At 48.4% G+C, this 143,316-nt stretch overlaps 3 protein-coding genes across 13 annotated transcripts in view; 1 reads left to right on the top strand and 2 right to left on the bottom strand.

Moving 5' to 3' along the window:
- The window catches only part of IKZF1 (IKAROS family zinc finger 1), a 95,147-nt gene extending 82,155 nt beyond the window's left edge, over positions 1-12,992 (top strand). For all 9 annotated transcript variants that reach the window (XM_048213054.2, XM_057304311.1, XM_026501780.4 and 6 more), the window contains one exon: positions 8,735-12,992. In XM_048213054.2, the coding sequence (XP_048069011.1) occupies positions 8,735-9,444 (710 nt within the window). In that variant the 3' untranslated portion in view covers positions 9,445-12,992. The remainder of the gene's footprint in view (positions 1-8,734) is intronic.
- Positions 12,993-44,861: 31,869 nt separating this feature from the next.
- On the bottom strand, positions 44,862-49,662 carry FIGNL1 (fidgetin like 1). The gene is made up of 2 exons (XM_026501741.4): positions 49,624-49,662; positions 44,862-47,051 (listed from the first exon to the last, which is right to left on the bottom strand). Exon 2 carries the CDS (start codon positions 47,037-47,039, stop codon positions 45,009-45,011), a length of 2,031 nt encoding a protein of 676 aa, XP_026357526.2. The 5' UTR covers positions 47,040-47,051; positions 49,624-49,662; the 3' UTR covers positions 44,862-45,008.
- Positions 49,663-57,674: 8,012 nt separating this feature from the next.
- On the bottom strand, positions 57,675-142,142 carry DDC (dopa decarboxylase). Of its 3 annotated transcripts, none has more exons than XM_026501716.4 (15): positions 141,993-142,142; positions 119,087-119,315; positions 116,431-116,544; positions 113,996-114,115; positions 108,176-108,310; positions 107,291-107,434; positions 92,719-92,785; positions 87,798-87,892; positions 83,150-83,217; positions 73,939-74,015; positions 69,607-69,626; positions 65,682-65,780; positions 63,688-63,789; positions 59,973-60,202; positions 57,675-58,063 (listed from the first exon to the last, which is right to left on the bottom strand). In XM_026501716.4, exons 2-14 carry the CDS (start codon positions 119,285-119,287, stop codon positions 60,002-60,004), a joined length of 1,443 nt encoding a protein of 480 aa, XP_026357501.3. In that variant the 5' UTR covers positions 119,288-119,315; positions 141,993-142,142; the 3' UTR covers positions 57,675-58,063; positions 59,973-60,001. The 3 variants fall into 3 exon arrangements, with proteins under 3 accessions (XP_026357501.3, XP_057160397.1, XP_057160398.1); XM_057304414.1 differs by lacking the exon at positions 141,993-142,142 and adding an exon at positions 134,203-134,252 and having other exon boundaries at positions 57,682-58,063; XM_057304415.1 differs by lacking the exon at positions 116,431-116,544 and having other exon boundaries at positions 57,682-58,063.
- Between the last annotated feature and the right edge of the window lie 1,174 nt (positions 142,143-143,316).

Below are 143,316 nucleotides of genomic sequence, written 5' to 3'. Positions count from 1 at the left end.
TTTGAGGGATAATGGGAAGAGCAAGCTGGCCCTTTCCTCTAGGAGCTCGCTGTCCAGTGTAGATGGTAGCAACACTCATCAGGCTACACACTGCAAGTGCAGGAAGAATGATACCTAGTTAGCTCAGTGTAAGAGTGGAAATGCCCTGGGCTTGGGGCCCAAACTAGGGATGTCAGCACACAGCCACGTGATAATGCTGTCACCTGGGTGACATTACTTGACCTCTCCAAGCCTTGGTTCCATTCTTTATGTACCTCACAGGGCTTTGTGAGCATAAATTAACATCAAGGATGTGAGAACATTTAGAACCCCTCAGTGTAAAGGTCAACAATTATCAATAGGATAACATGGGAAGAGAACACTAGGGGGGAAGGGTTATTGTCAGGAAAGAAGATTGGGGAGGGTCATGATTAGGAAGGAGAACCATGGGGGAGGGTCATGTCCAGGAAAGAGGACCTTGGGGGAGGGTCATGGTCAGCAAAGAGGACCTTGAGGGAGGGTCATGGTCAGCAAAGAGGACCATGGGGGTGGGTCATGGTCAGGAAAGGAAATGATTAGTAAAAGCTTCATGAAGCTAATAGTGACCTTGACAGGGGACTAGGACTTCAGCATATTATTAATAGTGGAAGAAAGAGACAGGATCTAAATAGGCATAAAAGTACAGGGAAATGGTGATGCTGGTTGTAGGGGCTGGAGCAGGGACATGTGGGACCTGACTCAGGAGCAGGATGTGTTCTGGGCTAATTCATGTGCCCTTAGGGAAGCAAGAAAAATTAGGTCCCAATGAGGTCTGGCCACAGAATCAATGGTCTTTGAATGCCAAGGTGAGAATGTCTCCTTGGAGACATTCAGGAGGCAGGAAAAAGCACTGGCATATTTTTGATAGGAGTCACCTCTTAAAATACAAGACCACAAGTGCCAGAAGGTGACTGGAAAGGGAGAGGGCCAGTGGTGGCAGGGAAGGAGGAGGAAATGGAGCAGAGGGGTCTGGTGGAGTGCATGGGGGTCAGGGCAGGGACTGGGGGATGGAAGCCGTGAGTCATGATTATTCTAGTAGAGGAGGATGCCATTTACAGAATTGGTAAAGATAGTTTGTGGAAAAAGATAGAGTTCTGGTTTTGACCTGCTCATCTTCAATGGCTTTCTGGTGTAGAAGCCACATGGGAGCTGGAAAATGTGTGCTAGAATGGGGTTAATTGTTAATCTGTCCTGGAGTTCCAGAGAACAGATGGGACAACAGGAAGCAGGGAGGATGAAGGAGAGGCCATGTTCTTGGGGCTCCATCCTCCCTTTTGCATGTAAGCCTCCATTTTTATCAGATTTTAGAGACTTATCACAGGTTGGGGGTGGGAGAGTTGGGGGAAAGAAAGATCCAATTTAAAACACTTTTGCAAATCACTGGCCAGAGATGCCCTGTGGGGGGGTCACCCACATAAATGTGCACTCTTAGACTGTGGGAAAGAGGGAGACCCTGGATTTCCTGAGCAGAGCGGGAGCAAGATCCTGAGCACGGAATAGGCTGTTGTGATGGGATTTTAGGTCACACTGGGCTAGGTGAGAACACAGTGCTCAAAGGTGGTATGCAGTGGGTGGTGGGAGCAGGCGGTGGGTGAGGCAGAGGGCAGTTGCCAGGTAACCAGGAGGGGAGATGGAGCAAAGACACAGTGGCAAGTGCGCCTGTGGATTGTTAGTGGTCACTGACTTTGGGAAACTGGGCATGACTTCTCCTTCAGGTTGGCAAATTGGACAAGTCCTGCTGAGTACTTTATCAGTGAACCTTTGCAGCCCATATTAGCTTTTGGAGGCTTTCAACCAAATGAGACTACCTGTGAACCTCTCCTGTAGCCACCTGGGAGGAGGCCATGAGTTAGGGTATTGTCATCAGATTTACACGCTTCTGTGTTAAAAAAAAAAAAAAAAAAAGAAAGAAAGAAAAAAGGGGGAAAAAAAAGCTCTAACCAAGCCAAGCCAAGGTTAGGAACAAGTCCCCAGGGGAGTGGGGGGGGGGGGCACAGGGAAAGTGTGACGGGAATAGTAGGATGAGGACAGCAGCATGGAGATTGAAACAAAGGACTCAGGAGCAGCTGTGTATTCTGTTAGATGTTTTCCCAAAAATTTAGTGATTGATAAGTTATTTCTAAAATAACACATCTTTCTACCCCCAGATTCCTAGTTTGTCCTCAGTTCAATGTGATGGGATTTCAATCAACCACTCCTGACTTGTCACAGCTTCCCCATCGCTAAAATTGAAAAAGGAAAGAAAGAAAGAAAGAAAGAAAGAAAGAAAGAAAGAAAGAAAGAAAGTAAGGAAGGAAGGAAGGAAGGAAGGAAGGAAGGAAGGAAGGAAGGAAGGAAGAAAGAAAGAAAGAAAGAAAGAAAGAAAGAAAGAAAGAAAAAGAAAGAAGGAAAGAAAGAAGGAAAGAAAGAAAGAAAGAAAGAAAGAAAGAAAGAAAGAAAGAAAGAAAGAAAAAGAGAGAGAGAGGGAGGGAGGGAGGAAGAGAGGAGAGAAAGAGGGAGGGAGGGAGAGAGGGGAAGGAAGGAAGGAAGGAAGGAAGGAAGGAAGGAAGGAAGGAAAGAAGGAAGGAAGGAGAAAAAGGAAAGGAAAAGGAAAAGGAAAGGAAAGGAAAGGAAGAAAGAAAAGAAAGAAAGGAAGAGGAATGAAGGAAGAGACAGAGGAAGGGAAGGGGAAAGAAAGGATTAAAGAAGAAAAGAAAGGGAGGGAGGGAGGAAGGAGGGAAAATATGGATCTCTTAGGGTCCCTCCTAACTTCTAGATGCTGAATTTATCCTTTATATAAATTCAGAAACATGTAGGAATTCAGCTGTTATCATACATGATCATACACATGGGCTAGTGGTGGTGCCATGGAAAGAGCTCCAGGTCTGCATTCAAGAGACAGGTCCAGTTCCAGCTATGACTGGCTGGCGACCTTGAGCACGTCACTGGACGCAGTGTCCCCATCTGTGAAATATGTGTGATACCTCCTGCCCTGCACCCTTCCCAGTTCTATTCTGAAGATCAAAAGGGACAATGGGTGTGGCACTGCTCTCAACTCAAGAGAGCACCTTAAAAATGTCAGATGACATTATTTTCCTGTGGTATATTGCTCAGAATAGCCTATAATTTTGCTTAATTGATACATGATCTATGATTAAAATTTTTACCTTGCATGTTGGCATGACTGTAAGCAAGTATGGATTCTGTCAGCAACATTCCTCACCAATTATGTCATCAAAGATCTCATCCTCTGAGATAATCAGATAGAGGTCAACAGAAGCCCATCAGAAAGGGGATAATAATGTTACGTAGGATTGCTACTCATTGTTCTTAGTCTGTTGGGCGATGGCAGGGAGAAAGTGTTGTTTCTTGTTGTTGTTGTTGTTGTCGTAGTCGTCGTTGTTAGAGAGAGAGAAGGGGAGGGGCAAAGGGAGAAGGGGAGGGAGAATCTCAAGCAGGTTCCACACTGAGCACAGAGCCTGATGTGGGGCTCGATCACACGACCCCGAGATCATGATCTGCACCAAAATCAAGAGTTGGGTGCTTAACTGACTGAGCCACCCAAGTGCCCTGAGAAGGCTTTTTAAATACAGAAGAGGAAATAGGGGAAAATAACAATGATTAATATTTTTGTTATCCATTATAATTATCTTGGTATAGTTTCTTTTTTTGAGAAGAATAATACAACCCTGTTGCATTATTAAAATGACATGTGGTTAATATAAGGAATTTTAATGGAAAGAGGAATGTTTTAGAATCACCCCAAAACTCCAACGTCCAGAAATTGCCAATATTAAGAGCTGCTGAGCATTATTCTAAATATCTTTCTATCCATATATACGTATATGAGGGGCTAGGTGGATTGATAGACAGGTGTGAAATAAATACTTCTATAAGGTTCTATCATATTACAGATGCTATTTCAAAATAAAAGAATCACTTTTATAGCTGTCTTAAATTTAAGAGGTGAACAAAAAACAAAACTGGAGACATGGCTGATCTTCAAATAAATATTTTTTCACAAAAAAGGTATTACTTTTAAAGGATTTTTCTAAGATTTGAAAGATATACTGCATTATTTAAAACCTGAAGACCTTCAAATCAATGTTTTAATCCATTTGTTTCAATTTAGGCAGTATCTACGGACTTGTAGCTTTGGGAAATAAGGACATGATTTTATTCCCATGTGTTCAGTTATGTTATTTGTACATCATCCTCCTTCCTAATATTCACATTCTATTCCATAATCCTAGTTCTCCAAGAAGTCTAGCTACTTATTGTTAACTCTATATTTAAATAGATTCAAGGCTCAGACTCAGTCCTTTTAGTGCTATTTCTTTTTATTTTGATTAATCTCTTAACTGATTGGACTTAACATTAAAGGTGCTATAGGGGGCCCCTGGGTGACTCAGTTGGTTATGTGTCTACCTTTGGCTCATGTCATTATCTCAGGGTACTGGGATTGAGCCCCGTGTCAGGTTCCGCACTCAGTGAGGAGCCTGCTTCTCCCTTTGCCACTCCCCCTGCTTGTGCTCTCTCACTCACTCCCTCTCTCTCAAATAAATAAATAAAATCTTAAAAAAAAAAAAAAAGGAAGGTGCTATAGGTGCTCTATTTCAGTTGTTTTGTGTTCAAGGATGTCTACCTGTTGCCTTTCTATCTTGACAGAGTGTGTGGTGCCACAACGGTGTTGCTTGTTGAATGTTGCTGTGCAAATGTCTAAGGCCAATCTGATATTGTTTTTTGAAAGGTGATTTCTATTTTCTTCCTGAATGCTTGAAGAGTTCTTTCTGTAATCTTAAAATTAAATATCCTCACTAGGATGTGTCTTGGTATTTTGTATTCTGGATAAAAATTTCCTGCCATTTTAATCTGGGGAATCCCTTTTTCTCTCTCTATTTCTAAAAAAATTCTCTTCCTCATAGAGATATCTTTTGTTCCATCTGTTGTGATCTGTGTCAGGGATACCAGTTGTCCTTATGTTGGATAATTTGTCTTCCATATCTGTTAGCATTTCCTGAAGTTACTTTTTTGGTCTTTTTTCCACATTCATTCACACTTATTATCTTGTGTTCTTCCTCTATATCAATCATTCCATTTTTAGTAGCTTATGTTCTATTACTTGCTGCTTCTATATCCATGGGCTCATTCTGTAATAAAACTGTTTTGGACTTCATTTTGTTTCCTGAGATCAGACATCTCCTTTTTTCATCTCATTCTGTTGTTTTAGCATGCTGTCTTTCAGAACCTTTTTTTTTTTTTTATGGAGTCCATGTCACAAAGTAATTGTGAGATATTTCCTCTCTTCCTTGAGTTAAGCTTTTTTCCTAGGATGTGTGTATTGGTCTATTTTAATTCCTTTCCTCCCTTGTATTGCTAGAAAATATTTTCTCCATAACCATGACATTTCTTTTAATCTTGCTATTCTATTTGGGATGATATAGCCTGATTGACATTTCGACATTCTTCCCACTGTATGTGAGACTTTTTTTTCCCCCTGTGAGAGCTATTGACTTTTCTAATCCTGAAAGAATGCCAAGGATGGAGTAGAGGGAGGAGTTCAGGTGAGGCAAAGTGACATTTTTGTTAAAAGGCATTCTTGCTGTTCTCCCTCCCTCATTCTGAGATTTGGTTCAATGTCCTAAACCAGTTATCACTGTACCTGGTTAGAGAGTGCTTCCCAGCCCCACAGGGGGACACCAGGGGCTTCGGGCTGTTTCCCCTCATAGAGGACCGGACTCCTGTCAAGAGAGCCAACCTCGCTGCTCACCTGTCCAGTGCCACCTGGCTTGCTAGCAGAGATTTTCACTGCTTTTTGGTCAGAAGTGGAAGAAGACGTTTATTTGAATTTGTTTTCTACAGATATGAGGATATGAGGGAGAATGCTGAGGATTTTGTTGGCTCATACTTAAGGTTTTTAGAAGTCAGATCGGCAGCCACCCTTTACTGTATGTCTGAGGACAGAATTGTCTTTCCTTGGTCCTTGATTTTTTAAAACTATTTCATTAGAATGCATTCTTTTATTTAGTTGATTGCCAAAGTGAATGGTGTGGGTTTTTATTTTTCTCACTTTGTGGAGTATTAGAAAAGAGAAATTCTGTGGGTCATTTCAATATGCCACAGTAATCTCCAATATATGGACTTTTTCCTCTGTCCATTTGTTGTTGAGACCAAGTTTTAAAAACAATGGATTTTAATGGTTGCTTGGGAAACCAGAGAATCATGACTTTGAGGAGAAGCAGGATGATTAGGTGGGAAAGCACCATTTTGGGTGGGACTACACACACTTTGATACGTATCTAAATCAGCCTCAAAGTCTGTGCCTCATCTTGCCCCTACCAGGGTTTGGCAGAGGGATAGACAGGGGCATAAGCCCTCTGTTTTGGGGTTAGAGCAACAAGATACCTAGCACCTCAGCACAAAAATGAGGAAAACTGTGTAGTGTTAGTAATGCTATTAAATTACTTCTTGGAACTTTTAACATAGAGTAACACCACCTCTATGTTCCCTGCTGCCCACCACGCAGAGAGATCCCAGCCATTCTGTTCCGTTTCTGCAGAGGGTGTGAGTGGCCACCAGCAAGTTTTCCTTTCTGTAATCTAAGGATCAGACTGTTCCACTATCAGGGCATGTGCCCCTCCTGACCACCAGTAGATTAGAATGAATGCAGGCTGAGCCGTTTCATGATAAATCTCCTCTGCAAGCAAGAAATGAGGCCTAAAGATGCTTTCTAGTATCATGGGGCCAATCCCTGGGCAATTGTCAGTGGTCAGAAACATTTTTCTAAAAGGATTAGTTCTTAAGTTTTGAACTACCAGGGAGTCTGTCCTCCTGTTTCTAAGAGATCAGGAGACCTTGATGTCGGGTGTCACTGTGGGTGGTGTGGGGACCCTCCACTGCCACCACCCTCACCAGCAGCCACTACTTGAACTCTTGGGAGAGTAAGTTCACCTACCTTTGCCCCTCTCAACCTGTTCTTCTTCCCGTTACCGAGAAGGGCACTTCCTTCAAACCCTTCAGGGGATCCCCACTTTCCTCTGCACCCAGCCTCTGGCCCCTCGACCTTCACCCTGTCCCTCTGAAGCTCCATGCTCCTTCTCCCCTTGCTTTCCCTTTGCTGCTCCCAGTGTTGGACACAAGCCCCACTCACCTGGCTGACTCTTCCTCAGTCGGAAGCCCATATGACACAAGCCTTCTGTTTCCTTCATCAAAATTCACAGTCTGGGACCTGCTGTCTGTGGAGCCCTGTTTTAATATTTGTGTCCCCTGTTAGCTGTGTGCCACTAAGGATGGGGACCCTTTTTACTAGCTCACCTATCTGTTCCTCCTATGTGGGCCAGGAGACACTCAATGCTCAATGAAAATGTGTTAGAGAAAGAAAAGAAACAGAGTAAGGGGGAAAATGTAAACAGTTAAGGCATCCCTCAGGTGCTTTGATTGATTCATAAACCAGCCCTGAGAGGAAAGCAAATCACTAGCCCTGACAGTAAGAGTGCAGACAGTTAGGGAATTTGCTAATTAAGCCCTGGTTTCATACTGAACCTATAACCAATATTCTGAGAAGGTGCAGCTTGATGCAAATGTTTACTCATAAGCCAGAGCTAGTCTCAGGGTTCACCATTCCCAGGGAGCAAGCTTGCCTACTGCTGCAAACCCTGTCTCAGACCAGAAGCTTCTTGAGGTGAAGCTGGCATGCTGAGAGTCCTCGGCATTGGTTCCTTGAGCATCGTTCATGCTCCACAATTTTTGGAAAGATCAGATGAATGGCACACCTTGTCCCCTGAGCTTCCTTGGTTTGGTGCAGCCTACCCACACATATCACTGTGGCATGTGGCTCTGGTGCTACGAGCAATGGAAAGGCCAGTGGAGCGGGAAGCAGGAAGGGTGTGGACACTGGACACTGAGCATCTTTTTACTCTCGGAGCCCAAAGTCAGCTTTCAATAAATCTTAACTATCAATCGTACCTTTTGGTTAAATTTTATTCTGAGTATTAAAGTTATGAATTTAGAATGTTATCATGTAATACTGTTTATTTATTTATTTATTTATCTACTTATCTACTTATCTATTTGAGAGAGAGAGATTGTGAGCAGGGGTGGAGGGGCAGAGGGAAAGGGACAGAGAGAATCCCAAGCAGGCTCCACACCCACTGTGGAGTCCAACGGTGGGCTCCATTCCATGACCCTGGGCTCCTGACCTGAGCTGAAATCAAGAGTCAGACGCTTAACTGACTGATCACCCAGGCGCCCCCATGTAATACTATTTTAAATAAGTATATTGAATACTATGGTGAATAATTCTATTCCTAATGTACTTTGATTAAATTTATGAGAAATTCACTAGTTTCTACAAATCACTTAGAACACTCTATTGAAAATGCCTCATTTAAATATTAATCTTAAATATAATAATGTTCGATTATACCGTCCAAAGGAAAAGACACAGGTAGTGGGTGAGTATTTTGTTGGACGGTCCCGCTGATTGGTTCACGGATTCATTTGTCCGGTCAAATCTATTTAAGTGCAGACTCCGGGCAGGTCCCTGGGCTAGGTGACCACGGGCAGAGATATCTCCACCTTCCCCATTTGGGAGGTGTTTGTGTGGTCTGTCTGCCGGAGCACTGGGACAGCCTGAGGTTGGATGTCCCCCGCCCCTCCCCCCACCATGTAGATTCCAGCTGTTACTGTCCTGCACAAAGCTAATCCGGCCCCACTGACTGTCACCTGCCTCCCACAGGGGACAAGTGCCTGTCGGACATGCCCTATGACAGCAGCACCAGCTACGAGAAAGAGAATGAGATGATGCAGACCCATGTGATGGACCAAGCCATCAACAATGCCATCAGCTATCTGGGGGCCGAGTCCCTGCGCCCGCTGGTGCAGACGCCCCCGGGCAGCTCGGAGGTGGTCCCGGTCATCAACCCCATGTACCAGCTCCACAAGCCCCACGCGGAGGGCCCCCCGCGGTCCAACCACTCAGCCCAGGACAGCGCCGTGGAGAACTTGCTGCTGCTCTCCAAGGCCAAGTCGGTGTCCTCCGAGCGGGAGGCGTCCCCGAGCAACAGCTGCCAAGACTCGACAGACACGGAGAGCAATAACGAGGAGCAGCGGAGCAGCCTCATCTACCTGACCAACCACATCAACCCGCACGCCCGCAACGGCCTGTCCATCAAGGAGGAGCACCCGGCCTACGACGTGCTACGCGCGGCGTCCGAGAGCTCCCAGGACGCCTTCCGGGTGATCAGCACGAGCGGGGAGCCCATGAAGGTGTACAAGTGCGAACACTGCAGGGTGCTCTTCCTGGACCACGTCATGTACACCATCCACATGGGCTGTCACGGCTTCCGTGATCCTTTTGAGTGCAACATGTGCGGCTACCACAGCCAGGACCGGTACGAGTTCTCGTCCCACATCACGCGGGGCGAGCACCGCTTCCACATGAGCTAAGCCCCGCCCTGCCGGAGAGAAGCACAAAGCCCCAGGCCCTTCGCTCCTGCCAGCAGCCCGGACTGGACCAGAACGTTGTGCTTTGATTTCTAGGTGGTTTTTCGTTTCGTTTTGTATTTTTTTTTTAAGTCGGTCGTTTGGCTGGGGTTTGATTTGCTTTTGAAAACAAGGAGATTTTTATTGTTAGATGCAGGGTTACATTTGGAGCCCCCCGCCCCCCAAACTGCTGTGTTACTAGATGTGCTCATAGACTGCTAGCCGAAATCCCCCTCCCCTGGTGCTTCCTGGAATTCCCCTCCTCCAAAGAATTGCTCATTTTCAGAGAAAGTTTTGAAAAACAGGTCAGAGCCTGGGAAGGAAAGAGCTGGTTTCTGTGCTGAGCGTCCAGCACCCACGTGGTTTCCAAGGCCCCGGTGGCAGTGAGCACAGTCCCTGATCAGCCTTACAGGTGCCCCCCAGTACAGCAGGGCTGAGAAACCCAAGCCACAGCCTCTGGCCGCTTGCATCTAGGTCTGGAAGGTTGCAGTTTATAAAAGATGTTGGACTCCCAGGGCATGAGGAGGGGTCAGAGGACCTGTTGGTCTCTGTCTCCATTTCCAAACCGCTGTAGCATTGCTCACCCTTCTCCGGCTTGCCAGCAGGTGGAAGAAACCCCCAACCTCACACTTCCGGAGGCCGATCTGGAGACCTCTGTCCTCTGCCTTCTCACATCTGTGCCTCTCACGGCCCAGAGCCTGGCACTACAATTTCAGCATCCGTCCTGAAATGCAGACCTTAATTCCTTTGAATCTCTCAAATGGTAACATTTCTCAGAAACCAAATTCCAAACTCCACACTCCTTCCTTCCCTGGCTGGTTCCGCTGACAGCCAGAAGCCTGTTTCTCCTCGGAGGCCCAACCTAGACCCTATTTCAACAATGTCACTGTTTTGTTTGTTGGTACATTTCTCTCCCCGCCCTCACTGTACATTATTCTTGTCTTAAAAATCCATAAAAGAATGATGCGGAATGATCAGTCACTTTCAGAACCAGAAACTATGACAAGCAAAGCCCAGGAGATGAGGCTACACGCAGAACCTACCTGTTAGAAACTAAACTTCGCAACAGTCTGAACCTCTCCTGTAAGAGCAGCCCCTATGTGCCCACCCATAAATAGGAGCATCCTTTCTCAGTGGGGGCTTGGAACGTGCAGAGCGACCGTGTAACCTGCCAGCGAGGTCTGGCGGGAAAGAGGTGGGCGGTGCTGGAGGCAGAACCATCCTGAGCCAAGCTGTCGGGAGCCCCGCTGAGGTGTTTGGTGATTCCAGTACCCACTGGAAGGGGAAGCCCTCAAGGTTAATCCCATCATTAAGGATAATAACCCCTGGCAAGTGAGAGTGTACCAGTTCCAATGTTTATGTGTCTTTGCCAAAACTGAACCAAGGTGAACACGAAAAAAAAAAAAAAAAAGAAAAAGAAAAATTGTGCATAAGCACTGTTGCATGTAATCTAAATCTGGGTTTCTTAGTCGCGGTGCTCTTGATATTTGGGGCTGGATCATTCTTTGGGAATTCCCCGGCGCCTTGCAGAATATTTAGCATCATCCCTGGTCACTACCCAATAGATGCCAATAGCACCCTCATTTCACAACCAAAAAATCTCTCCAGATGTTGCCAAATGTCCCCTGGGGAGCAAGTCACCAAATTGAGAACCACTGCTCGACTTATAAACCAGTCAAAGGTCTGGGAAGCCTTCCAAAAAGCAAAAGCACTGGAAGAATTGTCCCCATCAGGAGTCTAACTCCTGACCCCCGTTCCTTTGTAAATCCTATAAATGAATGAGTCCTTTTCATTCTTTGGAAGCAAATCTTGAAAGACGGAGTCCACGCATGTCATTCTTGAGGCGTGGGTTTCTTTGCTTATGGAATGGTGTGTTGTTTTGAAACTGGAAACAAGCATAGTCACAGTGATTGAGACTCAGCCCATGGATGCACTGAGTCAGGTAGAGGCAGATAGGGCTTCTGACAGCTGTAATTCCACACACAGTCACAGAGGTCCAGTTGGACCTGCCCTGTTCTTTTCCATCCATCCCACACAGTCAATTGGTTGAAAGGAGCTACTTTATCCCCTGTGGCTTCAAACAAAGCTTAACCCAGAACTGTAAATAGTGGCCACAGATGTTCTTTCCTAAAATGCTCCCCATCCCCCGCCCACCACTGCCTTTCCTAGCCAATGTAACCATCTATTTCCACACCTTTTCTTGTGGTTTTATATTATAACACCATTTTTCTTTGAGATTATTGTGTTTAAGGTAAGGTCCCATAGAATGGCAGCAAGTAATTAAATTATGTTAGAAAGGTGGTCCTATTCTGTACCAAAAGCTGTTAATGTTTTCTCTTCTAGCTGGTTAAAGTAGGATTTTGCATGACTTCACCCCTTTCTGTTCTATGGTCTGTTCTGTTGTTGGACGGTGTGAGTGTGTGTCTTGGGAACCGCTGTGTCCTGAAGGGTGCCTAGACTTTATACACTCGTCTTTAAAATAAACACCAGAGACAGGAGGGTCGCTAGTCGTGGGTTGATGTGAGGATTACAATCAGAAATCCCTGCCCCTCCCCCTCCCGTCCTCTGTCACTGAGCTTCCCTTGACAGAAAGCCTGGACACTTGCTCCTTTACCCAGGTCCCTTCTGTGACGTGGACCTTAGAGCACAGGCTGTCCTATTGGAAGAATCATTAAAAAGATTTGCTCTGCCACTGCTTTTCCACCAAAGGGCGTATCACTTCAGAGACCAGTGTGTCCCGCTTCCAACCAAGAATCCAGCCCATAAAGAGATCTTAGACTCTTCATTGAGAAAGGAAGCTACTGTTATGGATTTGTGAGTTTGGGGTTTTTTGTTTTTTGTTTTTGGGTGGGTGGTTTTCTTTTTATTTTTGTGGGGTTTTTTTTTTTCTTGTTTTGTTTTGATTACCATGTAGCTCTTGTAGTGTGGTGTTCTTGCCAAAACAGAAGTGGGATCAGATGGACTTGCAGAGAAAAATCATGAAGCAAATGTATTTCTCTTTATCTGCACTCCTTGAGTTTTAGCAATAAGGAAGGGTCAACTCTACTTAGAATCCAGAGAGCTTTCATTCAGTTCAGTGTGGTTTTTTTTTTTTAACTTTAAAATGAACCACAATCAGATCTATTTAAGATGTACAGGCACATCTGCCCGTGGGTATGGTCGCATTCACTGTGAACAGATGTAACCAGGTATTAATATGCAATATTGTCTCAAATACTTTCTAATATACTTTTTTACAATGTTGTCTGTGGGGATCGTCAAGGTACAATTTGCTTGTATCCCAGTGCAGCTTTAGGTCTTCGTCCGCCATTCTGGAAAATACGTGTACAGGATTGTAAATGAGAAAATGCACTTGTATTTCCCATCCGCCTTCTCTGGTGATGTTAAATTATTTCTGTTTAGCTGTGAACAAGGGGTAGTGTACCCCTGGAGGAATAGAGGATCCTTTTGTACACATTTTGAAATGCTTCTTCTGTAGTGATAGAACAAATAAATGCAACAAATACTTTGTCTGTCCCGTCCCGTGAAGTCTGGTGCCCTGCGGCATGGCCACCTGCTGCAGACTCCTCCCCACCAGAGGAGGCAGGCGGGTCTTGGGGCAGCTGAGCCCCAGTTGGGAACCACATGACCGTGGGCATCAGATATGTTTGTAGCACAGCAGAGAGGCTCGGCGGCACACTGACCGCCTCCTGTCCATGGCTGCACTGGGCTTGGGGTGCTAGGTCTTGGTCTTTGGCTTCAAAATGTGGATTTGAGGCAGGTAGAGGTGGTGGGAAATGATCAATGTACTCCATGCTCTTCACAGCCCGCTGCATAATGCCACTGAGGTTGGGTCCATGGCTGTGGGCACGCGGGAGACAGTGGCTGACCACAGTGGCCACCTGTCATGGTCCTGACCCTGCAAAGCTGCACACTTTGGCCAGGGCCGGACAGTGCCAGAAGGCTCACCTCCGTTTTGGAGAGAGAGCCAGACATCAGGTGGGTTCAGATCCAGTGAACAAAATGGGGTAAGCAGGTCTGCATGGTGCAACATTTGATCCCAGCAAGGTGAAACTCTAGTGAAATAAACAGATCATACTGTTCCCATCAGCTCCTGCCATCAATTCCTAAAGGAGACTTTCAAAACCAGCCCTGGACAAGGCAACATCTTTTGAGGGAGTGTCAGCCTCCTTGGTGAGCTCACTGCTAGAGCATGTTACTCACTGATGTGACCGGATGCCCATTTAGAAATTGGTTCCACCATTTTACAGCTGTGCCTTGTTATTTCTCAGTGATCACAGACCCAGAGAATAAAGAATATCTACACTTACTTACAGATAAACTGAGCCCAGCCTAAGGGGAAAAAGTCACTCAAAAGATGAGTTTGATGGTGAGAGTGAGGAATGTATTTGCATGCATCCTTGCAGCTCCCATCCTTATGAAGCTTAATAAATAAAACCTGAAGGAATCGAAAGGAAAAGCTGGCACTAATCCCTCCCAGACGTCCCCGGCTCTCGGTTGCATAGGTTGGAGACTCATCCTAGAGCCCCAGATACGGCCAGTGGGTGAGAGTGAGGTTTCAAATCTCGATTCCAAGAGCCACTGGAAGAGGATGGACTCCATTTCTTGGTTTTCACTATCCTTTATTCTAAGCCTCATAAGAATGATTATTCTCAGCACATCCTTCTGACACTGAACCTTTAGTGTCCAGTGCCTTCCCTGGTCCCGGTACATTGAGAGTCAGTGGTGCACCCACTCAATGGACCCAAATGATGAGTCCCACTCTGGGAAGGCTGACCTGGAGGGGGTGCCCCCTTTGTGGGGTGGCAGCGAGGTGTGCCTGGTGGGCCCCAGGAGGACAGCACCAGATTCCAGGTGGGATGCAGCAAGGTGCGAAGAGCTGGCAGCAGGTGCAGAAGACCCAGAAGAGGCTGAGTGGAAATGATGCATTCCTGATGCCCTGCCACTGTTCCCAGCCCACTGGAGCATCCCCTGAATGCCCCTACCCTCTTTATCTCCCACGAGGAGCCCAAGGGCTGCTCTTGAGGTTTCCTGCATGCATTTTATCATTCCTGCTGAAAACTGCTGCTGTTAAGCACTTCAATCCTTTTCCTGGTGGGTGCCATAAATTTACAAGTTGAACTGTATATATATTTTAAAGATTTTATTTATTTGAGAGAGAAGGTGAGAGAGAGCACCAGCACACACGTGCACACGCAAACATAAGAGGGGAGGGGCATAGGACAAGCAAACTCCCCACTGAGCTGATCAAGGAGCCTGATGTGGGGCTCTATCCAGGACCCTGAGATCATGATCTGAGCTAAAATCAGACGCTTAACGGACTGAGCCACCCAAGCACCCCAAAAGTCCCACTGTATTTTAAATATTAGTGTGAGATTGGGGGAGCTAAAGATCAGAATTGTGGGTTCAGAGGCCAAAGATCCCTGATCCCATTGCTAATTAATTAGTCATATTTTCAACCAAAATCGGATGTCTTGGAGGTTTTGTGACTCCTTTGTGCAAGCGTGCATTGTCATCAAAAGCACGTGGACTCTCAAGGAACAGAGTTCCTTTGACAGTTTCTAAAAGTCCTGTGCTTTTTTTGTATGGCTTCTCAACTCCAAACACAGAGCAAGGCACAGAGGAAACTTAAGGAGCCCAGTGATTGGTATAAGACTGGGGGTGGGGGGTGAGCTCCTCCACAGGCCAGGATCTGCCTCCTGCCTCTGGGTTTTCTCTGCACCAGAACCTGGAGCAGCAAGGAGGTGGCACAGCCCCCTCCCGCTCAAGAATGCTGCCAAAGCATCAGTACTCCCTGCTCTGCCTGCTTCATGGCAGTCTTACCTGCCTTTTCCCAAACTCCCCATCCCTCAAGCCCTCTAACAGGAGGAAATGGAGTCCCTTGGCTCTGAGGATAACAATGCTGCCTCACAGCCAGGCTCCTGTCCTCTCACTGGCCTCTCCTGTCTTGAGCCCAAATTCCCAATCCCCACCTGTCTCAAGGCTTCCTAGACCGCCTCCACCCCCGCCCTGGCACCAGTGCTCTCAGAGATCTCCCCGGCACCCTGGTTCTCAAATGCAGCTCAGAATCACCTGCGTGGTCATTAAAAACGCAGTTTCCAGAGACCCGCTCCTGATCATTCTGGAGCTGGAGGTCTGCGTGGAGTCCACCCACATGTGTGGGACCAGCGCCCCCAGACCAGCGAAGCTGATTCCCCATCCTGTTTCTCCCCAACACAGTTTATAGCTTATCAGTCTTCCTCCACCCAAACCTAATTTTTTTCTGAGGGAGGAAGAACAATTAATAATGACTCTCTCTCCCCCTCTTGAGTCTGAAACAACTCCAAGACAAGAGGATCAGAGAGTGGAAAACCAAAATAAATTGTTGTATTAACCATAAAACCTAGATTAGAGGACACAGCTTCAGTGCTTGACACAGCAGTCTTGCTAACCCCTTTGCCCTGAACTAGACCAACGTGCTCCCCAGGACACAGGCTGCATTTAAGTTCACACACCCCTGGAAGACTGAGCCCCAGTCCTTTGAGAACAGGGGATGGGAGACCCAGCAGGCAGCACAGCCCAACAGAGCCAAAGGAAGTGTGTTCAGTTTGTGCCTCTAGAAGAGTGTGAGGAGGTGAACAAGCAGGTGATAGGGAGCCACTGGAGGCAAGGAAGGGAGATGCAGTGGGAACAAGGGAGGACAGGAGGACACAGGCATGCCCCAGCGGGGGTCAACCTGCTGACCTTAGAGGACAGTCCAGATAAGAGGGAAGCAAAGAGGGGAGGGCTTGGATTCTTGCCACTAGAATGCAATTTCCATGAACAGGGTGGTTTGGGATTTTTTTTTTTAAGATTTATTTATTTATTAGAAAGAGAGGGAGAGAGAGCATGAGTTGGGGGGAGAGGTGGAGGGAAAGGGAAAGAGAATCTCAAGCAGACTCCCTGCTGAGCAGGGCTTGATCCCACCGCCCCAAGATCATGACCGGAGCTGAAATCAAGAGTCAGACGCTTAACCCAAGAGGAGCCATTAAGTCCACAGAGGTCTTGAAGGGGGAGTGTGGTTTGGTCTTATCTAAGCGACCGGATGGGGAGAACAGGTGAGCTATAGGGAAAGGTCCAAGACCTGAGAGTCACAAGCACATGGTTGGCTGATTGTAAGGAAAGTGACAGATGTACCATGTGCCTGAGGAGGGAGAGGGGGAGACGGGGCAGTGGCTACGAAGAGCCCACAAAAGAAAGCCAGCTGCGTACAGCTCCCCAGATTTTCTCTGTGGAGAAAGAGAGGTCACAACCAGGTCCAAGAAAGCAGTGGGAATGAGGAGGGGCAGAGAAGGAGCTGCTGGCTGAGGGTCTGAGACACTCACAGGAACATTCAAGGAGTGCCTCCATGGAGGGGTGGCAGAGGAGAAACCAGGAGCCCTGTAAACTGCAGGCCTCAGACCTCAGCTTGGACCTACTGCTTTAAAAATGCCAAGGTCTGGGCAGTATTATCCTAACGAGACAGGTACAGAACTTATGGTGAAATTTCCTTGCTTTTTTCACTTTTTTGGCAACACCAGGTACAGGAACAAGGCTGACATCCCTGAGCTCAGTCTCCTGGTCGTCCTTGTCTGGGGCCAGTGGGCACCCTGGAGAGCAGGCTGCCATCCCCACCCTGCTCAAGAGCCTTCCCAAGTGTCCCTCCTCCCCAGCAGCAGGGTGCTGGCCCACGGAGCAGATGGGCTGTGGCTACCCGGTGAATCGGCACGACGGGAAGCAGATGCAGCCACCAAGGTCCCCGTGCACAACTGGGAGCCAGCCAGTTGGGGAGGAAATTTGCATAACAAGGATAATTTGGTACCAAAACTGTCCCCTGAAGTGAACTACATGGATCTCGGTACAGCTAACGAATTTCACTTCTTCTTTCCCATGTTTTGTCAAACCAACTAGATGTGACATTGAACGTGTGAATTGTCCCAAGATGTTCTGTCTGTCCCTCCATGGGTCAGCTCTAGGCCTCCCTTCTGTGCTGCCCATCCCTAGGCCTCTCACACAGGGGTCCCCTCCCCGGGTGTCCCTGGGCACATGCACAAGCGCCTACGCCCCGGAGGGCGGGCCCAGGCTCTCCAGAGGCCTGCTGGGCGCTATGCTGGGGCGGCATCACCTCCGGGGCATCTCAGCCCGCCCGGCACCTGTGGCAGCTTCCTCATCACATCTCCCTCCCGCTTCCTGTGGGCAAGGGCGGGCCAGGCCCCACAGCAAGGAGGGTCTGTGGTTTTGAGGCCCTCATATGATTCCCCTTTCAGGGCCTCCTCCCTCTGGGCCCTGCCCCTCACAAGACAGACTGTGGCCCCCCTGCCCACACCCAGATCCTATCCCTGAGAACATCAGGATGCCGTTTCAAAACCGCGGGTGTGCCACCCAGTGGGAAATCGTTTGCATGTTTATGCCTAGTGTGAGTTTGGGAGGTCTGCCACCATGACTGCAACCCTGAGAGGTCAGGGAGGCTGGTCTAGGCTTCAAGTCCACTTTCTCTGGAATGGCATCCATCCCAACCACCACCTGACTCCACGTGGTCCCTCCAGCCTTGCTGCTGCTGAACTAGGCATGTGACAAAGTTGAGCTCATTGTACTGAGCTAGTTTTTGGAACTTTCTCAAGACCAAGTCTCCGTGTTCCCGGAATCCTTGGTTAAGTCTATCAGACTGTGAGCCTCTAGAGGGCAGATGTCTTGCCTCCATCGTTTCCAAACCTCCCACAGCAAGCAAAGTCAGGCACTCACAGCTCCAGGAATGCTGTGTGGTATGTGGAATGGACCTTCACTTCTGTTTCCTGGGCTCCCTGAGGCCCTATCTTGCCCTAGATGATAACCTGGATCCCCACCCCAGGACTCCTCTTTCTGAAGCCCCTTCCTATCTTTCCACTTGCTCAGGACCACCATCACTCTCCCCGGAGATAGGCATGAGGCAAGGGACCCAGGACTCAGACTCCCGGGCTCTCTGAGGTCCTCCAGGAGGGTCCTCTCTGCATCCTGGCATTCGGGTCCTCACAGAGGGGTCCCATCCAGAGGACAGGCTGAGCGGTCCTGAGGGGAAGCTCCTGATGTGGAGGAAGAGGGGCTGAGAGGCAGGGAAGGCAGGCCTCCCGGGATCCCCGGGACCAAGTGCATCATCTCAGCCAAATCTTGAGAGACAGAGATAGAGAGGAGAAGAAGCGGAATCATGCAAAATATCCAGTGAAAACCAGAGGAAGGCAGAAAGAGTGGAAGAGAAAGAAGGAGGGAGGGAGGGAGGGAGGGAGGAAGGAAGGAAGGAAGGAAGGAAGGAAGGAAGGAAGGAAGGAAGGAAAAAGAAAGAAAAAAAGAAAGGAAGGAAGAAGAAAGAAAGAAAAAAGAAGGGAAGGAAGGAAGGAAGGAAGGAAAGAAAGAAGGGAGAAAGAAGCCAATAATGGAAAGCAGTAAGAATGTAGTAAACACTAATCCAATTGTGTGACATTGGTGTAAATGCACCAATTAAAGGGACACCTGGGTGGGTCAGTCAGTTAAGCATCTGACTCTTGATTTCAGCTCAGGTCATGATCTCAGGGTTCTAGGATTGAGCCCCATCTCGGGCTCCATGGTTAGTAGGGAGTCTGCTTGAGATTCTCCTCCCTCTGCCCCTCCCCCAAGGTGCGAGCTCTCTCACTCTCTCTCAAAATAAATAAATAAAATCTTTAAAAAGAAGATAAATAAATGCACTAATTAAATCACAGAGATTATCACAGTGAATCCATAAACAAACCCCAACTATATGTTGTCTGCAAGAAAGCCCTTTAAATATTAAGACATGTAAACTAAAAGGAAAGATGTGGAGAAAGACACCACGTGTGCACTAATGCAAAGAAAGCTATATTAAGCTTTCAGACAGAACTGACTTCAGAGGAAGGACAGTTATCAGGGACAAAGAGGGGCCTTACTTAATGATAAAGGGGTCTGTTCTTCAGAAGATGTAACAATCCCGAATGCGTATGTATGTGCCTAACAAGGGAGCATCAAAATACTTGGGGCAAAATTGATAGAAATGCAAGGGGGAAGAGATGAACTCATGCTTGCAGTCAGAGGCTCTCAGAACCGGACAGATCCAGCAGACAGAAAATCAGCAAGGACAAAGGGGAACTGCAAGACGGAAGGGGTTATTGAGGTGAAGAAAATTCAAGGCAAAAGGACAGCATGTGTACAGGTGCAAAAGCTCGAACGTGGAACATGGTGTTTGAGAAAGACCTTGGTCCAGAGTTTGGCTAGAGTGTCCTGGGACAGCTTTCTGGGCCTGAGGCCTCTGGCCAGCCCTCTGTGGGGAGGGGGATAAGCAGGAGGAGGGGGACCATGTTTAGCCCCAGAAGGGTCCTCTCGGCACCAAAGCTAAGCAGGGGCTGGAGAGGAGTGGAAAATGAGCCCTGTTCTGGTGCTGGAGCTGCCAGGCTGCTCAGGAGGAAGGGCAGATATGGGTGTGAGCATCAGTTTCAGGTAGTGAAACTAAGGCCAGGGAAGAAGAGTGACTTTTTCAAGGTCACAGAGAGTCACCCTTGAGCCATACTTCCTAAAGCCCATTATGCATAATACAAAAAGAAGAATGGGACAGAGTGTTTCGGGAAAAGCCACACACTCCTGCCCCTTTTCAGAGAGTCACTCTGTATAGTAGCATTTGAAAGGCTCCAAGGGGGCGCCTGGGTGGCCCAGTCAGTTGGGCATCTGCCTTCAGCTTAGGTCATGATCCCAGGGTCCTGGGATCGAGTCCTGTGTCAGTTTCCCTGCTCAGTTGGGAGTCCGCTTCTCCCTCTCCCACTGCCCCTCCCCCCCTTGTGCTCTCACACTCTCTGTCTCAAATAAATAAATAAAATCTTAAAAGCAAAGATTAAGGCTCCAAAAATGGAATATAGGTTCTTTAATCTAGATTCCCACAAATGGATTTAACTCCCCCAAATCCCCACCACCTCTTTTTTATTGTCAACATGCATGTTGCTCTGGGAGGGCATGGTGAACAGCACCCAGCCTGTCCCTGCTCTAGGAACAGGCCCCCTGGCCATGCCCCAGCACTGAGGTTCAGACCGCTGCCCAGCAAGGCTATTCCTGCAGCTCCAGGCCCTATGCTGGGGGCTCTGTGTGCTTCTCTTATGGCTCCCATCACCCCAGTGTGTGGTCCTTAGCATCCTGGGCTGTGGGTGAAGACCCAGGTGTGGCTCCATGACTTGGTGGATGTCCTCATCTGGAAGTGAAGCCAGGGTAAGAACACAGGCCCTGGCCCTGGAGGGTGTTCCCCCAGTCCCCTGTGGAACTGATGGGTGCCTTTGCCACAGAAGGGTGCTTGTATGCATTGTCTCCTGCCTTCTGGAAGTCGGTCTCTCCATGAGAGTGGCATTATTTCGGGCACATGTCTTCTGCTGCTAGCAGGGGTGTACCTGGGGCATGTCAGAGGTGACATTGGGGGTGTCTCATTCTCTTTATGCCAGGGAAAAAAGAGGCAGGATGCTTGCCTCCTCAGCCTGTGCCTCCATTTGATATTGAGACATAAGACCTGTTGTAGGGCCTGGTTGATTCAGAACATGTTGAGGTCCTGCAAATCTGTGTTGACATTTGAAAAGGAACAGCAAACCATCTCCATATTTGTTTTCTGGTTCCGGCCTTGGTGAAAAACACCATTAGAATAACCATAAAACACTTTGGGAAAACAAAAGAAAGAAAGAAATGTACTGAATTCATTTCGGATACGAGGCATGGTGCCCTTGTGATCCTTGCAAGCTCCTATCACACCCACCGACAAATGAAGAGCCTTACAGCTCAGACAGGTTGCATCATTTCCCCCAAGTCACACAGCATTTGCAGACCCCACATACCCAAGATAATGCAATTTACAACAAAATAAAAGCAATACACCAACATGGAGGTGATACAACTTCTTAACACTATATCTACTACATTATGTTGCATGTAAGGGAAAAGGAAAGATATCAGTTACGCTAATAAATTATTATTTGTTTTCCAAACAGTTCCCCATGACTGGTTGCTGTTAGGTATTATTCACATTTCTGTTTTTCAGTACCCAGACTTATCAGTTCAATCTCTGTCATATTTTGTATCCATTGCCATACACAGTTAGAATTTCTTTTCTTGTGGCAAGAACTTTTATGATCTACCCTCTTGGAAACTCTCAGCTACATAATACAGTGTTAACTATTCGCCATGCTGCATATGACTCCCATGTGACTTATTTACTTTATAACTGGAAGTTTGTACTGTTTGACCCATTTTTCCCATGCCACGCCCCACCTCTGCCAACCAGCAATTATGAGGAAGAGCCCTCAAAGTTGTTTAACTTGGGTGATGTAAATCTTGCTTACAACACTTTATGTTCAGAGCTTGGGGTGGTGGGCAGGCAGACAGAACAGTTTTGGGAAAAAACACGATAAAGAAACTTGAAAATTCACATCCATGGGGTGTGCCTGAATTTGAATGATGGGATGAAGACATATGTTGAGAAAGACTAATGATTCAGAAAGAGAATCAGAAGTAGTAGAAAGCTGAGTGGGAAAAAAATCTACACAGGAAAAAAAAAAAAAGGTGTAGCCTTCCATCCTGCCCTGCTATCTGAGGGGGGGTGGGAAACCACCATGCCAGAGCCCACAGCCTCCTCCAGCATGTCCCATGAGGCTCAATGCCAGGTCATTCTCACGAAGGATGAGAACAGCTCTCCCCCTGGATGGCTGAATGCAGCCTTTCCCCAGCAGACCAAAAGACACCATCACTGAATGAATATTTTGTTGGGTCGGACACACAGAACAAGGAATATGGCAGGAGCAATTTGGACAGCAAGCCTGGGACAAAGGTGCCATTACCTCCTATCTTAAAGATCATGTGAAAGAGAGTCCTGGACCTCACTCACCTGAGGTCCCCCAGCTGGTGGGAGCCACACCATGGTGACCAGGACTGGGACTCATGTACAGAATCATGTGAAGCAGACAGAAGGAGAATAATTCCTCACTCTTAGGATGACTTGGTCACCGGCAAGCACTCTGGGTGCATGCACACCCCCATTTAGGCAGTGTCGAGAGTGTGAACATAGAATAGCTGAAAAGCCATGTCTTACAGAAGCAAAGAGCAAATCTGATTTCTTGACTGTCTGCATGGAGGACCAGAGCTTCCCTTTCCCTCCCTGTAGCACAGAGATGCCAGAGCCTACATTATAGCCTACCTGTGTTGGTCCCCAAACAGAGGTTTGACGTAGAACATCGCCGTTCCGTACAGTAGTGGTCTAGTGGCGTGCATGGCTACCTACATTTAAATCCATTGAAATGTAAAGAAATAGAAAATTCAGTGGCACCAGCCACATTGCACATGTTCAGTAAGCCACACGTGGCCATGGCTACCATATTGGACAGTGCAGATATGGCAGCTCTCCACATCATGGAAAGCTCTGGTGCAGAGCGCTGATGAGCCCCCCAGCTTCCAGCCTGATGCCCAGAGAGGTGGTACCTGACAAACACAACCGTGTGCTCCCAGCATGTTTCCCATGAAGCCTGCCTTAGGGTACTGAATCCCGAAGGCTGCCTTAAATATTCAAATTATGCAGCAACTCTCATTTCCCCTTTGGAGACCAGGGCTTTCACTCTGCCAGACAGGGAGATGACGTTTGCCTGAGGACATGTGCTTTGTAAAAAGTAGGCTTACTGGGGCCTTCAAGGTGTTGGCTAAGTGGGGACTGCTTCCCCCTCCACGAGTGCCTTGGAACCCGGGGCCCTGCCTTACTTCCACCCCGTTCCCTGTGCTGGGTCGGAACCCTGGCTGCCTGCTTCTGTGACCTCCAGTCCCCTTCCCGGAGCAGCAAGCTGCAAAACAGAAACTGAGGAGCTGTGGCGGGAGGGTGGGATTTCCAGCAAAATAGGGAAGGGCTCATTATACCCTGCTGGTACATTCTTGCAGGATCATTCTCCTCCCAGGAGAAAAAGAGGAAAAGAAGGCAAATCACTTTCCTCTTGCTTCTGCTTCTCCTAAATAAACTGCTTGCCTAATTTCCTTTGCACTTAGAGAAATGTTCCTTGTGAAAGTGGCTGTTTCCACACATTCACACAGCAGGGCTCCAGGAGGTATTTGCATTTTGGGACTGTCCCCTTGCCAGTTTCCCCCTTGTCCCTGGAGCTCCAGCCATCCTTGGTCCTTGCATCTAGGATTGAAGACAAGTGCCAGCTCAGATTATCTGCTTCCTCCTTCAGCAGAGTATGCTGGTCCCCACTGGACCCCAGGGCTGGAACGAAGCTCTGGAAGATTCCACCAGACACCAGGCTACAAAATACAGGGCTGTGTGCACCAGACAGTCACACACTCAGGGCCATGAGAAGGAAGTCAAGGCCATTCCAAATCCCAGCCTTTGTGTACTGGGCTGGAGTTGGACCTGCTGGTTAATAACTCGGTCTGACTGGCCTCCTCTTCAACCAGAGCTTAAAAATGCTCGCCGTAAGAGGAAGGACTCAGTGAGATACTACATGTGAAGAAAGTACCTATACAAGGTCCCACAGGTAATCAGCCAATCTGTGTGTGTTTGTCTCTCTGCTGAGGACTTGAGAATAGGAATTTCATAGGCAACAGAAATTTCGAAAGCACGCTGGCTGAAAGGAAACTGGTCGCTCACCTCTCCCAGCCCCACCATTCATGTCTGGTTGACCCAAGAAAGAACAGCTTACTTAAAAGGGATTCAGCCACTTCTAACTTACATAGAAATAAGCACCAGTGAAGGTTCTGCTGGAAATCTAGTGATAAATACAGGCGAGAGCAGGTTGAAAGTCTGATAAATAAAGCATTTCTTTTAAATGTTAAGTACAGTACATTAAAAAAAGACAAAAGTGGAAAAAAAACACAAAATTTGAGGTTTTAGCACATTAACTACCAGAACATTTTCTAACATCTGAGCTGGAATTCCTTTAAATGGTATCAACAGGGGCACCTGGGTGGCTCAGTCATTAAGCATTGCCGTAGGCTCAGGTCATGATCCCAGGGTCCTGGGATCCAGCTCCGTGTCAGGCTCCCTGCTGAGCAGGGAGCCTGCTTCTCCCTCTCCCACTCCTCCTGTTTGTGTTCCCTCTCTTGCTCTCTCTCTCTCTCTGTCAAATAACTAAATCTTTAAAAATAAATATAAATAATAAATACATACATACATACATACATACATACATACATACATACATACATAAATGGTATCAACATTCAAAGGGATGTTTACTGCCGCCTCCAGGGCCTTCCTGGAGCCCTGGGGGAAAGGTGGGAGAAGTTCTCCATCTAGTGGTGAACAAATGTGGGCTTGGACAGAATCAGTGCCTCTGACAACCAACCTTCTGTTTCCAGGAAGATGTGCTGCACCTGCTGAGGGCTAGGGGTGAGCCACTCCACACCCGGCCCAGCTCCCCAAATGCAGGAGAGAGAAGCTGAGCCCTGGGACAGTAAAAAGGTACCCCACTCACTCAGCCAGGTAAGGGTGGAAACCAGCTTGCAACCAGGTAAATATCAGAATCATTTGGCTATGGATTGATTTTCAGATGACCCTTTTAAATCTCATTCAGTCATGATGCCTCCTGAAATCAATCCTTGCATAAACTCTGTTAACACTAAGAGTAGGGATCTCCTTTACCCTCGCTCTGGCCCAGAACCCTGCTAACCTTGATGGATGCTCTTAATCTGTGTCTACGTGGGCAGCCGCCTTGACCTCTGTTGAGCTTTGCCCTGAGCCAGGTAAGGAGCATAAGGAGCTCACTTGCAATAAGAATGTAGCTCAGATGATGATTCTTCTTACTGCTGGCCCTTCACGCCTTGGCCTCAAGGTTCCTGGAGCCAAGATCTCTGATATCTTGCAGGGGAGGAAACATTTCTCTCTGCCCTCTGAGATTCAGTGGCTGGGTCTGAGGAATAAAGTGGCAATAGGAGATCAACAGGAGAAAAGGTGTATGATTTTATTTGGTGTTAAAAGTTTTGTATGGCATGAAAGGAAGAAAGAAATGCGTAGGCTTAGAGGCTTTTGTGCTATTCGGACAAAGGAAGATATATTTAAAGACAAGTGAAAGACAAAGGAAAGAGACTGAACTTGCAGGAGCTGTGATTTGTAAGATGGAAAATATAACGGGAAGCTGGTGGCAGATGAGGACTCTCTGCTTGGGCAGGGGGACGATGCCTTTACAGGGAGAATTTATGCTCTGCTTTCAGGAGGATGGGGAGGGCAGAGAGCTCATCTTGTAACTTCTTTTTCTCAATTGCCTTTGGCTCAAAATAATCCTTACCCCAGAGGGGAATATTTGGGAGTGGTTCACTCCGGTCTCAGTACCTTTGTTCTGCCTGCCACCCCTCCAGTGTCCACTGACCACAGCCAGAGAGGACCCCATACGGTGTGGGTGAATGAGTGACCACTGGGGCTAGCCGATCCGGGTTCTCGTTTCAGACATAGGGTAGCTTGGGCGTGTTATTTGCTATCTACAGGCCTCCATGTGTTCATCTGTAAAGCTGGGATGAGAACAGTCCCTGCCTTAAAAGGTTGTCATGAAGACAGTATGGGAAAGGCAAGGTGCCCACCATATAAGAGACACACAAAGAGGGTGCTTTCCTTTCCAACCATTTTTCAACCCCCTATTTTGTTTCACACCCTCCGAGATATTTATATCCTGTCATTTAGTTATCAAAATTGGCCTAGCATTGAATCGGTCTCAGCTTTCAGACAGGGAGATCCATGGGCATGCTGTGGAGAGGACCGACGTTCTCACTCAACTTCTGTAAGCGTTTTCCACTACTACATCTCTATGAAGCAAGGCATTAGTCCATGGAAAGCCCTTATTTCCCTCATGACTAATCTCTTGTATTTTTGAATGGCAACTGAATTGATACGAATCACCCAGTACGACTTCAATTAGTTTAAAGAGGGAAATATTGAGGTATATAAATGTCTGTCCATGGCCAAGATAGATTATCAGGGACCAGATTTACCTTCCTGTCTGGAAAAACAAACAAACAAACAATAACAACAACAACAACAACAACAACAACAACAAGAAAAACAGTGGTCAAAACACAGGAAACAATAGTTTTCAAGAAAATACACTTAAAGCCATGATTGTCAGTGATCCCTACAGGAGGGACAACCAGTGACTCGAGTCTTATGATTGATACAACTCACTGGCAGGACAGAGCATCCAGGTAGCAGCACAGATGAAGACACTGGCAGACCCCTAAGTTGAGGGGAGTGAAGGGTCCTATGAAGGCAAGGCAGTTGTAGGTCTCAGGACAGAGTGCCCGACGAGAAAGGGCTGCATAGAGGCAGAACTCACAGAGATCTACAGAGGATTTCCCTGAATGTCCATCCATGGGAGGAAATCATCTGAAGGTGGAAAGAGAACCACCCAAAAGGATTAGAAGGAGCACTCCCTAGCCAATCACATGGGGCTGGGAATAAAGCCTTTCCTTCTAGGCAGGGTTTACAAGGAATCAGGAAAGAGTACACAAAAACACTCTTTCCTCAGAAGTGAGGAATGATTAACCCCCCACTGATCCCTGTTCCATTCCCACCCAGCAAGTCTTAAAAGCAAGACCTGAAAGAATCAAACTATTTCCAAGTAAATTAAATTAACCTAGAACAAAACTCAAGAATAGTTATAAGAATAGAAAAATATCCAGCACTCAGCAAAGTAAAATTCACAATGTCTGGCATGCAATCAAATATTATCAGGAAGGAAAGAAACAGGAAAACATGATCTATAAAGATCAATGGGAGCTGACTCAGAACTGACATAGGTGTTAGAATAACCAGATAATACATTACCTATCATTTATTTCATTAGTATGTGGAACATATAAGAACACATCATTCCATATGTTCAAAAGTTGACAAAGTGACATAGTTGATATAAAAATGCAAATAGGTGCATCTGGCTGGCTCAGTCAGAAGAGTGTGTGACTCTTGATCTCAGGGTCATGAGTTCAAGCTCCATGTTGGGTGTAGAGATTACTTAAAAAAACTAATAAAAACTTCAAAAAATTGCCAACATTAAAAAAATGCAAATAAAACTTCCATAAGTGACAATTACAATGTGTGGGATGACAAAAATTTAGCTAGGATTAAGGGCAGATTACACATTGCCTGAGAAAGGATTAGTGGACTTAAAAGTACAGTAATAGAAACTACACAAAATAAAATACAAAGAAGAAAGAGAGTCCAAACTTCTGCAACTTATTACATGTTCAAGTGAAGTCCTTGAAGAGGGGAATGGGGGAGCCAAAATTTTTAGAAAGTAGGAAATATCTCATCAGCTATTATGATTGCTGTTATTAATGTAGTGGGATGACTAGTAGAGTTTCTACACCGACATTGGTGAAGTGGGAAAACACCAGCAGTGCCTGTCTGCTGAGGCAAACCTTTCTTTTGCTCTGAGAGCAGTGGGAGCACCCTCCCCACTTGCACCCCGAAATGAGCAGGAGACCAGTCATGCCTCAGCCTTCAGCATGGCCTGGCCAGGGTCCTGGGGGGCAGACATGCCCTGAAGGGAGCTACAGTTCCCTCCGTAGCCACCCCAGGCAGGGGAGGAAGAACTTCTACAGCACAGGGAAGAGTTCTTTGGGGGCCAGGAGCAACTGGATCAGGGACCAGGGGAAATCATCCTGTGCTTTGAGGTCAGCAGTGTCTCCACTATGGAGACAGACAGGATGTAAGGAGAGGGGGCCATCTGAAGAGCCCCATGGAGCCCATGGCCAGTGAGTTCCAGGAGCAGTCATATTGCATATATCATTCTGCTTCATTACTTCTCTCTGATGGCCTCACACTTTACACAAAGCCCTGTCAAACTCCACAGCTGGGTCTTCACGTGCCCTGATACCTGAGCCCACACACTAGGTGGGGATTGAGGGCACTATCACTTCCTCAAATTGCCCACCACCTGTCTTCAGGGAAAGAGGCTCCAGGGATCAGGCACAACTCCACACTAACATGGTCATGTGGGCTGCCTTCCCTCTGGAGAGAGGCCAACGTCCTTTTTCACTGTATTTAACAGATGATTCCAAAGATTGATGTGAATGAATGCCTCTAGGCATGCCTTACACTGGACCAAATCCTAGGGAATTTCCAACATTTGATCATCTGCTCTACACTCGGTGGGACATCACAAGGTGGGAGCACGCAAAGTCTTCTGTCCTTGGAGAGCAGGATGGAAAAGCTAAGATCATCTCATGCTTTGTCTTATATTTTGTTTTATTTTATCTTATCTAATCTTTGCTATACAACGTGCTTCTTGTGCAGAGAACCACCCAAGCTTGCAGGATCATATTTTCTCAGGGCAGCATTTCAAGTCCAACCGGACTTCAAGAAAGAAAAACATCCCCATTGTGAATGGCCAGGAGTCCAGGTGCTAAAAGGTCAGGATTGCCCAAAGTCCCCCAAGACTAATAAAGGAGGAATTAGAAATATCAGTGGAATAGAAAGAGAGTTCAAAAAATTTTGCTGAGAGAATTGGTGAGTTATTTGAAAAAAATCCATTTAAATGCTGTTGCCACCTTTAACAACATTGAGAAGACCCTGCTGCATTTCCCATACCATGTAATATCTCATTTCACATACGTGTTATGCCCCCCCCAACCTTTGCCCCTCTCAAAGGGTCTTCTGTGTGAGTGAATATTCTCAGGTTTCCATCCACCTGAGGTTTTGTCAAAAGGTTGTGTAGTCAGCCTTCTGCTTTGCCCCGAGACACATTTCCCTGCCAATAAATCTCTTAATTGTAGCATCTCTGCTCTCTGGAGAGGCTGCGGATTTCCCCAATCATGAAGTCCTCGTTCTCTCAATCCACTTCTCTTGCGTTTATTCCACTGTGAGCAGCAAAAGGCACCCAGAAAGCCCCTTGACACTTTGCTGGGAAATCTCTTTAGCTACACAGGCAGTCAGTCACTCACAGGTCCTGCTTTCTGTAGAACTTCAGGAGACAATTTCACTCAACCTTCTGCCACTACATAACCCCCTCTTCTGGTTCACAATAACCTGCTCCTCGCTTCCGTTGGAGTCTCCAGTGGCAGTGTCTGATGCATATCTCCTATAATAGTCTGTTCAAGGTGATTTTTTTAAAAGATTTTATTTATTTGTTGGACAGAGAGAGACACAGCCAGCGAGAGAGGGTACAGAAGGAGAGGGAGTGGGAGAGGAAGAAGCAGGCTCCCAGCAGAGCAGGGAGCGCGATGTGGAGCTCGATCCCAGGAACCTGGGATCATGCCCTGGGCCGAAGGCAGATGCTTAACGACTGAGCCACCCAGGTGCCCCTGTTCAAGGTGATTTAAGCTTTATTACACTCCTCAAAATTCTCTCAGCCTCCCACCATGGTCTGCTTCCAAAGCCATTCACCCCTTTTCAGGTTTTTGTGATGGCAACAATCCACTTCCAGATGCTGGAGTCTGGATTACTATCTACTGCTGCTTAGCAAATTATCACAAACTTAGCAGCTCAAAATAACACAGTCTATGGGTCTAGAGTATAGACACAGGTCCACTGGGTCCTCTGACCCAGAATATAAATGTAAGTATAAGATCTATGCAAGTCATCTCATCTCTGTTTGGAAAGAAGCTTTCTAAATAGAAAGCAATGGTAGAAATCACAAAACACAAAATTAAGAGATTTGATGGATAAAAAGCCCACTTCCAGGCCAGTTACCTTCCATCACAATCCACCTTCCCTCTGAGACATTTCAAATCTCAAACCTCATTTCTTAAATCTAGCCCAATATATTGGTGAACAATTTTGCCATTTAAAATGATTTCAGGAATCCTATTCAAAGGCTGCTGTTTGTCCTGTTTGAAAATACTCCCCAGCATCGTCCAATTACATAATTTTCTCTGTTGATTAAGCTCTAGCTTCTCAAACTGTGCACAAGAATTACCCGGGGGAGACTGTTAAAATGCAGGCATTTAATTCAGTGGGTCTAGAGTGGGACCCACATGATGCTGGTGCTGCTGATCCACATTCTCTAACTCAGGTGATGAAGAGGATACATCAGCGTCTTCTTAAGGTTGTCAGTCTCCTATTTCTCCTAAGTCCACATAGTTCTCTGCTGTTCTTATAAGAGTTTTCTCAGCACTCAACAATCTTGTCTTGAAGGCCAGGCCAAAATCAGGGGACTAGTTGAGTCAAGCCTGGCACCTCCATTCAGTGAAATACTATGCAACCATGAGTGTGTGTAGGTATGTGGCATCCACTTATAGTACATCGCTAAATTTTAATGACAACTGTGTACACAGTGTAATTTGAGCTATATAAAAGTGTATTCTCTGTGTCATGGAGGGAATGACCCGGAGAGAAGTATGTCCAAACATTCCAGGTTGTGCAATTGTGTATGTAATGTTCCCCCTGACATTCTGTACTTCTTGAATTTTCTTCAGTGAGCATATATTATAATAATTAAATTCCTTATATGCATTAAAATGTTTTATTTTTAATTTAAGAGTGTCCTACTGGTTGGAAGTGGGGGAATCTGTGATGAGAATTCCAGCTGGGAATTTATCACAGGTGTCCTTAAGGAAAACCAACTCTAGTCTCCAGATGTTTGCAAAGCTAAAATTTCTGAGTTTAAAGACTTTATTTCTGGGGCCCCTGGCTGGCTCAGCCAGTAGAGCATGCAACTTTTGATCTCAGGGCTGTCAGTTTGAGTCCCATGTTAGGTGTAGAGATTACTTAAAAATAAAATGTGTAAAAATAAATAAATAAATAAATAAATAAGATTTTATTTCTCCAAATACTAATCAGGAAGTTTCATATAGTACTTGAAGAAAAATACAGAGAAGAATCCGGGGGTGGGGGGAGGAAGGGAGTGTGGAAGGAAGAAAAGAAACAATGTTTTGACATGTCCTTGATAGTTCCAAATACATATTTCTCATTTACTCCTTATCATGATCCTTAATGTGGGCAACATTATCCTCATGAGATCCAACCCAGAGAACATTAAAAGAGACAAGGAACAGAAAGATTCTTAAATTCTAGCACCTATAATTTTAATTCCTAGAGTTTTATGCCCAACAGAGTCAGTTTCAATTATTTTACTTTTTGACTGGGCACTTGTACCTACTGCTACGGTTACGTCAGAAAGTGTGTCGGTTTATTTTCTCACCCAAAATTCAGCTTTGTCTGTTTCATATAGTTTCTCCTGTTTCAAGCTGATAGCTAATCTTAGAGCTCATTTATCTTATGCTAATAACATCATGTATCAAGTTTTCAAGAACCTGTTCCCCTGATATTTTTACATGTCATATTTTCTCTAGCATATTATAAAGTGTGTACTGTGTTTTATATAAATTAACACATTGACTTCAATAAAGGAAATGCTTTACTGAATTCCCTGTTTGTTAGAATATACATCTATCACTTGATTCCTCCACTGAAGTAGAATTTCAGGGCAGTGTTAAGTAGTAAAACTTTAGTTCCCCTTTTTAATCTATCTGTTGTGTAGACAGCAAGAAAGGCAAGCCTCGTTCATTACTTAATAACATTGCTCAATAAACTAAGAGTTACCAAGTTGGGAGTGTCACAGTCCCTGGAGGTCCATGGCTTGGGTCCACTGCCAACTGCCCTTTTGTCTGGCAGCAATGCCAGGCAGATGGCTCTGTCCAATCTCACTAACCTATTTTTTGCTAAATGGAGATACTGGCCCTTAGAGTCCCCAGAGAGACCCACTTGATCAAAAGAGAATTTGTGAACTCCATTCAGTGGTGAGCAGCTTGATGGCCTAGGTAATGTTTGACACCCATAAGTGCCCAATAGGTCATGCGACAGAATTGAAAGAGTCAGAAAGAGCCTTTGAAATCAATTATATAGTGGGACCAAGTTTTTCCAAAGTACTTAAATGGCTTAGGAGAAACAATTTTTTTTCATTTCTATGTATACGATTGCAGATTGGATATCGTGTGCATTTTTCACTCTAATTTAGACCAGTTGAAAGGAATAAATAATGAAGTACTGACATATTTATTTTGCATCTACTAAGCTTATCCATTAAAATAGATTTATCTGCACCATTTCCCTTAAATTGCAATCATGCCCTAGTTCCACAGCAATTTTCTGTATTTTGTGAAATGATGTCTCCAGATGCCTGTCACACCTGGCGGGTTGTGGTGTTGCACTAGGTCAGAAGTGTGCATGTGGTCACTCCATTTCTTCCAGATGTGAGAGCTCAACATTATCTGCACCCCAAACTCTGATATATAGAATTTATCCACTTCTGTGGTCACAGGTGTAATGTTATTCATACATGTTGCTTGCTCCCAGACTTCTGTATAAAATGGGTTTTTTGAACATTCAGTTTCTTAAAATGCAGATGAAATGTCTATTGGCCTCACAGCTACTTTTTGAAGCAATTTTGACAGCTTTGCTCAATTTGGAGTTGAATGAATGGCTATTTGCTATGGATTCCGATCCTGAGAGGTTTACTTCTAAATACCATCTTATATATGTGCAAAACATCGATGCTCTCAAACTATTTTTTAAAGACTTATTTTAGTCTGCTCATTATTTTTCATCCCTGTTTTCCATATGCGATGTGAAACATTGTCTAAGAGGAATTAATAATCAGGGCTCTCAGGATTCTCCCCTTGTCTCTGCAGTACTTACAAACAAACCCAATGGCTGCTGGGATAATTTAAAAAAAAAAAAAGCTTTAGTTATTCGACAAAGGTATGTTCCTTCAGTACTTTAAAAATACAATTTCATTGAGTGTTTAAAAATATGGAAAGAGTAAAACAATCAGAACAACTGTGTTGTGTGTGTCAAGTCAGACCTGGAAACCCCTCACCCCCCAACTCGCACCCCAGAAGGTGAGCCCCCTTAATTGCTATCGTCCATCCTGGTGGGGCCTTTTCTCATTCCTGTACTTACACATTGACATGTATGAATTATCGTGCAATTTGCATGTTTCAGTGACCAACAGTGCCTGGAGCTGTCCCCCCATCAGTGGATAAACATACAGCCGCTTGAGTCTTTCAGACCCCTGCATAGAGCCCCATGCAGCAGATTTAATGGTTCTCCATGGATGGATATCTGGGCTGGCCATTTTTTCACATGTTAAACTTTTTCCATGAACGTTCGTGTGGCAAAGATGCTTCACAGTGGAATTTTCGTTGGGTTTGGTCGAACTGCCTCCCAGGAGGGCTGGATTTCTGATACGCCCCCAGCAGTGTGTGGAGGGCCCTGCTCCCCAAACCCGTCCAGTGCTGGGCACACATCAGGATTTTAGAATTTTTGTTAATGTTTTAATATCTTCTAGCTTTTGGTTTTTCATTTTGATGCTTTGGGCTTAGTATGTAAAGGTTCATGACTGGCACAAAAGGCAGTAAACTTTTATCCACATAAAATGTTTTTCCTGATCCAGTTGATTGGTTTTTACCCTGATTCTGGGATAAATGGTGCTGCTTCTGCTCGCACACTGTTAGCCCTTCCCACTTCCATCTGCTCTCTTTCTTTCCAACATTTCTGTCCCTTTTATAAAGACACCTGAACTTTGTCTTTTTACCTAATCTATGAGGCTCTATTTACTGAGGAGTTCTTCCCATTTATTATGAACCCCAAAATGTTTCATCCTGTTCCTGACATCTTATTTCAAGTTTTCTGTTATTATTAACAGAATAACCTTTTTTTAAAACTTTTTTTCCTCTTTCATTTGAATTTTACTTTTCTCTCTTGTGATGTGATCTATGCCCTATGCCCAGAAATCTTTCATTTCTGATCTACGCCCTATTTCTATTTTACTAACATTTGCATTCACATTTTATGCTGACATATTTAATGAAACATATATATACACACATACATACATATGTATCACACAAATGCATTTTGTTATTATCTTAATTTTTTAAATATTTTTTATTATATTATGTTAGTCACCATACAGTACATCCCTTAATTTAAATGGGACATATGTATATTTAAAATATACGTACATATGGCTAATTAAATATACATATATTCATATATTACATATTTAGTTAGATGTTTAATCAATGTAAATTGAACATTATGTTTTTATTTATTCTCGAGGACTGATTGTATGAGAAACGGCTAATGATCATTCAGTAACACACAGCCATCTGTCCCAAGTTAGCAGACTGTAAGGACACAACACAGCGAGTTAAAACGCAATGTTGAATACTACTGAGTGAGTTTCAAACTTCAAGATCAACAATTTTAAAGACATTTTTCAATTTCAAGCATTTCTATTTTTATATACCTCCTCACTCTCTCTCTCTCTCTTTTTTTTTTTGCTCCCTCAGTATATAGTAAGTACTTCTACATTACTCATAGATAAAATACTACTTACCTTTTCCTCCGATAATAATTTCTATCATGTAATTCTCACCACATGATTTTAGGCGACAGAGTGAGCTTGGGCTGAAGCAAAATGCCTGACAACAAAGATCAGGCATGTTTATTTTTTTTAAGACTTTTTATTTATTCATTTGAGAGAGAGAGAGCAAGAGAGCGGGCGCTGGGGGATTGCAGGGGGAGAGGGAGAAGCGGACTCCCCGCTGAGCAGGGAGCCCGATGCAGGACTCGATGCCGGGTCCCTGGGATCATGACCTCAGTCGAGGGCAGATGCTTCACCAACTGAGCCACCAGTGGCACGTGTTTAAAGATCAGCGTCAAGACTCGCATGGACACTCCGGTAGCAGCTTTAGGACAGTGTTAGATCAGAAGCCAGTTTCCATGAAGCTCACTAATTCCAGAAGCTGGATTCTCAGTGTTCACTCTAAAGGTGTAGAAATGAAATGATTTCCTACTGCAAAAGGCTGCCTGTGTATAACCCACACAGAGTTTTAAGGGAAACTGCTTACCTTAATTACAAGCCTAGGCTGATGCTAGGACGCTGTGGTTCTGCCCCTCCACATGGCGGCCCTGGGCCAGCAGTGACCAGCAAACACTTGAGTGTGGTCACTTCTGCTGGGAGGTGCCGTGACTGTGCAATACTCACCAGACATCAGAAACTCAGGATAAGGAAAATGTAAAATATCATAAATAATCCTTACATTGATTGCATGTTGGAATGACAAAATTTCACTTGGTTCTTTTTTATTTTTTTTAAGGTTGCTGCTAGGACAATTACAGTGCCGTATGGGGTTGTCATCATGTACATCTATTGAACAGCTCTGCTGTAGGATTCCTGCACCCAGCCGGGAGATGAAAGCTGGGACGTTGGGACTACCCTAGAGAAATGACTTTCTGTGAGCTGCTGACAGGGAGTCCATGGGAAGGGCGGTGGTTCCTGGTCGGGATCCCGGCTGTGATTTATAGTAGGTGCTTTCTAGAACCGACTCCGCTCTGCTCAGAGTCCACGTGCCAGTTACGCTCTCCCTAGAGCTCTGACAATTCCACCTGGACAGCAGCCGCACGTGCTCCAGGCCTGCCTGGACGTGGCAGATTCTCTGAGAACACGGGAGACGGTCTGCCTTCCGTAATGAGACACCCGTACTGGGATGATTTCCTGGCAAAACCGTGCCTGCCTTCCTGTGGCTTAGTTGTCAGAGAAGTTTCCAAATTCATCAAAAGGTGCAGGAATGGAAACCAGGGGTTGAGTCTTTGACGCTGGATTGCCTTTGTTTTTGCACTGAACTTGAATCCCATCTTCTGAGTGCTCTGGACCTTAGCAGTTTATAACAACTTGCCCTAAACACTGCCTACTCTCTACACATACATTTTTCTAACAGCCTGACTTTTTTTTTTAGTCCTCTAATTTGAAAAGTAATATTCATGTGTCCTGACAATATCCTTTTAAGAAAGAAATGTGGTCTGTTTTTTCCACCGCCCTAAAAGCTTAGTGGATAAAGTTCCTGGAGACGTCCTCACCCTGTGGCCTGGGGGGGGGGGGCTCCCTCCAGCCCTTGCTGCCACCCCCACCTCCCAGCCCACCATGCCTGTACCTTGAATCACTCCCCATGTGCCTGACATGGGCTCTGTGTTCAGCCTCAATGTCCCTGGACCCTAGGGCTAAACCCACATATTGTCAATCAACATTAAAACTTAACCAGAATACATACCTCCCTTCCTCAAACAGAACAAAAGACATAATAAAAATATCAGCAGGTGTGTTCTACTTCTGTTTCCCCTCACCTGTTTGTTGAAATTACCTGTCATGTTAGCTTTGGATTATTTTTACCATCACACTTTTAATTTTAGGAATCCTTTTTAACACTTCCATTAAACTTTACAGCTCCTTTTTCAAACATGATTTCACTGGTTCCCCTGCTCACGGCTATTGGTTTTATCATATGCATTTCCTTTTGTCAACTTCCCTGTCCTAACTCTTCATTCTGCGTAACTCATCCTTAATGGTTTCTTCTCCTCTCCCGGTAAAGAATGTGTGGGTGATCATTTTTTTAAAGTATTTATTTATTTGAGAGAGGCAGGGGAAGGGACGGAGGGTCAGAGGGAGAAAGAGAGAGAGAAAGAATCTCAAGCAGACTCCAAGCTGAGCTTGGAACCTGACATAGGGCTCGATCTCACAATCCCAAGATCATGACCTGAGTAGAAACCAGAAGTCGGATGCTTAACCAACTGAGATACCCTGGTGCCCCAAGAATGTGTGACAATTTAGGGTCTGTTGTATCTAAATACAACTTTCCTATAGTCCTACATTTAACAGCCTGGGTTTGTAGCAATAAACTTGAAATCATTTGCCCCCACAACTTTGTCAACACTGACCTGTGACGCCCTGCAGATCGCGGGCTGTCTTGGCCTCCCCAGCCAGGAGCCAGCTGCTATAATCAATCTCCTCTTATGCACTCTGTCTGTGTATGCTCTTAGTCTGTTTCTCTGGAGAGCCCTAATACACCAGGAGATTTCTCAGTATTTCTTCCCCGTCCTCAATTCCTGCCGGGCACTCAAAGGACTTTTTGTTTTATGTGAATTCTCAGATATTTACTCAGGAAACTATCTGCTCTTATTAATGTGGCTATTGTCTCTTTTCTCCTGTTCCTTTTCTGTAAGATTCCCGCAACATGGAGATTAATTTCCTGGAATCTATCCTTCACACCACTGAACTCGCCCCTTCCTTCTCTTCGTCCTTCTGCTTGGCATTCTGAAATCATCCCACAGATCATTCTTCCCTATCACTAAGTTGGTTTTGGCCATTTCCAGTTACATTTTGGTCCCTCTACTAAGATCTTTATTTGGACAGCTAGGTCTCTTTCCTGCTCCCTGAGTCTGAATTTTGTGTACAGATACAGAAGAGGTGTGGGGGGCCACCTGTGTCACCATGCTGTGGATGCTTCTAATGCCTGAATTGCTGGCAGACTCCCTTGCTGGCTTTTGGGAAGCAGAGGGCCTCTTAGGAAGGCCTTCAGAAGGAGAGGCAGGCAGCAGACATGGAGGTCCAAGGTCCTGCCTGCTGCCATCAGCCATGTGAGCCCAGAGGAGGCCCCTTCCCCAGTCGTAACTCAGCTGAGACTCAGCTCCAGCAGACACCTGCAGGGCAGCTGTGGGAACCCCCAACACAGAGGCCCGGCCACACCTGCCCTCAGACACTGTGAGGTCACTCATGTGGATCGTTCTGTGCCACTGTGTTTGTGCTGAAATTGTTGCCCCACTGTAATAACTCCTATAACAGCCGTTGGGTTTTATTTTGTGGCTGCTGCATCTTCTGGGATCCGGAGTTTTCAGGACTGTGCTCGGTTTCCTGGACTTACAGTTTTCTCCAAGATGAGCTGTTCTTCTCTGGGCGACTCCCCAGCTGTTGCGTTTTCTGAGACGTCTGGTGAATTTTGCGTGGTTCCAACATGAACGAGAAATTGCCTGGCTGTTAGGAACTCCCTGGGGGGTGAGACAGGGAGGCAGGGAGGTGCTAGGGACAAAAGGGCAATAAGCATAAGTATTCCAGTTATCGTTATTCGCCAATTAAAAATAGGGTGGTGGGATAGTGATGGGCAGACGCACTCTACTCAGTGGTCAGGGAGGGCCTTTCTGAAGAAACTGGACATGAGGCAACAACCATGAGAGGAGACGGCACAGATTTCCAAACTCTGGGAACGGGGAGCAGAAAGGCCCTCAGTGAATGCAAGTTAGTACAGCCACTCTGGAAAACAGTGTGGAAGTCCCTTAAAAAGTTAAAAATTGAGCTACCCTATGATCCAGCCATTGCACTACTGGGTGTTTACCCCAAAGATACAGACGTAGTGAAGAGAAGGGCCATATGCACCCCAATGTTCATAGCAGAACTGTCCACAATAGCTAAATCGTGGAAGGAGCCGAGATGTCCTTCAACAGATGAATGGATTAAGAAGCTGTGGTCCATATATACAATAGAATATTACTCAGCTATCAGAAAGAACGAATTCTCAACATTTGCAGCAACATGGATGGCACTGGAGGAGATAATGCTAAGTGAAATAAGTCAAGCAGAGAAAGACAATTATCATATGGTTTCTCTCATCTATGGAACATAAGAACTAGGAAGATTGTAGGAGAAGAAAGGGATAAAGAAAGGGGGGGTAATCAGAAGGGGGGAATGAAGCATGAGAGACTATGGACTCTGAGAAACAAATTGAGGGCTTCAGAGGGGAGGAAGTGGGGGAATGGGATAGACTGGTGATGGGTAGTAAGGAGGGCACGTATTGCATGGTGCACTGGGTGTTATACGCAACTAATGAAGCATCGAACTTTACATCAGAATCAGGGGATGTACTGTATGGTGACTAACACAATATAATAAAAAATCATTTAAAAAAAAAAAGGCCCTCAGTGAATGCATTTGTGTGCAATGGCTGCCATAGCTGTCACCACAAACTTAGCAGGAACAACTCACACTTACTGTCTCGCCATCTGGTGGGTGCATGTCTGGCAGGTCTGGCTAGGCTCTCAGCCCCAACCCCGCGAGCCTGAAATCAAGGTGCTGGCTTGCCTGGGCTCTCACTGGGGATCTCTGGGGGAAACCCAAGTCCAGGCTCATTCAGGTCGTTGGCAGAATTCAGTTCCATGTGGTTCTAAGGTCAGGCTGTCAGTTTCTCTGTTGGCTCTCTGGCCCTGCATCTGAGCTGTGACCACGTCATGTCCTTCCCACGCCTGGCATCTCCACTTTCAGTTCTGCCACAGCGTGCTTCTGCTTCCTCTTCCTTAAGCACGCAGAGAACATTCTCTGCTCTTACGGTCGGATGTCATTGTCATAATCCAGGATAACCTCACCATCCTGCAGCTGTCAAGTCCCTCCCGGAAGTGCCTAGACGCACGTTTGAGCGAATCACCGGACAGGAAGCTTGCAGGAGTCATCAGAATCCTGCCCACCACACCTCCTACACGGGAAAAAGGTTGCTGCATCTTCGAGGGCCAGTGCGATAGAGCAAAGTGAGGTGAAGAGAGGTGACGTTTAGCTCTAGAAAGGAATTTGGATCTTTGATTTCACTGGGATTCTGTTATGGGACTTTTACAGGGCAGTGTACCAGACACTAACTCATGCTTGAAACGTGCCCAGCGTGGCGCCCGGGGAATGCATCCTTAGCAGGCGTGTGTCCTATGGCACAGCCGGGCCTGTCGGGAAGGGGCGTGTCCGCCTGGTGTGGGCGTGGTCTCCTGCGTGAGCCTGCCGTGCAGGGCGTGTGCACGAGCGTGCGTGCACTTGTCAGTGGGACGGAGGGGGCCTCGCTTGGGGGACTGTAGGGACGGAGGCCGACACCCACAAACTGAGGAAGTAGGCAACAAGTCTCACAGTGGGACGGGGCGAGTAGGCTGGAAGCTCTCACCTGTGCTTTTGCCTAATGTGGCAACCGAAGTTCCCTGCCATTTCGCCCCACGACTCAGGCCACGGGGCCCACAGGAGGCAGGCCACTGACTATCGCTCTCTGATTCAGGGAACTCTTCTTGCCCGCGGCTCCACTGAACGCAGTGCGGCACAGCTCTGTGCTGGTGCCCGCATCCTTGTTGTGTCCCGACCACCCATCCCCCCAAACACACCCCCGCCCACAGCTGGCTTTGCCATCTGAACTTCAGAACCACCTGGGCACCAGGAAACCAGTCTCAGCCTGCCTCCCACGCCCTTGTTAGATCCCTGGTCTCAGCTCAGGGGGCCCGACAACCCAACACCATGTGCCCTGTGACTTCTAGAAACACCACAAATGTTATATTTGAAAACGGCTTCTCCCCTCCCCCGCACCACTGCGATGGAATCAGTCTTACTTTTTATTTCTTCCTTTCAGTGAAGATTCTGCACATGTGGGCGGGAAAGGTTAATGTGTGGCTTACTCCACTATTGTAAATGAAGAGCTCCATACTAGACCTTTTCTTATTAAGCTGATATTTTGTTCTGGGAGAAAAAGAAGCTGGTACAGTTTTTTGGTTTGTTTGTTTTTTCCTAGAAGCAAGTGGGCAGCACATCTTAGATACAAACATAAGGAGCAAGTCTGACCCCAAAGGATGGGACCCTGGGAGAATGAGTCCCTCTCTGGGGCTGCATGCTTGTCACCCTGCTCGGGCAGGGCAGGTCCAGGGCAGTGGGTGGAGGGGAGACGAGGGGCGATGGGTTGTGTTCTATGGTGTGCTTGCTCTGGCCATGTCCCAGGAAGAGGAGACTCCTATTTTTAGTCCGAGTCACTCTCACTTTCTGGGAAGAATGGACGGGCAGGCCCCCTCAGTCATAGGTACCCTGCTGGTTGCCGAGGCTCCAGAGCTGGCTGCTGCAACGCACCCGGGGTCCGGCACGTCCTTAACCACCGCTGAAATGCCACCCTTGTGGAATTCCTAATTTTTAAAATTTCCCCCGTTTCCTTACGTGATTCATATATTCAGTGGTACAGTCTGCTGACTTAACTCCTCATCAAAGCTCCCCTTCATGTCTTCCTAGTTTGGGTTTTTTTTTTTAAGATTTGAGAGAGAAAGATCACGAGTGGGAGGGGCAGAGGGAGAGGGAAAGAGAACCTCAAGCCGACTCCAAGCGGAGCATGGAGCCCAACACAGGGCTCGATCTCACGACCCCAAGTTCACGTCCTGAGCTGAAACCAAGAGTCGGACACTTAGCTGGCGGTACCACCCAGGAGCTCCTTCCCAGTTTCTATCATGAGCCAAATTACTAACACTGAAAAAGGTAACATTTATAGAACTGTGTTTTTTTTGTTTGTTTTTTGTTTTTGTTTTTTTTTGTATTTAGCAGAGTGCCAGCGCCTGGTACTCTGTAAGCACTTGTGAAATTGATAACTATTTGGTAACTGATAACAGAATAGCAAATCTGGGTGTGTCTTAAGGATTATCTAATACAACATCCTGATTCTTAGAGCTAAGAAAGCAGTCACCTGAGGGGGTATTACAAACAGTCCACGATTAGTCATTGCTGTTTTATAAGGCCCATTGGTAAGTTTTATTTAAGGACAAGAGTTAGATGTGATGACTCATCTATTGTCATAAGAGGCCCTCCTTCAGCCAGGCAGCTGGGGCAAACTTTAAACAGCTGTCTCCCTGCCCTGCTCACCACCAACTCCAGATTTGAGGTCAAGAGCCAGGAATCTCTGAAGTTAAAAAAATGTGTCAAGAGAGACAAACCAAGAAACAGACTCTTGACTCTAGAGAACACACTGCTGGTGACCAGAGGGGAGGTGGGTGGGGGGATGGGGGAGACAGGTGATGGGGATGAGGGTGTGTACCTGTGATGAGCACCAGGTGCTGAAGGAAAGTGTTGAATCACTATATTGTACACCTGAAATTAATATTACACTGCATGTTAACTAACTGGAAGTTTAAAATTTAAATAAAAACTTAAAATAAAAAAAAAAAAAGTATCCTTATCTAACCTGCCCTTTGCCATGGACCTGGACAGAATCCTGTCTTCCAATCAGTCTCTGGAGGTGGATTATAAAATGTCCCTTAAAAACACTGGGGAGTGATTCTGGACACCAATAAATAAGACTTAAAGAGGAATAAGTGGAAAATAATAATCTGGGATTGATCAAAAAGTTCTTAAGTCTTGAAGAGAAACAAAACTAAAAGATACTTCTTTTAATTAGATTTACTGCATAAGTTTAGATGACACAGTATCTGTAATCAAAGACAACTATCACAAATATGAAGCAGAACAAGCTAGAGTAGACAGCCTCCTAAAGCACCTGAAAAGAAAATGATCCTTTGAAGCAATGAAAGCAGAGTCAAGGCAGACAGACAGAAGGACACACTGTGTTTGAGCCATCAGGAAGCAGGGTTTTTAAACCTGCATCTTACCCTCACTCTCCAACAAGATAGGCACAGACGTCCTCACGTTAGCCGTGAGGCTGAACACATCCGTGGCCTGCGGAGCCAGGCCCCAAAGCCCAGGCGCTGTACTGGGACGCCACCCATCAGGGGTCAGTGTGGAGGCGGACTTCACAAGTAAAGTTTAGAATTGAGAAAATGAATTAGAATTTCAAAATGGGGGAAGACCACAGACTGGAACACCATTTCCCAAATACACATCAAATGAAATTAGTTGTAGGATACATTTTAAAAGGACTAATATTAAAGATTCTACTGTATTCCTACTGACACTTTTAAGGCACGGATACACAAGCCAAGCGAGTTTATGCATTGGTACAAGGTGTGCGTTTCCATGAAGCAAACGGATCCCCCTCAGATACAACAAACCAGGTTGGAGCCCACTTCTCTAGTGACACGATGGTGGAGACAGCGCAGCCCCAGACAACCGTCAGGGAGAGAATCCAATCCCAGATTTTCGTATCTAATCAGAATGTGGAGATAAAAAGAAATCACATCTAAGTTTCTGGAAGTTTCCCACCCAGAGGCCTCAGAAACATACTCCAAGTCACAGAAGGCTGATAGGAAGAACGCCTCCACGTGGCAGAAGGCAGAAACGTCCACAAAGTGACTCCCCAGCTCAAACTTTCTTCCCAGCTTCAAAGTATCTGCTGCATCCTTCCTTCCAAGATCTGAGTCCCATGTGAACAGCGCAGACCCTAACTCGGGAGCAGTGAGTTCATAGCCTAAGAGACACGGGGTCTGCCTGATCCAAGCTGAGCTGAGCCACCTGGGTACTTCCTCTCGTACATAAGCTAAGCTAAATTCCGCAAAGGACGTGGCCCCGTGGCTGACCAATGAAGCACAAAAATAGAAGGCGGGCCAAGAATATAAATTAAAACAACGGTCTCAACTCACCTATTGAAAGTGCCAAATGCGCTCTCTTCAATACACTGTCAAGAGAAAACCTGAGAACTTGAATGTTGCCTGCCTAAGACCCAGGATTTGTGTCTGCTGTTCACTGCTCTGCCGTCGACACCTGGAACACTGTCCAGCATCCAACTGTTTGGATGAATGAATGAAGAGGGAATGCTAACAAAGCTGCATCATGGCCCCGGTGACACGGTAAATGGGGACTGTGGCTCAGCGCAGGTGGGAATCCGTACATGCATGACTTTTCCAGGGGACAGTTCAGGACACATGCCAAAGGCCTTAAAATTGTGTATCATCCTTAACGCAGGAACTTTACTTAAGAAATGTGTTTATTTTTTTCAAAAAAGATCATGAAAGCAGTCACTGTGTTTCTGTGTACAATGAACAAAAGGGAAACCACCTACCGTGCTGCCCTAAATGCCCCCAGCAGAGGACCGGCTAGATTATGGTCCATCCACATGATGGGATCCTGAGGGAAGATGTAACACAGCACGTTTCCACGGGAAGTGATGGTGACATAAAGAAAAAAGCTACAAAGGAGAATGCAGTGCAATCGCTCTCCTGTGTGGAAGAAATGACACTGTGTTCCCCAGAGTGGTGGGATGACAGTGGTTTTTACTCTCTTCTTGCTGTTTGTCTCTCTTCGCCAATATTTCTACAATGAACATGTTACCTTTAAAGCAAAATGGGCCATTATAAACACCTGAAAACATTTACTTTTGAGACCAATGCTACGGGCTGTGAAATAGCGTCAAATGAAATATTAATTTTAAACATCGTCTGCCCCTAGAAAAACACAGCATCCTTCATCTTTTGATTCTGCGGATACGTGTCTGTTATCAGATTACACAGGGCTGCTTGTGAATGTAGAAATAATCGAAGAAAGCGGTGAGCACTTAAACCAGAGCAAACCACTGGACTTTCACTCTGGCATCTGGGAACATCATAAATCCACTCAACAGCAGTAAGAGAAGCTGCTTCCAACATAAACCATGACACTGGCCAATGCTGTTACATGGTCCTCAGAAGAGACCCTTCCTCAACGGAAGATGCCCACCAATCAGATGCCACCTCAGACACAAATGAGATTTTTTGGTTTCAATTTGAGCTCACCATTTATGATATTGTACGTCTTGAAAAGACAGACCGCTTTGAGACCTTAGAAAAACGTTCATTCACATTTTGTACAAACAGGCTCACGGTGAGGTAATACCTGGAAGAAAACTCACGCTTCTCGTAACACAGGCTAAGTCAACCAACTGTAAAATTTGAGCTACTGTTACTCTATTTTATTTGAGGTACGGAATTCAAAGCATACACTAAAAGTACAATTAGTAAATTCCCAGTTTCCCGTGCCAGAAAGTGGGAAAGGCTGCATTACAAAGATGCCATCTTTACATTTCAAGTGTCCTGTTTGTCCCCTTTACTTCCCACAACCAAAAGTTCTGTTCCAGTTCTCATAAAGCTCTAAATCTTTAGGAGACACGCTAGGTCGCACGGTTCTGAAGGCATTCTCAAAATCAATATACGCTATTGGTCGAACCTGATCGGGTGTTATCGTGGCAATGTCAACAGTCTGTAAACTGCGAATGGGCCCGAGAGACGCCTCTCTGCAAAGCTGTGTCATGTCAGCTCCGGAGAACCCATCAGATTGCTTCACAACCAGTGCAACGTCCTCCTCACTGAGGCAGCACTGCTCCTTAGACATCAGATTAATCACGATCTGTTTCCTCGCCGAAGCTTCCGGGAGCGGGATATACAGCCTTTTCACCAACCTTCTCCGGGCAGCCTCGTCAATTTCTTGTGGCCGATTGGTTGCTCCCACCACTAGAATACGATCTTCAGAAGATGTGGTTGCTCCATCTAACTGCACTAGAAATTCTGTTTTTATCCTTCTGGAAGATTCGTGCTCACCATCTCCTCGTTGAGATAACAGGGAATCAATTTCATCAATGAATATCACAGCTGGCTGCTGACACCTTGCCACAGCAAACAACGCACGGACCATTTTCTCCCCCTCACCTACCCATTTAGAAGTCAAAGAAGAAGCAGAGATACTGAAGAATGTTGCCCCAGACTGACTAGCAATGCACTTGCCGATTAGAGTTTTACCAGTCCCGGGGGGCCCAAAGAGCAGAATTCCTTTAGGGGGTCCTCGTAAACCCGTAAAGATGTCTGGCCTCATCATGGGCCATACGACTATCTCCTTTATTGTGGCTTTGGCAAATTCTACTCCTGCGATATCTTCCCAGCTTACTGGTGGTCCATGATCCATAATCTCATTCATAATAAGTTCAATCATCTTTGGCTCCAAGTTCCGGAGACGCTCATCGACTGGATGTGCCGGCTCTGCGGGTCCTGCGCCGTTAGCCTTATACTGCATTCCCCCATGCGGATCTCCCCCATCTTGCTTAGGTATAGGAGGAACGAACTTCCCAAATATTCCTCGGGACCTACTAGCTCCTAGAGACTTCTTTATACCACCATATGAAGACACAGATGCACGCTGGGGTTGGTGGTACTTTTTCTGCTGATCTAACCATAATTGTTCTTTTGCAGTTTTAAAAGTAGGCAGGCTACTCTCTTCTCTTGGGGCATTGTCTTCTGTTTTACTAAAAGCCTTATTCACTATTGGGGTGGAAAGGGCACCAGTGGTGCTAGAACCATAAAACACTTTCCTTTCCCGTGGATTTTCACAGCCAGAAGGCAAACAAGACTGAATAGATGAGAACATATTTAGGCCTATGTTGGCTTTTGGAGAGCTGTTATTTTCCTTTTTGACATTTCCAAATAATGGTGTGGCATGGATTTTTGCAGTGGCAAAGTCACCAAACGGTGTTGAGGATGAAGGACAAGTCTTACCGGAGTTACTCAGCACAGGTGGCTGGGCTTTCTGAGGGCACTTTGAAGGACTGCTGTCTGGGATGGCTTGGGTCCCCTTCCTATCAGAAGCTGAGTTAGTTAATGGGTCACTCTCCCCAGAACCCCCACAAACACTAAGTTTAGGAGGATCGAGGACAACAGCCTCTTTATGGATTACTACCGATGCATCAGCAGGTGCCATCAGAGAGTCTCTGGATATTTTGCCAGCTTGCATCATCTCCTGTACATTACTCATTTTGAAAACATTATTTATTGACAATCCAGACTGCCACTTGTCACTGTCGGTTTGCTGAGATCTTGCTAAAGTTAAAATGCTTTCCGCGTAGTTATTCAAGCCAGTCTCAACATTGTCAGAATCAATAACTGCAGAATATTTCTCTGCATATTTTCTGAAGAGTTTGGTGGCGCAGACCTGGGAGAGCTCAGCGTTTGCCCATGCATACTGAATGCGTAATATCTGCGCTCGGTACGCATCTGCCTTCTGTCCTGGGGTACATATGCCAGATGTAATTGCAAAGTAATTCTTCTGCCATTCACTCAGGTGCACAGACCTGGAGCTGGAGGCCTGCATGCTGGAGGTTCTCTAACAAAGGACACAAATGAAAAACAGTCAGTACCAAAAAGAAGGAAACAAAGATATAATATTGTAAGCATACTTTCAAAATCTCTGCTCATCTGAAGGAAGGTATAATGGACTTCTCACATATAAGGATAGAACACTTAAAAGAGAAATAGCTAGGTAAGCACAGATTTCAGGCATTCAAGATAAAGACTTAATTGATAATGCTTTGTTACGGGTTAAATGGTTTTAGTTATATCATTTCCCCTGCAAATGGGGAAAACATTCATAAGGCTTAGATGGAAAGGGTCTCAAATTAATCAGCAAAAGAAAGGCAACACGTTAGAGTAATGGAACTACAGACAAAGCAGGACACACCAAACCCCCGGGGTTCAGCTCCATCTCTAAGAAAAACCAGATGAATGATGTGCCCAAGTACCTACTGCTGGGCCCTCAATTTGATCTGTAAAGTGAGACATCATCACAAGAATCGAGTCAAATAAAGAGTATGAAAATATTGTACAAAGTACCATTCCCATGCCTGTTACACAAATGTACAAACTAAGGCTGGGAGCTCATCGGAGATGGCAGAACCAGCAAGCAGCAGGGCCGGAATTCACCCTCAGCGCGTTCACACACAGAGTGTGCAAGTCACCGCGCACAGGCCGCTCCTTGATGCTGCCACCAAAGGCCACAGCGGCATGGATCATAACCGTCAACAACCAGCACGCAGCAAACGTTTTTAAGGACTTCCTCATCAATGAGCACCGAAAAGAGGATGCTCCAGAATCTCTCACAGTTTCCCACTTCCATGTGAAGTATTAACAAGTGAAACTGACCCTATAAATGATAATATGAGAACAAGTCTGCTCAAGTAGAAACACTCTAAGTCTAAACAGTCGGCTAGTAAAGGGTTCTTCTCTCAGGTTATTTTTATAAGCCTCCTTACATTTAGTTATTTTACCATGATTATAGGTGACTGTAATCATATTACTAGATGTGTACAATTTACCTCTCCATCCACAATTCAACTGTGTAAGAAAACTTCTAAGTTTCCTAGGAGTACCGAAATAAAGGAGTGTTGTAAAAACCAAGACCTCCTGTCTTTTAAAATCTACCTCCCAAATTGCCTGTAAATATGGCTTAATAATCCATAGGTTCTTTTAGTACACAAGTAATACAGCTGTGTCTCCCTTAAGACCCTACAAAAACGAAAGGCCCAGTGAGATTCTAATTTGCTTCAGGCAGTAAAGCTAAAATTAACCAATCCAAAGTAAAACTGACTTCTGGCAAGCCCTTCATCCCTCTTTCCACTCTACCATTTTAGTTTTTAAGACTCTTTTAGGCAATGCTGGAAGTGAGGAACTGAGAGGTGACTTGGAAAACATCACCTTTCTCATCAGGGTGAACACCCTCTTCCTCTGCACAGCTTCATCTCCCTTCATCACCTGCAATCCTAGGATTCCTCAGCTCAGTGCTCTATCACTGTTCCCAGGACACCCTCCTTTCCTTTCCACCTTCACCCTTTATTGGAAATTCACCTCCCAAGTCTACTTTCTGTCGACTCAATCATTTACCCCACAAATGTGGACACGGACAGGCACAGAGCTGTCCAGCCCTGGCCAAGGACACAGCCACTGTCCCCATTACCAACAGTCACTTTCTTAAGGCATTTCTTCCACCTAAAACTTGCGGTTCGTTCACACATATGAACTGCATTTCAATCTCTTTTTTTTATTTTGATAATTTTCTGCTTATTGTGAGGATGTGGGATTTGTCTAACTAGCCAGTTGGCTTCTGCAAACAGGACCTATCTTCTATTACATCTCTACTCTCCCGGTATCTGGAACAGGGTATCCACTGGAATAAAAACTACTAAAATCCTGCCAGACAACGGGCCGGCCCTTTGTAAGACTTTCTAACTCACAGAAGCAGAACGGCGCAAGACCTGTCTTCTGGCTCTCCCGCCCACCAGTCAGGACCCTGAGCACAATTCCTTAAGTTCCGTGTCAGGAGCACAGCAACACGACTCCGCTCCCAAGGGCTCTAAGTGCTGCAAAGCACTCAGCACAGTTCTCAGCATTTAGAAAATACTAGAACAATTGTTAGGCGTCCCCCTTCCTAGCAAGGACCCCTCCAGGTAGGTGGGCGCCCCGCCCCAGCGCCAGCCGCAGGAGCAGCCCGCCCATTGTCGGGGGCGGGGGGGGCGGCTCCGCCCCCAGAAGACCACCTCCCAAAACCGGCGGAGGCCGCGGGCACGCCCCCTGCGAGAACCAACAAGCCACCCGCCTTCCCCCATCCCGCCCCGGAGACCCCTGCCCGACCGCCCGCCCCTCCCCCCCGTCCCCCCGCCTCTGCCCGGGCCTGGCCCGGGCCTGGCCCGCCCCTGCCCCGGGGCCCATCGCGACCCCCGTCCCCCTACCCCCGCCCGCTCCCTCCGCAGCGCCCCCGGCCGGGGCCTGGCTCCTCTGCACGCACCGTCCCCTCTGCACCCCTCACCCCAAGCCTCGCCCCGGCCCGTGGCCCCGCTCCAGACCCTCACCCCCACCTCCGCCGCGGCCCCGGCCCTCCCGCGCTCCCCCGCCTCCCAGCCTACCTGCTGCCTCCGAAAAGCGCGGGGCCCGATGTGCGCCTGCGCGCTGCTTACGCGCTCGGGCCCGCGGCGTGCGTGCGTCCGTGGGGCGCGCCGGAGGGGGGCGGTGGCTGGTGAGGATCTGGGCCGCGGCTGGCCGTGTGGGGATCAGGCTGGGGTTCGGGAGGTTGATGGTGAAAGGGGACGCGGCGAGAACGCGCGGGAGTGTTGGCAAGGGTGGGGGCGGGCCCGAGGGGATGCGGGGGGGTGGGGGCGCGCTGGGCGGGGGGCGCGGAGCGGTGGGCGGGGCGTAGGCGCGCGGGGCAGCGGGGGCGGGGAGGCGGCGGGGGCGCGCGGCAGGGCTCCAGCCGGGCTGGCTGACTGAGGGTGACTGGAGCCTCTGAAGCTGGTTAGCAACGACGGGTTCACAGAAAGTGATGAATATCGTTTCATTGCACCTGTACATCCTGTTCATCGCCCTCCGAAGTAAAGACTAGGGACCCTGCGGGTAGAGCCCAGTTCAGAGGATTCCCGCAGAAGGTGCCTTACCTGCGCTCCCCTGGGCAGCTCAGGGACCGCGGTGCAGTTGCAGGCCGGGCCCAAGCAGGTGGGGGCACGGTCAGGTCTGCTGGACTAGGGGGAAGTGGGGGGGACGGCACCCCTCGGAGCAAGTGGAGGCCGGGTCCTCGAGGGCCTTTGGCCTTGCCCCTCTCCCGCCCCATCTGTTCTCCAAGTAAGCAGGTGGGTGCTGGGCAAAGGTTACCCACTGGCCAAGAAGAGGACTGAGTAGAGGAGCATGCAAATCGACATGCATTTTTAAGGCAGAGTAAGGGAATGGGAACGCCTGCTCTGAGTCTGGCAACTCAGATCTATCCCTTGGCCAGCACTCCCCGCCCCCTCCCTGGGCTCTTTAGGGACACTTTCATGGAAGGAAGCCTTCGGAAGCACTCCATTTTTGCCTTGGACTTTGTTTTGGAGCAAGGCTTCGGAGAGCAGTGGCATGCTTAGATTAGTTTAGTGAATTGTGCCTTCAGACCAAGAAACAGAATAGCCACTGACAACGACCCGTGCTGTCATTAATGTCGTGTCACATAATTACTCTGGAGACAGTTCCGGGTCAGATCACACGCCCTAAGGATGTCCTGAGGGTACATACTTCCATTCTGCCATCTTCACCCCCCATCACCACCCGTGACTTCCCCCTCCAGGCTTGTCACCTCACTGTTCCAAGAGGGCCCTCACAGTACAAGGATCACAGCCTCACACAGACCCATTTAAAGTGGGAACAAGGGGCCAAACTAAGAAAGACCTTTCACCACCGAATACTCTTTCGGGAAAAGGAAGAAGACTTTTTCCAGAAAACCCCAGTAGCCTTCCTCTTCCTCTCCTTGGCTCACTAGTCCTGGGTTATCCCACTTTGAGAATATCTGCACGGGGGAGGGGGAAAATGACAGCACGTGACGTTTAAATGCAAGATATGAGGAAATTCGATGCAAAAAATTTTTTTTCAAAGACCTTTCTTCTAGCAGTTTTTTAAATGGGCATGAAATAAAAGGGAGTGGACAATATATTTTTTTAAATAGACAAGAATCACAAGGGAAACTGCTCACAATTGATTTCTCCGCTTAAGTAGAAATAACACTTCATTCTAAAGGTTCATAATTTATTAGCTAATTTTCTAATTATCATAATTACTCAAAATATACAAAATAAAAATGAAAGAAAATTAAAATGAAAACTGTTATCTCCAGGCTGACTGGATTGTGTGTTTACTAGTATAAACACTTGTTTTTTCTACTTGTATATTTGGAAGTCACCATATGCTGTTAGGGTAATTGGCAATAAATTTCCTAAATTTGAATAAATATTGTTAGCGTAATTGGCAATTTTTGGTGACTTTCATCACTAATGTTTTAATGATAGCATTTGGAGAATTCACAGAAAACGCGGTCTTACCCTCCTAGGAGTTTTTTGTTCAAATACTGAATTACCATTTATGGTCTCCAGAGCTTTTCAACAAGTGACATGAGCATTGCCATCTCACTCTTGTGCCTTTGATACCAAAGCATTTCCTAGTCCAGCAGTTCCCATCGTCCTGCATAGCCGGCAGAAGTGTAAGTCACTTCTGTACTCTCCCTGAACAGCCTCCTCCTCACCTATGAGAGGGGCGTAAACTTCTCTAACTCAGAAGCTATTGTAAGGATTAAAATAATATGTGATATCATAAATCGTCAGAGCAGCATCTGGCATAATGCAGACATTCAACAGAAGGTGTGATGTGTCCTGTACCTACTGCTGTATGAATACTATTATTGGGATTCAAGCCCTTACACTGTATTAAGACATTTCCTCATTTACAAATGGGATATTTTAGAATACTATCTAACACTTTAGTGTAGTATGGAAGAGTTTCGTACTTGAGCTAGGCAGATAACCTTTCCTTCCAAGACCGTAGCGTATGTTCTTTCCACTGGGTGGAATTTTTTGAACCTGCAAGAGAATCGGTTTCCACCTACAGCAGAGTGCCAGTTCTTTGTGTGAGGGATTCTGGGAGATGGCTGCTTATTTCCATATTTATGAATATTATAAACATGGTCTCAAATAAATGCCAGCAACACACTTCAGTGATCTCATTTGTTTTTGAGCAGAGAGAGACTGTGGCCCCAAATAATGTGCATCCCTGTGTGCCAGGAAAGTTACTTTCTTTAAGTTTGAAACAGATGTGTTTGTCAGTGTGTGGGGGTGGTAGGGAGACGGACGGCTTGAGGACAGAAGCAAACAGGACAGGAGTCAGGTGAAACAGCCCCACCTAAGCTCAGTTCCTTCATGGCCGGATTCCTGTGTGTGGCTGGATTCTCACTGACTGCAAGGCTGGCAGCTCGCTAGCTCCATGATGAGGCAGTGGTCCTGCCCTCTGTCAGAGAAGCAAGACCTGCATGCACTTGGACAGTCCCAGAAAAGGCTTTCATTGGCCATGCTGAACGAAACACAGGGGCCGTGGGGAGCAGCTTTTGGCATCACCATGGTAAACGGAAACAGGGCAGGCAGAGCAGTAAGGAGCAATCTGCTTTGGTCATTTTTTACTAGGACATCACAGCCAACCCGAGTCAGCACCCAGTTCTAGCTGCTGCTTGTCTGATACCATATAGGCTATGGGTTGAATTGTGTTCCCAAAAGATATATTGAAATCCTAACCTCTGGTATGGAGGGCTGTGATGATTTTTGGATATAGGGTCTTTGCAGATGCAATCGAGTTAAGATGAGGTCATACTGGACGAGGGTGGGTCTTAATCCAATGCGACTGATGATTTATAAAGAAGAGAGGTACAGAGCAGAGGCGGAGATTGGAGTAAAGCGCACTCATAAGCCAGGGAGCAAGCATCTGGGACCATCAGAGCTGGAGCAGCAAGGAGGGACCCTCGCCTGGAGGCTGTGGAGGCAACATGGCCCTGCAGACACTGTCATTTCGGGATCCTGGCCTCCAGCACTCTGAGAGAATAAATTTCTGTTGTTTTAAGTCTCCTAGTTTTTGGTGCTTTGTTCCAACAGCCCCAGGAAAGTAATAGACTGTACTCTGACGGGTTAGGGGCAGGCTGGTGGGGTAATTAAGAGCATGACCCATGGAGTCAGCTTTCCAGGGTTCAAATCCCAGCGCCACTGCACAAGAGCTACATCCGGGGATCTTGGGGGTAAATCGAGTTGCTCTGCTCGCTGAAGCGTGTTCGGATGAGAATGGCCCTAGTAAGCACCGCCCAGATGCCAGGCATTATTAAGGTGAGGTAAGCCTTTTGCTCAGGACAGGTTGTCCTGGCTAGAGCTTGTCACTGAAGAAGAACCCGTCCTGGGATTGTGCTTCCAATTTCTGTGCTCCTTAACCTTGTTGTTTGATCAATCAGCCCAGCTTCTCTGGTCTTCCTAGACCCTTGAACCTCAGACATGGGAGAGGGCTCAAAGGTAGTCAGGTTTTCTGTCCCGTCGAGGAGTTTCCTTTACCACTTGAATAACTGCAGGGGGTGGAGAACTTACTGCCCGGTGAGAAAGCATGTCCTGTGCGCTCACAGCCCGACTTTTGAGTTCTCCACGTTGAAACAAAATCTGCCTCCCTCGGTGTCACTCTTTGGAGGTTCAAAGACTCTTCATACAAAAGGGAATGTACATTTGAAGACGGGCACGAAGTCCTCTCTCTCTTTCCCCTGGATAGCCTTCGTTTATAAACCTCCTCATGTGACTCGGTTTCTCTCTGACGGCACCGGTGGGCGATCACCATAAAAGGCAAGGTCTGGGGTCTGCATTTTGAATGCCCTTGGGCCCATGTGGTCTCGTGTAAGTGAGCTCACTCTGTTTCTTCCTCTTCTCTCTTCTCTCGACCATCCGTGTCAAATATCTCCGAGAAGAAGGACACAAGTTTCTCTAAAATCGTAGTTCCAGATTGATCCAATTACTGCAAGGGACCTATTCTCACAGTGCTTTCTTAATAATTTGTTTCTATTATTTATGACAAGTGGAGGTGATAGGAGGCAGCACAGAGGTGCTGAGGAAAAATTTTGGTATCAAGTTCAGTAAAAAAGAAAAAGCAAAACAATCTCTAATATTTGATCCTTGGGGATTTACACGATTTGAAAAAGCAATAAAACAATCATTAGAGCAAAAAGCCACCAGGCAATCTGCATTCCTGCCCTCAAACACAGGCTTTCGGGATAAAATATCAGCAGTTTCTAATGTGCTGAGTCTAAGGGACTCGCGAGTTAGGAGCACAGTGACGAAGTCAGTGGATACTTTAAACCTGCCTTCCCTCCGGGTCTTTTCCCCTTACAATGAGCAAGGGAATGCCCAGTGACATCCCACTTCTCCTTTCTGTCTTGGGCATTTCCACAGCTTCCACAGTTGAAGCTCCTTTCAACATTGGCGCATAGTCAGCCTGAGTCAGTTTCTTCGGTCCCAGAAAGTTTTGCTGTTTGTCATATTTTGAAGAAGCGTATGATTCCAGGAGATTTTCTTAGTGTAATACAATAAGAACAATATATTCTCGGGTTTTGTCCCTGATACCTGATGCAGAGCTCCGAAATCCCTGGGAATGTGTGGGTGACAGGAGCCTCTTTTGCTCAAAATGGGGTGACTCTTGGTTGGTCCTGAGATAGAATCAAGATGGAGGCTGGACACCAAGAAGACTGAGGCGTGATTAGAGGGTTGTAACTTCTAGTCCCTCCTCCTGACTTCTGGGGAGTAGAGGGGGACCAGAGATTGAACTCATCACCCGTGGTCAATAATTTAATCAACCATGCCCTTGTCATAGATCCACCACAAAAATGCCTAAATGACAGGGTTGGGAGAGTTTCCAAGCTGGGAAACACGTGCAGGTGCTAGGAGAGTGAGTGGTGCCCTCAGAGGGTGTGGAAGCTCTATCCCACTTCCCCATACCTTGCCCTGCACAGCTCCTCTGGTTGGCTGTTCGTGAGCCTTATCCTTTATAATAAAGTGGTAAACACAAGCAAAACGGCGTCTTGAGTCTGGGAGCAGTTCTAGCAAGGCACTAAACCCAAGGAGGGGGTCATGGGAACCCCTGCTTTATAGCCGGTCCGTCAGAAGTACGAGAGGCCCAGGGATTGTGACCAGCATCTGAGATGGAGGGCAACTTATGGTTCTGAGCCCTTAACTATGGGATCGGACTCTAACTCCCACTTAGATAATGTTGGAGAGTTGGAGAAGTAGCATTGGAAGAGATACTGCTATTTGGTGCCAAGAGGGAAAAATCTCATTTGGTGTCAGAAGTGTTATGACTAAATATGGTTTGGGTATCAGGATCTGGTTGTATCCACATCCATCAGGGATTTTTCCAACACCAAGCAGGAGGCGCCATTATCAAAGGTCAGAATGCAAAAGGCTTTGCATTGACTTCCAGAGCCAGCAGTGGTCTACAACATGTCATGACACCTCATGACACCAAATCGAATATACATTTACATAAAGATCCTATGCACTGATCGAAGATGAGGCTGAGTGGTCCAGACCTTTAAAAACTATGGGACTCTTTGGGGATTGTCAGGTTGGAGTCAGGAGCCAAGACTCGACCTGGGAGGTGAAAATGGATTCTTTCCAGAAGGGAATGAATGGCTTCACTGCCACTTATTCTGAGAAATGGTTCATTCTGAAGAGCAGACAGCATATTTGGTCACCCAGTTCAGTGGGCAAGGGTGTGGATCCTAGAGCCAGGCTGCCTGAGTTCTAGTCCTAGCTTGCTCACCAACTGGCAGCATGACCTGGGACAAGTCACTAAACCTCTTGAAAAACCGTCTTGCCAAACCCCATTTTCTTATCTGTAAAATGGGAGTAATAACTGAGAATTTAAAAATAAGTATAAAGTTAATATTTTAAAAATGTCGATAACAGTGCCTGGCATGGATCACACGCTATGAGTGGGGGTGTGTGTTTAATACAAAGGGAGACAATGTGCTTTGCTGGGTGATTTGGGGGTCTGATGGCTCTGCCCCCAAGATGCCTGGTGGGGTGAACTGTGACGATTTTCCGAGAAAAGAGCCAGAAGTCAGATAAGCTTCCATCTCTGCTGGGTCTACATCTAAGTGGATGTCTGAGAATCTCCACCAGAAAGACCCAGCCAAGCTCAGAGAGAGGAGCCACTCAGCTGGCTTCCTGCCTCCTGTCTGTGCATGGCTCCCAACAGCATCCCCGTTGTCACCTGCCGCCCAAGCTCTTGCCTGGGACTCGAGCCTTTGCCGTCTCCCCAAAGTAGGCTTATGGATGGGGCTGGGTGGGCAGCTCCACAGAAGCCCGGAGCTGCCATCAGTGACTTTGGTGGTTCATTGTAGACTTTGCAGCAATCTTAGCTCAAGAACACACTCAGATGCAAACCATCTCACTGAAGTACAGAGTCACCTCCGCCTCAACTCAATGATCTGAGTGCTCTACAGCTCTTGTTTTTTTAAAATTATGTATTCGAGAGAGAGACAGAGAGCGTGACAGAGAGCACAGGTGGGGAGGAGAGGAAGAAGCAGGCTCCCCACTGAGCAGGGAGCCCAATTCGGGACTCGATCCTAGGACCCTGAGACCATGACCTGAGCCTGAGGCAGACGCTTCACTGACTGGGCCACCAAGGTGCCCCCACCCTACAGCTCTTCACACATGGTCCCAGTGGCCCCAGTGGCCCATCCCACATCCTCACATCTTGATGGACGGCAGGTCTGGTTCACTGATGGCCAGAGAACCAATGACCTTATGTGTAAGACGGGGAACTACATAGCCTCTGATATATTTCCAGATTCCTGAAAAACATATCATTTAATAACATTTAGCTATCAGAGGTCTTTGAAATTCAAATAGACTTATTAATAGTCCAAAGACCTTTTCTGAGAGTGCTTTGCTTTCAATAGTTAAATTGTCTCTAAAGGACAAGAACTCATCTTGGGATTAAAATTCAAGTGTTTCTACCAGCAAAAATGGTTTCAAAGAAAGACAGGCTATTTGAGTAAATACTGCGTCTTCTTGGTATTTACATTTACAAGAGCGCTCTGGTTGTTTATCAGTCACGAGACCATAGACCATAGGGCATATAGATTGATCACTGCTCCTTGGATGAGGAAACCAAGGCCCTAGAAGGTAGTCTTTCCCATCGCCAGTAGAACTTGGTCTGTGGTTGTGTCCTGGCTCTGAATTTATTTCTTCAAGCGTTGGAGTCACCTCTAAGTCAACCTTGTATGGCTAATGCATCTAGAATACTTCCTGGCTTATACTAGGCACTCCATAAACATTTGCTGGAGCAACAAATGCCATTTAAAAACATCCAGTTGGTGAAGCATCTGCCTTCGGCTCAGGTCATGATCTCAGGGTCCTGGGATCGAGCCCCACATCAGGCTCCCTGCTCAGTGGGGAGCCTGCTTCTCCCCCTGCTGCTCCCCCTACTTGTGCTCCCTCTCTCGCTCGCTCTCTCTCAAATAAATAAATGATAATCTTTAAAAAAACATTCAAGGATCTTCTACTGTTTTGAAAGGTTAAGTGCTCATTACAACAATCAGTTGGGTTCAACCTAGAACCAAGGGATGGTTACCAACCACAATCAGTACTGCACTTCAAGTTGTTTATTAAGCATTGAGCCACATGACAGAACAACCTAAAGACCACAGTATAAACTCAAGTCCCACAATCCTAGAATATCTGGAAAATATTTCAGCAAGCCTCTCCCACCACTGACGACTTCAAGAGCATGAAAACCTATGATTTCTTAATCAGCAAAAGTCACAGTTGAATAATGAATAAAAGCTCCATGCACCGGGATTGCAGTAAGTAATGTTTCTTCATTGGTAAGAGAGTGAGCGGACATAATCACAAGCTTCTGGAGAACTTCACAGAAACGTGAGGGCTGCATGCGGGCTTGAGTCCTTGGAGCCCGAATAATGTTTATCGTCTTCTCGTTCCACAGTGTTCAGATATACTTCTTTTCAACATTTAATCTCTACAGGGGAAAAAACATACATGAACATATGGCTACATTCAAAAAAGAATTAAAGAATTAGTATTTTGTATACTTCTCATGAGAATGCAGGGAAAGAATATGCTAGATCTCCAGTGAGCTGGAGGGAACCGTGCATCGTAGATGAATGTGAACTGTGAGGCATGAGACCGAGCGGCTGAGCTGGCTTCTCTCGGACATATTTTACCAGTGTCAGCCAGCAGCTGCGCCAGTTTCTACCCTCCGTGAAATAGGAACGGTTCCTTCTCTCCCTCGGAATTATGACCACATAAATTTGATATGATAATCTCAAGAGAGCATAAGTAAAGCCTGGGCATTCAGTTTTTCATTGCTTGAATTAACCTGGCCCCCAAAAGTACATGTGTTATGATTCACTATTATATCCTATATTTAAAAAAATTAAATCCCATTTGTACCTTTCTTTTTAGAGAGAGAGAGAGAGGGCGCAGGAGCGGGAGGGGCAGGGCACAGGGAGAGAGAGAATCTTAAGCAGGCTCCATGCCCAGCACAGAGCCCCACATGGGGCTCAACCTCATGACCTTGAGATCACGACCCGACCCCAAATCAAGAGTCAGACACTTAACCAACTGAGCCACCGAGGCACCCCCCATTTTTACCTTTTGAAATGATAACGTGTATGACTTCACAGTCATCGTGACTTTTTTTTTAAAAGATTTTACTTATTTATTTGAAAGCGAGAGAGAACAATGAGCAGGGGGAGGGGCAGAGGAAGAGGGAGAGGCAGACTCCCCGAAGAGCAGGGAGCCCAATGCAGGACTCGATCCCAGGACCCTGAGATCATGACCTGAGCAGAAGGCAGATGCTTAGAAGACTGAGCCACTCAGGCGCCCCAGTCATCGTGACTTCTATCAGAAATGAGACTTTGTTTCTGCTCACATGTCAGAGCTACAGAAGCTTGTGCAAGCATAGGGCTATGGAAAGGTTAACCAGGAGGGTTTGCCTGAGATGGCTTCATTTTGTATATATCTTACAGCACTTATGCACCCCCCCACACACAGATGTACACCTTCTTATCTTGGAGCAATGGAAATATTTGAAACCATGATCTCTCTCCAGCACCTTCTAGAGATTCTCAAGCTAGAAGTCTGCAGTTGCTCTGGGCAGGCTGGGCCCCTTTAAGAGAGGTCCTTGCCATACCAGGAAAAGGATCTGATATTTCCGGACACGGTCTGACTGAGAAATTGCATCTTGGACCTCACGGCTGGGAGCCATATATGAAATGTGATTTTTAACTTATGATTTTTTGAGCATTCCTTCAGGTATAAGCAGTGAAAAAAAGAGAACAAGATAGAATTGTATGCAATCAATAAAACAAATTACATAATACACTTAGGTTCCACATCCCCTATGGGTTTTGGCAAATGGGTAACAGGGCAGTGAGGATAAAGAGAGAGAGAGAGAAGCATAAATCATCAGTCACGTTGAATTCCCTTTGTAATGTTAATTTTCATTTATCAGTCGTTGTCCAGCTTAGTATAGATGCTTGTGATACTAGTAAGCAGTGTCTGTAAACATCAGAGAGATGCAGGACTGATGGTCTCATATAAAAGAATACAAAGTGGGGCACCTGGGTGGCCCAGTCGGCTCAGGTCATAATCGGTAGCGGGAGCGGGGGTCCTGGGATCGAGTCCTGCATCAGGCTCCCTGCTCAGTAGGAAGTCTGCTTCTCCCTCTCTCTCTGTCTCCTGCTCGTGTTCTCTCTCTCTCTCAAATAAATAAATAAAGTCTTTCAAAAAAAAAAAAGAACACAAAGTAAAAGCGTATCTCATTTCCTAAAGGATCATTGCAGGGTGTGGGTCCTTCCTCTTCTGACGGTGGAGGAGATCCAGACCCGGCAGCATGGAGTGGCAGAGCTGCGGGGACAGCTTACCTGCAGCAGCTTCCCTGCGGCGGGGGCTTCTAGTCCTTCTCTGCTCTCAGCAGGTCAGTGGCCAGCTGTCTGATGTGCTCCCAGGCCCGTTGCACGTGGGCGAACTCCACGGTGCGGGCACAGATGGCAAAGCGCAGCACGAACTTGTCCCTGAGGTGGCAGGGAACCAGGTGGATTTTCTTGGCTCTGTTGATTCTTTCCAGAAGATCCTCATTCAGTTTGTTGGAACCCTGCAGACATGGAGACAGGGGCCGTGCTCAGGTCCCCGAGGACTCAGCTTCAGCTGGTCACCGAGGAAGGCGGGCATTTGGCAATATTGCTGTATATCCGCGAGAGAGGCCACCTTACCACTAGCCCTTCGTTTACAAGGGTGAGAAGCTGAACTCAAGGAGACTTACGTGGCTGTGAAACACTATAGCCTGTCCTACAAGACAGGTTCTTCAGGGTCAGATTACCATCCACAGGCCAGCCTTTTTAAGACAAAAGGAGTTTCCTAGGTACACGATCTACACGTGGACGAGCTTAAACAGTAGAACCGAGGCTTCAAATGGTGCCAGTGAGGGGGTCCCGCTGAATCATACAGAAGAAATCTCAGCAACATAGAACACAGAGCACAGGCAACTTAGGATCTGGGAAGACTCCCCATGGACTAGAGGACTGAGGGGCCATCGCTGGACTCCCCCCACTCTGGAAAGGAGCAGCCCCCCTCCTGGGGCAGGCAGCCAGACACTGACTGCCCTGGGGGGGGGGGCACTCCTTCCCCTGCTGGGCGCCGCTGCCCCTGCAGGCTGTCTCCCATTCAGCATCCTCCTCCCCGGCTCCTGTCACCTTTTTCTGCTTCCAGGCAGCACCTCCAGCCCCCTAAACCCCATCATCAAATGTGAAAGGGGGATGGCAGTTGGGGCCTCTCATTCCTGGTCTGTAACCCTCACAGGGCTCTCTCATTTGCCTTCTCACTCTGTCTTGAGAGTCGAGATGAAGGGAGAGCAGTGGGAGGAGAATGGGTCAGTTCTGCTCAAACACCTGCCAGATGCTGGGCACTGGCCTGTGGACCCGTGCAGACCCTCCCAGCGTGGGCTGCAGGCCTCAGGGGGTCTCCTGCTGGCACCCAGTGCACAGGGAAGGGGCCAATGGCAGTTCAGAAACCGCTGGCATGCCAGGTCTAGATGAAGCCTGTCCTATTCGGGGATGAGGCTAGAGAAGGAAGAACGTAGAAGACAAAGCAGTGGAATTTTACCAGGAAGACTCAGCAAGAGGGCAAACATCTGAAAGGTATATAGTGCAGAAATTAAAAACACATTATTTAGGAAAATGTCCTTGCCATTTTCAAATGGATTGGGCAAGGTGTGTCTTCTATTAAATAGAGGAAGAGGCCAAGCAGAGAGAACAGTCTAAGAGAAGAAGGAGAGGGGGGAGGGGGAGAAAAGAAGATGAGAGGGAGGAGGAGGAGGGGGAAGAGAAGGGGGAAGACCAGAAGTAGGAAAGGTGGGGGAGGAGTAGGAAGGATGAAGAGTAGGGGGAGGAGAACGAAGGGGGGAGGTGGGTGGAGGGGGAGACAGGAAGAAGGAGAGAAGGGAGGGCAGGTGGAGAGGGAAGGGGAGGGGGAGGAGGGGGAAGAGTGGGGGAAGGGGGAGGACTGGAAGAAGTAGAGAAAGGGGAGGTGGGGGAAAAGGGAAGAGGGGGAGGGGAGGAGGGGGAGGAGGAGCAGGAAGAGGAGAAGGGAAGGAAGGGTAGGGGGAAGAGGTGGAGGGGGAGGAGGAGGGGGAGGATGGGGCAGGGTGGGAAGGGGAGGGGGAGGAGGAATCACACTATGTATTTGAAGTGCAGAGGGTGTAGTGGACTTGAAATCCACACTGGAGCAGAAGGGTCCAGGGAAACAAGGACGAGCAGATAGATGTGGAGACAGAAGCATGACCCACGTGCCTGAACAACACGCTTCCCAGAGAAGAAACGGGATCCGTGGAATGGACGGAAAAAGCAGATACACAGTAGGGGCACTTCCGTTGGCTAGGAAGCGGCCTGGTCTTCTGGAATTGGGGGGACTTGCTGTGCCATACAGGAGAAACAGGGTCAGGACCACACACAGGTGGGTTTGGGGGTCATAGAGCCAGACAGCAGATGGGGGGCACTGAAGGATGGCGTTGGGGGCCCTGCTCAGGGGAGGATGAGGGTCTTAGGTTGTGGGGACGGCTGCTTGACCCTGCACTTAGCTAAAATCAACAGGTACACAGCCGACCCCTGCAGACACCAGTCTAAAACGCCTGGGTTCACTTACACATGCCCTCTTCTCAATAAATCCAGCACAACACAGCAAATGCATTTCTCTTCCTCGTGATTTTCTTTCTAACATTTTCTCTTTGGCTCACCTGATGGAAAGAACGCAGTGTATAATCCACATAACATACAAAATACGTGATCCCCCTTCCCCTGCGTTATGGGGTAGGGCTTCTGATCAACAGGAGGTTGTCAGAAGTTCAGTCTGGGGGGGTCAGCGCCGCTCACCCCCAACTGTACTTTAAATGGGCAAAGTGTGTCATGTGTGGATTACATCCCAATAAAACGGTGAAAATTAAAAAAATGAAAGTCCTACCAGAACACTGGCAGCCAAAACAAAACAAGACGTCTGCTCCACGGCAAACTCATCAAAACACATCGCCAACACTGCTGCTAACCTAACTGCAGCCCGTGGCCACACTGCGGACCCACTGCTGGGACGCCAGTGCTCTGAGGCTCCCCCTGTGCCCTACCATGACAGAAGGGCCCCCTGTCCCCTGCACATGGTCAGGTCTCAGCACTGTGATCTCTCCACAGAGCTCACGGCCCCCTCACCAAGTCCTGCACGGAAACAGCAGCACCCCACTATCCCTGTAGAGCCCAGGCTTTCTCGTGACTGGTCCTCATTACCACCTTGAGGCTCCAAGAGTCAGTGAGGGGGAGGAGATGGGAAGTGGAGGGCCACGTTTTGATGACGGCACCTTGACAATGCAGGGGGGCCCACCCCTCCTCCTAATGGCCTCCGCACATGCGAACACAGAGGCCATCAGAAGTAGACTGCAGAATGCGTGGCCAGCTCGAGAGTGGTCCGTGTGAGGCTCCCACCCAGCCTCATGCACACAACGTAGAATAAAAAGGTGCCTGTGGGCGCAGCACCTTTCAGGGACTTTTCAGAAACGTGGTCATGATGCCCCGCAGAGATGGTTTGTGCCCTCCGCCCCGTGGGCCACTTCCCCTTGCACAGGAGCAGACTCATCATCAGGCAGCAGAAGGACAGAGTGCTGCAGACCAGCATTTCTCAAACCCCGGAGCACGCCCAGCAACCTGGAGGGGCTCCTTAAGATGCCAGGGTCCTCAGGTCTGGGCTGGGGCCCGGAGCTGGTCCAGGGAAGGGTGGGTACACAGGTTAGTGCCCGAGCATTGCAGCGGCAGAGATGAGTGGAGAAAGTGGAGAGGATTCTAGGGCCAAGGGTCTACACAAGCGAGAAGTCTTGGTCTGACTAAGGAGGGGCGGACGGCTCCTGGAGGAGGGTGCCCAGGGTCCCCCGGATCCGTCAGATTGGGTCAGGGCCGGGAGGCGTGAACCCCAGACGGGAAGCAGCATGCTGACTTCTGTGGTCTCCCGGGGAGCTAGCATGCTGGTTTGGAGACGGAAGTGATGAACGATCCTCTCTCCTCCGTCACTGTCACACAGAACGAAGACTAAAACAGACACACATACCTTTAGCCGAAAACAGACCAGCCCCAGAGTGACTTCCGCACAGACTTCAAAGCGGGGATCCTGGTGCACTAAACGCTCAAATTCGTGAGCCAGTCGGACATGCTGGAAAGGCAAGGACATCTGAGTTTGTCAACAGCGTTCGGCTCTGGCTTCAGCCACCTAGAAAACCTTCCTAGACGGCACATCTATGATTCGTGTACATGCTCTGAGCTGTTTTCCTCAAGCGTGGATGTCACCCACATGCCAGCTCCTCCCACGCAGGCTAGGAAGAAGCTCGCTACCATGACAGAAGGACTAGTGTCTTCAGAAAAACACCAACTGGGCGCCTGGGGGGCTCAGACGGTTAAGCGTCTGCTTTCAGCTAGGTCATGATCTCAGGGTCCTGGGATCGAGCCCCGCATCGGGCTTCCTGCTCAGTGGGGAGCCTGCTTCTCTCTCTGCCCCTCCTCCCACTCGTTCTCTCAATCTCTCTCTCTCTCTCAAATAAATAAATAATCTTAAAAAAAAAAAAAAGGAAGAAAAACACCAATTACCATTTTCTTCTGTTAAGGGGACTCTTTTAATCCCACCAAAACAATCGGTTAGAATTACAGAAGAAACATCATAAAGGGGTATTTAAACATGCAAGTGACCAGAGAGCGGCCAGCCTCTACTGAGCGGCCCCTGGTGCTGAGGGCTGGGTGCCCTGCTACCACACTGTCCCCAGGCAACCTGCGGTGCCAGGGACACCACGGCCGTGCCCACTCTGCAGATAGGAAACTGAGCGGGTGATTCTAACACAGCTGCCCAACACCAAAGCTCCGGTTTCTGCAGTGCTCTGGCTGGCTGTCACTCTACAGCACTTGTCACTAGGAGATGAGAACGACAGTCCCCGCAGGTGCTCAGGGACTCTTGAACAGAAGCACCAGGGCTGAGAGTCCGGTGTCCTTGGGACTGAAGCCTCCTTCCTGTGAGGCTCCAGGCACAGAATAAATCTGGGGCCACTAGAGGGCACCAAAGACTTTGTGCTGGCAGGTGCCGCCCCCACCTCCGGAGCTGGGTCCAGGAGCCACACCTGCCTAGGGACAGGCTTTGCCCATCCCCTCCCTCCCTGTAAGGCCAGAAGGGAGCCTGCTCAGACGCAGGCATGGAGTGTTTTTACAGGAAGCAGTCTAATCACACCCAGTGGCCCCTGAGCTTAAAGCTGGAATCATGGGCGAGATAAACCACTTGTCTTCCTTCCCCAAAGAAGCTGAATCCTCATTATATTGAGAACATGTTCTCAAAACCTCACATACACATTCCTGCCTAGTTCCTTACCCCTCAGAGACCACAGGTTCCCTGCTCTCATGAAGCCCAAAGACTTCTGCCCATCAAGATGGGGCCAGGACAGAGGAAGGACGCCAGCACGGGAGGGACCAGCTGGAAATCAGAAGCCTTCTGCAGCGAGCTAAATGGGTGGGCCTTGGGGGGAGAGGCAGCGTATACTCTGGCCTCAGTTTCCTTGATCGTTTAAAAAAAAAAAAGCCAGAGTGATGGATCTTGAAGTAGACCAGTGGTTCTCACTTTGTGGCACTCCTCACGGCTGCCTGGTGAGCTCATTCAGACAGAAGTTGCTGGGACCCTCCCCGAGGTCCAAGGCCATGCATGTGCTGCTGCTCGGGGGCGCACGGAGCACCCCCAGGCTAGAGGCTCTCCATCCCCGGCAGCTCCGAGACTCTCCCGTGCTGGCAGTGCTTAGAGCCAAACATCCTGTTCTCACCACGGCTCCACCCCTGTTGCCTGGACCTGCTGACGGCAAGATGTCACTACAGGGCTGGCCGTGTGGAGCGCTCACTTTGCAGTCTTCATGGAAGTGTCCAGAAGGTCTGTAACCATGCACTGACCGTCTTCTAAAGAGCCTAACCTCAGTGGCCCAAACTAACCTTCATCAGATATTTGCTGCTTCAGACCTCATTTCTAAACTCCTAAAGCCCTCCCAATATCACCCAGGTAAGGAATGAAAGCGCCATCACCTTGCGGATATAGGCCTGCAGTCCCTTGACGCCGTACATCCTAAAAACAAACCACATCTTCAAAGAGCGAAATCTCCGGCCCAGTGGTAACTGCCAGTGCTGAAACAGAGCAGAAAACACTGCATCAGGAAGCAACGTACCGAGAGCTGCTTTCCTCTGGCTTATGGCGCACCTGTTTGTCTGGGAGGCAGCTAATTCCTTGGAGGTCCCCTGGCCAGCTGCCATGCCCCAGTGTGGACGGCAACGCCGACGGTGGGGTAAGCAGAACCTACAGCTAGAGGCTGTCTTCCCAAGGCTCCGAGAAGGATGAAGACAGAACAGGCTGCTAGTGGGGAGGCACCATGTTCCCTGAGCAGATGTTTGTGGGGTGCTGCACGCAGGACGGAGCTCACCATCCAGCAGGGGCATGAGGGGGTCCCTCACCGGTCACTCCATCTGCAGGAAGGAGGAAGTCAAAACCCACACCTTCTGCTCTCCCTGTTCCCTGTGATGTCCTGGCACCGTTTTCCAGAGCAATAGTGATTCTCTTCCTGCCTGCCAGCTGCCACAGAATGACCGCAAGATGGTCACTAGAAAATGCAACCCCAACATGTTGGTCCTCATATAATCTGTCCTTCATTTGTCCTCAGTTTGTCAGGTGGCCGGCACTCTGCCAGCTGTGGGGCTCTCCAATGGTTGTCAATGTACTAAAGCCAGCAAGAAGGGACCCAGAGGGAAGGAAGGGCAAGGGGGCCATCTGGGACGATAACGAAGGGGCACTTCGTTGTGATTTTTCAAATAGTCACATTCTGGCACTTACAAAGAAGTTGCTGAGGGCGACAGTCTCCCTCTCTGTTCCCTGGACCTTCTCTGCAGGGCAGAGCTTCCAGATGGGCCTGGGGAATGCAGGGCTGCAGGGGGGAGAGGGGTACAGCCTGCACCGTCCCCTAGGGCGTCTGTGATGGGCACAGTGGGGCTCTCCGGGCGCTGCTCCTCCATAGGTGGGTGTTAAACTGTGTGCTGGGTTCACCCATGCATGCAGCTTCTGAACGTGGGGCTCCCAGCAAGGGTTTCATGGAAGGCTCTCAAGTTGGAAAGAGGAACAGAGGCCCAAAATTTACATTCAGAGGCGTCCAACACCGTGTCGCTCTGCGTACGCCAGGTGCCATGCTCCGTGGGCTCTCACATCGTATCCCTTTCTCGTCTGAGCACTGTGAGGCCAGGACTAGTGTCTTCGTCTTACGGGAGAGGAGCAGGTGTGCAGAGGCCAGGGGGAAACGTGCCTCAGAACCACCTGCTGACACACGGCCGTCTTAGCAAGCAGTGTGTCTGCAAGTTGTTGGGGGACCTTCAGTAAAAATGGAACTAACTTGCCTTTCTGGAAAATCACAAAGAGGATTCTTTGCCATCCCCGCTAACTAACTAGTAAGCAGTGAGGCAATGGTCTCCTGTCACTGTTGCGCATGGATGCCGCCTTCCAAAATCATTCCTCGCCAAGTCAACGTCCCGGACATCAAAATGTGATTTCTACCTAACCCTGGGACGGAGAGCAGGGTAGACTTAATTTCTACGGTCCTGGAGTAAAAATGCACAGTTTAATGGAGTGCTCATTTGAATGTGGCCTGAAAATGCCATCATGACCTGTTCTGAGCCTGGGGCAGGACCGTGGTAGACACCCCCAGAGCAGAAATTCCCTGTGCACCCAGACTGTAAGTTCAGAGGGGACAGGACTCTGTGTTCTTTGCCATTTTATTCCTAGCCCCTCGCCCAGCTCTGAGCGACCATCCCACACTGTTTGCTGGACTATTGGTGGCCACGGTGCTCATAGAGTCAGGAGGAAACTCCATTCCAGCCTTGTACACAGGCCACCTAAAATGATTCTGTAGGTAGAAGCCAAATCAAGGTTTCTTGGACACCAAAGGAACTATTTCTGGGTAATTTTCCCTCCACAACTGAAATTTTTTAAACCCTATCTTCAGTTGTCCTGCTTTTGATAAGCCACCAAAAGGGACCAGAAGATGTACTTTCCTTACCCAAGTGGCATGGTGTTTGTGAGGCTCAGACGAGGGCTTTTGACCTAAGTTCTTGGTTCTGTTTTAACTAGGTTCAGCAAATTCTTTGACTTCTCTGAACCTCTGTCTCCACATCTGTGAAATGGGTATAACGATGCGCACTTTGCCCAAGACCAGGTACATTGTAGGCAAATGACACTACCTTTCCATCTTTGGCCTGCCGTTTACGAGCAGACACGACATAAAAGGCTTCTGCCAAGGTGTTCCCAGCCCCCTCCTCTTGGTGCTGAGACTGTCCTCATGCCCCCATCCCTCAAGGGTGACAGTCCTGCCAGGGGGCTGCTCACCCCTTTCATCACACACTTCCTGAACTAGCCTGGGAGACGGCCCAGAATCCCAGGGTCTCGTCCGCAGCCTGGAGTCTGTGACCACCTCAGGCTGGGGCTTCCAATGTCTTTGAACAAAATGAGGATGATGTCAATGATATGCTCTCTCTTCGTCTGCTGAGCCCGGCACTCCCTCATCAGAAAGAGCTTGGGCCCCAGGGCATTTGCCCAGAATTCACTCTAAAGGAAGAAATCATAAAAGAGCTCCAGAGGTGTCTATAAGCATATCGAAAAGGAAAGACGTGCCTACATTCCCCCTAAGAAGGCAGTAAAATTGTTCAGGGGCCCTGTAGGGCTGTGACACAGGGAGAGGGTCAGGTGGGAGGCAGGTGAGACTTGTGACTGTGATGAGGGGACAGAAGAAACAATATTCATAGTGCAGGACTGTTGCCCCAGGCCCTTTGCACAGCTGGGGCCCAGACACAGGCTCCCATGCTCAGGCTCTTACTGACCTGTGTGCTCTTTCCTGGTGGGAATGCCCTGCGTTTGTCCTATGTGACCTCACCTTCTTTGTGGAGATGGTATTCTAATGACTAACTTATGTGCATCAGTTTTTAGAAGACTCTCAGCTCCAAAATAATTCCCCCATCCTTCTAATTTGATCCTCCATAAATGTCATCTGTTTATTCATTAGCTGTGAACTATCTGTTGAGACTACCCTATGTCCCTTCCCCTGGCTCCTGCTGGGGGCACAGCAGCACATAATGCACAATTATCAAGAGGACCTCCCGAGCCAGGTGGACGTCAGGGAGAGTGGCCGCTGCCCGGATATGGGGCCTTCAGAAACAGCAGGTGTACCACCAAAAACTGAGCACCCACGACATACAGTTCATAAGCTCCTGGCACATGATGCCTGGGACTTCCCTATCACAAGGTGTTAGAAATGGCATAAGGAGGAGCTGAACCAGCAGAGGGCTAGGTGAGGACTTGGGTCAGAAACAGCCATCAGAAAGGAGCGATGTGTTTGAGATCCGTCTCAGAAAGGCAGCCCCAGTGGTGGGCGGAATGGTTACCCTGGCGTCTGTGACTGTCTGTGCCCTGTCTCCCTCAGGAGCCTGGGGATCTGGGCAGGAGGAAGGGGGCTTCGCTCATCTGTGAGAAGCTGTCAGCCCAGCACACAGCTCCTGGCTGAGAGAGGAGGCTGGCCATCAGACCACCACTGTGGTCTCTGACCCTGTTCTCCCCCGCCCTCAGGGGGCCATCCCCGGGCGTCCAGCAACAGCACAGCATGGAGGGGCCATGTGGTCTATGGACAGTGTCTGTCCTCACAGAGGAACCTGAGTGCAGAAATTCCTGTCTCCTTCCGAGGGGGCAGGCAAGATCATTTCCTCCTAACCCGAGACCTGGAGTTGGTGGGCTGAGCAGAGCTGTCTGCTGGCTGGCCTGCTTTACTAGTTAGGGCCCAGTGAGCTGGTGTCCTCCAGCGTGACTCTGATCCTGAGTGGAATGGGTGGCAGCAGGAGTGACAGCCCATGACAGCACCCAGCACTGCATTCACATTTTCAATTACCTGAGACCTGGGCTCAGCAAGAGAAATCTCCCACTTACCCTATAATCAGTGATAAGCCCTGGAAAAGAGAAAGAAACAACAAAAAAAGAAGCCATTAGACATATTGGTTGATTACATGCCTCATCCTTCTCATTTTCAAGATAAATTTTTTGTGTCCCATCCGTCATCTCCTGCACCAGACGTGAGACCGTGGAGGGCTGGGCTGGGTGTTCTTTGTGGCACTTCCCATGGTAACAGATCCAAGGGGCTTTCCAGAGGGCAGGGTGCCCAGAACAAATTGGAAATGCTGGATTATGAGTGGATTCCCACTTGCTTCGCTTTCTGTGCTTCCGTAAGCACAAAACCTAAGCTTGCTTCCATTGCCCGGTAGTAACCTGGCATTCAGATCATGTAAGCCTTCATTGTGCACTCATTCGTGCATGGGAAGGTGGATTTGTGGTGCACAGAGTGGTTAGATTATAAGACAAGAATCAAACTTTTGGTGGGTGCTCATGTCCGTATTCTCGGATCTTAGTCCAGAGTCTGGCACGGAGCAGATACCAGGGAGTAACTGCTGGATCGACGTCATCGTCCTGGATTCAAAGGCTTCATCTTGGTTACGAAAGATGTCTGGTTTGCCTTCAGTCTCCCCTTGTGCCTAAAGCAGCAGAGCCAAGGATCTTATGGAGGACAGAATGCTGGACAAAAGTCTCACCGATGGGAGCTGCTCCATGGTGATCTTAGGCAAGCCATCGGCTGGGAACTATGAACCCGAGCTGGAGATCTGTGTTTCAGACACCTGCTCCCCTGGTGTAGGTCCAGACAAGGTGCGCTGTGGCTCATCAGTGTCCCCCATTTCCCAAGTAAGAGCAACGGTGGCCTGGCCATAGCAGGCCTGCCCGTGGGCAGCTGGGACTAGCTGTCCACCTAATGCAAGCCACCCCCAGCCTCACAGACTGCTGCCCCCTCCCCGCAGACAGATCTATGGTACACTCACAAGGAAATCTAACATTGCTGCTTGTGATCGATTCTTTGACTGTCCTCTGGAGGCACCAGGTGTTCTCCCAATTAGGGTCATAAAATGGTAGAGATGGGAGAACATGCAGCCCCACTGTGCAAGGTTCAAGCTCCTGATTTTACGAGGGACCCTGAAACAGAAGCCCCGAGTCACATAGCCCGTGTCAGCTCCCAGCCAGTAGTTTCCACACCATGGGAAACGCAGCTGTTAAACAAACATCGACAGCAGGGTCGCCAGAAATGACCCGAAGGGGATGCGTAGATGCATGATGCCAAACGCATACGTGGCTTGTAACGAGCACTCAGCAAGAGTCTGTTAAAAATGCAGACGACGTCCTGAGTGAAGATGAATGAATGAGCCTCCTGTTTAGTTCAGATCCCTGTGCCATCCCCATAGGCAACGAGCCACGTGTGGCCATTACCTTTAATTAAAGTGAAATAAAACTACACATGGAGCTCTTTGGTCCGACGAGCCACGTTTCAAGTGCTCAGGAGCCATGTGGGGCTAGTGGCTGCCACATAGACAGCACAGAATTAGAGAACATTTCCTTCACTGTGGAAGATTCTACCGGACGCGCGACGAAAGCCTGAAGTAGGTTTCAAGTGCAGAAGCTTCCGTGGCTCGAGAACACGGTCAGTGAAAGAAGGAGCCTGCTTCTCGGCGACCCTGCGTCCTTAAGGACCAGCTAAAGGCCCGGTCCAGTGAGGAGCTGCTGACACGTGTCTGCTGTGAATACAAGGAATGCGCAAGCCCTCTCTGCCAACAGCTTCCCGCCACCACGGCTGTACCTACCGTGAGGACCTGGGCCTAGCCAGTCTTTACAACTACGGACGCGGTATGTGGGCTGAGCAGCTCCTGCGTTTGCAGAAGGCATGCAGTAAACACAGTAGAAACAAACCACGCGTCAGACAGGACTGGCGAGGCACACCCGCCTCGGGGCGAGAGCGCCTGTGCTCGGGGGGTGGGCTTACGGGGACTTCCTGGCTCACCCTTCATGCTTCTTGTTTCCAAAGGTATGGTTTTTATAATGAAAGAGTTTATCTGGAAAAGTCTATGCAACAGGTGTGACCACTTTTCCCTGTCACCAGCATTGTGACAGAATTTTCTGTTATATATAAAAAACACAAATTCTGCTTATTTGCAGCCCGGTTCCATGCACCCCCCCGCCAGCTGACAGGTGTCCAAGGACACGAAGGCATAAAGTGCAAGGCAAACGCCGGACATATTGGAACGGCGACCGCTCCCACGTTGCTGCACCCCTGCTGTTGCTGGCCACCATGCCCTGGGTCCAGCAGTGTTCCAGCAGCAGGACGCCTGGTCTGAGGTTCCAGGGGGACAGGGGGACGGTGGACAAGAAGCCAGTGAGCGAGATGGCTGCGTGGCGAGACTCACGTGCCATGAAGGGACGGGAGGGCATCGGCTTCAGTGGAGAGATCTGGGAAGACCTCACTGAGCCAGAGGCTTTCATCCTGGACCCAGTGATGAGCACGTGTCTTAATGACCCCCAGACAGGACAGCGGGCTGTGGCAGCCTAGTGGGCTGAGTGCCACAACATGAGGGGTTTTTTAAATAGTTAAATAATTTTTATTTTATATTTAACTATTTAAAATAATTTTAAATAGTTAAATAAGTCTTCTTTATTACATAGAAAGGATCTTTTTTAAAAAGCCCTGTAGAACACTCTAAACACGGTTTCATTTCAAGGAGCAGAAGGCTTAGTAGCACTAGGGCTGAATCCGTGCAGGTAAAAACGCCCCTACATTCACTGGCCCTAAAAACTTAAAGTTGATTTTTGATGATCTACTTGTGAAACACAAAATGGGCCATCATCTTGGTTGACTTAGAGAGGTTTGCAGGGTCCCCCCCCCCAGGGGAAAAATACAAATAAGTAATATGTTTCATCTCTAACAGCCATAGCAAATATTTCAATAGGAAACAGCCTTCCTATAAAAGCAACATAAATAAGTTTTTGTACGCCTCGAGCAATAAGTCGTCCTCCGATGCCAGTCGCTTAAACTCATTCCAAGAACCACTTTATTGTTTAAGGGCAACATTTTGTGTTTTAGCCGTCGTGATTGCAAAGATTTTTATTATCTGAACATGAAATACGTTTTTTTAATATGAGTCTCTTCAAAATTTCACAGTGTTTCATGCCAATTCCATTTTTACAAACTAGACTTTATTTTTTTAGGGCAGTTTTAGGTCCTGAACAAATCTGAGCGGGCATGTGGGGTCTCTGAACATCAACGGGGATGCGTGTTTGCGTTATACCTGCGAACAACAATACTTAAATAGCTCTAAGTATGTTTTTAAAACTGTAAAAGTATAGAGTAAATTAAGAAAATTCACAAATAATTACACCATCCCGCTGTAAGTACTATTCGCGATTGGAAAATTTTCATTCCATGCTTTTCAAAAGAAAAAAAAACTTTTGTATTGCTGGGATCATTCTTCTAAATATCTGATTCTTGTTTCTTTGGTAAGAATCTCAGAGGGGTGCCTGGGGGGCTCAGTCGGTGAAGCGTCTGCCTTCAGCTCAGGTCATGATCTCAGGGTCCTGGGATCGAGTCCTACATCAGGCTCCCTGCCCAGCGGGGACTCTGCTTGTCCCTCTGTCCCTCCCCCTGCTCATGCTCTCTCTCTCTCTCAAATAAATAAATAAAATATTAAAAAAAAATTTCAGAGGAATCTGCATTTCCACCCCCTTGTCACCCCCTGGAGTCCGGCCTGTACTAACCTATGATTTGGCGTTTGGCTGTGGCCTAGGACAGTAGCCATACGAAATGAGCTAGTTTGTGTTTTCTAGGAATTACTCCAGCATCTCTCTGTGCCAGGGAACATTCTGCTCCTCACCACAACTTGAGCACCTGGCCGTGTCCCCTCTCGGCCCCAATCATCGAGAAGCACTCAGAATGCAGGCCTGGAGGTGGCTCCGGTCCCACCACCAGTGATGGGGCACAGAGGTCAGGTCTACAGACCCAACGGGTGAGATGCGTATGAAGGCACTGATTTCCCGGACATCATCGGGTTTTTCCCTTTGCTCCCCAAGCCCCCAGCCCTACTCCGTGTCCCCCTGGGGGTACTGGCGTGAGCGGGTGCACACTCTCAGAGAGACAGTAGGGCAGTCATGCTTTTAAAGGTCCTACACAGGAGGTGTCCACACCTCACGGAAAGTTGTGCTGTGCCCCCCCAGCCCCTTGGGCCCCTCCCTGGCTCCTGCACTGAGGCAGCCCAAGGCACCGCACCCCCAGGGGAAGCGGCTCCCAGGGGCTGTTCCCTGTGGACGCGAACCCTCCTCTCTAGCTTCTCGCAGAAATGCAGCTCTGACGAAAACAAAATGAGAATGTTGCAGAAAGCAAGGACCCCGGCGTACCTGAGTCCTGATGGCCGTGCTTCAAGTAGAGAGGGTCCAGTTTAAAGGCTCCTATCAAGTCTGTCCTCTTCTTCACCCTGGTTTGAAGGAACAAATGATGGCGCTTAATGAGGAAGCCCCTCAGATAGGCCTCCACGGCCCTTCCCTTCTGGTCCCTCTTCCAGCTGGTTTAGCGCAGACACACCTGCTTTGGGACCCTTCCCTGGACCCCGCTCTACCAGCGTGTCCCTCATCTCTGCGCCTGCCACCCCCCAGCCCCACCACAGCTCCTCATTAATCTCCAGGACTCTAAGCACCCAAGCGGGCCGTCCAATAAAAAACAAATATTTGCTTTTCATCCCTGGCTCCTGGCACACAGCAGCTAAAACCCTTGGAATCTCTGGAGGGGTAAGAATGGCTCTTGTAGGCCAATGAGATGACAGTTGACTGGGGCTTCCTGGGGAGCTGCAGAATGGGGGCTGGTTGCCAGGAAAACCAAGTAGATTTGAGGTGGGACTCTGGGTCCTGCCCCCAATCTCTGGGGAATCAGGGGGAGAGGGAAGGACTGAGATTGAGTTAATGGCCAATGGCCAATGATTCGATCAATCGTACCTATGTGGTGAAGGACGGTGTTGCTGAGCCCATCAATGTGCTGGGACAGAGCCGTGCCCCGGGGAGGACGGGCGAGCTCTGCGTCCTCACCTGCACCCCATAACTTGTCCTACCTGTCTCTTCCATCTGGCTGTTCTCTTGTTTCCTTTATAATAAATCAACAAATGCAGCCCCTGGGTGGCTCCGTTGGATAAGCATCCGACTCTTGGTTTCGGCTCAGGTCACGATCTCAGGGTAGTGAAATTGAGCCCCCCATCTGGCTCCACGCTCAGTGTGGAGTCTGCTTGTTCTTCTCCCTCTGTTGCTCCCACTCATGTGTGCCCCCCCATCAAATAAATAAATAAATAAAGCTTTTAAAAAAATAAATCAGTAAATGTAAGAGAGGTGCCTTCCTGAGCGCTATGAGGTATTCTAGCAAATTATCAAATCTGTAGGAGCAGGGGGTTCATGGGAGCCCCCAGCTTAACAGGACGTTGGACAGAAGACCGGGCACCCTCGGACCCACGACTGGTGGGCAAAGCCCGTCTACCTGTGGGGTCTGGGCTTACTCCAGATACTTAGCATCATAATGGAATCCCACCGTGGGACGCCCAGTTGGTGTGTGCGGAGCTGGCGAACTGGTGTCAGGAGAGGACACCCAGCAGGTGAGCACATATCCCCTCTGTCAGTCCAGGACTAACACTGGTCCACTGACAGGCATCACTAGTGTGCGTGGGATGAACAGAACCCAGAGGTGAGAAGGTGGTCCTACTGCAAGCCGCCCTCAGACTCAGGACACAGTGATGGTCCTGGATAGCTCAGGTCAAAATGGGCATTTGGGCTGGGATTTGAGGTCTGAGCTTTATGATAATCGTCTCTCCACCTCATTTGGTGAGCTCAGACACCATCTCAAAGCAATTTTATGGCAAATAGACTATCCTAAGGGCAAACTGGAGAAGAAATGTCAGTCTGACAGTAGCTTAGGCTTGAAAGCAAATATTATGTGAATGAGTCTCTGAAAGATAAAAACAGGGGGAATGAAATAGCATGGCAGGATGTGGCTCACCAGCAAGCGGGCAGGAGAAAGGCCAGATTGATTCAGGAATAGTAATTCAAGTGCTATTTCTACAAAGGGTTAAAAGACCGAGTGTCAGTAAACAATAGTGAGCTGTCCAGTCCACGCTGTGCCTTTGACCCCGAGCAAGAAAGTGGATCCCACCTGACCTTGTGCATGTGAGTGCAAGAATGCCAGTGCATCCCAGGCAGCGAGTGAGGGGTCCCCGTAGGAGCTTCCATTGGTCTCCCTGAGCTGCGGGAGGCTCTGCACTTAGCCTTAGAGATGCACAGAAAGACGGAACCGGGTAGAAATACTTCTGGCTCGCAGGAGGCCTCCGTCCTTCCTAAATGAAGATCCCATTCCCCTTCCCACTGAGGCCAGTGATGACCCTGGAGTGCGTGTCCTTGTAATCCAAACATTTGCGCAGAGCTAAAGCCCCGCAAGAGGGTATACATCACAATATATCCACTGCACTGGAGATGAAACAGAAGCCGCACACGGTTAGATCTGCATGTCCGTCCCCTCGCCGCGCCCTGGAGGAGGCCACGCGGCCCCATGTGTCTCTATCACCCCCAGGAAGTTCTACAGAATCTTCCGTACAAATTCCTACCTAATCTATGGTATTGTTTTGCATGTTTCTTTTCTTTTTTTTTTTTAGATTTAGTTATTTATTTTAGAGACACGTGCGTGAGAGAGTGGGGGATGGGCAGAGGGCGAGACAGAATCCTCAAGCAGAGTCCAAGCTCAGTGCAGAGCCCCACACGGCGCCCGACCTTACAACTCTGAGACCATGACCTGAGCCAAAATCAAGAGTCCGACGCTTCACCACGGGGCCACCCAGGCGCCCTGCACGTTTCTAAACATAACAGAAACAGAGGCTGCTTAAAGATAAGTGGCATCATTCTCTGTGTGTTTTCCTCTGACCTGCTTTTTGTCTCCAGATGTTACTCCAGAGCCTCTGACCCGGTCTTCCGTGTAGATCTTTCCAGTTTGTCACCTCGCTGGACGGCTCCACCAGCAGACCGCAGTCTGTCCACTCTCCTCTTGCTTGTCACTCATTGTAAGACAGACCACGCTGCCCGGAGTCCCTTGGTGCCCCCGTGGGACACACGTCCGGTCATGGAACGGGGACGGGGGAGGCAGTGCCCAGGCAGCGTCCGAGGCGGCGTGGCCCTCCAGCTCCTATGGTTCCACGTCCTGGACAGCAATCAGTGCGGAGAGACGTCATCTGACGCAACCGACAATGTTCCGGGGTGATTTTAACGTGCATTTCTGATTTCTAATGATGTTGGGTGACGTTGCATTTGTTAAGTGTCCCCTTCTCTTTTGTCCATTTTTGTATTAGGTGGTTTGCCTCTGTATCCTGCCCTGGATCATAAAAGTTACATAACTAGCGGTGACGGGAATCCAGATAACCGTGGCTGCTTCTGGGCTGTCCCCTCCGGTCTCCGCTCCACGGCGTCCTGCCTGAGCTCTGCTGGCTTTACCTGCACATCGATGTTGATGGGGCACAATCCCACCTCGTTGTTCTCTGATTTTTTTCCTGGCTATTCTGGGCCCATGTAAATACTAGGCTCAGCTTCACCAAGTGCCACAAAAATACCCAGCCAGGATATCTATTAGGGTGGCCCTGAGCTCTGAGGCTCAGTCTCCCTCTCCACGAACACAGCATACCCCTCCGTTCAGCGAGCACTTCTGGAATGGCTTCCAAAACATTGCATGTTTTCTCCTCAAGAATCTGCACAACTTTTGATACCTTTATTTGTTGTAACCTTGTCTTATCCTATTATAAAGGGTATTTCTTTATTTACAATTTACAATACTGTAAAATTGTACAAATATTGCAAATTGTACAAAATTACATTTACCATAAACGAAAATACGGTATTTACCATACTGTACAAAATTTAAAAAATTACATTGCTGACACGCCTGGGTGTCTCAGTCAGTTAAGCGTCCCTCTTGATTTCGCTCAGGTCATGATCTCAAGTCGGGTTCTGTGCAGAGTGGGGAGTCCGCTTGGAGATTCTCTCTCCCTCTCGTTCTGCCTCCCCCCAATTACATGTGCTGTTTATTGTATATGTAAAATCTTAAAAATGTGTATCTAGAAATTTTGTTGTGTTCTTTTAATATTTTCACTAATTTTTTTTTTTTGCAGGCAGTTACATCAACTGAGAATAATGGGAGTTTTATGGCTTGCATTGTAATCTTTACATTTTTACTTCCTTATGTCTCTTACTACGTGGCCAGGAGAGCAGAAACTGAACAGAACGTGAATTATAGGAGTCCTTATTCTTCCCTAACCTTAAAGGGAGTGCTTCTAATATGTCACCATTAAGAATGGGTTTACTGTAGTTTTTGGTAGTTATCTTTCATCAGAATAAGAAAGTTCTCTTCTGTTCCTATTTAACTAAAATTTTTGTTTTGTGCGGGTATAGAATTTCACCTGATGCTTTTTCTGCCTCTGCTATGTTGATGACTCTCTTCCCCTTGACTCTTCACACAGCAAATGACATTTAAAAACCTTCTAATATTTTTAAGCCACCCCGCATACCTGGAATAAACGCATTTGGGTCATGATACAGTCTTTTTCCCCCCTTAAACCTCATGGAATTTTATATGCTAATATTTGATGTAAAAATTCTCATATTTAAAGTTGTGAGCAAAATAAACTTTGTTTTTCTTTCTTTCTTTTCCTTCCTTTCTCCGTAGCTTCTTTCCCCCTCGGCTTCTCATCCAGTTTTGGAATCCCAGGTACCCTAACTTCATGACATGAGAGCAGGTGTGTGTCCTGCTTGCTGCTCTCTGTGAAGTACCCGTATGAAGATAAGTGCCTTGACAGCTTGGTAGAGTTTGCTCTTAGGAGAATTTGGAAATTCTGTTGTGTGAAAATTTAACTTTGGATGAGTAATGATTTCCTTAATCACTATATTGAATATAGCTATATTAAAAAGAGCTATATATAATCATCTTTAATAGCTGTCAGATTTTTCAGTTTATTCTGTTTACCCTGGAGTCAGTTTTGTTCACATGGTTTTTGTGGTTGTTGCATGTGGACAACATTGGACATGACGCTTGACAGGGTTGTAAAAGGAAGGCTATTTAGACAGATGTGTGCACGTGGGCACACACAGAGATGGCCTCCATGGGCGGCAGAGTCCCCTCACTCAGAATGGGCTCGTGGTGAGGACAGTGTCCCCTGACTCGGGTCCTGGGGGCTGAGAGGAGGGGACTCCTGCGTCGGACAGAAATCTACATTGTCTTTCTCTAAACCTACGATACTGTGCGAGGCTCACAGAACAAGGGCTCATGTTACGTCCTGGTGCTGGCAACAGAGAAAAGCATTCAGGATGGGAAAGGCCACTGGGATCAAAATGCAAAGAAACCGAAAGGATACACAGAAAACTGTGCGTTAATGCTTTTAAGACAACTTCTAGCATCCAATCTTGCCATAACACAGTGGTCGACCATCTTCCCGCGAAACTGAACTTCAAAAAAAATCCAGCGTAACAGAAGAGTACAAAAGCTATTCAAATACTCGTGATAAAATTTAAATTCTATTTGGGAAAAGGCACCACACCTCTTTTTACAGGTAGAGTCAAACGTGCCCTTGGCGTATATGGAATCTGAGGCTTTCTTTGGAGAAAATCTGATGTTAAACAGATACTGAGGTCTGGGCGGAATGGCTCGTATTTACGAGATTCAAATGAACAATAAAAAACTTATGAACAGAAAAATGAAATCATTATGAAATGTATTTACTATGCTTATAATGATTGCAAGTTTTCGAAACTCCAATTATCTTGTCCATTTCAATATTTAGAGAAAATAACCAATATGCTTACTTTAAATTACAGACTAACCATTGGTAAAATTTCATTACACAAAAGAGAGACTCTTCTGATTTTAAGGAATGCAAAACAACCAGTGAGAGCAATAAAAAAAAAAAACCCACACACGCACATTTATATCTTGTTGTATTAGCAAAAATTTAAAAACATCTATAAAAATTCGGAATTTAGTATTGTTTGTTTTCAACTCTTAGGGATCTAAAGGAATGCCTATCCTTTCTGAAATCTGGTTTTTACAAGTGTCTTATTACCTGTATTCTGTTATGTTGACACCCCATTTTACTGCAATAACCTCTTAGAATAGCAAAACATACATAGTTGAGTCCTTGGACATTCAGGACAGTGCAAAGGAGCCTCTGAGTAGATTCTCAGCCTTCCTTCTCTGCACACTGCCTGGCACCCCGTTGCAAGGTATCACCTTCTCTCATGATGCCTGAGAACACACAAGGCACCCCCCACCTCCACCCAGGGAGCTGGAGTGAGCATGCTCAGTGGACTCACAGCTCAGGCGGGCAAACAGGGGAGGGAGGCTGCCCTCCCTCTCTTCCTCTTTGCCCTGTGGCTGTCCATGACTGGGCTCAAATCCAGGACTATTTTCAGTAGTCAGAGAGAAAGTGGAACCAACTGACAGCTTGAACAAAAGTGAAAACACAATGGGGTCTTGATTATGCCTCATTCCCACCAAAAAACAGCTCTCGTTCTCCAATTTCTTCTTCATCCATCCGGAACAATTCTAATGTGCTCCATGCTCTTTCTTGTGTATGTGTTTACAAAATGCGTACTGATTTTCGTGCATGTACTCTTTTTTTTTTTTTTTAAAGATTTTACTTATTTATTTGAGAGAGCCCATGAGAGAGAGAGAGCACCAGCCAGGGGGAGGGACAGAGGCAGAGGGAGAAGCAGACCCCCTATGGAGCAGGGAGCCTGTTGTGGGGCTCGATCCCAGGACCCTGGGACCATGACCTGAGCTGAAGGCAAATGCTTCACGGACTGAGCCACCCAGGCGCCCTTGTGCATGTATTCTAAATTTGCATTCTGTGAGACTTGTGATTCTCTGATTCTTTTAACTCAGTATTAAGGTTTTGTTTGTTTGTTTTTTGATTTTTTAGAGAGAGCACGATTCACAGGGAGGGGCAGAGAGAGGAGGAGAAGGAGAACCCTAAGCAGGCTCCACACCCAACAGAGAGCCCAAAGCAGGGCTCAATCCCACAACCCTGAGGTCAAGAGTTGGATGCTCAACTGACTGAGCCACCCAGGAGCCCCTACTCAGCATTAGTTTTTAAAACTTGACCACATTGCTATTAAACATTTGTGGCTCTGGCCTGGAGAGCTGTGTGCCCCCAAGCAGAACTGGTTGCCTCATCCCTAAAATAGGGATGACAATTCCCATGCCAGCTCAGCTGTCATGCAAGTGTAATCCTTAGAGTGTGTGTCCTCCAGGAGCCTGGCATTCACCTGTGCACAAGGCCAGTCTGGCCCCAGGACTGAATGTGGAGGCCAGTGGGGCTGTACTGGACAGGAAGGCATATGTACCCCCCAGGCCTGCTCCGTCCCACACCTGTGACCTACAAAATTGTGCTGTAAGGGCTCGCATTAAATAGTGAGTCATTAAAAAGCTGCATGTATCTGTAAAAATGCCCATTTTAAATGTGGATAGCTGATTTAATTTAAATCCACATGGGCCACCTGAATGATCTTTGGCGGTTTTCACCTGAGTTCACTGTCGTGCACACATCTGTCTCAGGGCCTTTGCACCGATGGTTGCTACCCCCCTCCACCAGCCCCAGCCCTGGTACGTGGACTGCTTGGTCTATCACCTCACATGGCCCTTTGTCAAATGCCATGTCACCAAATAGGCTTTCTGTGGCCTTTCTTTCTGCAACAACCAGGCAGTGAGTGAATGGGACCATGGAAGCATCTCCCTCACACATTCCCCCCTACCTTCTAGCTCCCGGGCACCCCCAAGCTTCTCACCTGAACCTCTGCCCTCTCTCTTCCCAAGCCCTTCCCCTGCTGGACCTCAATCTTCATTGGCCTCACCCCTGCACTCCCTGCGTCTCTCCCACAGGTCACCTCCACAGCAGCCCTGGTCACGCCACGCCCTGTGATGGGCCTGGACCCTTCTCCCCCACGCCACAGATGGAGCTGTCCTCTCTTGTCCTTCACTGATGCACTGGCTTTTTGGACCCAATGGCAGGATGCCACTGTTTCTATTCATCCTTATCATATTTCAACATCTGATCACAGATCGTGGCCCCAAATGCTTGACCCTGAGATCAATACCTGAGCTGAGATCAAGAGTCAAGACGCCTAACCAACTCAGGCCCCCAGGCGCCCCTAAACATCTAAGTTTGATATTATTTTGTCCAGGTAATGAGTGAAATGTCTGGGTGCACCACGAGCCCCTCTGGCCAGCACCGCCCAGCAGCCTTCCTGGTCCCGATTGCTTCACCCCCAACAATCCTCCAGGCTGTATGTTTGGCTCTCTTGGCCTGACACCTCACTGGCCACTAAGGATGCTGTGGGCACCCCCATCAGCTCACACTGAGGCCACCTGCCCTCCCCAAACAGAGGCGGCACGGCCCCTTCTTGCTGTGCACCAGCTCCGTGCCCAGGACCCACAGTCTGACCAAATACGCCAGCAGAACAGAATTACATTTCAGTCCCAATTAAAGTTCAAGAAAAGGGACTTCTGACACACTGTATGAGCTCTTCTTCAAGTGTTCCACTTTAAATAAAACAGATGAATGCAACCACGAGAATACAAAAGAATACTGATGTTCATAAAAGCTGTAGCCTGTATAGATCCTTACTAGTATTTCAGACAGAGCTAAGTCTGCAATGCCCATGCCCAAAGGGGCTTTAAAATCACGTATCAAAGTTTGGGTCAAAGGCTGACAAAAAAAGAATTGAGCTGAACCTATTTTTTAGTAAAGCACTGAAAATGTGACTTTATCTTTAGACAGAAGAGTCAAAGAGTGCCCAGATCACTGGGTAAGCCAGGAGAACAGACTTCAGGTGGGGTGGGTGAGAACTGCTTTCTTCACCCCTCCAGGGTGAAAAACCATTCATTCAATTACATGCCGAACAATTTTGCACAAAATTCATGCAAAGTGCGCCAGTCTTAAGGTTGATTAACCTCCTTCTTCCTGTAATGAACATAGGGGAACCAGTTTCCACTGTTCCTACAAAACTCCCAGCGACCACTGTTTCTTTAAACGTCATCGACTTGATGGAACGTCATCCACTTAAATTTCTGAATTCTTTTTCTTGCTCTAAATATAACCAACTTGACTATGGCTCTGCTATTAAGAATTTTCAGGGAAGTTCGCGGAAAATAGGATTACTCTTATTTTTCCTTAGCAAATGTTTTTAAGTCCTTAGGCTCAGGTTTGTTAAACATCTAAGAATGAAAACACAGAGGTGGCTGAATTAGAAACATGCCCTGAAGTGTCCTTGAGTTGTCTTTGTTAGTGCTCGCTAGAGCCAGCTACCGGGTTTTCTGCAATAACCTTTGCTTCTGGTGTGGCTATGTTGCAACACTATATTCTGGTCAACGGTTTACTACCAGGGTGAGATTTAGCAAAATCCTACCCGCGGTTCAGAAGGAAGCCAAGCAGTGCGCTCCCCCGGTGACGGCATCCTCCCCTGCCGGGCTTCTTTCCTAGAAAGCCACTCTTGTCAAGCTCAGTGGGCGTAGGGTCATTGACATCTAGCCAATGGGGAAACTCACCACATGGCAGAGCAGTCAAAATTCACCAACATCCATTTGTGGGGATTGAAGTTAAACGAATCTGCAAACTGCCAAGGAATAGTAACAACAAAAAGAAGACATTTCAGTTACGAATGTCTAGTCATAAAACAAGACTCCACACACAATAATTAACACTTTGTTTTCTCGAGTGTAAGACCACGCAGAGCGGAAGTCACTGAGGCCGTGGGGCTTGGGGCGCAAGGGCAGCTGGGGAGGTCTGGGCTCTGAACTCCCTCGGGAAGCCACCTGACATCTCTGAGCCTCTTTGTACTCATTTTCAAGGGGGAAGAAGGCATCGTAGCTCATGAACACATGGAGCTGATACAGAGCTGATTCTGGACCGAAACACAAAGCAAGAAGGGTTGGATCCCAGCTCAACAGCTAACTCCATGTGGACTGGAACGGAAATGGCTGCTCGATGAAGAAATCATGATACCACAGCCAGGAACCCCTCAGCCCAGCTCCTGACACAGTGCACTCTCCAGTTGGAAGGCTGTGCCGTGACTGCTGCTGATCTGTGGTTAAGATTTGCGGAGGATAGGGGCGCCTGGGTGGTGCAGTCGTTAAGCATCTGCCTTCGGCTCAGGGCGTGATCTCGGTGCTCTGGGATCGAGGCCCACATCAGGCTCCTCCGCTGGGAGCCTGTTTCTTCCTCTCCCACTCCCCCTGCTTGTGTTCCCTCTCTCGCTGGCTGTTTCTGTCAAATAAATAAAAATAAAATCTTAAAAAAAAAAAAAGATTTGTGGGGGATAAGCCAACTGGGTGGTGGTCCCAGGGACCACAGTGACGGCTCCTGACTCCCAGCACCTCGTGGTGAAGCAGGAAGATCTGACCAGAGAGCAGTTGTCAGGATGCAATGTGAAAATGAGCATCGGGTAGCCATGACCAGGCTCTCCTGCTCAGAGGAGGAGAGGGACTCGCTGGGGTGGGCTGGAGGCACCTGCCAAGGGGCACCCCGTAGAAACTGAGCATGAAGACTACCTGGCTGGCTGGCAGTCCTCAGGATGCAATGCCAGGCACCTAGGAGACGTCCAGAAAGTTCGTCTGAAGAGTGAAATGAAGAATCTTGTTCTTTTTACGATGGAAAGGGCATAGACTTTGGACTAAGAGCCCCAGATCCTGACCTTAGCGCTCCCACCGTCTGGCTGAGGGCCCTTGGTGGGCTGATTCTATGACAATTTATAAAGGAGGGCCAGGAATGAGCTAATCTAGAAACTTCCTGTTAACACTCCCTTTTATTTCTGGGTTAATCCTGATTTGGTGTAGGGCTATCACATTTGAAGCAAAGGGATGCATTTTGAGGACCTTGGATAATTCAAAACATATGGAACCCCAACACACACCAAGGGCGACCCCAAAAGAAGACGAGGAGAATTGCTGTCCCCCTGTGAGGAGATGTCTGTTCCCCGCAGCAACAGGGACACAGCTCATGGTTCTGGAGGCTTTCCTGCCCTGAAGCAACAAGAGTCCCTACTCACTTTTAATTGGGAAAATTCACAGTTCTACCTTTCCTCGTAAAATGAGACGTCAGCAATATTTTAGGTTGTACACTTTCAAATTTGCATCATCTGGAGTCATATAAAATGCATCTCCCTTTCAAACTACTAGTCTTTGGACTGCAATAGTCTTTGGAATAATCCGGATTTGAATTCATGTGTACTATGTCAGAAATTGCACTGATCTGGCCTACGAAATACTTTCTGCCGGCACCTTCCTCAAAACTCACAAACTAGCAACGTTCTCAGAATACACGTCTCATCCTAAGCAATGGGAGGGTGAAAACATCATACTTAACCTACGGTAATCGGGATCAGCCCAATTTTTATTGAATTGGTTGGTTCTTTTACTAACGCTTATGCGATAACCAAAATCAACAACTCTTCCCACATACCTAAACATTTTCTTCTTTATTTTTAAAGATAACACCCAAGGTCATTGCACACCTATCGGTAACAGGCTCCCTTCCTGGAAGACAATGGGTAGCAACGGCCAACAACAGGTATTAGCTCATTGATTTTAGAGGCTGCCGTATTTCCCAGCAGAAAACAAGATTTCAACCACCGAGACGGGCCAAGGAGGGCACTCGGCGTTTTCACTGCTCTATCTTAAATGGTGCGTTCTTACATTCTTCAAAATGCACCCCCAGGTTTATTCTCTGGGTCCGGCTGGAGGCCCCGGGGGGCAGCCTGGGATGGCGCCCCGCCACCAGAGAGACATCTGCTCGGCTGACGGCAGCCTCGTGCATCAACCCGCTCTGGGGGGAGCAGATTCATTTCCTTCCAGGTTTCAATAAAAGCGATTTAGAGAAAGAGACGGGAAATGACAACGCGTTTCATTTGTCGATAAAAGGAGACAAAATGTGAAAGAAGAGCTTTGTTTGCCGAGAATTTTATTAGCTCCCTCCCGGGGTAGGGTGGGGGGGCTGGTCTGTTTAATCGTCTTTCATTACCCAACTGCTGTGTGCTCTTCCTGCCGGCACAGAGAAGGGTTCTTATCTCCGGGCTGGGGACGCTACAGGATATTGCAGCCCCCTTATCTGACCAGCTGAGCAGCTGGGCCCTCGCCCCGCAAGGAACAATGCAGGAGACATGGAAATGACTCAGTGTCGAGCCTGAAATTCCTGTCTGCTGCTGATACCATCGTGCTCCAGTCCCCAGAGCTGGGTGGCCTGACAGGTAGTCACCTCCTGTGAAAGCCGAAACCCCGGGTCCTGGGATCACGCGGAGGAGGACAGTAGTGGGAAAAGATTGTGCAATCCTTCACCTGGTACTTAGAAAGACCAGATCTTGGGGACAGGCACGCATATCCCCGATGAAGGCTTTGCCCCCCGTCCCTGAGGTGCAGGGGCAGACCTTCCCAGTCACGTGCATCATCTCTGTACTAGGAGTTCTTGATACGGAATAGAGATTTATTTTTTCATAACGCCCACAAGCCCAGCTGCTGGCAGTGAACTGCACAGTGCTCGGTGTTAGCTGAACTTCTCACACGCCACAACCCCCTCCCTGGTATGTACGGGGGCCTTTTGGAAGCCCCGCTTACCAGCCCCTCCCCAGCACTGAGCTGAGGTCTGGCGCACATTCAGGGATCCATAAGTAATTCTCGAGTGAGTGAGTGAATAAATGCACCGACGTGATGGAGATATGAACCGGAATGCTGCTTCATTCATCAGCAACCAGGGGGTATTCTTTCCGAAGATGGGGTATTTGTATTCTGTACCTCACACCCACTTTTCTGGTATTACGGCTTTATGAGGATCGAAATGAGCAATTAGAAAATTAATTGGCAGCATGACAGGAGAGTCGAGAGAGGTTCTCAGGGACAGTCTCTGCAGCCGTGGCGAAAGATAATAAAAGGATCCAACTTATGCGCGGGACTCACTGTGTGCCAGATGCTGTTTTTAAGCACTTTAGACATGATTAACTCCGTATACTTACAGCAACCCCCCGAAGGAACTATCATTACTAAATCCACTTTGTGAGGTATAGAGAAGACACTAACCTACCCACAGGGACACAGCTAGTCCCCGGGTAAGGCTGGCATTCAAACAGTTGCTTAATGCCAACGACCATGCCCATCCTGCACCGCATGTGGCCCCGGGTCTCACGAAACCCTTGCCTCTGAGCATAGAGTCAGGACTGTGGCTCCTCTGACTCCCCATCCCCTTCCCTGGACTCACTGCAAAGTCTGTCTCTCTGGACCCTTTATTGCCTCTGCAACTCAGCTCCTGGCTGGAGGAACATCCTGGCCCGTGAGCTGCCACCCACAGAGAAATCTTACTTGAGGCTGAAGTGACACATCAGGCCACCTCCGTAGTGTCATCTCTCTGCATTAAGTCTGCCCCATGTTACCCTCTGCAGCCCTGAGGAGAAGCAGAGTATTTGGTTGATAGTTTTGATGACTGTTTCTCAAAAGCAGCAGGTGTTCCCATGGGCATTACAGGCCACAGTTGCCAAATTCTGAAAGGGGTAGAGGACATTTAAATAGGTGCGTGGCTGCTCGATCGATATGTCTGTGAAAGTAATACCATGCCCTGGACCAGACCAAACAGAATCGCAGGTTGTGTCTATCCATGACCTCTTACTAAAAGGCATTAAGATTTTATTTTCTTCCTAAATATTTCCCTGCAGTTTCTTAAGCTAAAATTTATCCTACCATGAGAATTCTGCCCAGGATTTGTGCAGAAAGAAAAATGGCTGCAAACGTCAGATGTATTTCCAGAAGACAGGTCGTATGACTGGACAGATTCTCAACCCCCCTTATAAGGAAATCTGATTTCTGATAATCACAGAAATTGTTTGGAAATAAGTTGCTGAAACAAACCACAGCAGTGACAAATGGAATGTCATAGCCTTGTAAGGAGAAGTCACCGATAACGTAACACTTTTAAACAGTGATCTTATTAAGGAGAGAGGCACCTGGGTGGCTCAGTCAGTTAAGTGGCCAACTCTTGGTTTTGGCTCAGATCGCGATCTCAGGGTCCTGGGATTGAGCCCCATTGAGGTCCATGCTCAGCATAGAATCTTCTTGTGGATTCTCTCTCCCTCTGCCTCTGTCCCTCCCTCACAAAATAAATAAATAAATGTATCTTTTAAAAAATGATCGTATCAAAGGTAAAGAGCACACCCACCTCTACTCCATTCAGAAGATGCCGGAACTCGGGGCAGATGAAGGAGCTGCCTGCGTAGGCAGCGTCGATGTGCAGCCACATGTCCTCCTTGTTACCTGAAATCCAGAGGCGACTGGTGAGCTCCCCAGTGGATGCCCTGCTCACGGCGGCCTGATGACCACCTCATCCCATCCAGTGTTCTTACTGTATACAGTCCATCAATAGCATTTGTTGGCCCAATTCTGGACACTAAGAGGCTCCTCGGGTCTGAAGGCAATGAAGCTGAAGGTAGAGGTCATGAGCTGGCTCCAGACGGTGCTAGCACAGACCAGGTGCTCAGGGATTGTGCAGAAGATGAGCAAAATGGGATCAGCTGCCCTGCTTGACTTGAAGGTCGATGCTTATGCTCTAAGGGGCCAGCGTGCATTATCCCTCTGGGCTCCTTACACACACCTCATCCCAGTTCCACCACCTTCCTTGGTCTTCCCCCATCTCATCCACTGGGAATTTGCTCCCAGTTCTCCTGGCTAACCCATCCTAACGTCCTTCCCCACAAAGTTCTTGGGGAATGGCTGGGTACGCAGCCCCAGTGACCTCTATCCCTTCCCCATCTCGACACAAAGCATACGTGTTAATTTTATGCTACCAGCAATCATCCTACACTCCTTCGTGAATATGATTTCTGTTTTCCAACCTCACCAGAATCATCTGGCAGGAAGGGACCACGTCTTCCTGGGCAGGTGGAAGACTGTCCTGATTAAATGCACTCCCTCAGTTGAGACTATCTGGGTTCAATCCCTGCCTCCAACCACCCAGCAGGTGTATGGCCTTATGTCCCTTCAAGCTCATTCTCCCTCACAGGCAAATGGCCATAAAAATAGCACCTGGAACCTGAGGGAGAGACAAGATAACGTTCGTAACTGCCTATCATGACCCCAGGTCCAGGCTGCGTGAGAAATATGTGCGAGCATCGTGATGAGTCCCTCCCTGCGTGCTGGGCACTTAGCCCATCACGAAATCAGTAACCCCAGAAGGTCGGGGCGTTCTGATGGGGAGCAGGCGTCCTGCCCGCCCTGGGCCAGGGCAGCGCCTGGAGGACTCTGAGCCTCTGGCACGTGCATCTGTGCAGGGTTCACCTTTCCGTGCGTGGTGCTCACTAACCACACTTGATGCTATGAGGAGTGACGAGTCGTTCTGAACTCTGCCGATAGAAGCTTTACGAGGACTTTCAAAGCCTCGATTCTGTCTGAGCTTCAGGATTGGAGGGATCGAAGCCCTCAGTTGGATCCAGGCCAAATGTCTTTCCGAGCACACACGAAACGGCCACGGAGGGTCACGGTGTGGTTGGGGTCTGAGCACCCCAAGCATGTTTCGTGGGTGGAGGGTGTGTGGGCACCACAGGGCCCCACGCGGATGTGGCCGGGAGTCGGCGAGAACCCGTGGAAGATGTAGGACTTCTGCTTCGAGACCACAGCGCACCCACACTGGCCATTCCCATGTTCCTACTGCTATAGGGTTGTCGTGCTGGGGCCCCAGAGGCTGTGCAGCAGGGAGAAACCTCGGGTGCGCGTAGAGGACAGACAGCAAACCACGGATCCAGGCTGTGCTCTTCACGGGGCCGTTTGGGCCACCCCCTCCCCGACCACTGGTCAGGAAACTTCGTTTTCTGTTAGAGGCCTGTCGGAGGAGTTCGAGACTCCAGTGTCTCTGTCCGGTTCAGAAGTGTCGAGGGAAGGGTTGAGGCAGAGCGGGATCCCGGGGCCTGAACAGGCAGAGGAGCCGGGAAGGACACAAGCCGTGAAGGCAGGAGCGAGGAGAACAGATTCCAGAAGCAGCAGACAGGGCTCTCTTCTCCTCACTCAGCCATCAGCCTTGTGAGAGGAATGTTTGCTAAGAGTAAAAACCACAACCCATCGCGGAATGTGTGGGAAACCCGGAGGGGGACAGTGGGAAGCAAAGACAGGGAGGGGGTGGTCAGGAGGGAAGGGAAGGAGGTACATCAGGGGAAGGTATGCCGTGGGGACTTAATTTTACTCCAGAAGAGCTCTGACCTTTGCGCTCGGCTCCAGGGAGGTGACCTCGAGCCCCTGGAGTGCCCTGCCTCATAGGAGTCCTTTCCTGCAGGGGTGTTTGGCCCCCAGACGGCGCATCAATGATTTATGATGGCGGCTTCGGGCCACATTCGTTCTGACTTCTGCAGGAACCAGGGACGGAAGTATTAGCGGGACCTCCCAGAGGAGCTGGAGATGGCAGGTCAGCCAGGTGAGCGGCGTGTGACTGAGCCCCACTCACACTCTGATGCCACAGGCTTGGCAGGCTTCCGTGGCAGGTGGTGTCCCAGTCTGTGTGTATTGTCATCATAATCGGGGGGAGCTAGCCATCCGTGACCTCTTGGGAGAAGACAGGAGTTTGGTCCCTTCCCACGTTCTGCCCGCACCTCTCCTCCCTGCAATAAACCGTACCTGTGAGATGCTTTCAGGGAGTTCTGTCTTTCTGGCGGATTATTGAACCTGAGGGTGGTTTTGGACAGTGTTGGAAGGGAGGGCAGTCTCTGAGGGACTGGGATCCCTCTACCCTTCCTGTGCCATCAGAGGCACCCCCCATCATCCCAGTGCCGCTGGGCGGGGCTTTGGCTGCCCTGTGCACGCTGCTCCCCTTCCACACAGGGTCGGAACCCCCGGGACCCCGGCCTCTACTCCACACTGTCACATCTCCCATCTGTCCCCTTCTACTACCTGCTTTCTGCATCTCATCCTCTCCCCGGTAAAACCTGCTGGAAACCTCCATTGATCCGTCCAAGTGCACAGAGTGAGACCAAGTCTCCCTCTGGCGAATCATTTTAAAAGGAACCAAGAAGAAAACGTCTTTCCTAAAGCAGCAGTTTGGAGAAAACAGTCTTCTGACATATACCATCTTTGTCAAATCATGGTGGATGAATCCCTAACTGCCTGAATTGTTTTAATGGTTTATTCCAATCATACCACAGAATGAGGCCAGCTCGGGATCCCAGAGCAGCCATTTGAATGCTAAGTATTTGGTGACGGTCAAGGAGGCAGAAAGGTGCTTACTTCAGGGTGCTGGCGTTACTGACGTAAGAGCGTCATCAGTGGTAAATATAATTGTCAGAATTACCCTCATGTGTGAGCTGCAGCAGTGAGCGGCAGGGTTCTGGCCCTGGCGCTCATGGGGTCCCTCAGCCAGCCCCAGAACAGCCTCTGTGTTGGGCACCAAACCATCACCGAGCTGGCAGTTCCCACAGCCCTCAGATCTGGGGAGCAGAGGGAGCCCCAGGACCACGGGACAGCCCCAGCTGGGTCCCCCAGTCCCCAGGAGGCTGTGAACACCAGCTGCCTCCCCTGGGCCCTCAGCTGGGTCATATGGGCTCTGCTCTGCCAAAGAGCTCCAGCCCTGTAAATCCAAGAGCCCCGGGCATGACATCAGCCAGCCCCCGTCAGGGACATCCAGTTCCCAGCCTGACATCTGAGTCAGAGGGGCGCCCAGCGGCTTGGCCTGGCACACCAAGGTTTACAGCTAACAGGGCCAACGCCCCAGCAGTGGGCCTGAGCCAGCTGATTGCGTCCCTTGTCCCAGCCCTGAGCTCTGTACCACAGCCCTCAGCCGGCTGCTCTCACAGACGGTTGCCGCCGGTCGAACGTGGCACAGGGAAACCTGTGTGAATGGGCACACCCATGCCCACAGCCCCCAGGCACGGCAAGTCCCTGGCACGCCTGCCTCTGCCCTGGGTCTCCACGATTTCTGTACAGGAACTCACCCTCTAAAGAGCCCTGTGAGGGAGGCACTGACATTCAAGCATTGCACCTGACGGATGGGGAGCTGAAGCTTGGGATGGGACGGCCCACAGCCTGAAGTGGCGGGCCTCGGCCGTTGCACGGGTGTGCTGTGACCAGGCTGGGCCTGGCCCCGCTCCCCGAGTGTGGGCACACGTGGGTTCCCATTGGGGGGTGGGGTAATGCACACGGGGTTGGGGGTCCAGCACCGTGGGTGGCGTGCTGTCTAGCACAAGCCACAGAGATGTGGTCTGGGGGCCTGAACAGCCTCCATGGGACCCCAGACCGCCCCGATGACCAGCCCCATGGGTCTGGGGCAGCAGGTGCCCTGGAACTGTGGGAGTGGGGTGCCATGACCTGAGGACAGGGGTAGGGGGTCATGAAGCCACGCCCCTGCCCAAGAGAAGGTCTCTGTCATAGAAACCCCTCCCAGACCTGCTGGGTGCCTGGAGCCGAGTATTGAAGGGGCAGCCTCAGAAACAGTCCTTACTCATGTTCCACCTTTGGGATTCTCTGAGTCCTCAATCCCCAGGAGACCACCCACGTGCTGTGAGGGAGGTCAGAGGGGAGGAGCAGCCCTGAAAGGCACAGCAAGCAGATTCTTCTCCGGGGAAATCTGGGATTTGGGTATTGATGTGCTTAATCACGTTAGGTAATTTGCATTCAGTAATTCCAGAAAGGCTGAAGAAGTTATGCCAGACTTCATTCAAAGATGGGGAACTGCCAAGTCCTGCAGATCAAGCCTCATGAGGCTTGCTGAAGAGTTTGAGTTGTTCACTTGCGTGGGGTGATGGAGCCCCGCAGTCTTGTGGCCCCGCTGCACGGCACGCAAGGGTTTTTTCTTACCGATAGTGCCTTGGTTCAGCCAAGCTCAGCTCTGGTCCAATTAGAACACATTTCTGGGTGTGGGGATTTCAAGCTAATGAGATTCATGCTATTGCAAATAGAGGAAGAGTCTAGCAAACCATTGAAATATAAAGTTATTCTTATATGAACATCCCATTATATTATGTTTTATACTATCTAAACACATTATGATATTATAACATGAACTTGACCTATATTATTAATAGAGGAGAGCCCAGAGAAGAAGGCCCACTGAAGTCTTCCTGTATTGGAACATTCTCCAAAAGAAAATCTGATCAGATACTTACAGATAGGACCCACTTCGAGGAGATTGTCAAATGAGCAGCAGGATGTGGTCCCCAGCGTAGCCACCACCTGGGGAGCAAAAAGCAGACCTCTTTAGGCCCCCATGTTTTGGTCGCTGTTGTAACCTCCACATGCACAACGGCCGCCCCCCCCATTGAGCCCAGAGCCTCAGAGGTGTTCTCGCTCAGCGTCTGTGAGCCGAGACCGGAATCTATGGACGAACCTCTCATGAGAGGTCGAGAGAATCATCTGCCCACAGAAACTGGGCTGTGAGGCTGGAAACAGCACTTGCACAGGACTGACCCCCGCGCACAGGGAGGGTGCCCTTGGCCCCCTGGATGGTGTCTCCTGTGTTCTGCTTTAGTGATAGACGCATATATATTAACTACAGTTACAGCATATCCTCGCTTCTGTGCAGAGGAAGTGTAAGCTTTCTCTTTTTTGTGCGTGTGGCGTAGTGCACAGCAAAAGGATACTCGGCTGCTCTGACCACCCCCTCCCCCGCCACATGCCGCTCCTGGAACAGCCTCAGCGGGCAGCTCGGAGCCCCCAGGACTTTGACCAGGAGTCCTGCACCCTAGCTCTCTGCTGCCCTTCCCTCTGCGCCGCACAGCTCCCAAGGGAACTTCAATCCTCAAGAGATGAAGATTTGCTCCAAGTAGATTCATGAGAAAGCCCTACGGACACTGGAAACAATTTTTAAAGGAGTGTTTCCAGACAGCATTGAGCACACTTGGCTGCATAAGCGGAACACATGGCCCGGGTTTCTGTGCCCGCTCCCGCTCTCGGCGCCCTCAGTAAGACAGTGATAACACGGGTATCATCCGACTGGTGTCGTCCCCACCCCCGGGCCCGGGAAGCTAGCTCTTGAAACCAGGCTCTGCATCGTATTTCTTCGCATTGCTAGGAGCGTGCACTTTGCCCCACATGGAATCGGTGCCAAGTCCCATTTGCTAAATTCAAATCTCTAAGTGGTCAAAAAGCGCACCATGTTTACAAAACCGAAGAGCCTAATTGATTTATGATGCCAGTGCCCTCTGGATAATGAGATTTCTCCCTCGATGTGACAGGAGGGTGAGTTTTCATTCCATCCGAGTGGAAAATTCGATTGAGTTCTTTGTGGAGCCCCCACGAAGACCCCAGCAGCTCTACGTGCCCGGAGAACAGAGATGACAAGGAAAAGGTCAGGGACCCACGCAGTCTAGTCAACTTGGGAACCTGGTGGGAGGACTACCTGCATTTGACCTGAGAGCCTGATGTGCCTCTCTTGCCAGGGCGGCATTGTGCCTGCCCCGTGGAGGGCTCAGCTGATGAGCCCTGGCTCTGCGCACACAGTCACCTGGGCCGGACAGCAGCTGCCCGGGGACCAGAGTTGTCCCCTGCCCAGTGGCAGGAGTGATTCCAAGGCAGGTCCTGGCCAGACTCTGGCGGGACTCCCTGTAGCAATGGGGTGTGAGGAGGGGAGTTGGGCCCCCAAGGGGCAGGAGCAGAGTGTTTTCAATGTTTTACTATTATTCAGGTACAGCAAAGCCACCAGACTGGAAGCTTACAGCCATTGGAAAGACAGCTTGTCTTATTGGCCATTCCCGAGAGGAGGGGGCATGTTATGCTTCGCGGGGCCACAGGGAAGCACCAGGACCAGGCAGGAGGCGGAGGGAGAGGGGGCAGCAAGAGCCAGAGCCTTTACTGTGGTTTCCATGGGAAGGAACAGGTGAGGCAGGGCAAGCAGGCTGAGGGTTGGCTGGTTCAAATAATTTCAATGGGCTTTGGGGCAGAGGGGGCTGTCCCTAGTGTCCCTAGCTCTGGGGTGATGAGGGCAGGGGTTCTGGAGTGCAGGAGCCCCATAGAGGAGGTGGTTTGGGGTGTAGGCTCTGGATTGGTTGGTTTGGTGAAAGACAGTCCTTTACCTTATCTAGGAATCGGCTGGTCCTGGGAGGAGCGGTCCCTCCAGGGTCAGCGAGGCCGCCAACATATCAAAGATACAGAAAACAGAGACACAGAAAAAGCAAACGCATGATGAATACACCCCTGGCAAAGTCACACAGCACTTGGGGCATCAACCGCTGGGTTGGAGGCCCAGCTCTGTCACGTAGGCAGCTAGCTGGGCTTCTGCTTTCCCACTTACAGCACAAATGCCCAGCCTACAAGGTCCCACCGGTCTAGCTGCTCCAGACCTCGGCGTCCTCGATGCTCTCAGCCCCCTGCCCCCTGCCGCCCCCGCTGTGCGTGCCTCCCCATCGCCAGCCTCACGCACCCTCCGCATTGCTTCATTCTGACAAGATGACTCACTTAGTAGGACTCCAAGTGAGTATGCGATTTTTCTGTGGTATTTGCAATTTCTTCCTGACTTATAACTGCATAGTGAAATGCTTCATCGAAGGCACTCGGCTTGGCAGGTAGAGGCTGAGACTCTCAGAATGCTTCACCTATGTCATTAAAAGATAGCCAGAAAAGTATATAAAAAAACCGCAGGATGACTCAACCATATTAATATTGGCCTATAATTTGTTTTCTCAATTTTAGTCATCTTTTAATGAGATGACCTATTATTCAGCAATTCCTTCAATTTCCTTCAATTCTAATTGAAACAACTTGTGTTTTAAAGACTACACATATATTAAATATCTCTTGTTGAAATTATTTCCCACCGATGAATGTGTACAAGAGAGGGTCTAGGATGAGGTTCACCAAATATTACTATGGCTTGTCTCTTAAGATGAGCTTTTTGGATCTCATAATATAAACCTTCATTCTCGATGTTTGCCTACTGAGCACGGAGCGTTTCTATAAAAACTAAAATCCTGGCTTGTGGTCCTGGGTGCGGGCTCAGGGGAGAGCAGAGCAGGTGGTGAGTTCTGCGCATGGACCGTGCCCAGCCTGGGGCTATGCAGACTCTGTTCGGTCACCACGACAGCCTGATGAGCTGGATACGTTTATGATCCGTACTTTGCAGTTGACTTGAGTGAGACCCTGCAGGTGGGTCAAGGACACACGAAAGAGGGAGGGGGAGCAGACCATCATGTGAACCCGGTGTGATGAACTCTTGTCTTGCCAGCTAAAGAAAGAACCCAGGGCCCTGGGCCAGGCCTGCGGCCCCTCTGGCCGCCCCTGCCCTCGGGCAGGTGATAGGGACGGGGCTGGCAGCGAGGACGTGCCCGGCTGGTGGGCGGCAGGCCCTGCGTGCTGTGCTCTAGATGGCTACAGTCAGCTTGTTCTAATTCTCGGAAGCCTCTTTCAAGCCCAGCACCTGCTCCGCTCCGGGGTCTGATTACCCCGGCTCAGCTCACTGACGCTAACCTGATTTGGGCTGTGCTGCAGGGCCATAATCACATTTGTGCAGGGGGTGGGAGGCCGGGGACAGTGCGGGCGCCCTGTCCCCGAGAGCCTGTGGCATGTCTGCTGCCCAGGCACACGTCCCCTTCCTCCCCTTCTGGAGGCAGAGCTGCCCCTCCTGCCTTCCTTGCCATGGCTCTGAGGAACACCTCGCAGGCACTGCCCTCTGCCTGTGGCCTGACCTTATCAAGGTGGCTCTCGGGGCGGCAAGCCACCACCCCACACAAGTCTGGGGAGGGGCTGAGATTCACCTTTCCCCGTTCAAACTTGCCAAATGGGCCCCTCGCTCTCTGCAGAGGGTCTTGAGTTCTGAGATGTCTGCAACCCCTTGATGAATATGATGAACGCTATGGGTCCGCATCTCAGAATTGTGCACGTAGGGATCATGCAGAACTATAACCACTAAATACAGAGTTGCAACAGAGCAAGTGGGCAGCTCGTCCAAGTTCCAGCTGCTGCCCTTCTAGGTCTGGGCCCAGCCTCCCACTCTGGCTTCACAGGCCCCTGGCTGAGGGATGCGTTTAAGGTAACAAACCTATTGCATGTCCTCAGACCTCCTGTGACCTCTCATTTCTCTGTACCTTTGTCGTACTCGGCTTCAACAAGAAGGCACGGAGCCCATGAATGCTGCCCGCGTATCCTCTGGGACACAGCTGACGTGTTAGATCTTAGCCAAAGGCTTTGCTGACCCCTGCGGCGTGTTAATCACATCCTGCCCTGTGCGTGCAGTGCTTGCCAAGTAGGGCAAAGACCGGAAAGCACGTGTCTTCCCACCAGGAACCATCCCACGAGGGAAGGGACTGAGCCCTCACAGGTCCCCAGGAGCCTTCCTCGTGCTCCGACACACGGGACAGGCCCATGCCTGTGGCTTCTGTCACAAGGTCACACATGCCCTCAAACATTTGCTGCAATCTTGGTCTTCAGAGCAACATTCCAATTGAGGCATATCCATTGGGTGCCCAATCTTCCAAAATAAAAATGTGGTTTGATCCTCCTGATGATGAGTGGTCTTCTCCATAACTTGCATCTCTCCTTCTTTCTTGAGCACGTGAACACGCTTCGGGCTCATTTCTGCACATCCTACGTTGTCCCAGCATTACAGCTACTGCCCCTTGATCCCCTTTCCCTCTTACAGATGAGTCCGTTCCCGCCTTCCTCATTCCCACAGGAGCCCAGTGGAATCCGAATTCCACTCCTGGCCGCTCCAGCAAACCGACTCCTACGGAAGTCCCAAATCACCTCCCTTAGCAAAACACACAAGGCATCTCGGGATCCCGCGATCACAGGGCAGGTCCAGGCTTCAGGACAGGCCCCTACTGGCTGCGTGGACCCAGCTTTCTGGCGTGGCCCCCCTGCCACCCCACATTCCCTTCCTCTCTCTCTACACACTTCATCTGTTGGTGTTCTCTCCCAGGACCTCTTCCTCCCCAAGCAGACTGTGGGGGACTGCCCGTGCATTCCTAGCGACATCAGGACCGCCCAAATTGAGACGGGACATACACCTGTGTCTGGGTCAGACCTCCCCTCCCAGATGAATTCAGCTGTCTTGGGGCATCCCTACTTAGACGTACAAACCTTCAACTCATGCAAAAATGAGATCAGCACCATCTCTCCCACGTGGTGCTGCCCCCGTGTCTGGGCTCTCTGGACCTCAGAGCTTGGGTGTGGACTGGGGACCATCCGAGTTTGGGAAGTCCTCCTGCACTCTGCCCTCACTTCCTGCTTTGCTGGCCCCCAGTTCCTTCAGGAATGCCTCTTAAATCCATCCCTTCTTTCCTTACCCATTGCCATCATCATCTTCTACCAATCGCCAGAGTATTTCATTTCCTGCTTTTTGTCTTGTCTCTCATTCACCTCTCTACTCGGCCACACTAACCACCTGCCAGTTATTATTAACATCAATCACATTTTACATCCCAGATACGTTTTACATCCCAGATACGGTCCTGTGGGCTAAGCCAGATTTCAATGGAACTCCATTTTTCAGATAAGGAATGTTCTACAGTAAGTCACGATCCCTGCCAGTGTTGGTGGTTAATTGCTAATGACCACTTGTCATGGTTGAAGGATCAGTAAGACAGACCATGAGAAGGACAGTAGCTCTACCGCCCCACCCCCACCCCGATGAAGTCACTCGAGTGTGCCCTGTTATTTTTACAGGGTAACTTTGAACTGATGCACAGTGAACACAGTCACCCAGTTTTAGGCCCGTATTGTAAGGGACAGACCACCAGAGGTATGCTTTACCTCTGGGCTCTGCGCACCAGGCTCCACAGCCCCACCCTGTGCCCCTTGGCCACCAGAGGGGTGTTTGAAAATTCAAATCAGATCATGTCTCTCTTCCACTTAAAACTCCCTTAATAACCTCAAATTGCCCTTAGGAAGAAGCCCATCTTCCTCATGCTGGTCCCTGCATGACCTCCTCACCATGACCTCCACCTCCTACATCACTCCATTCACTCATGCTCCAGGCACTCTAGAAGCTTCTAAGACTTCCCATTTGCTGGACAGCAGCACAACATGGTATGTGCAGCAGGAGCTTTGGAATCACGTCATGGTGCACCTGTCAGCTTCGTGGCCCTAGCAAGTTCTGAGCCTCTTAGCACTTTAGATTCCTGGGATATGATCCATTTTCACTGCTATTTCCTTCCCTCTGGAGTGCTTTGCCCAAACAGCCCCGCTACCCCCTCTCTCGGCCTGCATCCCTCACTCTTTCCATATTGTGGCTCCACAGAAGCTCTTCCCTTGTGCCCATATTCCCATGGTGGGAACTGCTGGGTTGCTTGTATCACGGATCACACTGCACCAGCTGTACACAGCTGTTCACTTCGTGTCTCTAACCAGTAAGATCCTGGAGGGCCCACTGGCCAGACATGCAGCAGCTGTTCAATAAACGTTTGTCAAGTGAATGAATGATGAAGTGAAAGAACCTGCAACTGTTGCATATCCCATCATGATAAGTTTGGAAATATAACAAGTGGAGATGTCTGGCACTGCTGATAAGCCCACAAATTTGTTCACCATTTGTGTGAGAGGCCACTAATGAGGATTATAAACTGTAGTCAGGGTAGATGCTTCCTAATAACGTATATTAAATGTCCCAACAAAGCCTTTGGTCACTCTGAAATGCCTGCCAATGATGCTTCATTTAAAAAGTTCTCGCCAACTCCCAGGCACAGAGTAGTGGCCATTGTGAAATGCTTTGCTGCCTTCTGAAATCCCACCGCGGAATCATGAGTGCATGCTTTGATCGTCCTTCCTTTGTGTAGAAGCATGAATACGTGATGAATATGTATGTGTTTTCAATACAACATTCTATAACAAATACTTAAATAAAGACAATAAATTTTATTTTCTAAGGATTCCTGAGGGAAGACCACAAAAGTTTACACTTTATAAAATAATATGGAAAGAAGAGATTAATTTCAATCTCCCTCTCTCTCTCTCTCTCTCATCCCTAAAACTGTCTACATCCTTGTATTACTTAATACATACGTTTGGATTTCCAACTCAAAGATGAAGGAAAAAAACACTAAGAGACATTAGAGCTTTGACTTTGGTAAGGAGACGTCTGGCCAAGGAGGATCACATTGTTCAGTAGACCCCTGTTTTTCAGTATTGCGGTTATAAGGCACACGGAACTAATTAAGTGTGAAGCTAGGTACATATTTAACTTTAATTAAAATATAAATTCTAATGTAAATGAAGGCTTATATTCTAACAAATGAGCACATAAGTGGGCAAAAGGGATAATAAGTAATAATAAATAAAAATAATACATCATTCTCCCTCTTACCAGTATCACTGCCATTAGCAAATGGTGTTGGAACAACTGGAGATTTACATACGAAAAAACCAACAAAAATAAAAAACTGAATCTGGACCAGACCTTACACCCTTCACAACAATTAGCTCAAAGTGGGTCACAGACCTAAATGTAAAATGTAAAACTATAAAACTCCTAAAAGATAACACAGGAGAAAATCTATATCCTCTTGGGTGTGGGGATGAGTTTGTAGCTACAACTTCAAAGGCATGAAAGAAAAAAATGGTTAAGATGGACTTGAGTAAAATTAAAAACTTCTGCTCTATGAAAGACATTTCAGAGAATGAAAAGTTACCCACTGAGAGACTATATTTGCAAAATGCAACTCTCGATAAAGGACTGGTATATAAATTACAAAAAGAAGTCCTCACACCCAACAGTAAGAGAATACACAATCCAACCAAAATGTGGGCAAAAGACCTGAACCTCACTGAAGGAGATATTCAAATGTCAAATAAGCCTATGACGAGAACTTCAGCAGCATACATCATTAAGGGATCTCAGATGAAAACAACATGTAGATACCACCGTACATCCTTTTGAACGGTTAAAATTGAAAACACTGACAACACCAAATGCTGGTGAAGATGTGGGAGAACAGAAACTCTGTGTGATTCGTAGCTCTTCGAAAGGCAAAGTGGTACCGCTGCTTTGAAAGAGAGCCTGACAGTTTCTCAGAAAACTAAACTCTCTCTTACCATGTGATTACATATGTAATCACATATGTTCCTGCTTATTAACCCAAACAAGATGTCTGGGATATTGTGACTTATAAGAAGAAATATATATTTGGTCTTTGTCCCCATTTCTGGCACAGAGCTCCTAAAACCCTTGGAATTTCAGAGCAGGGAAGACCAGAAAGGTGTCTTCTGTCATGTTAATGAGGTGACTTTTGAAAGGCTGCTAGGTCACCTAAAGATGCTGGCTAGCTGCCAAGAGAACCAATTCTGTTACCAGAGTATTGGAACTGTTAAGCCTACCCCTAACCTCCACGGAAAGGATGGGGCTGAAGATTGAGTTCAATCACCAGTGACCAATGATTCAATCAATTGTGCCTATATAATGAGGCCTCCATAAAAACCCCAAAGGGGTTTGGAGAGCTTCAGGGCTGGTGAACAAGTGGATATTTGGGGAGGGTGGCACCAGGAAAGGACATGGAAGCTCTGTGCCGCTTTGCCAGAGTTTGCCCCAGGCAGCTCTTCCATCTGGTTGTTCCTGAGTTATAACCTTTTTTTTTTTTTTTAAGATTTTATTTATTTATTTGACACAGAGAGAGAGAGAGCCAGCAAGAGAGGGAACACAAGCAGGAGGAGTGGGAGAGGAAGAAGAAGGCTCCCAGTGGGGCAGGGACCCAGATGCGGGGCTTGATCCCAGGGCTCTGGGATCACGCCCTGAGCCGAAGGCAGATACTTAATGACTGAGCCACCCAGGTGCCCCATGAATTATAACCTTTTATAACAAACCAGTGACTTAGCAAGTCGAAGGTGTATCCGAGTTCTGTGAGCTGCTCTGACAAATCAATCAAACCCAAGGATGGGCTCCCTGGAATTTCTGATCTATAGCAGTTGATCAGGTGAGGGCCTGGAGTTACAGCTGGCAACTGAAGTGGGGCAGTCTTGTAGGGCTGAGGCCCTCGCCTGTGGGGTCTAGTGCTGTCTCCAGGTAGATCATATCAGAACTGAGTCAATTGCTCAGTGGTGCTGGAAAACCCCTGACAGAAACAGGGGAATCCTCATGTCCTTCGATAGGTACATTCAGACAATGCAATACTAGTCAGTGATTTTTTTTTTTTTTTTTAAGAGAGCTATAGGGGCACCTGGGAGGCTTAGTTGATTGAGCATCTGACTCTTGGTTTCTCTCAGGTCATGATCTTATGGGTCATGGGATCGAGCCCTGTGTCAGGCTCTGCACTCGGTGGGGGTCTGCTTGGATATTCTCTCTCCCTCTGCTCCTTTCCCCGCTCTCTCTCTCTCAAATAAATAAGTCTTTAAAAGAGAGAGTGAGAGAGCTATAAAGACCCTAAAGGACATGGAGGAATGTTGTATGTGTGATGCTAAGTGAAGGAAAGTCATCCAAAAAGGCCACACGCTGCATGACTATAACTCTGTGACTTTTGGGGAAAAGGAAAACGATAGAAACAGTAAAAAGATCAGTCATTGCCAGGGGTTGGGTGGGAGAGAGGGAGGGACGAATAGATAGAATATAGGGGTCTTTACCTCAGGGAAATTACTCAGTATGATATTGAAATGGTATATGCATGCTATCAAACATTTGTCAAAACCCATAGAAAGAACAGCACAAAGAGTGAACCCTAATGTAAATTATGGAGTTTAGGAATAATAACGTGCTGGTACTGGTGTGTTAATTATAACAAATGTATCACAATAACGCAAGGTGGCAATCACGGGAAAAACTAGGGGGTGAGGAGTGATGGGGTATCTAGGAACTCTCTGTATTTTCTGCTCATTTTTCTTTACACCTACAACTGCTCTACAAATAGTTGATTAATTTAAAAAACTCAATCCACCCATCCAATTAAAAATGTGCGAAGGACATGAAGACGCATTTCGCTGACAAAGATATGTAGCTGGCAAATAAACACATGGAAAGATGTTTGACATCATTAGTCATCAGGGAAATGAGAATGAAAATATCCCTACTTTCCTATCAAAACACCTAAAGTTTACAAATAGAGACAATACCAAGTGCCGGGGGGGATGCAAATAGCCTGATTTTCTCATGTATCTCTGGGGAGAATGGAAACTGGTACGGCTGCTATGGAAAACAGTTTGGCAGTTTCTTAAAAAAGTGAACAAACAACTAGCATGAGACACTCAAATGTGTGCTTGGGAATTTATCCCAGAAAAAGGAAAACATAGGTTTACCCAAATACTTGTACCTGAGTGGTCATGGAAGCTTTATTTTTAATTTGTATTTTTTCGGAATTTTTATTTATAATTGCCCAAACCCGGAAACATCTGTAATGTTGTCAGTAGGTAAACAGTTAAACGGGCTGTGGTATAAAGACTGTGGCACTGAATTCCTGTGGTGCAGCCATGGAAATAGCCAAGTATCGATCCATGCAGCACTTAGCGTAGATCTCAGGGCATCGTGCCGAGTGAGGAAACCCAGTCACCAAAGGTGATGGACGGTGTGATTGCATGTATGTAACACGTTCAAAATGAGGACAGTGTAGAGAAAGGAAACGGACTGGTGGTGTCCAGGGGTCGGGGAGGTAGGAGACGAAGAGAGTGTGAGTGTGTGCAGGAGGTGGTGTGGGGAGACCTTTGTGGTGATGGAGAAGTTGTGCATACCAATTGCAGGAGGTGACGTGAGTCTACACGTGTGATAAATGACATAACACTGCACACACGTACCAACATCAGTGCCCCAGTTCTGTCATTGTACTATGTGCTATGGAAGCTGTAACAACTGGGGGTACTATTTTTTGTGTTTTTTTTTTTTAATTTACAAGTGTTCCAAATAATAACTTAAAACCTTTCAATATTTTAAACTAAGAACATGACATATTCATTTATCAGCTGGACACAACTAAAGAAAGAAGTGGTAAATTGTAAATAGGTCAGACTGAGCGCAGGGATTTTAGGAATGGATGGAAGGTACATGGAACAGCATAAGGGGCATTCGGCACTCAGTGGGAAGATTGAACAGGTGTGCAGAGTTCCAGAATGGGAGGAAAGAATGGGCTAAAGCAAATTTTGCAAAAACTGTGGGTAAGAATTTCCCCCAAACTGGGGCACCTGGGTGGCTCAGTCAGTTACATGTCTGACTCTCGATTTCAGCTCAGGTCACAATCTCAGGGTCCTGAGATGGAGCCTCTCATCAGGCTCCACACTCTGCAGGAGTCTGCTTGAGATTCTCTCTCTCTCTCTCCCTTTGCCCCTCCCCCCACTCGTGCTCTCCTTCCCTTCTCTCTCTCTCTCAAATAAATAAATCTTAAAAAAAAAAAAAAAAGGAATTTCCCCAAACTGATGATTTCTCCAAAGAAATGACAAATCACAGATTCTGAAAATTCTGTGAAACCGAAGGAGAATCAGCATAAAGAAAAGATCGATTTGCATCCTCGTAAAACTGCTTAGGCACAAAGACACAAAGCAGGTGCTATAAGAAGCCAGAGGGAAAAAGTCACTTTGTCACACTATGTGCCTAAGAGTCACTCTGAGACTGACAACCGATGTCCAATGGGCATACATGTTTAATCCGCCAAAAGAAAAGACCGTCCGTCCTGGAACTCCAGACCCAGCAAAAATATCATTTGAAAGTGAAGATCAAGTAAAGACATTTTCAGAAAAACAAGAACAAAGGCAATTTTATCAAAGTGTGAAATGTCAAGACAGTTTTTCAGAGAGAAAAAAAAAAGATCCCAGATGAAAATAAGAAAATGCAAGAAAGAAAGATCAATGGAAAGAGACATGTGAGATTTATATAAATAAAAATCGGCTATGTAGAATAACGCTATCTCATGGAGTTTAAGATACATGTAGAATTAAAATGTATGACAATAATAGCACAAAAAGTGAGGGGAGGCATAATAATAAAAGAATATAAAGCTAGTAAGCTAAAAATGAAGAAAATGGAATAACATAAAACATTTGATTAGTCTAAGACAAGAAAGCCTAGAAAAACCATCATATGAGAGGCGGGCCAGATAGAAAACACATAGGAAGATTGTAGATATGCATTCAAATGTATCAAAAACTTCCTTAGGTAAATGGACAAAATCAAGAAAAATTGTCATCTTGGATTTAGAAACAAATGAAAAACAACAAGAACCCAGCAACAACTGCCTACAAGAGACCCAAGTATGAGAACAGAAAGGTAGACAGCAACGGAAACAATGTATCCGGGGACCACTGACTAACCAACAGAAACCGGATGTCATTGCAAGGATATCAATTCAAGCAGAAGCCTCAGCTGAGAGAGAGCATTTCCCAAGGATACACGGGTCATTCGGCGGGCAGATTGGACAATTCTGGATGTGCGTGCGGCTGACTACTGAAACTTCAAAGTACGTGAGATAAACCTGGCCAGACACAAAGAAGCCACGGGCACATCTACACCCACAGCTGAGATGCTCACATGCTTCTCTCAAGAGCCGATTTGCACGGTTTTTGTTATTAGAAGATGGAAATTGATTTTGTGTTCTCACTTTCTTGTGATTGAATGGGGAACCAACTGGTTTTGTATTTTGTCTGTTTTCCCACTGGAATGTTGCCTTTTTGCTTATTGAGATGTGAGCCTTCTTTTAAGATTTACTTTACAATACACACTGTATTTCCCGCCAGCAGTTGTCTTTTTATTTTATGAGTTTGTGTGTGTGTGTGTGTGTGTGTGTGTGTGTGTGTGTGTTTTAAGATTTTATCTATTTATTTGTCAGAGAGACGGGGAGAGCATGCACAAGCAGGGGGAGCAGCAGGCAGAGGGAGAAGCAGGCTCCCTGCTGAGAAAGGAGACTGATACAGGACTCCATCCCAGGACCCTGAGATCATGATCTGAGCCGAAGGCAGACACCCAACCGACTGAGCCAACCAGGCATCCCATGAGTTTTGTAGTTTTTATGAAATGAAATCTTCTCATCATTTTGTGCGGTCTATTCCATTGCTTTCATTTTTCAAATCTGCGAGAGCGGGTTTTAATGTATTTGTCTTTCCCTAGGAGGGCTATTCTAATGAGTCTTAGAATATTGATGATATAGATTCAAAAATATTTACCTTATTTAAATAGAATACTTTCAAACTGTCCTGAAATTGTACATGGGAATTTTAAAGGTAGTTTTTCTTTCTAACTAGAATGATCTTCCTTCCAAATCTTTATTTATTTGACAAATATTTATTGAGCATCTGTTCAGTGTCAGGGACTTGTTCTAGGAGCTGGATAACACGCTAAGTACACAGACCCTCCTTTCACATAGCTTGTAGTCTGGTGGGAAGAAGGAGGCAGTGAAAAAATATACAAATAAATATGGGTGTCATGCAACACAGGAAAATGCAGGAGGACAGGGTGACTAAATGACTTCTGTCCCCGCCTTGATCACAGGCTGACACCGGTCTTGGCCATCAGCTCCTTGCACGAGCTGCATCTGAGTCTTCTCGATCCCTCTACAGAAGGGTTATTTGTTCATGCCCCTGAATCCCTCTGGGAACTCCATAAATCAGGATCAAATTTGGCATTAAATCATACCCTCATGCCTTCCTCAGTCACAAGTTAGATTTTTAGAGGGGTAGTTCATTTAAATTGACAAAAACATTTTTTTTTGGAGGAAAAAAGCTTGTCTCGAAGATTAAACCCTAAATAAAAAAAATAGTAGGTGTGAGTAACATGTGGCCCGTAGAAGTCTACCAAACCCAGGTTGCTCTAATAGCTGGGAAACGGGGGGATATTGAGGAGGGTTCAGGGGGCACATGAGCATCTTGAAGTTGCTATGTAAAGCTTCCGTTTCTTTTTTAAGATTTATTTATTTTTTACTTTAGAGGGGGCAGGGCAGAGGGAGAGAGAATCTCAAGCAAACTCCACACCCAGCATGGAGCTGAACGCCAGGCTCGATTCCAGGACCCTGAGATCATGACCTGAACCAAAATCAAGAGTTGGACACTTAACCGAGGGAACCAACCAGACGCTCTTGCTGTGAAAAGCTTCTAATGCCTGGGTCCCTCCCCCGATATTCTGGTGAAAGTAACTGGGGCAGGTCCTGGGCATCCATATATTTTCAACGCTCCCCAGGTATGTCTGGCGTGCAGCCGGATGAGCACCATGAGGCTAGTGCCAGGATCAGCAGTAACTCTCATGACGCGTGACGCACCAGCCCCAGGCACTGCATGTTACAGTGGCCACACCGGTATGACAACTCCCATGTCCAACTGCTCTCGTTGCAACAGCAAGTAGTTCCTCCCCAACCGGGCACAAGATGGGCAGAAACCTGGTGCTCTTTGGCTAGTTAGATGTTTTACCGATAATTAGTCACTGCTTGCTTGCAACACATCCCTTGCAAGTGACGCGTCTTGGTATCTGCTGAGAATACTGATCTAGGTGGCAAGGCCTTCTGGGTTTTATTTTTAATTTGGTTCACTGGCCCATCATCCACGCCTCATGACAGAACATCTACCATGGCACAGAGGGTGGTCAAGGGACGATCACCTGGTGTCACTTTTAACAGGAGCGGAAACAAGACTGCTCGGCTTATCAGGATCTCTGGGCTCGGTGCTCTACTTCCTTCGTTCTGGGATTAGGTGGGCAGAGGGAAAAATAAACGGAATGTTGCTCCAGCCTCCCTCAAGGAGCTGACCATGCAAGTACCGTATAGCCTGTGACCAGCACAGCTCACGAGGCGCTGCCCCAAGCCCAGGCAGGGCTCAGAGATGCCCAGGGGGCCATACCCAACATGCTGGTTGACTTACAAAGAAAGGAATCAGGCCCTCCGCCTTGTCTCTCTCCAGGGCCTCCTGCAGGGCAGAAGCGCGCATGGCAAACTTGCCATCAGAAGGGATCGCTTTTAATTTCACTCCTCCAATCAATCCGGCTCTTTCCACCGAGGAGTGCGCCTGGAAGGAAGGCAGCGAGTTAGACTCTTGCACGCGTGTGCGTGCCGCATGCAGTGGCCGTGAGCGCCCCCCACCCCCCAGGCTCTGGAAAGGCCTCCCTGTGCTGCGGGCCCTCTGCAATCCCCCCTGCACCTCGTTCCTCGTGTTGTCATGGGTCCTGTGGAATCTCGCTTTTCAGATTAGTGAGCAAGCTGTGAGAGCTTGCAAAACCCACCCTGAAGCAGAGTGAGCACACCTGGGTTCCTGTGTGGGGGCTCCTCTCACCAACCGGCTGTGGGCTGCTTAGGGGCCACGCTCAGGGCATGGTGTCTGGAGAAAAGAAGCCAAGGACACAACACGGCGCCACTGTGGGATGGTGGATCCATTGTGTCTCTGGGACTCCCAGGAAGGCCAGCTCTTACTGAGGGTGTCCCCCTCTCTGCGCTGCGGTTCCCACCATCACTGTCTCCCACTTGATTCTGTCCTGAGGTCTGGATCTCGCTGTGGCTCCCGATGGCCGACAGGAGGTGCAAGATTCCAAGCCCCCAGGCGCTCCCCCATGACCCTGGTGGGTTACCCCCAGGACCTGCATGACCTCACGTGCACATGGACAGAATACCAAGGACCCAGGTCAAAGCACGGCTGTGGAAATGTCTGGAATGCTGCATAGTTTTGTTTGGATTGGATTGGAGACAAAACAAGGATTTGGATTGTAGAGGCTCAGCAGGGCTTTGGGCCAATACGCTCGGCCGAGGCACTCACCTGATCTGATGAGTAGGCCACTAGCTTTTCCATGATGGCACCCTGCATCAGCCCCGGGGAGGCTGCCTGGAGGCGGCGCACCACCTTGGTCCGAGCGGCCAGCAGAGCCACCAGAGTAGCCTCACTGGCACTTCCCTGGATGAAAGAAAAGGTGGAGATGAGCTTCGAGGGGTAGCATAGAAATCCACGTCGAAACTGTTGGGAGCCAATAACGTCCCTATTTTTGTCAAAGGATGAATCTGAAATCGCAAAGCTGATCCCCCTTCGCAGAGGAAAAGTCGGAACCCCTGTGACTGCCATTTTAGGTCTTAGGATTCCCTCAGCATTGCTTTGTCTGTTTTATGTAATCCCACAGCCAGCACTTGCGAGCACTTACTTAGCTCAGAGCAGCTACCGCCCTTCCAGGCGGGGGGCCGTGAGCCCCCACCTCTGCAGGGAGCTCCCTGAGTGGTGGGCCCGCTCCCCCTGTGCTCCCCCTGCACCTCATTCCTGGTGTTGTCTTGGGTCCTGTGAAGCCTTCCCCACATGTATAGCAATATCCCCCCTTCCCACTGCTCACGATCACCGCATCTTAAGTAAACCCTAGAAGAAACCCAGAAGCTGAACAGTATTAACATTAGAAAGGAAAAAATAAAAGAAGCAGATTTTTGTTGAGAATGAGTGATTTGTAAGATTTTAGGGTTTTGCAGAGAAATATACAAGAAAATCATTAGGTCAGCCTCCCCTGTTAATATTTCATCTTCCTTTCCTTCAGCGATCCTGATTTCTTCTGTTTTACCATTTTAATGCTTTACTCATTCTTTTAAGCCAACACGTATCCTTCGGGGAGACGGGTGAAGTTTGAACATAAATACATTTACTCGGAGTTTTCTAGCTCAAATGCATGGACTCAAATACACACGATATGATCTTGATTTGGCCTGTGAGGTGGGTTTTGCATTTTCTTCGGGCCATCTTGTTCTGAGCAATCATTGCAGAAGTGGTGTTAGAATGAAGGGTTCTGGACATGGCTAAAGAAACAGGGCTGGCAGGGAACCCAGGCTCCCAGGGCAGTCGCTGGACATCACACTCCATTGGCCTGGGCTTCCTCCTGTGCCCCACAGTGTGTGCGTCCTGGGTCCGCTGGCTCATTCCTTCTCATCGGAATTGAACCAGGAGAAGGTTCCCGAAAGACACAGCTTCTAAGTGTTGGAATCATCTGCCTTGTTCTGTCCCCAACACCCACGTGGAACTGCAGCCCCCTTCCTCCCTTCCACCGTCTGCCTGAGGTCTTGAAACTCATCTGACCCCCAGAGGTCTGTTCTCCCCTGAACCACTTGCTAATGAAAGGCTCTGAATCGCCATGCTAATTTACTGTGCGGTTTGCCTCTCCGCTCTGTCCGTGTGCTGAGACAAAACTCCCCTCCTTCACACAGCCAAAAGTGATTGAACACATACAATGCCCAATGGAAGAAAGAAATCGTCTGTGGAATCTTCAGAGCTCAGAGGCTCCCGGGCAGCCCGCAGACTCCAGCCCTGGACCCGGAATTCAAGCAGCTTTCCGGCCCTTTGTGGGAAGCCCAGCTCTGCCAGGAAGGGAGGAGCAGGGGGTCTGTTCTGGGGCTGAGACTGCATAATGACACCTTAGCTTCACCACAGCAGACAAAGGTTGCCATGGCAAGCCGGCTAAGAAGCAGAAGGAAATGCTGGTGACAAGTGACTCAGGGGCCAGACACGCCTTTTCCTCCTCTGGGTGTTTCAAGTGTCACCCCACACACGGCTGGCAATTGGCTTTTCTTCCACAAGAGCTTTCAAACCCAATTAAAAGACCATTTTCCTGCCCAGTTTGTCCAGCTCAGATGATGACTTGCCATTTGACTCTGTTGCTCGTCACCGTGCTGACGTCTAGAAGCTGTGGCTACGGCCCGGAGGGAGCAGCGTCCCCCACAGCTCCGGCCCCATGGCTGTCACCAAGCCGGGGTACTGCCTGGGGCCCCACCGATAGCAGACAATCAGCCTTGTCAGCTGGGAAGGGCAGGCTTCCTGCTGCAAACAGACACGGTCGCCTGCGTTCCTCCAGCAAAGCCGAGTGAATCAGGCTCCAAGGAGGATTTGACTCCCGGGGCCGGGCGATGCCAGGATGATTCCCAGCCGATGCTGGGGCTGCCGGTGTGTCTGCAAAATGGGGTTGTCTTTAAAGTAAAGATAATTGCAAGATGGAACCTCTGGACACTCTAACCCAAGCAAAGAGTCAGGGGTGAGCTGGTGGAATTTGTACTTGCCTTGCTTCTAGCTACTTGCTCTCTTGGGCATAATATGCTCCCTTTCTCGGCTCCAGGTTCCTCAGCTATGAGGGAAGTTGTTGATGATGCAGTCAACCCTCGTAACTATTGGCAGGTTGAAAGAGGATCGCATAAAGCACCAAGAATAAGCCTAGCCCCACATGGGCATTCAGTAAAATCCACTGTTGGTATAAGGGGCATGCCTGAGATTATGGGGTATTTGTGAGAGTTTTGAACCATCTCGGCTGGCTGAAAAGAGCCGAATGCGAAATTGTTTCAGTTGTAAGATCCAATGACCCAGAAACACTCTTTTTATTTATTTATTTATTTATTTGGTTGGTTGGTTGGGTTTTTTGGGGCTTTTTTTTTTTTTTTTTTTACTTTTTGTGGAGCATGACTGCTGGATATGGTCTTAACCCAGAAAGCCCCAGCAGGAAGCTGATAATTTGCTTAGAAGATTGTTGCACTTGTCCTAAATGGTATCCTCTGAGGTGTTATCTCTAAAGAAAAAAATCTGATACAATGTATGTCATGTATTATTTGCATAAACTATGACCCATCATAGAAAATCATGCAGTAGGGCGCCTGGGTGGCTCAGTCTGTTAAGCGTCTGCCTTCGGCTCAGGTCATGATCCCAGGGTCCTGGGATGGAGCCCCATATCAGGCTCCCAGCTCAGCTGGGGAGCCTGCTTCTGCCTCTACCTCTGCCCCTCCCCCCTGCTCCTGCTCTCTCTTTCTCTCTCATGCTCTCTCTCTCTCAAATAAATAAATAAAATCGTTTTAAAAAATCATGCAATAATATCCTCAAAGGATGGGAAATGCTCCCAACAAAATAGTAAGTAAAATACCATTCAGAGAATACTGCACTATCCTAATTTTGTGTATATATAAACACACGTAAGGATTGAAGTCACACCCAAAGTCTGCCCCCCAAACAGTGCTGTATCTTTTCCATTTTTATAGTCAAGCTCTGGTTTTCACGAATGGACAGGGGACAACACTTTTGTAAAGAAGAATAGCAGAACCAAAGTGGATCTCGAAGGCGATAAATGGGCAATGTGGACAATTGAACCAGTGGTGTGGAGACAACAGTGAGCAATTCCCTCCAAATAGAAGAAAATGCACAAGAAAGTAAAATAACCCAAGAAAGCTGGAAATGACAGGAGATGCCCGACTTGTGGAAAACAAAAGCTCCTGGAAAACCCAAAGGGCTTTTGGAAGGGTGGCCCACAGTGGCAGGTTCAGCAGAAGCAAGACGTCCCCGGGAGAAGAATGGGCCGAGTCCCAGATTAGTAGGGCCCATCAAGTGGGGGGCGGAGTGGGTGGGGAGGGCTCAGAGTGAATGGAATGGATGAGAAAAGTGGATCTGGGCACAATGTGTGGAATTACAAAGGGAAAGTGAAGTCTGCCGCCAGCATCCAGGTGGCCGGGAGTGTGAGCTCTCCCCAGACCTGGAATGGGGTCAAGCAGGATTCAAAGCCAAAGTCCCCTCCCTGAAACTGCTCTCCTTCTGCCCCCACCGTGGCCACCTGCTCTTCTGTCGGCACCCAGACTCTGCCCTTCCTTAGGGGAGGGACGAATGTGGTGGCCCCTGGAGAACCAGGACGGATGTTCTGAAGCTTGCAAAGCCGCCAACCTCCTTGCAAGTCCAGGGAGCTGAAATAGTTTGCACTTGCAAGGAAACCCTTGTTCAACTGTGCCTCAAAATGAAGCGTTGCCTGTGTGTCATTGTCACCAGGTCGCTGCTCAGAATCACTGTCAGAGGATGGAAGGTGCGAGAATAAGAGACCGGGAGGCAGGAGAACACAGAGGAAAGGGCTCCAAGCCTGGCCATGGTGTCCTCCTGGCCACAAAGAAGTCAGCCTTCAGTCCCGGCACGTGGCTGTTCAGAATGACCCGAGCTGGGCATGGGAATGCCTCTTCCTGAGCCAAGACCGGTCGAGTCCGAGCTTGAGGGGTCGGGTCTAGGACTCTCTCTGTGACGCTGACGCAAACTATGTGTGTTTGGCAGAATAAGTCCTTCCAAAGATGTCCAGGTCTTAATTTCAAATCTGTGAGTGTTTACATGGAGAAAGGGATCTTGCTGATGTGATTAAGAGCTGTGACACAGGGTTATCTGGGATTATTTGAGTGGGCCCTTGAAAGTGGAGAACCTTCCTCATCTGTGGTCAGAGGCAGACGTGACCGTGAAAGAGGGGTCAGACATGGAACAGCCCTCCAGGCTGTTGGAGGGTCATGGCCCAGCACTGCAGGAAGCTTCCAGAAACTAGAAAAGGCAAGGAACGATTCTTGGCTGGAGCCTCCCGGGTGTCAGACACCTGACCTACACCATTCTAAGATGATAGGTTTGTGCTATTTTTTTTTTAAGATTTTATTTTTTTTTAACACACAGAGAGAGAGAGAGAGAGCATGAGTTGGGGGCAGGAGGGACAGAGGAAGAGGGAGAAGACTCCCCGCTGAGCAGGGAGCTGGACTTGGGGCTCGATCCCAGGACCCTGAGATCACGACCTGAGCCGAAGACAGGCGCTTCACGGATTGAGCCACCCAGGAGTCCCGGGTTTGTGCTGTTTTAAGCCACCAAAATCTGTGACAGCCGCAACAGAAAACAGACACACGGAAGTCAGAAGCCCTGGTCTGTGTGAGCAGTCCCAGGACTGGGCAGTGGGGGCTTGCTTCCTGCTTGACTTTGGCCATATCAGCCAGGTGATCGCACACAAAGGCACCCATGCCTCAGCGTTTTCATCGCCCAACGGGCAGAGTAACAGCTGCCTTAACTGATTCTCCGAGCCTTTAAATTCCACAGTGCTTTCCCAATTTCAGTATCATATACTTGATACCAGAAAAATGATGTCAAGGAGGGTGGTGGGTTCAACAGAGACCATCGTCCATGCTGGGAAATAAAAAGAGCACAAAGCCCATGTCTCCTTGGTGGCATTTGTCCTGAGGCTCCCAGTGGGAAAGACATGTGACTGTCCCTGGTGTGCCCTGGGACATCATTGCTGAAACAGCACACATCCAGTGAAGAGAATGAATGACACGATGCGTAGAAAGGGCAACGACGCCAGGTGACCTTGGTTCTCATTGTGATATAGCACTTTCTAGAAGCCTTGGATGGACTCGGTCACAGCTGCACTCACCGCTCGGGGGAGAGTGATCAGCGTGGTGGCTGTCGCGGCTCTGCGGTCAGACAGATGTGGGCTCAGAGCCCAGCTCTAGAACTTACCAGCTTGGGGCTGGCAGGCCGGTCACCTCACAGCTCTGCGCCTCAGTCCCCTTGCCTGTCGGATGGTGTTAAAACAGCCCCTAATTCCTAGTCTTTTGTAGAATTAAATGAGTTAATGCCTGCAAAGTGCTTGGGCGCCACTTTGATCTATGGAGCCTGGGGAAGGGAGCGACAGACAGCGCCAGGACACAAATCCAGATGCAGAGGCTTCCTGACTCCTTGCTCCCCAGAAGGACACACAGTAACCTCGAGCACCTTTTTATCCACCTGCAGCTGTGGCCCTGGTGGGACGTCCCAGCGTCCCGGGAAGCCAGGCACCCTCCCCTACTGCCTTACCTGGATCACTCCGCCCCCTTCTCCCACTTGCCCGGCCAAAAATGCCTCTGGCAGCTTCAGCATCTTCCCCAGCCAGTCCATCATCACTGTCTCCAGCTCTGTGCACGCCGGACTGGCAGCCTAGCGGGGCAAGAAGACAGCAGTCAGCCACCTGCCAGCTTGTCATAGCCGGGTATGCTCCTCAACTTAGAATTTCAGCATCAGATTCACAAAAGGCTTAAACATTTTCAAAAGGCCCATCCCTGGGTGAGATTAACGTGGTGGTCTGCTCTCCTGCCTGGGGGTCCCAGGGAGAAGCAGCAACAAAGACTGGCCCCGCCCCCCCCCAACAACAGGAGGACCTCTCTCTCTGACTTCTCTGAAGCAATACGGGGAGCCACTCTGGGCACGTGCTGTGCAAAGAACTTAGCACATATGACATCCCTCTTCTCTCTCACCCTCGAAGAACTGAGGGAACCACAGTCCCCAGATCCCAGATCTGCCCCAGGAGGGACGGTGACCTCCCCGTCCTGCATGCACAGACTTGGGTACCTGGGGATGTCACCCTTGTTCCTCCCACCCTTTTCTGCCACATATCTCTAGAGGCTGGTGTCAAAATAAGGGGCCAGGTCTTGCAGGATTTGGGGAGTAGAGGAGGGTTTACTCTTCCACTGAACCCCAGATTAAAATCTCCCAGTTCCAGATGCTGTTCAAATGCCACAAATGAGCTGAAAGGAGTTTCAGACATGTGCTCTTTGACCAGGACTCATGGGAGAATGGCTGGGAAGGAAGGCACAGCCCAGAATGACCCCAGTGCACTGGGCTGCACTCCACCAGCACCACGTGCAGCCCCATCTAGCCTTCTGTGTATTTATAGACGGCTCTAGAAAGATGCACTGGTGGATTCTCCTCCAGAGTCACAAGTGAGTGCAATGAGACTGGACGCAGTCCAGGAGGTGGGTTCTAGGTGGCCCAAATCCCCTGGGACCCCCTGGGGTAGGTCACTGACCTTGTCTTTTATGAGGTCAAGATGGTGTTCTGCAATCTTGGACGCTCCTCTGTCATTGCACAGGGGAGAGGGAAGTTTGGCCTTGGTCCCCACCCAAGGATGCCCACCAGCTCATGATGCATGGCTGGTAAGAACGAGCAGAATGTTCTCCCTGCTAGTCTGCCCCAGGGGAGGGTCCTACCCCATCCCAGCCAAGACCAACTCCAGGCGTGGGAACTGCACTCACTGTTAGGAACCCATGTCTTTCATGACAACCGAGAGGCAGTGAGGCAGCCCTCCCAGGCTACAAAGAAATCAGAGTGTTCTCAGAAAGAACAGATATAATGGGATAGATGCCAAGTCACCCAGAAGGGACAGGATGGCTCTGGACTAGCAGAGCTAATGAAATCTGCTGTAGTAGCTAAGGAAAGAAAGTCCTTCAGAAGGGGTTGTGCTCAGCGGAGACAAAGGGAGGTGACCAAGGCCACTCTCTCCGCGCTCACGCTGCTCTGGGCACCCGGGAGAGCAGTTCAGAGAGCCAAGGCAGGGAGACAGGGATGACCCCCCGAACCCTTCCTGGGCGGCTGACTCTGTCCCCCAGCAACTCCGGACAGACAGACAGATGGAAGCCTCAGTCTAAAGAGCAAGCGAGGCAGACTGGGGAGCAGGGAGATGCTGGGTCCCGCTGCTCAGCACTAAACATTCATAAACCAACACCTCCTTCACCTGCCTTGGGTCCTTGGTCAGCACGAGTCAGCACCCATGAGTCCACTCAGCTCCAAGGCACGAGCCAGGTGGCACTGTGAACCCAGGAGGCCCTGGGATCCCTGATACGGTCGGCACACTGCTCTACTTCTGAGTGCTCGGCATGTAGGGACAAGGGAAGCCTTCCAGTAGCGCTGGGCCTGGGAGCAGGGAGCCATGAGGAGGAGACGAGCCTGCCCACTCCTCTAGCATTTTATTCCCAGATAAGGTGGCACTGGGACGGCTGGCGTGGGGACAGGAGCTGGCCCCATTTCCAGAGCAGCCTGTCCCACATCACTCTACACTGGTGATGGGAGGGGAGCCTCTCCAGGCTTCGAACAGATGGAATGAGCCCCAGGCAGCTGCAGAGTATATGGAAATCCTCCGGAATGCTTGGGAGGAATGCAGATTCCCAGGTGTGGGCTGCAGAAACTCCAGGGCCTCGGCTATGCTTTTAATTCATACCAAGTACCTCTAAAAAAAAAAAAAAGTGCTGCTATGCAGAATTTGGCTTTTGTTCCAGAAAGGAGACTTTATCTCATTCTATTTCCCTGAATTCTAAATTCCCTTACACAAGGCACTCTCTCCAAGGCTGAATCCTTCTCCCCTCCCACAGGGGCCACCGCCACCTGCTCAGGTCCTATGGGCACAGGAGCCCTCTCCCCATGGCATCATCTCCCACCATTGCCAGGATCCCCCAGGATCCCCCCCACCCCGAGCTCACCCAGGAGAAGCCGATACAGCCGATGGCCCCACACAGTATGTCTGCAAGCAGGGCTGGGTACGAGTTGGCCGAGGGGAAGTAGGCGAAGAAGTAGGGGCTGTGCCAATGGGTCACCTGTGTGGAGACATCGGGGTGTGAGGGAGTCCAGCCCTCGTGAGGAGGACCCGGGTCCCCTCTGTTTGCCGGTGAGGTCTCCAAAAACAACACTGTATTTTACATTCTGGTTACGTGCACTTGTCAGAGAAAGAGCAGCCCCTGAGGCCCCCTCTCCCTGGTTAGAAGCCTGATGTCCTTAAAACTGCTCTATAAAAGTAAAATCCATATTAGAAAAAAATCCAAACCCGATTTCACGGAATCTTCAGCTGGTCTTCCTGCCACCAACTCAGTCTCCTACGTAAGGCCCCTCCAGCAGCCAGAGCTCCATCATCCCCACACCTGTCCTCACCTCTGTCCCCAGCCTTGCTGGGGGGCCCCAGACTGGGGCAGCAGTAGGGCCACACCGGGGTGTCAGGGGGAAGGGAGCAAATGTGCAAGGACATGCCTGATTAGGGGGCAGAAGCCCAGTAAGCCCGCTGGGAGTGGGAATGCAGGACTTGCTAGGAATATCTCAGTTTGGGAAGAAGATGGGGGAGGGGAGAAAAAGGTGGAGGAGGGGCAGTGTTTGCTTCTTTTATTTGTTCTTGTTGTTGACCAGCCTGTCAGCTGGGAACAGAATAAATAAAGCCTTTAAGACACCCTTAGGCGGTGGAGATGTTCTGCCAACACGCCTCATTTTCATAGTCTGGAGAAAAATGCAAATACCTCTTCTTTAATAAACTACTTACTAACTCTCCTTTGGGCCCCACGTGGCACAAAACACCACCCTGATTGTGAAGGTAGCCAACTGGGAGCTCTCTGAGAACTGGGAGCTGTACTGGGGACTTTAGACCAGTCCCTCTGCCGCCACAGTCACCCCGACCCCAGGCTGAGGGAGGGGAAGCACCTCGCACTTCGGAGGACGAGGACCCACCATAGATTCTCCTGGAGCATTTGGGTGGTGGGGAGGGGGGGAATGGACACACTGAAGAAAACCAGGGAAGATTCAGCCTGGGGTGGGGTCAGGGGTGGCCAGCAGTTTGTGGGGACCGAGAAGCGGGGGGAATGGTCTGGAGAGAGCTAGAAGCTCAGGACAGTCCCAGCTTGGGGGGCTTAGGCAAAGGAGGCTGCTTGTGGGGCTGAGAGGGTCGTAGGGAATGGCAGGCCCAGTGCCCAGGGCCTACAAGATACTTTTAGGGGCCCAGAAAACATTTTAATTTCTTCGAAGCATCAGAAGAAAGAAGTAAACATTCAGGTCCAGGGAATAAAATTAATCTAATGCTAATACATTCATGTTCGTGTCAGTGCCTTTGCAAATTATAAATTCCCATATTTCTGTATAGGAAGGGGCCCATGGGAGTGAGAGTGGGCCCCCGAAGGTCCCTCCCTGTGTCCCCTCCCTGCTTGTCCTGACAAGGCAAAGGACAGGAGTGGTTCTCCATTGGGGATTTCAACTGACGCTCACACTGCCCTCGAGATGGATATTCCTGTGCTCACTCTGGACACCTGCAGACAGAGCCCCGAGAGCTACTGTCCCCACAACCACCCAGGGACCCAGGGACCCAGGACCGTGCATGTGCCTGTGCAGCTCTGCACACTGAATGCCCCCTTCTCACTCTGCCAGAAAACCCCAAATTCCATCTTCTCCCACATCCCCTGTTACGGAGGGCATGTTTGTGTTCCCCAAACTTTTGTGTTGAATCCCTAACTCACACTGTAATGATATTAGGAGTGGGGCCTCTGGGGGCCCTGGCAAGGAAGAGAGGCCTGGTGAGGGATGCCCAGAAGTGGCCGTCCGCAAGCCAGGCTGAGGATCCTTACCAGGAACCAAATCTGCTGGCACCTTGATCTCGAACTCCCAATTGCAGGACCGTGAGAAGCAAATAAAGGTCTGTAGTCTGAGCCACACAGCCTGGGCGTGTTTGGCCGCCCCCTCTGCCTGACATTTAACCACACCTCCCCTGGAGGGGCTTAGTGCCTCTGTGCAGAGCGGCTCAGTGTGTTTGCACAACCTCAAAGGCGAGAATGGGAATCCTGCGCTTCTCTCCAAGCCCAAATGTCAAGGGAAACCCCTGGGGGGTGGAAAGTGAGCAGCAGGTCTGCAAGAGGCATGCTCATATGGAGGGACAGCCCTGTGCTGGGTCAGTGGCCCCATGATTCAGTGGCTTCAGATAAAGCAGAGCCAGCGCCCTCCCCCCTTCTCAAGTAAAACAAATAATTTTTTCCAGGCATGCAATTTGCTTTGCTAAACACAAGAATGTTAGAATGTGCTTACTTTATTTTGAGCAGGGAACTTACTTGAAACAAGCCACCAGGGGTCTGTGTCCTCCAGAGGTCCTGAGGGCTCACGCATGTACCAGGGGGAAAGCATACTCACGGCCTGGGAGCCCACGCAATGCGGGGTGCAGTCCTGGCTCCATCGCTTACTAGCTGTGTGACCTCAGGTTCACAGGGCCTGTGTTGGCTCACCAGCAAAGTGGCTAGGAGGACAGCTAGCATAACACGTGTGACCTGCCCGATGCCCAGGAGCTGCCATCTTAATGCTAGCCCTTCTGTTTCGCAGCCTTGGGTCCAGACTTACCCCCGGCATGATTATCTTCTCAACATCATTGAGGATGTCCTCAAACGTGTCTGGCTCCTCAGGGGCAGTGGTGGGGATCAGAGGCCGCAAGTAGCCAGGCTCCACATCCGGGTAGACCTGGCGCCTCTCGATGCCTTCCAAGTAGTCAGCCACAAAGTCCACCATCTCCTTCCCTCTCCTTCGGAATTCACCTGAGTTCATGGTGGCTGGGCGTCGCCAGAGGCAGAACCTTCGCAGGGAGAGAAAATAAATCAGTTAGCAAATATGACAACCTCCAAACTGGACTGGGGCAGTTACCAGCGAGCTGACTGCTCAGGCCACCTGGGCGGTGACAGTGACGGAAATACCCAGATCCCAGGTCGGGGGCACCACCCTCTGTGTCTGGACGGGTGGAAGCACCACTGGTTTTGGACACGTAAGCCAAACACTCCTCCTACCATTGGCCAGCTACCCTCGTCTTACCATCTGCAGCAGGGAACAGGGCTAGAAACACACACTTCTCATCCTGGTCCATCCCAACCCTCATGACAAACACCGACCAAGTCCTGCCTTGCCCCTCGCTAGCCACTGGACAGGACAGGCAAGCATAAATCTCCGAGCCTCTGTGCCCACACAAGAGCTGAAGGTGACTAAGCCGATTCCTCAGGAAGGTGTGGAGATGAACTCACATGGTGCGTGTCAAGTGCTCAGCCCAGAGCCCGGGGTGTGTGACCTCCTGCCAGCTGGTGTCTGCTTCCTTTCAATTCCATCCCAGCTGGGACCACACTCCTCCGTTGCAACCTGTCCCAGACCCAGCGCTCTCCTTCCTCATGACATTGGAAAGACACAGGCAATTCGGGTTACCCGGGGCAGTTATGTTCCCTAAAGTCTCCGTAGACACCACATGGTTCCCCAGGGTGATGCAGGGTGAGGGTCCTACTCTCCCAAGCAGTACATAATATTGTTGTATGTTTTTAAAGATGCTTGATTTGATATTCATTGATTAAGTTTGGACTCATGGCCAACTGCACTATATAACTCATGCCAGGAAGCTTCTCTAACATACGTGTCTTCTCCCTAAGGCACATCATGCCTTGTGCATGGAGGACCCCTACAGTGCACTTCAGAGTTTATTGATTGATTGATTGATTGATTGATTGATTGATTTAGAGCAGGGGGAGGGGCAGAAGGAGAGGGAGAGAGAGAATCTCAAGCAGACTCCCTGCTGAGCACAGAGCCCGACGCAGGGCTCCATCCCACGACCCTGAGCCAAAATCAAAAGACAGATGGTTAACAGACCAAGCCACCCAGATGCCCCTCTGTGAGCCATTTTACACAGTGAAACTACCAAGACTAACCCGACAATGTGAACACGGTGACGCCCCACAGAGCACTTGTGGACACAGGAAGGCGGACTGCTGGCTTGCACCACCTCAGCTGGGAGGAGGCACAAGGAGCAGCTCAAATGTGTCATCGTGTTAGAGTGTGCGTGTTGTGAACGGTCAGGAAAGCCCCACGAGTATGGATTTTGGGATTACAAACGAATTTTAGCAAGTAGGTGAATTTGCACGGAGGAGATCTGTGAGCAAATTGGCTGCATTTTCAAAACAGGGAACTGGGACAACACAAAGAAAAGTATTCACCCGGCATCCCACCACTCAGAATTCTGATGCGTGTCCTTCCAGAATGCTTCCTGTATTTGTAAGGGACCACTGGGTGCTAAGCAAGGGGTGCATTTTTAATTCCTCCCACTGTTCAAAGCTTCAAAATTCAGGATTGACTTTTCCGTGGGGATACGTGCTGGGTGGGGGGTGATTCTACACCTTCTGTACCTAGCACAGGTGATGAACTTGGTGTCCAAATGCCAGCACATCTTCCATCGACTTTCATTGTCCATGCTGGATTTCTGTAGATTTTTCTCGACCATATTTTTTTTTTTTTAAAGATTTTATTTATTTATTTGACAGAGATAGAGACAGCCAGCGAGAGAGGGAACACAAGCAGGGGGAGTGGGAGAGGAAGAAGCAGGCTCCTAGCGGAGGAGCCTGATGTGGGGCTCGATCCCACAACGCCAGGATCACGCCCTGAGCCGAAGGCAGGCGCCCAACCGCTGTGCCACCCAGGTGCCCCTCGACCATATTTATTAGGTAAAAGGTGTTAAAGAGAAATAACTCAGCAGATACTTGTTATACACAACAAGAAGATTTTATTCAAGACTATTGCAACTGGGGAGGGAGACTAATTTAGCTCCCAGTGCAACAGGGGAAGGTGAGGATTCACAGCCAACAGGTAGGGAGTAGATGGAACATGACTCAGAGCAACTCGGTTCGGGGTCCAGCATGGGGGAAGAAGAGCTCGATTGAATATCAAGGGTAGAGACCTCCTTGAGGAGCTGGCTGGCAGGATTCTTCGTTACACCCGGGCTCAGCATGCCAAAGTGAGCACGAATGAAGATGGCTCGCAGAAGCAGGACTGATGTTTGCTCAAGGAGGGCGTCTTGGCAGAGGTGAGCCAGTCTGAGGATGCCTCTCCATGCCTCGGTGCTCTCTTCAGTCTCCAGGGTGTTTCTTCAGAGTGCTCAGAATGTGCTTACTTTATTTTGAGCCTTGATGATGAGTTGCACTTTTCCAGGTTGCCTCAAGATCAATTGTTAGGTCAAACCCTCACCTCCTTGTTATTGTTTGGGGATACATTTTGCATCTAGTGAATGCATGAGTCACAGCGATTGGGACATAAAGTATGGTTCTAATTTGTAGCAACAGTGAATGCTAAAAACCTGTGATCGCCTAGAGTCCCCTTTGTGTTTATAAGCTCAGGGCCAAGGAGAGCTCTGCTTCTCATCCAGGATATCACAGCCAGACTTTCCAAAGGCTCTTAGTGTAAAGCCACAAAGCTTAGCGTAGCTGCTGGTTCATAATTCCCTGGGCCTGCAGGCTTCAAAACTGCTTTTCATTCAGACTGACTGATTATTTCAAATTTTGCACAGAGAGTAAAACTTGCTCTTCACCCCAAACCAAAGTATTTCAAATTGATGTGATTCCAATTCAAATAAAACTGTATGGATTTGCAGGTCTTTTTGCTAGCTTGCTTTTCACTAAACAATTATGCATGCATATCCCACGTTAATAAAGACTTTTCTACCATGTGCTTTCTCACACATGTTCATATTTCACAGCTCACATGTGCCATATTCACAATATGCTTTAATCGTTGAACATTTGGGTCAATCCCAGCTGCCTTAGGAGAAAGAGTTGGTGGAGCCCAATGGTCAACACGTCAGACGTTTATTGGGTGTGCCACCCGGCATAAATCGCTGCTGTGGCAAACTTGACCTGAAAACAAAGATCGTGGCAGTAACAGCACGACCTCAAAGGATTTTTTTTGTGACAATTAGTACATAGAAACAGCTTAGAACAGTGGCACGAAAGCAACATTCAATAAATATCAGTTATTGGCATTTCCGTAAAACACCGAAAGATACAATTTACATCTGCACACTTTGTTTTGCATTACAGTTTTCTGAAAGGAAGAGCATTGACCTCATAATTTCTATGGAACAAAGTCTTATAGAAATACATATTTTTGGTGTTTTAAAGTTACATGGCCACATCTCTCCCCAGATTTCTAGCTCTCCAAAGCACCCTCCCAGTGGACGTGTGTGACAGAGCTCTGTCTGCCATGCTGTTGCCAACACTGGGTTTGAACAATCTCATTTTAAGCTTTATCAGCCTCACAGGTATCGATGATTCTGTTTTACTTGTATTAATGAGGTTCGATGGGTCTCTCTTGTTTCTTTGCCATGTAGATTTCTTTTATGAATTATTTGTCCACTGCTTTTATTTAATTGTGAAAACTCTCCTATAACAGGTTCACCCTTATGTCTGTGATATATTTTGCAAACATTTTCTTCATTTTTTGTTTTACCTAATTTTGCTGGTCATTTTCTTCTGACCTCTAAGAATTTCAATTTTTATGTAATTGAATCTCATTATCTTTTCCTTTATGATTTGTACATATGAATGACTATTAAAAATGCCCTGTGGATGGGGCGCCAGGGTGGCACAGTCAGTTGAGTGTCTGACTCTTGGTTTCTGCTCAGGTCATGATCTTGGGGTTCTGAGTTCAAGCCCTGTGTCAGGCTCCATGTTCAGCACAGGGTCTGCTGTGTTTCTGTCTCCCTCTCCCTCTGCCCCTCCCCCCTGCACTCGCCTTCTAAAATAAATAAAATAAATCTTTTTAAAAAAATGTACCGTGTTCTATAAGTTCTAGTAATTTGGGGTTCGAGTCTTTTGGGTATCATGTCATCTGCGTATCATGTCATCTGCAAAGAGAGACAGTTTGACTTCTTCTTTGCCTATGTGAATACCTTTTATCCCTTTTTTGCTGTCTGATTGCTGTTGCAAGGAATGTGGCGGGATACAAAATCAATGCTCAGAAATCAGTTGCATTTCTTTACACGAACAATGAGACTGAAGAAAGAGAAATTAGGGAATCCATTCCATTTACAATAGCACCAAAAATCATATGTTATCTCCGAATTAAGTTAACCAGAGAGGTAAAGGATCCAAATTCTAGAAACTACAGATCACTCTTGAAAGACATTGAAGAAGACACAAAAAGATGGAAAAATATTCCATGCTCATAGATTGGAAGAATAAACATAGTTAAAATGTCTATGCTACCCAGAGCAATCTACACTTTCAATGCCATCCTGATCAAAATACCAATGACATTGTTCAAAGATCTGGAACAAACAGCCTTTAAATTTGTGTGGAACCAGAAAAGGGCCCGAATCACCAAGAAATTGTTGAAAAGGAAAAACGAAGCTGGGGGCATCACGTTGCCGGATTTCAAGCTATACTACAAAGCTGTGATCACCAAGACAGCATAGTACTGGCACAGAAACAGACACATAGACCAATGGAACAGAATAGAGAGCCCAGAAATGGACCCTTGGCTCTTTGGGCAACTAATCTTTGACAAAGCAGGAAAAAACATCCCTTGGAAAAAAAGGCAGTCTCTTCAATAAATGGTGCTGGGAAAATTGGACAGCTACATGCAAAAGAATGAAACTTGACCACTCTTTCACACCATACACGAAGATAAACTCCAAATGGATGAAAGACCTCAATATGAGACAGGAATCCATCAAAATCATAGAGGAGAACATAGGCTGTAACCTCTTTGACATCGGCCACAGCAACTTGTTTCATGACACATCTCCAAAGGCAAGAGAAACAAAAGATAAAATGAGCATGTGGGACTTCATCAAGATAAAAAGCTTCTGCACAGCCAAGGAAACAGTCAAAAAAACTAAGAGACAGCCCACGGGATGGGAGAAGATATTTGCAAATGACACTACAGATAAAAGACTAGTATCCAAGATCTACAAAGAACTTCTCAAATTCAACACACGAGAAACAAATAATCAAATCAAAAAATGGGCAGAAGATATGAATAGACACTTTTCCAATGAAGACATACAAATGGCTAACAGACACATGAAATACTGTTCAAAATCATTAGCCATCAGGGAAATTCAAATCAAAACCACATTGAGATACCACCTTATGCCAGTTAGAATGAAGAGGGGGTAAACAGAAGGGGGAATGAACCATGAGAGACTATGGACTCTGGGAAACTAACTGAGGGCTTCAGAGTGGAAGAGGGTGGGGGAATGGGCTAGCCCGGTGACGGGAATTAAGGAGGGCACGTATTGCATGGTGCACTGGGTGTTATACGCAAATAATGAATCATGGAACACTACATCAAAAACTAAGGATGTACTGTATGGTGACTAACATAACATAATAAAAAATTATTATTAAAAAAAATGTCCCGTGGAGTAAATATTCGGGTGATCTCTATGTGCCCTGCTGTGGGGTAGCACAGGCACAGGCAGAAGACCCAGCGTGAGGAGTTGGGCACAATTAAGAAAGATGCTTTGCTTCCCAGAGAATCGTCCGCTCCTTTCTAGCAGGAACAATGAAGCTCAGACTGGCGACACGGGATGCTTCAGGAAAAATGGAAACACACACACCAAATCACCCTCCGAAGAGATATTCCCAAACTGTAAGACAGGACTGGCTCATTACGTCCTAGTTGTTCTGCCATTCACTTGCCTATCATTTCCCACAAAGACCTTTCCAGAAGGCTCTTAGTGGTAGATGCGTGATGGGCTTGTGGTTATGGCTGTCTTAAAGGTAAAGAATAGGGTATAACCGGCATCTCCAAAGCCTCAGAGAATCTCGTGCTCATTGTGGAGCTGTTTGATATCTCATGCCCCCAGGCTGGGCAAATATTGGCTGGAAGATGTAGACAGTGATAGAGCATGTGATTGATGCCTCCCCAGGCCGTCTGAAGAGCTTCTGTGGGCATAATCTGATCACTGGGCGGGCCAGTCCCGGTGATCTCCGTGCAGCTGCTGTCATGCTGCGTGGGTGCAGGGACCCAGCTCATCCCCGGACTTCCGCACTCCAGGCACCCCACCAGCCCACCCAGCTTCTCAGCTGCAGGGCACAGCTCCGGCCCCACACGCTCCGGCAGGTCTGACCTCCTCTGCACCCCCTCGTCCCTCCTGCCTGGCCCAGGGCTTATTTGGTTTTGTGATTTCTCGTCCCACTGCCTTAATCTGCTAACTGGGGCTTCTCCATGCTGACTCCTCAACTGCTGATTTTTGCTTTCTCAGGGCCCGGGAACGCACTGAGCGCCTCGAATGCTTGCTGACTGAGAGGGATGAATGATGAATATATGAAGTGACGAATGGAAATCTGGTCCTGTGAACATTTTATTTCTGAAATATGCCCTGTTATACCCTATTCTTTACCTTTAAGACAAGCCCATCACGTATCTATCACAGGAAAAGCCACAAGAGACAATGGTCCCAGGGCGCCTGGGTGGCTCAGTCGGTGAAGCATCTGCCTTGGGCTCAGGTCACGATCCCAGGGTCCTGGGATCAAGTCCACGTCGGGCTCCCTGCTCAGTGGGGAGTCTGCTTCTCCCCCTGCCTCTGCCACTCTCCCTTGCTCATGCTTGCGCTCTCTCTCTCTCTCAAATAAATAAAGTATTTTAAAAAAAGAGAGAGAGAGATAATGGTCCCCACAGAACCTTGACCCACCCCCGTGGGGGCCTCTCATGTCCAGTTCATGCCTAGCCTCTGGCCCTCCAGCCTCACTAATGACTCAGTTTGCCTAGTCGAGGCCCTGAACTTTCACCCTGGACTTGAGCTTCCCTCTCGTCCGGCTCCAACAGAGCCTGGACCAACCTTCGCCACAGCAATTTGGCCAGAACCCAAGCCAGGCCCTAGATTTTGTCTCACAGGTCATGGGGGTCAGGAGGCTGAGTGTCCGTGGGACCTCAGTGATGACACAGCTGAACTGGCAGGACCAACCAAGCCCACAGTTTGGCCATCAGGGGCGGGGGGTAGAGAGTCAGTCCCTTGGGAGGGCCGGGGACCCACAGCAAGGCAGTGCTCTGTATCTGTCTGGTCCTGCCTGCTGGGGCTCGGCAGTCATGGTCTGGTTCAAACCCTGGGACACAGGACATTGCAGCTTTTCCTGGCCTTCCTCTTCTAACCTGATAAAAAGAAAAGTGCTTACTGTTTTTATACACTATTCCAGGAAAAATGAACCATAATTAGGATTCAAAACAGGCTTCTCCCCCCAGGGCGCTGAGGCCTTGTCTCTTTCCTCCAGCACATCAGTCTCAATCTAGGCACAAAAGTAATTGGGCTGATGTTCCCCTGAGTCACCTGGTTTCCTGATGAACATTTCCTCTGTTGGTGCAAAAGCATAAATAACCCCAACACGAGAAATGCTTCTAACCCAGACCATGAGGAAGCTTCTAGCAATGACAGCCTTCTAACAATAAGGGTGGCTAGCTCCAGCTTGCCTTGGAAGAAATGCCCCACGCTCTTCCATAACTCCTAAGACCCTAGTTAACAAGTCGTTCAGGACCTTTACGTCATTCAAATTAGCATTTTCTTCAGTGGCTGTGTAGCCTGTGAAGAATCCCAACTAGCCCCCGAGAGGCCACAGCCAGGGGCACGGCCTTCAGTCAGGACAGCGCTAAGACACATCGTCCCCTTTCTGGTGCTCCCTCTCAGCCCCGCACAAAGACGCCTGGTGAAAATGCCACCTCTAAACGCTCTCGGGGGACTAACCGGGATAATGAGTGAAGTGCTCCTCAGAGTTGGCATTCAGGTAAAACTTTTTATTAAATCTAGGGGTAATGGTGCGGGCGGCGGGGGGGGGGGGGTGCAGCAGCAGGGGTGGGGTGGGCAGAGGGGATATATGGGAACTCCCTGAACTTCCTCCTCAATTTTCCTGCAAACCTAAAATTGCTCTAAAAAGCAGTCTATTTTTTTTAAAAAAATAAAAGTAAATGTATTAACTGAGCAAAAGTACCTCATTTTGTGCACTAGAACCAGCAGCAACAGCTCCTCCCTCTCCTTTGGTGAAACATGATTTCACCTTTTGCTCCATCCATGGTTCCCAAGCTCATCTGTTTATAAAACGGAAATCCCGCTGTATTGTAAATGCAGCTTCTTTTCTTTTTTTTAAAAATTTAAATTCAATTAATTAACATACAGTGTATTATTAGTTTCAGAGACAGAGTTCAGTGATTCATCAGTTGCATACAACACCCAGATCTCTTTACATCAAGTGCCCTCCTTAATGCCCACAAGAGGACATTTGGACAGAACCCAAATACATGAAGACTAAAAAGCATCCTACTAAAGAATGAACGGGTCAAACAGGAAATTAAAGAAGAATTTTTAAAAATCCATGGGAACAAACAAAAATGAAAAAACGACAGGTCAGAACCCTTGGAATGCAGCAAAGGTAGCCCTAAGAGGGAAGTATATAGCAATACAAGACTTTCTTAAGAAGCAAGAAAGATCTAGGGGCGCCTGGATGGCACAGCGGTTGGGCGTCTGCCTTCGGCTCAGGGTGTGATCCCGGTGTTCCGGGATCGAGCCCCGCATCGGGCTCCTCTGCTATGAGCCTGCTTCTTCCTCTCCCACTCCCCCTGCTTGTGTTCCCTCTCTCGCTGGCTGTCTCTCTCTGTCGAATAAATAAATAAATAAAAAATCTAAAAAAAAAAAAAAAAAAGCAAGAAAGATCTCAAATACACAACCTAACCATGCACCTAAAGGGGCAGAGAAAGAACAGCAAATAAAACCCAAATACAGCAGGAGAAGAGAAATAATAAAGATTACAGCAGAAATCAATGAAATAGAAACCAAAAGAACAGAACATATCAATGAAACTAGGAGCTGGTTCTTAGAAAGAATTAATAAGATTGATAAACTCTGGGCCAGACTTATCAAAAAAAAAAAAAAAAAGAGAGAGAGAGAGACAGAGAGAAAGAAAAAGAGAGAGAGAGAGAGGACCCAAATAAATAAAAGCACGAATGAAAGAGGAGAGATCACAACCAACACCAAAGAAATACAAACAATTCTGACTGTAAGAACACACTATGAGCAACTATACGCCAACAAGTTAGGCAATCTGGAAGAAATGGATGCATTCCTAGAAACGTATAAACCACCAAAACTGAAACTGGAAGAAATAGAAAACCTGAACAGACCCATAACCAGCAAAGAAATTGAAGCAGTCATCAAAAACCTCGCAGCTTCTTTTCAAGCCCTGGGACTCTGGGTTGTGCTCATGCACACTGAGATTGCATAGCGAGAGGTGGGCACAGAACTGGGGCAGGGTTAGGGCTCAGACCTACTTTCCTACAACTGCTCCTCTTGGAGCCCGCAATTCGGAGCCTTTGCTCTACACGCGTAGCCCCACATTCCTCCAGAAAGCTGTCTTAACAAGTCAGTCTTGCATGAAGACGTCATGTCGGCAAGGCCCTCTGCACACAAGGTCTAAAAGCTACCGAGAAACTCCACAGACTCGCTCGGGTGGGAGGAGAAGCAAGCACAGTCGAAGGTGTTCCCAGGAGGTGGTGCGCACGCAGGAGAGAGTGTGGACTCTGAATTCAGAGTCCTGGGTTTGCACCTTATCTTCACTGCTTATTAACTGGGTGGCTTCTGGTAACGGAGGAAGGCCAGTTAACCCCTTGGAGCCTCTATGCCCCATTCCCACCCAGATCGGAGGAATGCAGGGAGCAGACTGTGCTCCCCAAGGCGTGACCCATGTCATTTGTGCAAAGCGGAGACCTGGTCAGGCTTGCCCAGACAGAGCTGGCACCACGGAGGAGCCTTGGCCAGTGTCACAGCAGAGGGGGATACCTCTGTCCTCCAATCTCCCACCAGTGCCTCCCACTGGCAAAACTTATAGGATCCAGGTGCCTGGGAGCAGGGGTCTGGAGGAAAGGGGCAGAACTGGAGCTCCAAGATGGGCTTTCCAACTCATTTAAAGCTTGTTGTGCCTGAGTTAGCACCACCCGAGTTTTACAGATGGGACATCTGAAATGTTAGGGCCTGGAGATGTCACAGCCCTTCCCAGATGTGAAGCAAGTGGTGGTAAAGCTTTCCAAGCACTGCATCCTTCATGCCAAAGCACCCTTCCCTGTAAGTCCAATAATTAAGGCAGGTACCTCATATTACGCATGTCCCACTGCCTTCCCCTCAGTTACTCTCACGTACATTGGGGTGTCCTTGTTGAATCTGATTGGTCAGCATTTATACTAGCTCACAGGTGCCCAGCATCATATGAAGCTCATGGCATGTATTTTTTTCTTTTAAGATTTTATTTATTTATTTATCTGAGAGTGAGAGAGATAGCGAGCACAAGTGGGGAGGAGGGGCAGAGGCAGAGGGAGAAGACTCCTGCTGAGCAGGGAGCCCGATGCAGGACTCGATCCCAGGACCCTGGGATCATGACCTGAGCTGAAGGCAGCTGCTTAACCAACTGAGCCACCCAGACATCCCTCATGGCACGTATTCTTATTAATCTTCATAATAACCTTATTAGGACCATTACCATCTCCCGGAACAAATGGAGAGGCCTTGGCACCGAGAGGCTAGGGACACGGCTGGACCCTGCACCCTGGCCTAGCCCCTCCTGAATGTACCGGACTCAAGCACAGGTTTGGCACATCCCCAACAACCCTGGCCAGGGTATGGGTTGACAAACCTTGAAAATGGTAGGACGAAATTCAGGAAACCGGTCTCAACCTGAGCCTCCAGTGAGGATTTCCCAGACGCCCCCTAGAGGCCATACGGGTCCAGGCAGCTTCCACAAGGCCTCTCTTGCTCAGCTGGGGGTCATGGCCCAGGCGAACACAGTGGGCTGGCTCCAGCTCTTTGCTGGAGGCGTGCCTGTGGCCAAGCCACCTGACCCTTCCACACCCCCACCGCCAGCCTGTCAGATGGCCCTTCTACCAAGAATTCTCAACAGGGTGCATAATCATTAACCTGCAAAGGCATGAGCTGACGGGCACGAGTTCTACCGGATCAGTGCTGGACGCCCAGGAAGCCTCCTCCTGTCTGGCCAGGTTGGCCAGCATTAGAGAGGTTCCCAGCTACACTGAACAGAATCAGATCCAAGCCTGCAATTGCCCAGGACTTTGCTTTTCCTCTTAGCAGCCACGGGGAGGGGAAAGAGCGCGCATGTGGGATCGGAGTAGGCAGACGAGCTTGGGTCCCAGCTCTGCTCCTAGAAGCTGTCTGCGTCCTCCCCCTGTAGACCGGGCAGCGAGATGCTGGAGGCAGAAGGCCCCCGGGCTCTGAGGCTGTCTGTGTCTGATATTTGTTGCTACTGATGTTAGGAAATCATCACGTTAGAACACAGTCCTGACCTGGTGGGGTCATCTGGCGGTGACAGAACCCCAGGGTAGTGCAGGGCAAACAGGAGGAAATCCCCGCCTGGGACAACGACCGAGCCTCAGGCTCCTTGGGTGTGAAAGAGGAGGGAACTTTGCGCCGCTGGTTCTTTCTATGCCCTGGTTAATGAACAGCACTCCGGCTGCGTGTTTTCCTGGCTGACAGTTCTTGATGGGCACGACCAATAGAGAAATCCGTGTCGCGATTTTGCTCTTCCTCCCATGGGAACATACTGCGGCTTCTACCTGCATCCCTGCAAACATATCCTGACATGTGATGCTGACTGAGAAACGAATACTTTAAGCAATTTCAGAAGAAAAATATGGTGGCAACCAACTTGCTGCTATTATTTCTATTTATGTCTGATCTTGGACAATTCGGACAGTGGTCACCAAGGTATGTGTATTATTTGGTACCTCTTTTTTCACTTATGTTTCCCATTTGCCCCATTACAGTAAGCAACATTATGTTCATAGAGTGCACACATGCACCCTTATTCACCCCCCTGGGCACACTTCCCGGCGTGCCTGCCCCCCGTCTGCTGCTGCCGTCGTGAGGCACGTCGCTTTGTCTTCCTATTGAATTTGTCCCTGAAGATGTCAATTCCCAAATGGAATTAACAGGTGTAAGGTTTCCTGTTCTTTTGCATGTTGTCGGTTTCTTTCCAGAAAGCACGTCACCCGCCACTCAGCCCGGCAAGAACAAACGGCCCATCTTTTATCTAGGTTTTATCATTTGCTCACATTTTAAATTTAAACTTATTTTAAATTGAAATTTAACATTTTTAAAAAATTTTTATCACACTTTCATTTGTTCACTATTCTGAAAAGTTTATACAAGACCATCCAGTAATTCCGATTTTTAATGTCACCCCCTCTGTTTCCATTTTATTTCCTGCTCTTCCAGAAGACACTTTCCTTGCATGGAAAGCACCTCTCCTCCCCCTTAAAAATCTCACCCCCTTTCTCTTGCTCTCTTGTAGTCACTTTAATAGGTCACAAAAGGCCACCATCATCTGCCTTTTCCACAGACTCGAGACTATTAAATTATGTTCTAGTTGGTTGTGTTTTTCATAATAGCAGTCACGTCCTGTGGCTGACACACATATTGATTTATCATCTATTTCAAACACGCAACACCTGCTGTCGTGAGTTTGTTTAGTTGGCTTTGGCAGACTTTTTGGTGAGTCTCCGTTTTTTTCACGAATCGGGTCCATGGTAAATATTGACTGTGAATTCCCTGTTAGTCCTTGGAGGTGGCTGCTGGCCTGTCCCCAGCGTTGCCAAGAAATCTGTGATTGAGGCTCCCCCAAGTCAAAGCTCGAGAACACAGTGACCCAGGGTTGCCATATCCTATTGTCCGAAAAACCCGATGAGCCACTGTTGCCTGACTTCTGCAAGCCTGGTTGTATGCCGTATCTCATCACCTGTCTCAACAGTGCTGCCCGTGAGTGTTATTACCACCGTTTGACCAACGTCCAGAGGGGTTAGTGTCCTGATCAAGGCTATGCAACCAGTAACGGGAGCAGTGGGGGTTTGGATGCTGAAGCCAGCCTCCTCCCCTGACAGCTGCGGCTGGGTGGGCATGCTCTCCTGAGCCCCCTGCCGCCTGTGACCACGCAGAGGAGGCTCTGGTCTGGGCTCGGGAGGCAGCATCTGCTGCCCAACGTGTGTCTGGCTGCTGCCTGTTTGCCACACACAAGAGCAGGGGCACGGGTGACAGCTCTGACCTGAGCCCCCACCTGGGCAGAGACGGGCAGAGGCTGGAGCACCTCCGCTGTCCTCCGTGGCCCGGGAGGAGTGCTTCCCCCACCTCCTCCAAACCCAAGCAGATGCTGAAATAGTCACTGAACACAGAGCAGCGGTGTCCTCCCAATCTTCACGTCAGCCTTGCAAAGTAGCAATACTGTTCCCGCTCTGGAAATGCGGAGATGGGCTCAGGGAAGCAGGTGGCTGGTCTCAGCCCACACGGTTCCAGGCAGTTTCCCTGGTGGGTTTGTGCCCTCGGAAGACCGGACCTGTTCCTCCGAGGCCCGGTGCCTATGTTCTGCCCCCTTATGCCCTGAGCATCCTCCTCCAGAAATGCTGATGGGCACCTTGAGACACTTTGGGACCTCTCTTGCGCACAAAGTCTGATTTTCCTGGAGTCTTTCCCCAAACTTGCCACCGGACTCAGTTTCCAAGGTTACAGGGTAAGACCTTAAGAATGAGCCACATCCTCGAGGGAGGAAAACAGATGTAAATAAGTCCCCCAGCTACTTATCTGGATTTGTAAGGGTTTGGCAGGGTTGTTGGTTTTTTTAAAAATCATTTTCATCAAACTGGCTGTACGCAGAGGCACCCCCACCACGTGTCCAGAAGAGGGAAAGAGGTAAAGGACGCAATTTTCTCCCTTTCAGAACCATTCAGACCCTCCTCGTGTTGCCTATGTCTGAACTGCTCCAGGATATCTGCTGTCTTTGCCCGGGGACTGCACAGGCTGCCCCCAACCCCAGCAGAGAGGGTCTGTTTCTCTCCGGCAGCCTGGGAAACCCAAAGAGGCCAGCTTTGATGCTGCGACTGGCATCTTTGCTTTGGGTTCTGTTTCAGAGGGGAAAATGCTGCCCCTTTGAATGAGAAACCAAGTGGAAGCACCCAGCTCTTGGAACCTTTAAGAGAGAAATAGGATTAGGGGGGAAATCCCAGATCACTTGCTTGAACTTCCCTGGGAAACTGGAGAAAACAATATTTCCCGGGACAGGGAATTCAACCCCCTCCCATATCCCCACCTGCAGGTGACCAGCTTGTTAATACTGTAGCTCCCATTATTGATCACCTACTGTGTGCCCCGCCCCTTACAAACATCAGAGCAGGTGTTTACAACCATCTTGTGGGGGACTGTTAGTCTCCTACACACTGAGGGCAGGAGCCCAGGCAGGGGATGTGCTGTGCCCTCCCTGCAGCCTGGGTCCACCTGGTTCCTAGCCACCTCCTTTCCCACCCAGTCTCCCGGCCTCCGTGGGCTCCAGCCTGGAAGCTCATTTCCACTCGCTTTGTTATGTTGCTATCATGGCTCAGAGAACACGGGCTAACAAAACCAACAGAAGTTTCTGCTTCTTTACCTGACTTGTTGCTTAGAGACACACACCAAGGCAGGTGACTTCAGTTGGCACCTATGCCTGTAAAAAGTTCCTATGGTGTGTCCCACCAGCCCACAGCTGGGTGCCAAGCCGTCCCAAGCCAGCCAGGGGAAAGCCCCCCGGCTTAAAGCAACAGGCAAACCTCTGGTCCCCAGACCCCAGGTCACAGCCATCCAGGAGCTGGACTCTCCAGTGGGGCTGGTCCCCCAGGCTACAAGGACAAAGAGCGGTACTCACAGGCAGCCCCGAGGTGCACTCTCTCTCTCTCTCTCTCTCTCTTCTCTCTCCTCTCCTCCGTGGCAGTTAAAAGGCACAGAGGATGTGATTGCCATTTATATAGACAGAGTGTCCGCCTCCCCAAAGCCAATCAGAGCAGCTGGCTCTGTGTATTTACCCGGCAGCATCTCCCACCTCCCGCCCTCCTGGTCCCCACCCCGGACTCGAGGGCCGGGTGGGGGCAGAGCAGGACCACGGAGACAGTGGAGACCGCAGGGGCCAGAGGCAAGAGGCCACAGAGAAAGGGCTGTGTGTCTCCAGTGCTCTGTGAGGGACCCAGACACGTGGAGACCTTCAAGGCAACCTCTGAGCAACAGCGGACGTCCTGGCTTTTCAAGGAGGAAGGACTAGGGTGGGGAAGGCAAGCGAGGAAGGCTCACCCGGCCAGTCCCCAGCCGGCTGTGCCCGCTGCGTGGGGGTGACGGGGAGGCTCCTAAGCCCCTCTGTGCCTGGGCCACACGGGAGGCTCCATTAGTCCAGATCAGTTCTTTTAACCCTGTTCTTTTAACCCTGAAGCCTACCAGCATTCAAAACACACATTTCTTTTCTTTCTTTTCTTTTCTTTCTTCCTTCCTTCCTTTCTTTTTTAAAGAGAACATGTTTAAAAACTCCTACTGAAGATAGATTTTCTAGTGATTTATAACCGGTATGCAGTCTTGCACTTGGCTTTTTTTAAATTGAGGTATAACTTTTTTAAAAGATATTATTCATTTATCTGACAGCAAGATTGAGAGGGAGCACAAGCAGGCTGAGGGAGAAGCAGGCTCTCCGCTGAGCAGGGAGCCCGATGCGGGTCTCGATTCTAGGACCTGGGATCATGACCTGAGCTGAAGGCAGATGCTTAACTGACAGCCACCCAGGCGCCCCTAATTGAGGTATAACTGACATACAAGATTATGTTACTTTCAGGCATATGGTATAGTGATCAGACGTTTGCATGCGTGGTGAAATGATCACCAGCCTGAGTCTAGGCACCTGTGTCCCCACTCCAGGTTGATACCATATGATCAACTGTACCCCCACACTGCCCATTACATCCCCATGACTTCTTTCTTTTATAGCTGGAAGTTCGCACTTCTCGACCCCCTTCATCCATCCCCCCTTCCCGCCCCATCCCCGTCCCCTCGGGCGATTGCCAATCTGTTCTCTGTATCTGGAGTCTGGGTTTTTGTTCTGTGTGATCTGTGTCTGAGATTCTGCATATGAGTGACATCATATAGTATTTGTCTTTCTCTGACTTACTTCACTTAGCATAATGCCTCAAGGCCCATCGCAAATGGCAAGATTTCTTGGGCTTCCTTCCTCCTCCACCCCCCCTCAGGCAGGATCAGGTGGGCTGATCAGTACAGTAATCTGGGCAGGGTTCATTTCTCTTTTAAGGTGTGTACAGAGCCCTGGGAACCTGGAAAGGGGGACTGGCAGAGCCCACCCTTGTCAGGAGGGGCAGGCAGTTCCTCTGTTCCCACCACGCATGCACACACACACACACACACACGCACACACACACACATGCATTGCACTTCTGACCAGTGGCAGGGCCTTCGATGGAGGGGCTGGGCCTGCGGCAGGTGGTCAGTGGGGCTGATGGGGGGCTGGTGAGGAGCCCAGCGCCCGGTGCGCGGCTTCCTCCCCCCTCAGTGGCTGGGTGAGGGCAGGAGGCTGGGATGCTGTTCATCCCGGAGCCCTGAGATGGGCTACTGCAGACGAGCAGCAGGCAGGACCAGGCACTCTGCGGGAAGAGAGACAAACCTGTCTGGGTCAGCGGCAGGCAGCTGTACGCACAGGGTTCTGGCAAGGGCTTTGGGGTCTGACAGGAGCCCCCCCTCCCAGCACACTGCTTGGTAAACCCTGGATGAAGACAGGGATGCTATGCAGAGAAGGACAGAGGTATGGTGAGGGGCTGACTCCCGCACAGACCTCTGAACAAAGGGGTGTGAGAATCAAGTGAAATCCTCCATACCATAAAGAGTCACTATAATAATACCTAGCATTGGGGGCACCTGGGTGGCTCAGTCGGTTAAGCATCTGGCTTCAGCTCAGGTCATGATCTCGGGGTCCTGGGGTCGAGCCCTGCTTCCGGGTCCCCGCTCAGCAGGGGAGTCTGCTTCTCCCTCTCTTCTGCCCCTCCCCCTGGCTCACTCTCTCTCTCGCCTCTCTCTCTCACAAATAAATAAAATCTTTTAAAAAATACATTTATGAAGATTTCATTACAGGCATTTCTACATAAACTCGTTCAGTCCCTCATAACTATCTCACAGGGTAGATATTCTTATCCCCATTCTACAGATGAGGAAGCTGAAGCCCAGAGAGGTTAGGAAAAACGGCAGGGTCACACAGCAAGCATATTCCTCGCCAGCAGGCCAGCCCGCCCTCATGCTGGACACAGCAGATCTGCTTGCTGGGTGGCTTTCCAGGAGGAGAGGCAGACCATGAAAGAATGAATGAGCAGAGAGAAATCCACAATTGTCCACTGTGACCAGTGCTGCAAAGCTGGTGAAGAGGGCACAGCCCAGGCAGGAGGCCTGAAGCTGGGGACCCAGCCTGTGTTTGGAGAGAAAGCCAAGTCATTGAAAGGTCTGAGGCAGCGCACTACCCTGCCTAACATAAGCGGTTAAAAAGAAGACACAGGGGGTGCCTGGGTGGCACAGTCAGTTAAGTGTCCGACTCTTGGTTTCAGCTCAGGTCATGATCTCGGGGTCATGAGATCAAGCCCGTCTCCAGCTCTGTGCTCAGTGGGGAGTCTTGCTTGAGATTCTCTTTCTCCCTCTGCCTCTCCTCCACCCCCCACTGCTTTCTCTTTCTAAAATAAATAAATTCTTAAAAAATAAATAAATAAAAAGAAGACACAGCAGAGGGCTAAGACCTCAGGCTCCAGAGGCGGGGCTTCCATCTGCCTCCACCCCCTGCAAGGTGTGATGGTGGCCGGCTGCTTTGCCCACCCACAGTGATCATGGCAAGACACGACTTACATTAGGAACAAGACAATAGGAGTGAATGTAACAAAATCTAAGAGAAGACTTGCAAGACCTGGACAAAGAAACTTATAAAAGTTTATGGGAGCCATTAAAGTAGATCTAAATAAATGGGAATAAATGCCTGCTCAATATTGTAAATATTTCCATTTTCCTCAAGGTGATTAACAGATTCAATATCATTCTAATCTAAATCCCAACACAGATACTCGACTCTATAAACGCAAAAGTCCAAGAAGGCCCAGTGTACTCTTGAGAAAGAAGGATATTACTGTCTTGTTCTACACTCACCAAGACAGATGAAGCTGTAAAAAATGCCGTGGTGTTGATGCAAGGATAGACACCTGACCAATTACACAGAATAGAGAGCCTGGAAAAAAAATCCTGCAAATATATGGACAATTGATAAACATGGAATTGCAGATCAATAAAGATAGATTATCAAGCAATTCTGGGCAACTGGTCACCTACTTGGAAATAAAGTGAAGTTAAACCTGTTTCTCAATTCATATACAAAAATAAACTTCTGATAGATTAAATCCTTCACTGTGAAAGGCAAACTTTTTAGGACAACAGACACGCATTTTTATGACATTGAGCAGGAAGGATTTCTTCACGATTCACTCAATCAGTTAACCATAAAAGATTGACAAACGACACTACATTACTATTAAGAATATGTGTTCTGGGGCACCTGGCTGGTTTAGTTGGTTGAGTGTCCCACTCTTGGTTTCAGCTTTGGTCATGATCTTAGGGTCATGAGATCGAGCCCCATGTCTGCTCCACACTCAGAACAGATTCTGCTTGGGATTCTCTTCTTCCTTCCCCCACCCCTCCTGCCCTGCTAGCTCTCTCTCTCAAACAAATAAATCCTTACAGATAAAAAAAAGAAAAAGGATTCCATATGTGCCTTGCACTGTTCTAAGGCCTCCGTGACATTGTTGAACAGAAGCAGTTGTGAACATCTTCATCTTGTTGACTTTAAAAAGAATGCATTTATGGAACATAAGAAATAGCAGAAAGATCGGTAGGAGAAGGAAGGGAAGAATGAAGGGGGGGTAAACAGAAGGGGGAATGAACCACGAGAGACTATGGACTCTGGGAAACAAACTGAGGGCTTCAGAGGGGAGGGGGTTGGGGGATTGGGATAGGCTGGTGATGGGTATTAGGAGGGCACATATTGCATGGAGCACTGGGTGTTATACGCAAGTAATGAATCATGAAACTTTACATCAAAAACTAGGGATGTACTGTATGGTGACTAACATAATAAAAAATTATTATAAAAAATAAATAAAAATATAAAAGAATAAAAAGAATGCTTCTAACATTTCACTATTAATAACAGGGTTTTTTTTGAAAATCTTTTATTAGAAGATTTCTTCTGTTCCTACTTTTATAATAAATTGATGTTTAATTTTATCAAAGTATTTTCTGCATCAAAAGAGAAAATCATATAGTTTCCTTCTCTAAATTATTAATATGATGAATGTCATTAGCACATTTTCTAATTCTCAAATATCCTTTTTTTCTAGGTATAAAACTATGGTGTGTTGACCACTTGCATAGAATTTTTTACTTCCTTCTCATGAATAAAATTATAATTTTTCTTGCTACTATGGATTTTCTCTAGTTTTAGAGTCAGATTCTGTGATCTCATAGATTGGGGATAAACCCTTCTTTTTTAATTCTCTGAAGCAGTTTGCATAATTTTGAAATTTAGAATTAACCAATCACTGACAAAGTGTGACAAATCATACATAAAAAATCATTTGTCCCTCCTCCCATGTTTGAGGAAATACTTTTAACAAATCAATTTCTTTATTATTCAGGACCATTCAGTAGGATTTCTATTTCCGTTGGTGTTATTTCAAATGTAAATGTAATGTAATTAAAAATTTTTACATTTAATGACAAAGGTTTGTTTGCTTTAATAATATACTCATTATCATTTTGCTTGGTTGAATCTATAATGATGTCCCCCCTTTTTTTTAAGATTTATCTTTTAATTTTATTTTAGAGAGAGACAGTACATGAGCAGGAGGGACAGAGGGAGAGTGAGAGAGAGAATCCCAAGCAGACTCCCCGCTGAGTGTGGAGCCTGATGTGGGGCTTGATCTCATGACCTTGAGATCATGACCCGAGCTGAAACCAAGAGTTTGGACACTTAATTGACTGAGTCACCCAGGCGCCCCTATAATAATGTCCCCTCTTCTTACAATATTATTTATTTTCCCCTCTTCTTGTCTTTAGTTAGTATTGAGATCAAGACCTGAGCTGAGATCAAGAGTTGGATGCTTAACCAACTGAGCCACCCAGATGCCCCAGAACTATTTCTAGTTTATTAGTTTTAAAAAAGAAAAACTTTTGGCTTTGTTGATCTGCCCTTATCTACCTTTATTTTCTTTTTCATTAATTTTTCCTCTTAATCTTATTATTGCCTGCATTCAGTTATCCTCATTCTCTTATTTTTCTAGCACCTTTAGTTGAATGTCTCAATTTCTGTCCTTTTTCACTTTCTAATATTAGCCTTTAAAACATGCTTTTTTCTATGTACTGCTTCCAAGGCATATCTCAAGCTTAAAACAAGCATTTATTTCTGAGTATTATTTCATTTCCATTATATTTTTTCCTTGATGCATCAGTTATGTGGTAGCCCTTCAGAAAAACTCCAGACATATATAGCAATTTTTATTTTTAAAAAAAATTTGAACTGAACTGAACTGAATTGAATGGAATTGAACTGAGCTGAATTGGACTGAGAGGACTCGCTGGTATGATAGTGCTTCTTTGACAGGTGTTGAGATTTAGGCGATGGCCTATTACGTGCTCGGTTTTTGTCACATTTCATGTGTGTTTGAGAAGAAAGCATCTTTTCTAGCTCTCCGGTGAGGGGTTCTATTTATGTCCAATACACCAAAGTGGTTACTTATTGAAATTTTCCAAATCTAGTATTTTTGTTCCCTTGATCAATCACCCAGCTTACTATCATTGCTGATGACGTGCTGAACATTTCCCTTATGATGGTGAGTTTGAAGATGTCTCCCCACAATTGTGCCAAGATTTGCTTACTATATTTAAGGTGTATTTCTATTCTTCCCCTAGGCTGCTACCTGTCTAGAGCTGATCATCTTCTTGGTGGACTGAACCTTTTATCATTTTATGTAGCCATAAACTACTTTCATAGATCACTTATTAATGACCTTGTTAAATGTGAACACACTGCTGTTCTTCACCAGTCTTAGCTATGATCAGCAGCCTTGAGCCTCTCTCCTGCCGCTGGAGGCTGGGGTGCAGTGAAGCTCAGGGATGGCACCCCGTGCAGATGGCCGTATTTCTTCACGTGTTATTTAGTGGTTTTTACAAGTCTGGAAGTCATGATTTAAATTTTAAGCAGCACCAACATGTTCCTGGTTCCAAAATGCCATCTATCCACTCGGTGAGGACGTCCTGAGTGAGAGTTCTAGGGTTCCTCTCTATCGCACACTTCCATGCAGCCAAGCGCTGAGAGCAAGAGCAAGGCTGAACCCTGGAATGACTTACCCCAGCAATAAGAGGACCACTTGTCACCTCCTGGACCCAACACCCCGGGTTGCCAGGCTGACTGAGAGCAGGGCAGACTGCCACAGGGGTTCAGCGTGCTCTAATAAGGGACCTCAGAACTGGGAGCACTGGGCCCCCAGGCTGTGCATCTAGATAATGCCTGCTGTGCCCTCAGGCCACCTTGGAAGCCCAGAGCCTTCGAGCCTGTGTCCAGTCCTGCACTTGTCACCTTCCGGCCATGCCTTGACATTCCTCACCTCCACACTTCCCATCCCCCTCCCGCCAACAGTCCTGCATCTCCGGTCCTGTCCCTCCAGACCCCACTCCCTGCTGTCCGAGGGGTTCATGTGACCACTGTTGTGCCTGGCACAGGGTAAGTGCCTTAAAAATAAACTGCTTTCCCAGGAGGGCAGGGTAGCCGGAGCCAGGCTGTGCCATAACAACACCCAAGTGCTAATTTCGTGGCTGCACACCAGGAGGCCTCGCACGACTGTCCTCCTCACCTCCCCTGACTCAGTTTCTCGTGTGTCCAATGAGGATATGTGAAAGATGACGAAGGTGAATCCCAGCACACACTAAACACTCAGGAACATTTGTTTTAACTTCAGCCTGATGGAGAAGCAATGATCTTCTCAAGAATGGTATCTTCTGATGGGACTGTAATCAGCAAGGCAAGTTGGCAGGGGAGACCCTTCAGTTCTCCTCTGATCACAGTGCACAGGTAGACTCTGGATTTTCCTTTGAGACTCCGGATGTTACAGGAAAGGGAAGAGTCACCATTTCTCTAACATCTTCCAAGTGCCTGATATTTTCTGGACATTATGAGATTGAATCCTCACAATTACCTGACAAGGTGGGTGTTAGAAAAATCCCCATCTCAGAGAGGAAGAAACAGAGACTGAGGGGAAGAAAGGACCCAAGACCCCAGTGGAAGCGAGTGGTAAGGACAAGACATGCCCATGTCTGTCCTGCCTTGGCTCTTGAGTGACAGAAAGGAAATCCTCCCCAGCATCTACCTGGCCACACACGAGCTGCACACAGGACTGTGTGCATGTGAGTACCTAGGGTCAGTCCCCCTATGGCCCTGACAGCCCTAACTAACAGCACCTGACCAGTGGCGAAGTCCAGTCCTCAGGTGACCTAACGTTAAGCAAACGTTCAGTACCTTGGGACCGAGAGTCAAGGTTGCAGTTTCCAACAATAATCATCTGATTAAGTATGAAGCCAGGGACTTACTTGCTGGGAATCCTACTTCCTTCTGAGTCTTTTCTCCTTCAGGAGACTCGCTGACTCTGGGGGTTGAGGAAAATGTGGCCAAGCAGTGTTCAGACAGGTCCCTCTTTGTAGCTTGAGATCCAGATGGCTTCCTATCCTTGCTTTGCCAGCCTCCTGGGCTGGTTAAACATTAATTTCTGCTCGTGATTAAAGGTCAAGGAAATCTGGAGAAACCTATAGGGAAAAGCTCATTCTTCAAAGCCAGTTCGTTTCATCTACAGTCCCTGCAGTGTGGATTTTTCTTACCACTGGACAGACACCAGATTCCCACATTTCCCCCAAACAGCCCCAGTTTCAATTTTTCAGCCTCATTAGATCCTCCCATAAATTCCCACCTCGCACCATGGGAAGCCTTCTCCACAGCCGCCGACTGAGCCTGCAGGCACTAGCTCTTCCTTCCCCCACCACTGAAATGATGGTTAAGAGAACAATACTGTGGACGAGATTTTGACAGATTTACAGAAGAAAACACAGTTGAGAGAATTTTATCGGGGCATAAAGCTCGGCTGAGAGGGGTCACTGAGAACATGCAGAGAGGTTTGCAGGGAGCGGTGGGGGGTGGCGGGCGTTGGCCTCTCTGGTGCACCTGCAGCTGCTCTGAGCTTGGGTCTCGGCAGGTACAAAGGGCAGAGGGGGCGTGAGGCCGTGTTCAGGCCATTCATGGAAGGACTGGGCACAGACAGGGAGCACAGAATGGCCATGGCCTGAGGCACTAGTCACAGGCTGGAGGAGGGAAGAGCTCTCTGTGTTCTGCCCCCTGGGGGCCTGGATAGGCCGGGGGTGGGGTGGGGACCCAGGATTCATGGTTAGGACTGGGACCCTGGATGGAAGAAGAATGACAGTGAGGAGACTCTAAACCTCTCCAAGAGCGACTGGAGGAAAGAAAGGAGAAGGAGGAGCAAGTCAGCCCTACAGGCACACATACTAATCCTCCATGTGCTGCCTGACATCAGCTGACCCCAAAGAAGTAATTGTCCTCATAGTGGAGGGGCAAGGGAGGGGCAAGGGAAGGGCACCCTATGGGGAATGGCATCTGTGAAGGCAGTGAGGCTAGAAAGACCATTGCAAACCCTGAAAGAAGTCTACCCCCCACAAGGTCTGTACAAAGCAGGGGGTCTTTTGAGCCACGGTTCCTAATTTGTATTTCCTCCAACTGCAGTGGAAGGCATTGAAGTGTTTTCAGAAAGCCTGACCTGAGCTTCTGTATGTCTTCATTAAGATCACTCTGGCCCTTGGAAAATGGGTCAGCGGGTGACAAGAGTAAATTGTCTCTACTCTCCTGATT

The sequence above is a fragment of the Ursus arctos genome, unplaced genomic scaffold (genome assembly GCF_023065955.2).
Source record: "Ursus arctos isolate Adak ecotype North America unplaced genomic scaffold, UrsArc2.0 scaffold_3, whole genome shotgun sequence".
NCBI classification, from domain to species: domain Eukaryota; kingdom Metazoa; phylum Chordata; class Mammalia; order Carnivora; family Ursidae; genus Ursus; species Ursus arctos.
The sequence above is the reverse complement of the archived record's forward strand: the minus strand, read 5'-3'. Positions and strand labels throughout refer to the sequence as shown.

Bases quoted from the DNA above. Each gene is read 5' to 3' on its own strand.
- DDC (XM_026501716.4), bottom strand. From the start codon at position 119,287: ATGAACTCAGGTGAATTCCGAAGGAGAGGGAAGGAGATGGTGGACTTT. The intron at 83,218-87,797 runs GTGGGTGTGCTC...ATTCCTTGGCAG, and splicing joins ATCTTCTGAATGGAGTAGAG to TTTGCAGATTCGTTTAACTT. The intron at 63,790-65,681 runs GTGATGGCGCTT...TTGCCTTTCCAG, and splicing joins TGCAGGCCTATATCCGCAAG to CATGTCCGACTGGCTCACGA.
- FIGNL1 (XM_026501741.4), bottom strand. From the start codon at position 47,039: ATGCAGGCCTCCAGCTCCAGGTCTGTGCACCTGAGTGAATGGCAGAAG.